Source organism: Desmodus rotundus, chromosome 1 (genome assembly GCF_022682495.2).
Source record: "Desmodus rotundus isolate HL8 chromosome 1, HLdesRot8A.1, whole genome shotgun sequence".
Taxonomy (NCBI): Eukaryota; Metazoa; Chordata; class Mammalia; order Chiroptera; family Phyllostomidae; genus Desmodus; species Desmodus rotundus.
This window is the reverse complement of record NC_071387.1, coordinates 100,260,459-100,373,583: the sequence shown is the minus strand read 5'-3', so window position 1 is coordinate 100,373,583 and position 113,125 is coordinate 100,260,459. Positions and strand designations below refer to the sequence as shown.

Here is a 113,125-nt window from a genome sequence, read left to right as displayed (position 1 = left end):
GTGAGCCATGAGCAGGAATATTAGTCAAATAAGAAGGCCAAAAGTTAGTGTTAGTCTTCTCGCACCCCAGGCCTTTCTGCCTGGCTCATATTTCTGGTAGTTGGGTCAAGCAGTCTCTGCTTTTCCATATGTCCAGGGAAAGTGTGAACCTGAATGGGGGGCCAGGGAAATCCATGTTAACAGCGAACCCCGAATCCTCCCGCTGGGCTCCCAGCCAGCTCCCCAGGCTCTCGCTCCGGACACTGCAGGCCCAACGCCGGGAGACAACCAGGTCGGATCCTTGCTGGGACAGGTTACGTTCCTGCAGTTCTACCGGTCCAGCCGCCCCCACTCCCAGGGGTCAAGTGCATGGCCATGTCCTTGAAGGCCATAGCCATGGGGTCACAGGTAAGTTCTGGGATCAGGGCCGGGGTCGACAGCACTGAGGGCGGGTCTCAGGACCCAGGGCAGGTTCTGAGGGAGGTGCCTCCCTCCCCCGCCCCGCCCCCCTTTCAATCCCGCCGGTGGGTAGGGTTTCCCAGCCCCGCCCAGAGGCGGGCCGCAGCAGCCCGGGACTGTGAACTCAGCAGGAGGAGGTTGCACGGTGGGGAGCCTCAGGTCCGGGTTATGCAGCAAACCCTGGAGTACCTTGGGCTCCGCGGAGCTGCTCCTCAGCCAGTTCGTCCATCCTGATAATGTGCCAGGCGCTAGGCTAGGCGAGGAGGATGTGGAGCAGACAAGGGGAACCCCACTGTCCTCAGGGAGCTTGTGGTCCAGTGAGGTCTACTCTAGACAAATAAAGAAACCAGAGAAGCCCCCGTGCTAAAGACAGTGACCCTGCAGAAGAGCCAGACGGAGCACAGGGTCTGGCCCCTACAGGCTTGGGCCTAGGGGCGGCTAGCCCCCAGTAGCTGACCACTGTGTAGGTGGCCCCAGGTCCCCAGGACAGGAGGTGCCGTGGAGATGCACCCTCCAGGCTGCCACCTAGAGCACAACCCAAAAAGGCCCCTTAGAGCAAAGAGAAAAATTTGACTTTGTAAGTTAGAGTAAAAGGTGAGTCACTTCCCCTCCCCGGAGCCCCTGCTTTGTCATTGGTAAAGCTGGGGTCAAAAGCCACCTGGCAGCATTCTTGGGAGGATTTTAGGCTGCAGTGTTGATGGCTCCCTCCCTTCCCCCATTACACAGTCCTATTTTCTTCTTAGCGCCTACCACTGTTTTCTCTTGCACCCTGGCGTGTAAGCAAGCCCCTGAGGTCAGGGCCTGTTTACTCCTGTGTCCTCAGCACCTACCGCTGTGCCCAGCACAGGGCAGACACTTGGCAAAGATTTGTTGCATGAACGAAATGCCTAGCAAGGAGCTCAGCACACAGCAGGCATTTAAAAATGGTAGCTCTTCTCTGTTCCCCCCACCCCCAACAAAAGTACAGGCTGACAGACCCCCAAGGAGCATAGGACCAGTTTTGATTAGGAGGGGGCAGTTCTTACTTGGAGGGGTAGTTAGATTCATAAGCAGTCTGAGGTTGGAATCTGGGTTCGCCTCTCTGTCTATGTCTCTGGCCCCGCCCTGCCTTCTCCCCCACCCCCGCTCCCAAACTGGGAGTTTAAGGGTTAACTCTAGGATGCCCCCTCATCACCTGGCTGGGACTGGGGCTGGGAACTTCCTGTTCCATTTTCCTGGAGTCCTTTCCCAGGCTGGCTGAACCTGAATCTGGTCCTGTGGCCCTCAGAGAACCCCAGCACCTCTGTCTCTGGAGAGGGGACCCTAAGTGGTGAGTGGCAGGGAGACCTGGGGTGCAGGCTGCCAGGGTAAACAGAGGGGTCATAGCAGCTTGATAGAGAATTGGGGGTGGGGTGGGGGTGAAGGTTCCAGGCCTGGAAGGGGGATTAGGTAGCTGGAGGAAAGTCTTGGGAGGGTGTGGGTGGTCCATGCTGGGGAGAAGCCCAGAGCCAGCCAGATCTGTGGGCCTGTGGCGAAGGGGACATCGGGGAGGTTGCAGGACTTCCTATGACGTGGGCTTGCTGTATCCACTGAAGAGGGAAAGGTAGGCTCCACATGCCCCCCAGGAGGACTGACCAGCCTCATCCACTCAGCTCAGCACGAGCAGTGGAGCCCAGCCAACAAAGACAAGCCACTCCTGCCAACTGTGTCCAGGGAGAAAGGACAAGTCCCCGGCTGAGGAGTCCCCTCTCTGGACTCTCCTGTTGTGTGGGTGGGTTTTGTGGCAGCAACTCTACCATGGGCTCCGAATTATGTTGGTCAAATATTAGAGGGTGACTGTAGAGTTTCCCCAACTTACCCAGCCCAACCCCCACAGATATGCATATTAGCAAAGCTTTTGTGTGCTGGAGAAGTGGGGTGGGGGAGACGCCAAAGGCGACTTCCCTTGAATTTGAATTCCACTTCTTTCCAAAACCTTTTGGTGAGACCTCACCTGGAGGTTCCGGCACCCCTGGGTACCTAGGCCTGATGACTGGAATTTGGAAAACCCTTATATTTCCTGATTCACACTATGATATTCTAGCTAAGACAAGACAAAGCACACGGCGCTGGGGGAAGCTGGGTCCTGTTCTGTGTCTGAGCTCGGCACAGCGACCAGGATCAGCATTCTCACCTTAGAGCAAGTCTCGTCTCCCCCTGGGGCGACCATGAAACAATTACCCCTCCTGTCTGAACATGGTCTTTGCAACTTGTCAAATGGAGAAATAAATTCCCCCCCCCGGGGCTGGAGTGGGATTCAGCAACCCACATAGATCAGAACCTCCCAGCTGCTAATATAGGGTTCCCCTAATTACACGCGATCGTTTCTCTAATTATTTTGCTCTTGCTACCAAAACACAACGAAACAATAACCCATTTTTAATATTTATTAAAGACCTTTTCTGCACAATTTTGTATGCATTCATCAAAAATTACAGCTGCGAGGCAGTCATTATATTCTCATTTTGTTATTTCTACTAATAAACACTGAAGTCACTGCAAGCGCTGGGTGAACAGTTACTGAAAAAGAACCAGTCTCTGCTTGAAGACCAAGGGAAAAAATACACTCAACCAAGATTGTGGCACAGAGTAACACCGGCAGGGGCAGAGACAGGTGGCTGATGGGCTGTGGAGTCCCAGAAGTGAGGGGACAGTGGGTTGAAGAAGCCAGAGATAAAAGGAAAAGCCCCACAGAGGGTCAGATGGCATAGTGCAGGAAAGAGTGAACACTGGAGAGGCAGGGGGGGAGACTGAGATGCTGGTGAGTCTAGAGAAGGGCTGGAGGGAGGAGGGGGAAAGACTGGAGAGAAGCTGGAAAGTGGGGAAAGGGGAGGGAAGCTGGGGAGATGCAGGACTGTTGCGTGTGGGGGTGGGGGTGGCTGGAGAGATGGGGCGGGCCTGGTTAGGTGGTCAGGATACAGGCCTGAGTCTTTGTTTTAGCTTCTCTCCCATGGCCCCGCTCCTCTGAGTCAGAAAGTATAGGACCAATCTTTTAAAAATATACAGGTTTTCTCTGTCCTACTGTTTCACACCCTACTCAGCCTACCTGAAAAGGAGGTTTAGGGAACTCTCAGCCCTTTCTCCTCTGAGTCCCCTTAGAAGAGGGCTCAACAAACTGTTCAAAGCTCTGGATAAACCGCCTTTCCCCTGGCTCCGTTGACAAGGCTGGGTTACCTTTGCGGGCAAATGTTTTACTTCTGAGCATTGGCGTCCTCGGCGATAAAATGGGGACAACTGTTAGCTGTGCTCATTTGTATTATTACCTAGCAGTAATGACAATGACAATAGCTAGCCCTTGTGCACACCCGCCACTTACTCCCTTTAGGGGGTGGAAAGTGAGGCTGAAGGCTTTCTTCTTGTTCCCCTAGCTGGGGTGTCCACGGGGTGGGGTTGGGGAGGCAGGTTCTTGAGAAGCTCATTTGTAGCCCTGAGGCTGGAGAGCAGGGAGGGCAGAGAGCAGTTGGGACTCCGGTTTCCATATCCATAAAATAATTCCTACCTGCATAAAATACGTGTTCCCAAGTTCAAAGTGGCCTGTTCAAAAAAGGGTAATCCATTCGCTGAGGGGCAAAACTGAGTCCCTGTGAGCATGACTGGACTTGGGGCAGCTCCCCCTTTGGTAGCTGGGCTACCCCCAAAAAGAAGGGAGTAGCCCTACAGAACCCTTTGGAACTTGCCAGGAGAGGAGGGGGCAGTTGTCCATCACATGGACCCAGTGCCCCCTGGTGGCCAGTCAGAAACACTTTTTATTGCTGGCCAGGCTCACAGAGATGGATTCCTCCCAGAGGAGCAGACCAAGGAAGACTCTAGAATTAAAAAAATAATAATAATAGAAAAGAAAAGGAAATGACTACCTCTCTTGCCCATAACCCAGATCCCATGGGTACACCCACTAGGGACCTCCAAAATGGGCAAGGCAGCTTTGGCCTGCCTCGGGGACACTGACACATGTACGCAAGCTGTGAGCCTGTCTCATCTGGAGACACATCCCCCAGGCCCAGCTCCTTGGCTTATCTTGACTTCAGTCTCTGGGGATGGATGAGGAGGTGAGTAGACTGGAACATCAGGTAGATCAGCCCTGCATTGGTCAGCTGAGGGGCCTTGGCCTTGACTGCTTGCTGAGAGCCACCTCCAGAGCCATGAAGTGAGGGTCAGGATGTCTAGTCAAAGAGATCATATGAGCAGGGACCCCCAAAAAACTGAGTTTACTTATTAAAATATTGTGTATTTATTCTTACATGTTTAGACTTCAGTCACCTTCAAAGTACTCTCCATTTGATACAATACACCTATCGAGACTTTTTTCCACTGCTCAGAACAGGTTTTGAACTCATTAGTTTTGATGCCTTTTAGCGCTTCTGCCGTTTTTTGTTTCACCTCTTCCACATCGGCAAAATGCTTCCCTTTGAGGACTTTTTTCATCAGGGAAACAAAACAAAGTCACTCAGGTGAACAGGAAGGGCAGGGCATGGGGGTCATGCCATTTTTGGTCAAAAACTGCTGAACACTCAGGGTGATGTAGGCAGGTGCGCTCGTAAATCACCCATCATGAAATGGGCAAACTCATCGAAAGAGTCTTCAAGAAAACTCACTGATGCTGAACACAGCCTCTCCCAACAACACTAGCTGGTCCACTGATACAGATGGGTTCCTAGAACACTCACTTAATGGGGGAAGCCTGTACTACAAGGGGCCCACCCTCCAGAAGATAATGCCAGTTTTGGGGGGTCCCCCCTCATATGCATGAGCTTTCCCCCTAACCGTTTATCCTTAAAATTCTTAAACTTCCAGACAAGTTGAAAGAGCAATTGCTATAATTTTGCATGTTGGTCCATCAATATGGCTCAACCCTCATGCCCCTTCATTTCCAAACCCTTCAACATCCAAGAATAAAGACATTTCCTACATGCCACAAAACTGAAATATCCCATCTCAGAAATTCATTTCCATTGTCATCTAGTGCCCCACGTTCAAATTTTCCCAACTGACCCCCAAATATCTTTGAGAACCTCTTAAAAATCAGGATCCAGTCAAGTTTCTTGCATTTGGTTGTAAGGGGCGTTGGTCCCTAGAACAATGCGCCCCCACAGACACTTGCTTTTTATGACGTAGACCCAAGACCCTGGGCCAGCAGCTCCGGGTCATATCCTGTCTAGGATTTACTTGATTGTTTCCTTGAGGGATCATTTGACTTGTTCTTCTCTACAATGCCCTTTCCACTGGAAGTTGGGCCTGAAGGCAGAATTGGATTGCGATGGAACATTTTGGTAAGGACCCATCTTCGGTCGTGCCATGTACTCCCTCTGGCGTGACATCAAGAGGCAAGGAAAGCCAAACTGTCCTCTTTCGGGGGAATGCCAACTTGGGTTGCTGGGGTAAAGTGAGGCAAAGTTCTAACTGCTGCGGGAGAGAACAGTAATACAGAGCTGTCCATTTTCTCTGCCTTTTGGTGCGTTGGTCTGGCTGAGCCATTACCCATGGCTGGTGTGAGAAACAATTCCTCTGGAGGCCACATCTTTAGGCATCTCTTAACACCACAGGTGTGGGAGCAGAGAAGGAGAGAGAACCAAGAGTGGGAAGAGCTGTGGTGAGGTGTCCCCCAAGGTGAAGGATGCTTGTAGAAACTGTCCCTGCTGAGCGGGAGCCAGAGCAGCTCGGAGGAGTAAAACTGGAGGAGGAGGAGGAGGAGGAGGAGGAGGAGGCTGCCAGCCAGGAGGATCCCAGGCAGCCAGAGATAAGGCTCCGACCAGAAGTGGCTCACCAGCTCTTCAGATGCTTCCAGTATCAGGAGGACATGGGGCCCAGGGCATCGCTGAGCCGGCTCCGGAAGCTCTGCAGCCACTGGCTGCAGCCAGCACTACACAGCAAGAAGCAGATCTTGGAGCTGCTGGTGCTGGAGCAGTTCCTAAGCGTGCTGCCGCCACACCTCCTGGCCCGGCTTCAGGGCCAGCAGCTGAGGGATGGCGAAGAAGTGGTGCTGCTGCTGGAGGGTGTCCAGAGGGAGTCGATTGACGTGGGGCCACTGGTAAGAGGGTGTCAGCCAGGTGGGCTGGACAGCTGGTTGGACAGACAGGGACTTTATGGCCCCATTAAGAATCGCTGAACTTTCTACTTTCCTCCCATTGCCAATTCCTTCTTAAACTCCTAGCTCCTTCTCTGTCTGACTCTCTCCTTTGTCCTGTTTCCCTTGGAAGTCAGCAACACATGGATTACCACCCTGTCTGTTGCCTAACATGGTATGCTTTTAACAGGATTTTAGTTTTAACACTGGCAAGAATTGTCCCCGTGCGGACATCACCTTGGAAGAACAGGGGGACCCTTCCCAGGTCTCAATCCATAGCCCCAAAAAGGAAGTGCCCTCAGAAAAACCTCCAGCCCTGGAGCCAACAAAAGGACTCCTGCCACCCCAGCCAGGGCCCTCCAACTCTGCTGAGCTGGGGGCCTGGAGACGTCCTGCACGTTCAAAGCAGCCACTGAGCCCAGGTCCCAAGAGGACATTTCAGGCCCTGCAAGAGAATGGTGAGGAGCTACTGCCCAAGGGAAGGTGGGAGCTGGGAGGCCAGGAGGGCAGCCAAGTGGGCAGCCTCTGGGGTGGACAGGAATAGATGAGCGCCAAGCTGCTTCTCACAGGTGCTTGGCGAGAAGCACATGTCCTCATAGCCTCCTGGTGGATAAGGCTGGCTTCTCACAGCTCCTTCTCCCCCTCCCAGTGCTGCCAGCCCCCCAGGACCGAGAGTTGTGGCCTGAGGAGAACTCCCACGATCAGGAGCTGGCAGCTGTTCTGGTGAGTTGGGCTTGTCCCCTCACTCCAGGATGCTCTTCTGCCCCAAATGTTCATTGCTTCTGCGGTTTCAGCAAATCCATGTCTTCCTGAATTTTAGCCTAGAAAGCTCTTCATTTCCCTCAGGTCTCAGAGCCTTGTTCCTCACTCATTGTGGGTTTCTGCCCCTCATCCTACAGGAGTCCCTGACCTTTGAAGACGTCCCAGTGAAGAAGGCATGGCCTGTGCACCCTGTGGGTAAGAACCCCTTCCAGATCTTACGACTAGTGAAGCCTCTTTCTTTTTGTTGGGAGGTGATTCCCAAACCTCCAGACCCTCAAGACCCTCCATACATTTGGACCTCTTTGGCTAAAAATGGGCTATTGTAATGAGAATATATAGGTATCTTCTGGAGATGTGTGTGGGTGTGTGTGTGTCTGTCTATCCAGAAAGTATCTAGCCACATAATATGAAAAACTAGAGGCATTTATTGGAGAAGGTACAAGATACAAGAAACATTGTATACAGGAAAATGACGCCTCAGTCCCCTTCAAAGTAGGCACCTTGGGACCTCACCCAGTTCTCCCAGTCACCATCAGCTGCCCCATCGTATTTTCCTGAATCTTATCGATGGTCTGAAATCTCTTCCCTTTCAAAGGTGATTTTAGTTTTGGGAAAAGGCAGAAGTCACAGGGCGCCAAATCTGGGCTGTAGGGGGGCTCAGTCACCTGGGTGATTTGATGTTTCCCCAAAAAGCTCTGCATGAGATGTGATGCATGAGCGGGCACATTGTCGTGATGAAGCTGCCAATCACCAGTTGCCCGTAACTGCAGCCTTCTGAATCATATGAATAGTTTCTGCAGAGGAGTGTTCAAGGTTAATGGGAAATTTGATGCTGATTCACTGCTCTACTTTCTCAGTCATTTTGAATGTAAAAGCCACACAGTACACAGGCTCACTCAACGTCATCTACCGCCCCCACTGACTAGTACGGTGAGGTCGTCATTGCTCACACATGAGCATTCCAGTCCATTCTCCTTGGCTGCCAGGTTACATCAATGTCTTGCAAACCGTTCTTATTAACAACAGTTGGACTTTTTCTGGACAGACCTCATGTATATAGATATAGATATATATACACACACATACAGACATGTGTGGGGGGCAAAATGACTATGTGAAATGGAGTTTATTATTATTATTATTATTATATTATTATTGTATTATTATTTTATTATTTTTCATACAAACAACTAAACCTGTTTTTACCCCACTCTGTATACATTCAAAGACTCCTTGTGTGTGGTGTAATCATCAACCTCTTTAACTCCGAGCTTTTCAAATCCGTGGCTGTGGGAGTGCTTGCTAACGGGTGTGGGGTCTCCACGTGGGGGAATAAGCAGGCTCTGACGCAGGAATGTGTCGCAGGCAGTGAGTGTGTCTCACGGCACAGAACTGCACACTGTGAACAGGTGCAGTGGTGAATTGCATGTCGCTTGCTTTTTACCCCATACCCTCTGCCAACCCCCCAGCTCTGCAGGATCCTAGGTTTCTTTCCACTTCCAGGCAACGGAGGTTCTGGTGAATCCCAGGAGCCATGGGAAAAGACCTGACCAATCCTGTTGTTTGCTTCTTTTACAGGATTTGGAAGCAGAACCCCAGCCGAGGCATTTCAAGAAGAGCCCGAAGGGGTTGCCTGGTCTGCTGCCGTCTCAGCAGAGTCTCAGGAAGGTAGCCCAGGGGCGACAGAAGAGCCCCGTGCACAGTCACTTGGGCAGGGCCCTGAAGTGAGCAGCTCTCAAGGAGGAGAGTCCCCTGATGGTAACAGTGATGTTCTAGAGGCCAAAGCGGCCGGAGGGACCTCCAAGCCACAAGCAGAGACGAAGTTCATCTGCACGGAATGTGGGGTGAGTTTCACGAAGCTGGCCCGCCTGGAAGGGCACCAGCTGCGGTCTCACCCTGGCTCGCGGTCCTTCCCGTGCCCGTGCTGTGGGAAGACCTTCGGCCGCAACTCTATCCTCAAGCTGCACATGCGCACACACACGGACGAGCGGCCACATGCCTGCCACCTCTGCAGCCACCGCTTCCGCCAGAGCTCACACCTAAACAAGCATCTGCAGACACACTCTGAGCCGGCCTTCTTGTGCGCCGAATGCGGCCAGGGCTTCCAGAGTCGGACCAGCCTCCTGCAGCACCTGTTGGCTCACGCCCGGGACCAAAAGGCGTCCTGTACCACGGAGACCAAGACCAAAGCGCCAGAACTGACTGTGGTCCTGTGCTCCCATTGCGGCCAAACCTTCCAGCGCCGCTCCAGCCTCAAGCGCCACCTGCGGATTCACGCCAAAGACAAGGGCCACCAGCGCTCGGAGAACTCGGACAACCTGCACCAGAGCCCCGAAGAGCGCAGGCCTTACGTGTGCAGCGACTGCGGCAAGGCCTTCCGGCGCAGCGAGCACCTGGGGGCCCACCTGCGTGTGCACACGGGCGAGCGGCCCTTCTCCTGCGAGGTCTGCAGCCGCAGGTTCAGCCAGAGCTCCCAGCTGGTCTACCACCAGCGGGTTCACACGGGCGAGAAGCCCTACGGCTGCCAGCAGTGCGGGAAGCGCTTTGTGCGCCGAGCTAGCCTCGCCCGCCACCTCCTGACCCACGGTGGCCCAAGGCCCCACCGTTGCACCCAGTGCGGCAAAACCTTCAGCCAGACTCAGGACCTTGCTCGCCACCGGCGCAGCCACACTGGCGAGAAGCCCTGCCGCTGCAGCCAGTGCGGCGAAGGCTTCAGCCAGAGTGCCCACCTAGCACGCCACCTGCGCATCCACACTGGGGAGAAGCCCCACGCCTGTGACACCTGTGGCCACCGCTTCCGCAACAGCTCCAACCTGGCCCGCCACCGCCGCAGCCACACCGGTGAGCGGCCCTACGGCTGCCAGACGTGCGGCCGGAGTTTCCGACGCAACGCCCACCTGCAGCGGCACCTGGCCACCCATGCAGGCACAGGGGATGCGGCGGCCGGGCAGGCGGAGCCCCCTCAAGAGTGCCTAGAGTGTGGTAAGATCTTCAGTCGTAGCTGCAACCTACTGCGTCACATGCTGGTACACACGGGGGCCAGGCCTTACTCCTGCACACAGTGTGGCCGCAGCTTCAGCCGCAATTCCCACCTGCTGCGCCACCTGAGAACCCACTCCCGGGAGACCCTGTACTAGCTTAGCTCGGGTTCCTCCAGGCCTACCCTGTGGGCCTCTCCCTGGCCTCCTCTGCAGCGGAGGCCTGCAGGAGAGGTCCCTGCACCACCTCCCTTGCCAAGCCTCACCCCCACATCCCTTTGGCTCCTGTTAACCCTGCCTTAGTTCTTCCCTTCCCCAGAAGCATCTCTTCCTGGCCTCAGGAATGTATTTCAAAATGCCCAAGTAAAACAGCCTTAAAATTTTTTTTTGTATTTAAGCACTGATTTTACAAAATGTGGTATGAAGATGAACTAAGTTTACAACTTAAATGGTTCATGTAAGTTGTCTTCAAAATACATTGCACCTAAGATGTTCATAAGATTTTACATGCATTTTGGAAGAAGTCACACAGAAGCAGCTGCTTTTCCAATGAACTCAGCCAGTTTCACGTCTCGTTTGGTCAGTCCACCAGTCACTCGAGGGGTTATGTGGACTTTGTTGTTCATATTAAACCATTCCCGGTGATGATTTATCTTCTCTACTTAGAGGACAACTCGAGTCATGAAGCTAATGCCTGATTAAAAATTTTTAAGGAGAACTCTGTGTCGATGGCATCTCTCCCATTTAATTCCGGCCATCCTGCTGCTTTAAGGTCAAGCGTAACGTAACTTGGTCCCTGTCCTCTGCTGATGTGGCCGTGAGGCTGGGGCTCCAACACCCCAGGGCCGCCAGCAAGCTCTGTGTGGCCCTCAATACCTCCATCGCGGCCACTGCAGAGCCCTAAAACAGCCTTCTGAAAGCAGTTCCTCTTTCCTTCTACATTCACCCTAATGCCATCTGCTGTCTTCCCCACTGTCCCACACTGTAGTAGCTTTCTCCCTCCCCCATCCCAGCACCTTCAAAGGCAGGCTGGATGGGAACAGACCTGGGGAGCATTCCCCCACCCCACAAATGCCCAGAGTGGTGTGTACGTGAGCGGGGGTGGCCAGATGTCACAGCCAGCCATGGATAGGGCCAAGGAACCTCACCTTGGAATTTTTTTCTCTGGAGTCGACCTTAATCTGTGCTGTCCAATACAGTATCCTCTAGCCATATGTTCCTGTTTAAATTGATTAGAATTGAATGAAATTTAAAATCCCAGATTCTGGATGATTATTGGAAACCTGTTTTGGAATGTTGGTACCTAATGCAAATGGAAAATGCTAGCAGTTGAAATAAAACCTGCCTGCTGCGAAGCTGGTTGGCAGTGGGGGACCCACAACTACCCATAATCCTCTAAATGCAAAGCTGCGTTGCCAGGGTGTCCCACCTTCTTCTTCCTGCCCATCAGGCGTTCTTGGCCTGCTTCCCCCTCCCATGGAGAGTTTTGGTTTTGTGTCTGTTTTTGAGCAAAGCTGAAACTTGTACATAACAAGAGTTAAAGTTCAGCATACATTAACCAGCTACTAGAGCTTAATATCTTTACTTTGGTGTTACAATACTGGTAATTCTCTCTCTCTCTCTCTCATTTATATTTTTAAGATTTTTATTTATTTATTTTTTGAGAGAGAAGGTAGGGAAACATTGTAAGAAACATCAATAGGTTGCCTCTCTTACCGGCCCCGGTTGGGGACTGCAACCCAGGCCTGTGCCCCAACCGGAAACCAAACCAGGGGCCTTTCACCTTGTGGAATGACACACAACCAACAGAGTCACACTGGTCAGGGCCTGACAGTCTTCTCTTAATCAGGAATAAAACCAAAAATAGAAGGGAAAATATTTGATCAAAAGAGAGACAATGAGATAAATGTCTACTTGTGACCAAAAGTGGCTGAGGCAGCAGCTTTCAAACAGTGTGTCACAGGAAGCTGGTGCGCCACAAGGATTTTTAAAACATGCACTACCTGGCCGTTTAGTCAGGGGCACTGGCCTCTGTTCCCTTAGACTGTCACATAAGAAAATGACAACAGTCAACACAATAGCCATTCGGTGTGAATGAATCAAAATTATACGTAATTTTTTTTGTCAGATGAGCAAAAAATATAGTATATTTTTTGGTGTGCTGCAGAATTTTAGTAATTAGTTTATGTGTGCCATGAGATGAAAAAGGTTGAAAATCACTGGTCTAAGGGAAAAAAATTAAAGGTGGGATGCAGAGAGAATTGAGGATGAGGAGGAATTCAATCCACTAACTTGATGATGCCAGAGAGAACAAAATGAGGTCAGTTCTGTATTGATAACAGGGATTAAAAGAAGCAAGAAATAATCTAAAAAAAAAAACATCCAAAGTATTGAAATGGCTTCATATTTGCCTTAGATGCTGGCCCGAGACTAATCGCTAACATGGTAGGGAATATGGCTTTTGTGGGCATCACACTCCTTATCGTAAAGTGAAAGCTCTGGACTAGATTAGGGATATCGAATGCAATCCTCTTCTTTGGCCTTCCTTTCTAGCACCCAGGGCAAGCAGCAGATCAAGGGATTTCCTTGCTGAGACCAGGTAGAGTCTGGTGACCCTTCTGGTGGCCACTACCCATCAACGCCTTTGCCGCTCAGACGGCAACCCCTTTGCTTTCAGTGTGGTACTACGTTACATGCCTTCCGGGGACAGAGTGCTGTATTCATGTAACGGTGTACTCAATGTAATTTTTAAATGTTTCATTTGGAAATTTCTTACATTTTTTGAAAAGAAATATAAGTGCTAGTAGGGTCAACAGAAGTCACTTCAATTCACAATACGGTCAAAGATAAATTTTCAGTTAAATCACATGGTTAGCATTATCAATTCAAAGTTAGTACCTACAGAAACCCTACAGGCACACTCTGAGCTGGCCCTCTATCATTTGTAATACACATTACACAATGGTGTATTTCCACACAATTCACTTAGGTTCAGGCAAAACTTTTCAAATAATGGAACTTTATCAACATCTACAATGAATCGGGATACAAATATATGTTGGATAATACATACTTTACAGCCTGATTTATTACTTTTAAAATGTAATCATAAACCAGGACAGACTACAAGCCCCTTGAGTGAACTCAAACATTCACATAACTAAGACCATAAGCACAACATTAGTAACTGGGACAGGCCAGTAAGCCAGGACAAGTGGAACAGGGAGACAGACAGACAGCTGAACAAACTAGCCCAGCAAAAAGCAATTTACAGCCAGATAAAAAATGTCACCTCCCTAGAAGTAATATCCGGGCCTCGGTTGTTTCAGCTCCAGGCCCAGAAAAGCAGCAAAGCCAGGTGGGCGATGCCAGGACCAGCTGCTGTGACTAATGGACCCCCTGCCCTCGCTCTGATGAATCACTGGAGACCACGACCCTGAAAGGGCACACCTGGAAAATTGATGACTATTCTATTGAAATCTCCCCTAAGACTTCCCCTAAACTCCCAGACCAAAAAAACAAACAAATAAAAAACCTTCAAACCGAAGAACCCAGCTCCTCTCCCTCCTAGGAGCATGCCCTCTCCTTTCCCCTCCTCCTCTTCGGCCCCCACAGGCACGCATCTCCTAAACTCTAAAGGACCCCATGAGACATGCGCCAGGGAAGCAATGGGCAGCAGCAGCTCATCCCGGGCTAAGCCCCCGAACCTGTCTCCAAGGCCTCCTTTTCTCTGACTTCTCAGGGAGCTGACAGCAGCCCCACCTAGTCTGTCTCCTGTTGCTTCTTCAGTCCTAGGCCCTTCCTTGTTTCACTGTCCCCAGCTTTAATGAATGTACTCTCAAAGTCACCTGGACTCGTGTTGTAAAATCTACCCCGCTCGAAGTCCCACTCTGGCCTGGTGTCTGTCCAGGGTGGACTTTACAATAGACTCTGTTACGTGGTTCCTGCTGCTGTTCCAGAGGTAAGGAAAGAAATTCCTGTGGGGATGGGGTGTATTCAGGGTCCAGCCAGGTCCTGAGAGAAGCTTACACATGGAACCGCCTACTTTCCTGCCAGCAGCTCCACAGACACAAAGACTTCTTGCAGAGGTTCGGCCCTGCAATTCCTGCCCCCCGCACCCCCCCCCCCCCCCCCGGTGGCTAAACCACAACGGTTGTACCTGCTTGTTGGCTGACTGGACTCTGAGGCCAGCACCAGGCTCAGGTGGTTCCTCATTATGCATGAAATTGAGGCCAGAGCTTTGGCCACTGTGTGCTGGTCTGGGAGGCCAGGAGGCTGGTGCCAGAAAAGCTACCACCTCCTTAACCCTCAGCCATCCCTCCGTGCTCACCCCCCCCCCCCCCCGCCCCGCCAGGGGCTGTGCACACACATGGCAGCACCAAAATCGAGAGAGAACAGAAGTGACAGGGAAGCACAGGGGGGCTGTGACAGGGCTCCCTTCACTTCGTGTAATAGTTTTAAGATTCATCCAGGTTGCAGCGTGTGCCAGAGCTTCATTCCTTCTATGGCTGAGCAATACTTCACGGCGTGGGGAGGCCGTACTTTATCCATTCATCCGCGGTGTCCATCTCTTGGCAAATGTGAAAAAACACTGCTATGAACATTCATGTACAAGTATCCATGTGGACACGCTTTCTCTCTTCAATACATATATCTTCCTTGAAGAAATGTCTATGCTGATCCTTTGCCCTTATTAAAATTGGGTTATTTGTCTTTTTATCATTAAGCTTTAAGAGTAGTTTATATATTCTGGATATAAATTCTTTATCAGGTATATCATTTGCAAATCCTTTATCCCACTCTGTGGGTTGCCTTTTTACTTTGTGGTGTTCTTGGAAGAACAAAAGCTTTTAATTTTGATTATGAGACTGTACCATTTTAAAAATAATAAATTTGTCACGGCATTTTTGCATAATAGACTTAATAAATTCTTAAAGGCAGGAGGAGAAATATCCGTGTAGCGCTGAAAGCAGCCTCAGTTTGTACACGGGCCACTCCTCGTCAGGGCTCCCCTCACCCAGCCAACTTTCGGGTTCCTCTCTCTGCGTCCTCCTCCCACTCATTCTCCTTCCATCCTCCACCTTTTGGCCCCTCAACCCTGGATTCCACATCCAGAACAATTCAGGTCTGTCAAGTTCCGGGCTTTCTCTCCGGACATTTTTATTGTCCTCGTGGGTGGGGCTGATGAGTTTTGCTGATAAGCTTTTATTTTTTTAAAGATTTTATTTATTTTTAGAGATAGGGGAAGGGAAAGAGAAAGAGGAGAGAGAAACATCAGAGAGAGTGGGGAGTGAATGAGATGGCCCAGGTTTCACCCACTCACCACCCAGGAGTGCTGAGGAATTGGTGACCCCGGATTAAGAGTTCTCCTGCAGGCAACTGCAGACGCCCCAGTGTGGAGGCAGAAAGAGGTATTTAAAAATAAGAGGGTGTTCTATTAAATGGGAACAGTGCTGTGTCCGGGGTGGTGACTAGCAATGTGGTCCAGGGACCAAATTGTGGAAGGTCATCCTTGTGGCCACTGGTGTTGTAACAGGGTGCAGCCAAGAGGAGGGCCCCAAATAGGGATTTGTAATGGGGTCCAGAACTCAAGGTGTCCATGAAATATTAGAAAAACATATATAGGATGTCCTCACCCCCACACGCCTGAGCTAGGGGAAGGGACACAAGGAGCAGGGCCATTGAGAGCTGTTTCGTATAGCAACAGCTTTGCAGCTAACCCCTGGCATGGTCATTTAACATATCTATAACCTTTAACTGGTTTCATGGATATGTTAAATAGCTGTGGCCCTGCTTTGAGCCAGGGGGATGGGAGTGACTTCCACCCAAGTTGTAACTGGGAGGCAACACCCCGGGTTACAGCACCTGCATGAGAGCTTAGAGAAGACTGGCTCCGTGCCATGGGGCCACACCTGCCCAGACTTACTACGGCAGCCCAGCAAAGCTGGAAGAATAGGGAATGCTGGCTGGTGTAACTGATTGTAGGAGGAGTTGGAAATGGGGCTGCAGAGGAAGACTGGCGCTGGGATTTAAACCCAGGCACGGCAGCCATAAGGGAGGGTGGACCACGCGGTTTTGGAGGAGAAGGGAGAGGACCACGTTGCTTTGGCAGAGTGGGGACCCCATGGCAGCAACACAGCTGCTGGTGCAGGGAGCGTGAATCACGGACTTCTACTTCTTTCCCTGAGATCCGGTACCCCGGACTGGGCAGAGGGGGAAGGAAGGAAGGACTGTGTGCGTCTGTGGGTATTCTAAAGGACTTAGTATTTTAATGAAGACATTAAGTCATCATTCTAAGTCTGTATAACTTTTAAATAAAGAATTTCTTTCCTTTTCACCAGTCTCTAACATTGAGAGACGTCTTTTCCTCTGGTGACAGGCATTGAGAACCTAGTAGGTGTGTGTGGGGGGGGAACCCCCAGAGAGAGAAAAGGGAGGGTCCTTTCCGTAACAGTATATTGTCCGCCCCCTCCCCAGGTCTGTTCTGTAACAGTGTCACCTAGAACAAGCAGCACTGCTGCCCAGGGGTGGCCTCAGGGCTGGGTCCCAGTTCCTCATCCACGTGGTGTTGACTGGGACCTGGTGGAAGCAGAAGAGGGTGAGAAACCTCTGGAAAAGGAGGGGGGCTGGGTTTCAGTTTCCCAATCAGGCCTGTCCTCTAAAGCTGCGGTCCCCAATCTTTTTGGCACCAGGGACCGGTTTTATGGAAGGGGGTGACAGGAGGCAGGAGCTCAGGTGAGCTTAGCTTCACTCACTCCCCCGCCCAAGGGGGAGGGGGCAGGGGGCAGGGCAACAGGAGGGGGAGATCAGGAGAACACATGCTCCTGGCATCGGACAGGTAGTGGGGGTTGGGGACCGCTGCTCTAAAGACCCAAAAGGTGTGAGCAGCTGTTGCCGGGCAGGGCTAGGGCTACAGGGCGTCCGCCGGCTGCGCTCTAGAGAAAAGGACAGACCTGAGGGGGCAGCGAGCAGCCGGGCCGACCATTTCCTGTGTTGGGTCCCAGGGCCAGACTTTGTGTCCCTGTCACCCATCTATTCCCAGCTGAATCCATGCTGATCCCGCCCCTGGGAACAGAGAATGAGGCTTAGCAGCGATCACAACCCCCCTACAGGCCCGCGGTGGGAAACCCGGCCCCCTCAGTGTAGCGTTGCACGCCCCCACCCTCAGCAGAAGGTGACGCCCCCCACCATCAGGGGCAGAAGGGGCAGCAGGAGGGGCATCGATGGCAGCCCCGAGGCCTGGTTGATCTCGCACTGACAATTGCAGGTTCCTGGGTTGAGAGTCGCTTTGGGTGGCCTGGGGTAGTGAGGGCCAGCGCTGGGGGCCGGGCAGTCCAGCCATTGGGGGCCGATAGGTTGGGGGGAGTCCGGCTCGGCCTTGACGCTGCCTTTGGGAAAGCGCCAGTAGTAGGCTCCCTTGAAGAAGTAGGTGTCACCTGCGGGGCGGGCGGAAATGCTGCAGGGCTGGTCCAAGTTGCTCCGAGCCCCGCCCCCCTCGAGGGTTCCCCGAAATCCCCCAGGATGACCTCAAGCCCCAACCCCAAGGGCCAATAGCTTGCAGTCCTGGGGTCTCAGACCCTCCTCGCGGGCTCTCCTACCTGTGTTGCTGACGGTGACATCGTCAGGAGTGTGAGGTGCCCCCTCCCAGAGACTCAGGTCACGAGGGTAGCCAGGGTCCGGGCGTGCGGCCGCCTCGTCGTACCGCCAATAGCGCTGGCCCCGGACCAGGTAGGTCTTCCCGTTCAGCGGCCACGAGAACACTGCATCAACCTCCTCGCCCGGGGGCAGCCCCAGCTCGGCCAGGGGCCGCGCGGCGCCCTCTAGCTGCCGGTCCTGGAACACCCAGAACTCGGAGCCTGCAGGAAAGTGACTTGTTGAGGGCAACGGCTCCCGAGCCCCGCTTGTACCCGCCTGCGCCCCACTCACCGCTGAAGAGGAGGATTCGGCCATCTCGGTGCCGGGCGTAGGCAGCCTGGATGACCTTCACCTGGGCAGGCAGCCCCTCCCAGAAGCGATGGAGCCGGGCAGGTCGGGGGGACACCAGCTGTCCTGAGGGTTGTAGGCGCCAGAACCAGGGGCCTGTGGGAGAAAAAGGGGTGGGCATGGGGCATGAGATGGCAAAAGGTCTTGTCCCCCTTTATGTGTTGCTGGAACTTGGAGCTGGGTGAGAGGTTCATCTGGAAATCAAGGTCCAGTGGTTCTAGGGTGACCGGCTGGCCCAGCACTTACCTACCACCACCACCCGCCACCCCCCCCCCCCATCCTCATGGGTTTTTTTTCCCCGCTGAATACAAGCAGAAGTTTATTTAGAAAGTCACACAGGTAGAAGAAGTGAGCTCTGGAAGAAGCAAGCCAGCTGGACTGCTTGGGCTCAGGAGGCAAAAAAAAAGGGCCCTTGGAATTTAGGAGAAAGAAAACAAAGATATTGGCCTCCTGGGGAAGGGGGAAGGTTCCCAAGGGGCTTCAGAGGGACAGCAGGCACTGGGGAGAGAAAGGGAGTGAGGAAAGGCAGGTGTGGGGTGCTCAACAGAGAGAGCTGTCCCACCCACCTGATTTGAAAGTCCTTTATCCTGGGAAACCCCACAGGAGCTGTGGGGTTATGCTAAGTGGGTAGGAAGCCAACTCTATGGGGTCAGGGGAGACCTGAAGTGACTCACCTTTAAAAAAGAAGGTTTCTCCACGGATGTTGGCTATGGCATCAAAATTGCCATCACACCGATCAGGGACAGGGAAGGAGGGTCTGAGGAGGAAAGGGACGATCAGGAGAAAGGGGTCAGAGCTCTTCTCTTTACTTCACCTTGTTGACAGTCCTGTGGGGCAGGGACTCTTACCATGCCCATCTCACTGAGGAGGACACCAACCATGGGGAGCTCACACAAGATCACAAAGCTGGAGGGGGACTCACCTGTCGGGGGGCAGGGCAGGGGGCAGGGGAGGAGGACCCAGGGGTTTCCTTGTGGGCTCATCATGTGGGGTTTGGGGTGCTTTCCCTGTAAAGAGAGTTGGAGAGGTGTGGGCTGCCTGACCCTGCCACAGAGGCCGCACAGGGAGAGCCACTGTCTCCCAGCCCCCTGTACCATAGAGCTGCTGCAGGCCTTCGCGGTCGTCCTGGGACAGGCGGTACTCGGTGGGGTGGCCCACAGGGCCCTGGTAAAAGGGCCTCATGATAGAGTCAGGCGCAGAGGAGTGGCCCAGGCCCAGGGCATGGCCAAACTCATGAACAGCCACAGCAAACAGGTCAGTCCCCTCACCATCTGCGGAGGAAGGGAGAGTGGGCTGGATCTGTGGCAACCGGGTAAGGGGCAGCAAGGAAGCCCCTGGGAGTGGGGCCTGCTGGCAGACAGGAACAGCCAGGAGACCCTCCGGAGATGGCCACAGTCTCCTTGAGTCATTCCTTCCTTCCTGTATGAATTCACTTAATCAGCAAATATTTTTATTCGGCAGTGCTGGACACCGGGACACCAGGCTAAAGAGATCCATAGAATAGGTTCGGGAAAGTGCAGGAGGAGACAGTCCGGAGAGAGAAGCTTAGAGTGATGTAGGCGCCCCCACAGGAGCAGAAGCCCGAATACAACAATGCGGGGGGAGGGAAGCAGAAGCCTGACCATGCATACAGCTCTCTAGAGGAAGCCCCAGCCCTTGGAGTTTCCCGCTCCCAGCTCCAGCCTGTGGTCAGAGGGCCCCCCCACCCCCACCACCACTTCTACTCCCACCCATAAGGAATGTTGTTCAGTACCCTTGGCCTCTGTTCCCAGGACCTTCAGAACCCCACTCCCACCCCCATGGTCTTTCCTTCCTCCCCTCCCCTTCCATCTGCACACCCCTGTAGTGCCCACATCTTCTCTATCTCTATTTTCCTCCCCCATCTCTCCCTCCCAAAGCCTCCACCCCTCCCCACCTCCCTGGGGTCCTGGCCTCTCCTCCCCACCACTGCGGCCTTCATCCATCTTCTCAGAACCCAAAGTTTCAGCATGCACTCTCTGACCACAGTCTGCTGGCCTGGGCAGCCAGCCTCACTCTCAGCCTCTCTGAACGCAGAGGCCTCTTCCTTGGGGATCTAGCCCAGGCGCCAGAAGCAAGCATCTTCACGCTCCCCGTTGCTGGCCAAATCCCAGCTTCTCATCCACCCATAAGCTGCCTGCTGGCTCCAGTTTAGCAGATGACAGGGCCAAAGGGGACAGAGACAGCAAGATGGGGGGGGGGGGCGGGCAGCCCCCAGGAGGCATACATTTCCCCAGGCGTTGATCTATTTCATGGAAATCTGTAATTAGGGTCAACACTGTTGAAAGTGGGCTTATTGGAAATGACCTGGTGTACTGAGAAGCAACTTCCTTTCAGCCACCAAAGGCCACTAGATGAGAGTCTAAGAATGCAATGTGTGTGTCTAAGAGGAGTAGCAAACACTCGTCCTCATTAACTTCTCACAAAAACCTCTACTTCCAACCCCATTTTACAGGCCAGGAAACTGAGGTGCAGAGAGGTCAAGTTAAATGATGCAGCTGAAACTGAGGCTGATACTCTGACGGTGCGGTCCTGCTTTCGGCAGTGACTTCAGGTGGTCTTGGTCACACTCAAACGTACTGATGAATTCCCCTGTTGACTGTGGGTTTTCTCATTGTTCTGAGTCCTTTTTCTGAGAAACTGGAGGAAGTTGGGTGTCTTAATCAGGTACATTTCCCATCTCTCACCCTCACCACTTTCCCTGCCTTGCTTCTCCTTTGGCCGCAACACTTCCTTGTACCCTTCTCTGCTATGCAGCTACGGGAAATACGGGGCCTTAGCAGGAAGCTCCTTTGCTCTCTGCACTCCGCCCTTCAAGCTGCTGTCCAGGCCCAACCCCAACTCTTAGATGACAAATGTATTTTCTATTCCATCAAGACAGGTCATCCTGTGTAATCTGTAACTTCCTCTGCACCCAGAACAGACAGCTTCCTCTCTCAGATGCTCACCTCCTGCCTCCTGCCTGGCTCTATTCAAGGACCCTGCCTCACTCACCTTCTCTAGGACAAGAAAAATGCCCCACCCATCAGTCCATTTCTGCATCTGTCCATGTGGCCATCCATCCATTCCCAAACTCTTTCTACTAACTCATCCAGCATCCCTGAATGCCCGATTCCCTCATCCTAAAATACTCCCTGGACCTGTCTGCCCCCCAACCACACCCCTCCCCTTCCACAGCAAATTCTTTGATCAGTGGTCTAAATTCAGTCCACTTCCTCAGCTCCTCTCATGCCCAATCCCACTATGGTCTGGGTCATTCCCCCATCCACTGCGCCTACAGGCACTAAGATCGCTCCATCCCCAGATGACCAAATCCAAGCCCATGTAACTCACTGGCCCGGTTTGCCATGTCACCCACTGCTAACCACTTCTTCTTTTGCTCTTGCTCTTGATCACCTTTCAGCCTGTTCTTTCTGTTTCTTTGATTCCTCTTCCCCTGACACTTTCCCCTTTACTGTGAGGCTCTCCACAGCTCTGTACTTGACTTTCACATTCCACACTCTCCTCCTTACCCCAGTACCTCTTTCTCTTAAACCTGCCACCAGGCCCAGCTCTCACAGCGGCTGGCAATGAATGGAGCTCTGCTCTGTGTCAGGCCCTGTGCTGAGAGCTGGAGGTGAATTACTCATTGAATCTCCAAGTCCACACTACCAGCAGGTGCTATTATTATCCCAGTTTCTCAGATGCCAAAACTGAGCACAGTGAAGTCAAGTAACTTAACTTACACACATAGCCAGCAGAGGATCCCAGCCTTGAGATCCACTGCAAGCTTGTGTGTGTGTTTTAAAGATTTTATTTATTTATCTTTAGAGAGAGGGGAAGGAAGGGAGAAAGAGAGGGAGAGAAACATCAATGTGTGAGAGATACACCAATCTGTTGCCTCTCACACCGCCCCACCCCCCCAACTGGGGACCTGGCCCCTAACCCAGACTTGTGCCCTGACTGAGAATCGAACCTGCGACCTTTTAGTTCACAGGCCAGCGCTCACTCCACTGAGCCACACCAGCCAGGGCTAAGGTCATGTTCTTAAATGCTGTGTCACACAGTCTCACTATCATGGATGCTAGCTGCACCTTGCCCAAATCTCCAAGCCTGTGTGCCCATCCTCTGGCTGTCCCCTTCCCCAGAGGTACAGGCTACCTCTGCCTAGCAGGTGGCAGCTAATGGCCAATTTGGGACTAGGAGAGCTGGGCACCTCCCCTCCGGCCAACCCTGTGGCACCATTTGTGCTCCAGACCTTCCGGTGAGGTCAGGCTCCTCTGGAGCTGAGACGACATCCTTGCTCAGCTTCTTTCCTTAGCCTTTTTATGTTTCCCTTTCCCTTGAGAACATGCCCCTGAGAAACTGCTTGCATAAGAATCTCCATCTTGAGCTTCGCTTCTGGGGAACCTGACCTAAGTCAAAGGAGTTCAAGCTCTAGAACAACATACTGAACCACTGGGGCACCAGCCGTACTGATTGCCCATAAGCACTGTAAACACACCCCCACCTGAACTCACTTCTACCTTCCCCCAGCCTGGTCCTCCTCCTCCCACATTTCCCATCTGCATTAACAGGACTCTGTCCTCCAGGGGCCAGCATCCCACCCTCCTATACCTTCTTCCCCCAGGATCCAATCAGACCCCAATCTTGCCCATCCCCACTAAACTTCCCTCAGAGTTACCCACTGCCCCTGTTCACCACTTCCCATCACCCCCCACCATCTCTCACCTTGACCCTGTAGCAACTCCCTGCCTCCCTGCCCCTATCTTGCCCTGCACTGCAGCCAGTGGTCTTTCTAGAAGGCAAAACCTCCCACACCTATTGCCTTCAGAACCCTACAATCCAGACTCTTCCCCGTGCTCTCCAAGGGCCTTTGTGGTATGATACCTCCAGTCCACCCTCTATGGCTTCCCTCCTGACACTGGATTTTTTGCCTTCCAGCCCAAATATCCCAGACCATTCCTCACCCCAGTGCTCCCATCCCTGATCATTCCTGACTACTCTGGACTCAACTAGCGCACTGGCTGGCCCTTCCATATTGTACCTCAAGAGAGTGTGGTTTTGTGTGTGAGCAAGCATTCAGGTGTGTGTGTAACAAACAAAGCCACTGCTTCCAGGAAGCCTCCTTCAGCCAAAAGCCCGGACCCGCCTTTCCTCTGAGCACCCACGGGCTCGAGGACTTGCCTGTTGTGATTCCCTGCAGTTGTGTCATTGCACGTAGGCGACTGCCGGCTACTCTTGTGACTCAGCTGCTGGACAGCCCTGTTGTGATTTTGCCTCTTTCCTGTCCCCCCACCCCCGCCAAGATTTTGTTTATTTATCTTTAGAGAGAGGGGGAGGGAGGGAGAAAGAGAGCGAGAGAAATATCGATGTGAGAGAGGAACATCGATCAGCTGCCTCCCGTACACATGCCCAGACCAGGGACCAAACCTGAAACCCAGGCATGTGTCCTAACCAGGACTCGAACTGGCAGCCTTTCACTTTGTGAGAGGATTCCCAGCTGAACCACACCGGTCAGGGCTGTTTGTGCCTCTTTAAGTCCTCAGCCCCAGCTCGGGACTGGGTACCTGACATGCCTCTGGGATGGGTAACTTTTTATGTCAACTTAGCCAGACTATGGTGCCCAGTTGCCTGGGCAAACAGCAGCCTAGATGTCGCTTTGGAGGTTATTTTGTAGGTGTGATTAACATCTACAATCAGTTGATTGTAAGTAAAGCAGATTACCCCCCCTTCTGGGGGTGGGTCTCGTCTAATCAGTTGAAAGGCTTAAGAGCAAAAAAGATTTCCCAGAGAAACAATTCTGCTCCAAGACTGCAACACAGAAACCCCCCTGGGTTTCCAGCCAGCTGGCTCGCCCTATACATTTTGGACTCAAGTTTGCAACATCGGTTCTCACCTGAACTTCTAGCCTGTGGGCCTGCCTTACAGACTTTAGACTGGCCAGTCCCACAATTCCGTGAGTCAATTCCTTAAAATAAATTACTTCATACATGCACACACACACACACACACATCCCATTGGTTCTGTTTCTCTGGAGAAACCCAACTGATAAAGCCCCCATTGAGAAATGTAATTTAAACCTAATTCTTAAGGACAGACAGACCTGGGAAGAGGACCTCTCGGAAAAAGGGATATTGTACCTTTTGACCCAAAAGTCCAGATTTCCTCATCGTCAAAGTGAGTGTCCCCAGAGATGGAATGCTCCCCGGGGAAGAAGGCGTGGGCTAGGGTCCCCCCCTGCCCGTCGAAGGGATAGCTGTCCTGGTGGTAGGCCTGGGCAAAGTCGATGAGGATGTCAGGCTCTGCTTGGCTCTGAGAATCCATCTCCTGGAATTTGAGGCCTGACTCAATACCCCAGGCGGTCAAGGCATGGTGCATGAGACTCCGCACAGTCTGCTGGCTCAGTGTAGAGCTCTGGGGGAAGGATTGTATCCTGGGGAAAGAGGAGTGGGGAATAAGGATGGCCAGGGAGACAGACACTAGGGCCCAGCAGGCAGGGCCACCCAGGGTGGGGTGGGCAGCAAGACCTACCTCCATGACAGAGTTCGCTTCTTCCAAACACTGCCACTCAGAGCATAGCGGCGGCGGCGCCTGACCAGCCCCGCCGCTCCCAGCACATCGGGCAGGGAGCAGCGGGGCTTATGCATGGTGGCCATCGTCACTGGGTCTGTAGGAAAGGTTGGGGGTGCAGGATCAGCAGGACAACCTGCCCTGATCATGGTACCAGCTAACGTCCTACGTGGGGAAACTGAGGTTCAGAGAGGTTAAGAAACTTGCCCCTCTTGGATTTGAATCCAGGCATTCTGATTCTGGAAGCCAGTCATGCCAAATTATGACACAGTCTTTCTGGGCAGTGTCACCCCTGCATCTGGCCCTGGAGGGACTGGCTGCCTCTAGGGGGTGCCCAGAGCCTCAGGCAGGGATCTTGGGGTCCTGCCTCCCTGAGCCCTGGCAGTTGGACTCAAGAGAGGAGACCTGGGGTGCAGTGAAAACTCCTTTCTTTGAGGCTGAAGCCCCTGGGAGGTTAGGTTACCCACACCCTGCACCATACTCCCAAGACCCCATCACATCTACGTGAAGTCTGAAGTGCCCACGCCAGCTGGGTCTCGGTTTCCTGTGGCTAGCTACCCCCTCCTGGATTGGAGAAGCCTGGAATCCCCTTTTCCAGCTGGGCTCAATTCACAGAATTCTCTTCATCTTCAAAGGAACATCAAACCTCACCTCGTTGGTTGAGGTCACAAAGCATAATGGAGCACAGGGAGATGCCAAACACTGCTGGGCAGGGGGACAGCACAGAGAAAGACTATGCCTTCCCTCACAGCTAGCCAGGATCCCACCAGCTCTCTCTTCTTCCCCATTCAGCCCAACAGGGGAGCCTCTCATCTCTACCTCCAAACTGCACGCCCCTGGAATCAACCACTTCTCGTCACACCTTCCATCCTAGTCCAGGCCGTCATCATCCCTTGCCTGGACACTGCAATACCTCCTCCCCGGCCTCTGTGTTCCCCACCCTCTACTCTCCATCAGCAAAGAGAGGAACGTAAAATTGCAAAACAGACCAAGTTGCTTCCTTCCTTCAAACCCACCCATGGTTTCTCACTATGCTTTGGAATCAAACCCAAACACCTTTCAAGCCTCCTCCCCGCAATCTGGCACTTGCTTAGCTCCTCAGTCCTCTCTCATCACAGGTGCCCAGCCTGTGCCTGCCACAGGGCCTTTGCACTGGCCTGGTACACTCTTCTTCCACATCTTCCCATGTCTGGCTCCTCCTCTTTGTGTCCTATGAGTTCTTGGTGGTATAGGAGCTCCTCTTGACTCGTACGACAACATTCAGATGACCCTGATCTGACTAGAACAGCCCCTCAATACCATTAACATTTTATCTTCTTCCAAACACCACTATCTGCCCTGGCCGGGTGGCTCAGTTGGTTGGAGCATCCTCTTGTATACCAAAAGGTTGCGGGTTCAATCCCCGATCTGGGCACATACCTAGTTGTGTTTTGATCCCTGGTCAGGGCGTGTACAGCAGGCAACCAATCGATATTTCTCTCATACATCGATGTTTCTCTTTCCCTCTCTCTCTCTCTCCCCCTTCCTCTCTCTTTAAAAATCAATACACATATCCTTGGGGTGGGGATTTTAAAAAAAAATTTTTAATTACTATCTGAAATTATCTTGCATATTTCTGTTCCTGATCTCTAGAACGTATCCGTCTCTCTCTAGAATGCCAGCTCCATGAGAGCAGGGACCGTATCTACTTTGTTCACTGCTGCCCCGGTGGAGGTTGAAATGGCCTCTCATGTAAGAGATTCTCAACAAACACTTATTGAAAGAAGAATGCTTGAGAACCTCTTGGGTTATGAACTGCGATCAGCATTTTCATAGCTCCCATGCATGATTCAGGTGCATGCCAAGGTTTAAGAACAGCTGGATAATGGTCAAGCTGGGTGCAGAGGCAGGATTGGGAAGGGGCTGGGGGCCACCTACCCAGGACGCCAGTCTCAGGCAGCCCTGCAAACCTCTGCATCACCTTGATGGCATCCCGAAGCTTTGCAGGGTTCTGCAGCTGGGCCTGGGCTGGGTGGGGTGGTGGCAGGTAGCCATAGCGTGTCAGCCAGTCCTGGACCATAGAAGTGAAAAGGTGAGTCGGGAAGGGCAGAGAGGGATGGGGTCCTGCCTTCACACGCCATCCTGGAAGCCTTACCTCTCACCAGTTGGGAACTCAGGGCTTCCAGCACCAGGTGCCTGCCTGCTCTCCTCTCAAGGTCCTGGCCCTCCATCCCTGGGTTTGCCAGTCTTCATCTAGTCCTCACGCCCCCACCCTAGTCCCATTCCAGGTCTTTAAATCCAGGCCCCAAACCTGACGAATCCAGGAATCCTGGTCCCCTGACCCCATCCCCAGTCAGTCACTCTGGACATTTGAATCGGCCCTCACCTAGGTGTCCGACATCGGCTTCCCTCTCCGCGCCCCTCTGCAAATCCCAGGAGCCTGGAGACCCAGCACTCACCACGCCCAGACTCACGTCCTGCGCCGAGGGCTGCGGGGCGAGCGCTGCGGGAGGCAACAGCTGGAGCAGCAGCGCCAAGAACCGGAGCATAGCTCGCTCCTGCCTGGGCAGCCGTGGGGCTCGAGGGGGCCTGACTAGAGCCGCCCTGGGGACCCGGGGGAGGAGCCTGGAGAAGCTAGGGTGGGGACACCCGGTGCAGGATAGGCGGGGAGGGCAGGAAGACTGGGATCGAAGGCCCTGGGGAGCACGGAGCAGCGGTACGAGGTACCCAGCGGAGGGTCCGGGGAGGCTGGGGTCTCCGGAGGGTTGAGAGAACGCGGGAGGGGTGGAAGTCCGTATTCCGGGTCCTCTGCGACAGCCTCTCGGGGTCCTGGGCCGGTCCCGTCGCGGAGCACCCCGATGAGCGGTGACTGCACGGCACGGAAATGGCTCAGCCTTCGGATGTCCAGCGAGAAGGTGTGAGCCGGCCAGGTGGCGGCCCCCTGCCCGGTCCGGACTCAGCGACCCTCCTTCGAGCTCGAGGCGGGCCGGGATGGGGGCTGCGGCGAACAGCCCCGGCCACAGACACAAGTTTCTCTTCCCAGATCGCAGCTCCTGTGCAGCTGCCGAGGCGACTGTTCGATTCTGCTTCCTCAGAATGCGCAGCCCTGCGGTGGGGCGGGGGCGGGGGCGGGGTGCGGCTCGGAGCCTTCCCCCTCCCCGGACCGCCGTCCCGGAGACCCTACGCGGGGAGTCTGGCGAAGCGCAGGGCACGTTCCAGGGTGCGGGCAGCAGCGGTCTTCCCATCTCCGCGGGATCCCGGCGTGCCCCACGCGGGTCGCTGCCGGTGCCCCCGGCGTGTCCGGGGCGGTGCCTGTGGTCCCTGTGCAGCCCCCAGCCCCTTGTGCTGCGCGGCTCTTAGCCCCCGGCACCCTGTGGTCCCGGCATCTCGGGATCCCAGATCCAGGAGCGGCCGGGACTGTGTTGCTCCTCCGCAGCTACGAGGCATTTATAATCTAGTAACATCCACGAAAGAACTCGAGCGCCCGCCTCTTGCCCGGAGGCAGAGATTTAGGGACCCTGAGAGCCGCGCCTCGCTTGGACCTGCCGCCCGCTGGGCTAGGAGGCTGGGCAGCTGGAGTAGTAACAGGAGCATCAGAAGCGGGCCTCCTGGCGAGTGACTGCTGGGGGTGGTACAGGGCTGTCTCTGGAGCAGGACAGCCAGGGGACCCCAGGCGTGTTAGACAAAATAAAAAGCAAGCAGGATAATGAGCTAGAGATGCAAACTAGAACACTTGAGATCATGCATTAGTCCTCTGGGCTGCCATAACAAAGTACCACAGACTGGGCGACATAAACGACAAAAATTATTTTCTTACAGTTCGGGAAGCTGGAAAGTCCAAGATCAAGGAGCATGCAAAGTTGGGTTCTCCTGCCATTTCGGGACCTCTCTCTCTCAGCTTGCAGGTGGCTGCCTCCTCCCTGTGTCTTCACATGGTCTTCCCTCTGCGCCCAGGCAGCTCAGGTGCCTCTGTGCGTCCACAAGGTCTCTTCTTTAACAGACACTCGTTAATCCCTGACGGGTGTGGCTCAGCGGGTGGGGCACTAGCCTGAAAACGGAAGGGTGGCCGGTTGGATATGGGTAAAGGCACATGCCTGGGTGTCCAATTGGGGACAGGCGAGAGGTAGCCGATCCTTGTGATGTTTCTCTCCCTCCCTCCCGCTCTAAAAAAAATAAATAAAACCTTAAAAAATAAATAAAATCTTAAAAAATAAATAAAGGACACCAGTCAAGATTTTTTTAAAAAGAAGACACCGGATTTTTTAAAAAAGATCAGGACCCACCTTAATAGCCTCATTTCGCCTAATCGCCTCTGTAAAGGCCCTGTCTTCAGGTGCAGTCATATTCTGAGGTACTGGGGCGGGGGCACAATTCGGCCTGTTACGGATCCCACAGTGCCGCATGTTCCCTTCTCCTTCCTCACTATTGTCACACTTGGGACACTTACGACAGCAGACGTGTGGGGTTTCTTCCCACACCAAGTAATTCTCTGTGATGCCAGCTGGGTGTCCTACAATCCATTTCTGACACTAACCAGAGTTAGCACAGACCTGACAAGGTAAGGGCTCAGTCCCAGAAGACCACCCCGACTTCCGATGCCAATCGCAGATAGTGGGTCCCAGGGTACCCACAACTTCTGCTGATTTGACTACTCGTAGATTCCCATGACACTCGTTATTTGCTAGAACAGCTCATAAAACTCAGGGAAACATAAAAAATGATTCCGGTAAACAGCCATATACATCAGGTGAAGTCCGGAAGGGCCCCAAGCAGGAGCTTCTTCCATGTAGAGTTGGGGCTCGCCGCCCTCCCAACGTGTAAATGTGTTCAGCAACCTGAAGCTCTCTGAACCCCATACTTCTGGGGTTTTTATGGTGGCCCATCACAGAGGCATGACCAATTCATTAGTAACTCAATCGTCAGCCCCTCTCCCATCCCTACAGCATGGGTCGTGGGGCTGAAAGTTCCGGGACGCTAATCATGGTCTTTTGGGTGACCAGCCCCATCCAGGAGATATCAGGAATCTGCTCAGAGTCACCTCATTAGAACAAAAAACTCTCCTCTATCAACCAGAAAATTACAAGGGATTTAGGAGCACTGCATCAGGAACTGGGAGTAGAGACCAAATACTAGAACAAAAGATGCTCTTAGTGTTCTTAGCACTTAGGGAATTATAGGGGTTTTAAGAGCTCTGTGCCAGGAACCAGAGGCAGAGACCAATACATATATTTTCTATTATTTCACAGCCCACCCCCTGGCCTCTGACCACAGAACACTTATAGTAAAATGATGTACGACTCAAAAGATACTGGCACATTACTAGGACCCCCACACACTCGTATTCATTTCAGCCCGCCATCATCTCATGTGAAAATGCGGCCAGAACGAGGGCACTCAGGTTTGGGGACTTCCGTTCAATCTTGTCAGGTTCCAAAAGCAGAAGTGGTCTCCGCAAACACGGGTGCCCCGTTTCAGGTATCTGACATAATCGTACTAAGAGACAATATCATCTTTTGCTCTGAGCCTCTCTCGAGGTGTTAATGTAATATTGGACTTCCCTCGTTACATAAGACATTTATTCACAACTTTTCCCTTAGCTGCTATTCCTCCTCTCCATTTATACCCAAACTCTTACGACATTGGGAGAGATGTTAGGGTTGGCCGTTGCGCTGCGGGTCCAGATTGCAGGCAGCAACAGCAACCTAGCAAGTGCCTCCCCCTCAGTCCTGTCCCGTTCACATAAGTTGACACAGATGCAGACCCTGTGGGCTTTTACCACCAGGCATGCGGCCACACTCACTGTTACCACCAATTTTGGCAGATGTGGTGAAGGCACGTCCTGCTCCATCAGGCCCTCAGGAATTCTGACATGAGGGTTTAAAACACAGGGTCCGCACAAATAACACACCTTTTTATTACAAAATCTTTTTTTTTTTAGATTTTTATGTATTAATTTTTAGAGAGGGGAAGGGAGAAAAGAGAGGGAGAGAAATATCCATGTGTGGTTGCCTCTCGACCACCCCCTGCTGGGGACCTGGCCTGCAACTCAGGCACGTGCCCTACACTGGGAATCCAACTGGTGACCCTTTGGTTCTCAGGCTGGCATTCAATCCACTGAGCCACACCAGCCAGGGCTACAAAACCTTTTATTACAAAATCATAAGCATGTAATTCTGTAACAACGATATCACATTCAAGCACATTATATGACATTTTAGGTGAAAGTTATTACATCCCTATTATTACCCTACCAACCACACTCAAGCAGGCGTTACTTCTGCCGGATGCTGTATGTTGCAACATCTTACTTAGGAGTCATTTCTGTTTCAGGCACTTCCGTTTGCAGCCCTGGTTATATGACCACTGAATCACGTATGAAAAAAATTAAGGCAATGCAGGAAAAAAGGAAGAAAAAATTGAGTCATTATACCAGCATCCTTTCCCTTTTGGAGGAACTGCAGTGTCCAGCCAGCAAAATTCCCCACTGCCCTTGCCCCAGATGCGCCAGGAAAACAGAGAAATCTATCTAGTGGGGAAAATCCTTAAGCCCACTCATGTTTGTGTTGAGTGTGAGCACACACTCATGAAGGTGTGTAAACCAGCTCTTCAAGCCTGCATCTCCTTTCATTTTACACAACCAATGTTTTTCTTGCCCATTCCAATTCTCTATCAAATGAAACTCTGAGAGGGACATCTCTCTGCACATTATTGAACGTAATGGGCTACAAAGTGTGGTCCTTGGCCTGAAGAAATGATTGGCCATAATAATTGGTGCACTATGTTCTGTTCTGTTTTTTTTTTTTTTAATTTTAAATAGCATCTGAACATTTGCATCTAGCCCTGGGTAAGCAAAGCCCAGTCCAGAGTCAGTGTCTGTCCTCATCAAAACCCATTTCTAACCCCCTGAGGAGACCAGGACCGGTCTGACTCGCCGCTGTGATCAAGGCCTTCCCCCCAGGGAATGCCACGCAACGACCTGCAGTCTGCACGTATACTTACGTTACGGGCCCAGGTGGCCACCTCACTTGAGCACACAGAGATGTCTGCCTGCTGATTCTAATCACCTTCTAAATCTGGAAGGGGGTTCTTCAAATGGGCATCAACATGTCCTACTTTATTCACCCCTCAAATTCCCACAGGGATCTCCACAGGGACCAAGTTTCCATTGCCCTCCTGCCTGCTCAGATGGCCAGGCCATTGGCCACTACCATGAGCTGGTAGAAACCAAAACGTAGGGAATTTTACACTGTTCAATTCGTCCATCGCTGCTGAGAAAACAGCAAGCAGTTCAGCCCACAAAGCTGATCTGTTTTTACCTTCTCTGATCAGAGCGGTAGCCTTCCAAACAGGATGTTGTCCATTCACCATGGAACTGCCGTCCACAAACCAGGCAGCTCTTTGTTGGTCAGTCAACAGGTATTTATAGGGCACTGTTCTAAGTGACAATAGAAGCCTGGAGCTTCTCACACTGTTCAGAAGTTAGTCCCAGGTGGTAAAAAAGGCTTCCTGCTTGTGAATATCTCCTTGCTGCCCCCGGCAGCATGATCCTGTATAAATCACTTCCATTTCATTATCAAACTCTTCTGGGCCCCGCAATACCCGTTACAGCATCTCTCTGACATCACCCAAGACACTGCGGGTACTTCAGGTTTCAGGATCCTTTTCTGTCCTTCAGTCGTAGGAGTAGCTTCAATTTATGTCTGATAGCAGGGTAGTAAACGCCCAGAAATGGAAATTCTCTCATCCAACGTCCCAGAAGTCATCAGGAGGAGGTGCTCACGGGGTGTTGCTAGTAGCCCCAGTCCACACTCCACATGGGCTGTCACACAGAGAATCTATTCCAGCTTCTGTTCCACACTGCGTGGGCTCACAATTGCACGGGTTCCCATTTCACATGTCCAATTAATGTGGCTTGAAGGGTGGATGTACATGCCTGTTTTATAAGACTAGGTAGGAAAATGTTCCCCAGTGCGGTACGATGTCCACCCCCCTAACACAATCAGGTAGAAGATTCGCGACCACTTCACATAAAGCCTGCTCAAATGTACTAATTCTACTAACTCTTACCCGAATTCCATCAACCCTCACATGTCTAACTGTAGCCCGTTAGGGCATCATCAATAGGTCCTGGTTTTACAATACTAGGTAGAGGAAGTGTTCCCCAGTAGGACATAATATCCATCCCCATAAAACATTAGGTAAAGGAGACACAACTTCTTTTTTTAAAAGATTTTATTTATTGGCTCCAGCCACGTGAAAAGCGGGCAGTTACCAGGCAGTTATGTGACTTGTCCAAAATCATGAAAACAAACTAACCTTTATTTCCTTGCCTCCGCCCTCTCCTGAGTCAGAGGGATTGATCCCATTTCTCTGGCGCACTTCGGAGCCACTGTCAAGGCAATAAAAAGTTCGTGTTCAGGACAACCAATAAAACACACTTGGCGTCCGCCGACAAGCCCCTTGCGGTGAAAAGGAAATGGCAGCTTTCTTGGGTGTGGTGCCGCCAATAGAGTCAGGTCTAAGGGGAAAGGAAAGATGATACGAAAATAAAGGGGGGTGTGGAATAAAAAAAAGAGAGAGAGGAAAAAACAGATTTTATGTCTTTATTTATTTTTAGAGGGAGGGGAAGGAGGGAGAAAAAGGAGGAGAGAAACATCAATGTGTAGTTGCCTCTCGCGCGCCCTCTACTGGGGACCTGCCCCGAAACTGAGGCATGTGCCCTGACTGGGAACTCAAGCCAGCAAAGCTTTGGTTCACAGGCCAGCATTCAGTCCACTGAGCCACACCAGCCAGGGTGGGGCCTAACTTCTTTACAGAGAGCCTGTTTAAATATTCCAACTTTTATAATCTTATCGACTCATATTTTTATGTTCTCTCAATCTAACTGTAGCTCCAGTCAGGGCTTCATCAATAGGTTTTGGTACCATAGTGCATGGGGCTCCTGAATTAAGGAGCCCTGGGAACTTTTCTTCTTCACTACCTGACCATTTTACCCACTGTTATTCAAAAGGCCTTGGATTGGAGAGGATTCTGGGAAGATGGTGAAGTAGAAAGCACCAGGAATCTGTCTCCCCACATGGACAATAATTACACTGGCAGAATCTATCCAATGGAACTCTGAAGGCATACAGCTGCTGGGGGAAGGCTTGGACAGTAAATTGCGGTAGATCTTAGCACAGTAGCAGCTACTCAACCCACGCCCCCAGCCACACGGCGGGCAGCTGTGCGTGTTCACTGGAGCAGCTGGCACACAGCTTTTGGGAGCTTGTTAAAATGTCAATACTACCCAAAGCAATCTACAGATTCGATGCAATCCCTATTAAAATCGCAATGATGGCCCTGGCCGGTGCAGCTCAGTTGCATGGAGTGTTGTCTGTAGCTGAAGAGTTGCACCTTCAATTCCCAGTCAGGGCACATACCTAGGTTGCTAGTTCAATTCCCAGTCCAGACACATATGGGAGGAGACCAACGGGTGAGGACAATAAATAGATAAAATAAACCCTAATGATTTTTTTTCAGAATAGAAAAAAAACCATGCTAAAATTCATATGGGTCCCGGCTGGTGTGGCTCAGTTAGTTGGGCATCATCCCACAAATCAAAAGGTTGCAGGTTCAATTCCCGGTCAGGACACATGCCTGAGTTTCAGGTTCAGTCCCCAGTTGGGGTGCATATAGAAGACAAACACACAATGTTTCTCTCTAACATCAATGTTTCTCTCCCTCTTTCTCCCTCTCTTCTCCTCTCTCTAAAAAAAAAATAATTAAATAAATTTAAATAAAGTAAAATAAAACTCATATGGAATTCATATGGAAGAAGGCACAGGGACGATTCTAAGGACTTCTTGTCAAGATAGAGGAGGCATAGGTAAACACGCATAGCCTCCTTGCGCAACTGTACAATTACAACCAGATCTCAAAAACATATTAACACCCAGAACCATCAGAAAACCAAGCTGTATGGAGGTCCAACAACCAATGATTTATAGAAGCCACATTTATCCAGATGGGCAGGAGGGGCGGAGAGGCAGCGTGGTACAGAAAGGCAGCTGGGGCTGTGGCAGTGTAACTGTTGGCCCCACATTCACCTGTGATGGATAAAAATAGGAAGGGTACCTTGAGAGCAAGCAATCCCAGCCCCAGGCCAGACCACACAGCCCAGGGTTCCAGCACAGGGAAGATAAACCCCCATTACCTCTGGCTGTAAAAACCAGCGGGTGTTGGGGCAGCAGAAGACACTGCAGGATTTTTGCCACTTAAAGGGCCTGCTGGGCTGAGAACAAAGGCAAACCCCACCACAGCAGCTGGAAGGGCACCAATTACATACAGGAAGTGGGTGAGGTGACTGGAAGCAGGAAGAGGGCAGAGCAAGCCTCCAGAAGCCAGGCAGTGGCACTGTCCCCTCTCCAAGCCCCAACCACACACACACACACACAGAGCCACAAAGGGGTCAAGCAGGTTGCCCTGTCCTGGTCCTGGCAATTACCTAAGGCTCCATCCCACACTATTTACAAGTGCCTTTTCTACATAGGCCATGCTACTAAGACAGGGAGCAAAAGCAACTCTACCTTGTTGGGAACCGCCCTGCCTGGTTTCAGAAGCTGTAACCCCCCATGGCTAAGGCTGAGTGAGAGACCTTGGGACCATAAGCCACTAAGGAGACAAAGCTTATCTCCCTGGCAGGGGCGCTGCCTCTGCCTCCTTTTACTTCAACCTGCTTGGCCCCGAGCGGATGACCGGTTAGCCAATGACGGGTAAGATTCCTCAAGGGAGGGACAATCTAAGACAGGCATGGTCACCAAAGGGCCCTCAGGGAAGGACTTGGGGGGCTATAGAAAAAGAGGGTGATGGACCCTCTTCCGCAGGCTTTGACATAGCCTGAGTCCTCACTCTGTCTATGAGAAGTCTCCTCATCTCTTGGCTGCCTTACTTCCCCTGACTGACTTAATCCTGAAACTATGCCAGAGGGTGGTGCAGCCCTGTGCTGGAAAGGGCGGGTTCCCTGGGGCGATCAGGCCTAAGAAAGAATACATAAAATCCTGTGAAACCTGCTTTGCTAAGAATGCCCTCGATTTTCTGATAAGGGGTCCAAGCATGAAATGAGTTTGTTCCCCAAAGTTTTATAGCCCTTTAGCTAACTGATCCTGACTCAGAATAAGCCCTCAGAGCTCTTCATATGTTATATATTGTTTAATCCTTACTGCCTGACAATGATTGATGAGCTTTACCTGTATTCCTGTGCAAACTGAACCCAATAAAAGCCCATTGAGGAAAGGCTCCTGGTCCTTCTCCTTTGAGAGATCGGCCACCTTTCCTCCCCAAGCAGATCATGTCTTGGTAGACTTATTCTCATCTGCAGCAGACGTGGAGCTCTGCAGGCAAAGCTCTCCCACACTACCTAACACAGAAACAAACATAGGGAGGCCACTACATTGAGAAGGAAAAGAAATATGGCCCAAATGAAAGAACAGAACAAAATCCCAGAAAAAGAACTAAATGAAATGGAGATAGCCAACCTATCAGATGCACAGTTCAAAACACTGGTGATCAGGATGCTCAGAGTACTCATTGAGTACGGCCACAAAATAAAGGAAGAAATGAAGGATACACTAAATGAAATAAAGATAAATGTACAGGAAACCAACAGTGAAGGGAAGGAAGCCAGGATTCATATCAATGATTTGGAACAAAAGGAAGAAATAAACATTCAACCAGAACAGAAAGAAGAAATCAGAATTAAAAAAAAAAAAAAAAAAACAAGGAAAGGCTTAGGAACCTCTGGCACAACATTAAACGTTACAACATCCAGATCATGGGGGTTCCAGAAGGAGAAGAGGAAGAGTAAGAAGTTGAAAACTTATTTGAAAAAATAATGAAGGAAAACTTCCCCAATCTGGCAAAGGAAATAAACGTCCAGGAAGTCCAGTAAGCTCAGAGTCCCAAACAAGTTGGATTCAAGGAGGAACACACCAAGGTACATCATAATTAAATTATGCAAGGTTAAAGATAAGGAGACAATCTTAAAAGCAGCAAGAGAAAAGCAGAGAGTTACCTACAAAGAAGTTTTCATAAGACTATCAGCTGATTTATCTAAAGAAACCTTACCGGCAAGGAGGGGCTGGAAAGAAGTATTCAAAGTCATGAAAGGCAAGGACCTACATCCAAGATTGCTCTATCCTGCAAAGCTATCACTTAGAATGGAAGGGCAGATAAAGTGCTTCCCAGACAAGGTCAAGCTAAAGGAGTTCATCATCACCAAGCCCTTATTATATGAAATGTTAAAGGAACTTACCCAGGAAAAAGAAGATCAAAAATATGAACATTAAAATGACAACAAACTCACAACTATCAACAACTGAAACTTAAAAACAAACAAACAAACAAACTAAGCAAACAACTAGAAGAGGAAGAGAATCCCAGAAACGGAGATCACCTGTAGGGTTATCAGCGGGGAGGGGGAGGGAGGAGAATGAGGGAAAAGGTACAGAGAACAAGTAGCATAAATGGTAGGTACAAAATAGACAGGGGGAGGGTAAGAATAGTATAGGAAATGGAGAAGCCAAAGAACTCGTACGTATGTCCCATGGACATGAAGTGAAGGGTGATTGCTGGAGGAAACGGGGTACCAGGTGGAGAGGGGAAAGGGGAAAAAATTGGGACAACTGTAATAGCATACATAGTCAATAAAATATACTAAGAAAGAAAAGAAAGTACAGGGACTATTTTAGATTAAAAGAAATTAAAGAGAAATACAGCTATCCAACATGTGATTCTTGACGGGATCCTGGATCAAAAAAACATCATTTAAATAGGGCATTACAGTAATAAACAGTAATAAAAGATTATTGTATCTGTCATATTTTATCAATGTTCAATTTATCACATGTGACAATGGTATGTGCTTCTGTAGGAAAACACTTGTGTCCTCAGGAGATGCTGAGTGAGAAGCTGAAGCAGCCTCTGATTAGGAAAACGTGTGCTGGCGGGTACAGCGTAACAGAGAAAGAAAGCAAATGTGCCAAAATATTCACAACTGTGAGCCTACAGGGAGGCTATTCATTTATATTATTCCTGCAATTTTTCTTCTTTTTTAAAAAGATTTTATTTATTTACTTTTAGAGAGGGGAAGGAGAAAGAGAGGGAGAGAAACATTGATGTGTGGTCACCTCTCACACGCCCCCCACAGGGACCAGGCCCACAATCCAGACATGTGCCCTGACTGGGAATCGAACCAACGATCCTTTAGTTCCCAGGCCAGCACTCAATCCACTGAGGCACACCAGCTGGGGATATTCCTGCAACTTTTCTTTACATTTGAAACTTTTCAAACCTATGCATTCCACTGATATATATAACATAGATGTATCTCAGAAGCATTATGCTAAGTTTACCAAAGAAGCCAGGCACAAAAACCACATACTATATATGATTCCACTTAGAGGAAGCATTGTGGTAAAGACAATATGATAGTAACAGAAAGCGGATCAGTGATCACCAGAGGCTGGGGGTGGGGAGAGAGACTGACTGCAGAGACAGAACTTCTATAGTGATGAAAGTGTTCTGCGACTCCTTGAAGAGCTTGCAGCTGCACTGAGTTCCATTCCACCCACTCCTGTTCCTGACTCACCACTGTTCCTCTCACAGCCGCACAAGTGGGTCAGGAAGCCACACGACGGCCATGGCTTTGAAAGACACTAGAAAGACACCCATGGAACCGGAGGCGGCGATTCACTGAATTACTCTCACCAGCTGCAATGTAAAAATCGCTGGAGAAGGTGTGTGCTGATTTGATCAGAGGCCCAAAGGAGAAGAATCTCAAAGTGAAAGGACCAGTCGGGATGCCAGCAAGACTGAGTGAGAAGCACTACAAGGAAAACTCCCTTTGAGGAGGGCTCTAAGACTTGGGGTCACTTTCAGATGAGGAGCCACAAGTGGCCCACTGACGGGCACACCCCTTCTGATGTGGGTAAGCGGCTTATTTCCACCAGCACTGAGCCAGGAGTCAAGGTTAAAGTCACCAATGCAGGTGTTTAAATCAATCTTTTTAATAAATTGGCTATCAATTGCTTTAAATAAAGTGTGTTCTATATCCTGATAGTGGGGGCAGTTAGGCTACTGCACCACTATAATGAAACGCTTACAATTGATGACCTTTGTTATATAAAAAGTATTCCTTGTAGTGGGTTGAACTGTGTCTCCAAAAAAGTTAAGTCCAAGCGCTAACTTCCAGTCCCTGAGAAGTGACATTATTTAAAGGTAGGGTCTTTGCAGATGTAAGTTAAAGGTCTCAAGATGCCATCACCCTGCGTGTAGGATGGGACCTAAATGTGGTCACCGGTCTACTCAGAAGAGAGAGCGGAGAGCAGTATGGAACCAAGGGACATGGAGAAGACCGGGAGGGGAGGCCTTGTGAAAACGGAGGCAGACATGGGAGCGATGTGTCTGCAAAGCAAGGAATGTCAGGGACTGCTAGCAGCACCTGGGGAGACAGGCATGGAACAGACTTCATCCCAGGAGCATCTATAAAGAACCAACCTGCCCACACCTTAATTTTGGACTTCTGGCCTCCAAATTGCGACACAACAAATGTTTTGTTGTTTAGTAATCTGTTATAGCAGCTTGAGAAAACAAGTATCTCAATAAAGCTGATTTTTTTTTAAGTTGGGAAAAAACTTGGAAACATCTGGTTAATGGATAGAACAAGCTGCAGAACAATGCATTCAGTGTGAAATTTTTATTTTATTTTATTTATTTACTTTTTATCCTCACCCAAGGACATTTTCCCATTGCTTTTTAGAGAGAGAGGAAGGGAGAGAGGACTTAGAGAGAAGGGAAGGGAGGGGGAAAGAGAGGGAAAGAAATATGGATGCAAGAGAGAAACATCGATTGGTTAACTTTTTGTACCCTCCAAAACATGCCCCAACCGGGGACCGAACCCCAGTTGTGCTGTGACCGGGAATTGAACCAGAGACCTTTCGGTTTGCGGGACCATGCCCAACCAATTAAGCCACACCAGCCAGGGCTCATTGTGAAATATTTTAAATAAAACTTTTTTTTTAAGATTTCATTTATTTATTTTAGAGAGGGGAAGGGAGGGAGAAAGAGAGGGAGAGGAACATTGATGTGAGAGAGATACATAGATCCCTCATCGATACATTATGCCTCTCGCACACCCCTAGCTGGGAACCTGGGCCACAACCCAGGCATGTGCCCTGACTGGGAATCGAACCGGTGACCCTTTGGTTTGCAGGCCGGAGCTCAATCCACTGAGCCACTCCAGCCAGGGCTATTTTATATAAAACTTTTAAATGCTTCCAACAATACAACGTATGATTCACAGAATTTGTATACATCATAAAAGCTGAAAGCACCTCAGTCTGGAACTGTGCCATTCCCATTGGGTCCCCTTGATAGTGGGGGCAGGGTGGGCAGTGGGGCATTCTGCTGGCCTCTGGATGCCCCACATAGACTGCCCAAGGCATGTGAGGTCTCAGAAAGCTTCCCCATGGAGGAGACCACAAGCTGAGGCTTGGAAGTCTAGAGGCCCAGCAGGGACTGGGAAGGTGGAGCTGGGAAGCATTCCAGGCTCAGTGTGGGCCTGGAGGCTCCAGGAAGCCAGCTTGTCTGAGTGCCAGCTGGAGAGCATGTGACGGCTGGGTTGCCATCACCTCCCTTATCTAGACATAGCCCAGCCTCCCCAGGGCTTCTCTGGGGCCACTCTGTCCCTTCCCATCCATCTTCCTCCTGGGATCAGCAGGGAGGCCGAGGGCCGGATTCAAAGGTCCAAAGTATGACTAGGGCTGGGAGCCTGGCAAGGGTCTGCCGTGTCGGCACAGGCCAATCACTTCACCTCCCTGAGCTGGTTTCCCATTTGAAGGTATGACCTCATCAAATTGCTATGAGGGTGAAACACATAACATGGGTGGTGGTGAGACACCTCTTCAGCCAGGCTGAGGATCGCTAGCATGGCCTAAATGTTTGTCCTTCACCCTCATTTAATCCTCACAATCCTATGAACTCAGAGCTGTTACCCCCAGTTTACAGATGAGGAAACTGAGGGCCACAGAGGTTAATCAGCTGAATGACACAGGCACGCATAGCTGATAAGTGGCCAAACTTGGACCTGGACTGAGGCTGTAAGGTGTAGTGCCCATGAGCCAAGCTCCTTCGCTATTCTACTTTATTGATTCATTCCTGGTTTATGGGTTGACACCCAACCTGGCTCCTGGGTGGACTGTGAACCTCTTGGAAGCCAGGCCTTGACCACTTCATCTCCAGAGGAGCCCAGCCCCCTGCCCGACCAGAAGAGGGCTCAGGGAAGGTGTGGTGAGTGTACGTGAGTGTGGGTGGGACCCACGGTGACCCTGGCATTTGGAGTGGGTCAGGGGGCAGCACCAAGGGGAGGGAGGGGTGACTCTAGCCCTGCAAAGTCCACCAGACTGTCCGCACAGATGCCATGGAAGAAGATGGAGTGCTTGCTAGTCAAGGTAGCCCCCTCAGACCCTTTTGCAAAGGAATTGGCCCCTCTACTCTCTAGGGGCAGGAAATTGGTCTCAGTCCCAGAACTCAGGAGTACCAGCCCCTAACACACCTCTCCAAGGAGTCCTTGCACCCACTTTCCCACAAATCAATAGTCCCAGCTCCTGTCTTCCTCCTATTTTTCTAGGATCCTGCCAAATAGGCCCTTGCTCCCCCTGACTCAGGCATCCTGACCCCCAGCCAGAGGGGTACGGGATGCACCGGTACTGGCTGGAGAAGCTGGTTATGCACATCTCCACCCATCTTCACCTTCAACGATGTCATGTCGGTAGCCTAGCCTGAAATCAGCTGTGGAGGGAATGCTTACACCACAGAAACTGGTAAATGCAACAAACCCAGGTTTTTCCCCCCAACAGCCTGTTGTTAAATAGTTACCAGCACTCCAGTGCTCCCAACTTTCTATTTGTCCCTGCTCACCAGGACCAGGAGCTCTGGAGTCTGAGGAGACTTGTGACAAGCCACCAGGCCTTGGTTGGGGCATAGCCCACATGCCCAGGCTGCATGGGGCTGGACCCTGGAACCAGCCCTGGATCCTCCAGTCTCCATTCCAAGACTTCCGTCCCCAACTGGAGCACAGCACCCAGTTCTGCGCAGCCCAGGAACTGAAACCCCGAGCTGGGAGCCACGTGGGCACGCCGCTTTAGCTGTCCTCTTCTGCAGCGTGGGAATCAGTATAAGAGCACACACCCTAAGGTCACACTTCTGCAGGTCACATTCAAGCTCTGTCCATGTGACCCAAGCAAGTTAGACCCTCCCTGAGCCGCAGCATCCTCCTGCGTAAGATGGAGGCAACAGTTTGTTTCATTAGGAGTAAACAAGTTGCACCTATAGAAGAGCTGGTTTAGCAGAGTGCTTAATGCGTGTTAGATTTGCTGTTACAATCATTGTTAAAATTGTCTATTCCGAACTACAATGAGATATCACCTCACACCTGCCGGACTGGCTGACATCAATAAACCAACAAAGAACAACTGTTGGCGAGGATGTGGAGCAAAGGGAACCCTTGTGCACTGTTGGCGGAATTGCAAATCAGTGCAGCCACCATGGAGAACAGTATGGAGGTTCCTCAACAACTTAAAGATAGAACTACCATATGACCCAGCAACTAACTCTACTCCTGGGTATATATCTAAAGAAATCCAAAACATTAATTTGAAAAAATATATTCCTATATGTTCACTGCAGCGTTATTTACAATAGGCAAGATACGAAAGCAGCCTAAATGTCCATCGACAGCCAAACGGATAAGGAATCGGTGGTATTTGTATACAGTGTGACATTATTCAGCCACTTAAAAAAATGAAATCTTAACCATTTGCAACAACATGGAGGGACCTAGAGGGTATTATGCTAAGTGAAATAAGTCAGTCAGAGGAAGACAAATACCATATGATTTCACTTATATAGAGGATCTAAAAAACAAAATAAATGAACAAACAAAAAAGGAAACGCATTCATAGATACAGAGAACAAACTGATGGTGGCCAGATGGAGAAAAAGGTGAAAGAGATTAAGTACAAATTGCCAGTTATAAAAATAGTTACGGAGCTGCAGAGTACAGCATGGGGAACACAGTCAGTGATTTTATAATTACAGTGAGTGGTGCGTGTGGGTACCGACTTGTGGCGAACACTTCGGAAGGTATATAAATGTCTAATCACTATGTTGCACACCTGATACTACCATGTGAGGAGGGACCAAAAAACCCCAGAATGCATTCATAAAACATTGTGTGTTTATTCTCACATGTTTAAACTTCAGTCATCTTTAAAGTACCCCCCATTTGATGCAATACACCTATCGAGACTTTTCCACTGCTCAGAACAGTTTTTGAACCATCAATTTTGATGCCTTTTAGTACATCTGCTGTTTTTTGTTTCACTCCTTCCACATCGGCAGAATGTTTCCTTTGAGGACTTTTTTCAACCAGGGAAACAACAAAAAGTTGCTCAGGACAATATCGGGTGGCTAGGGAGGGTGGGGCATAAGGGTCATGCCGTTTTTGGTCAAAAACTGCTGAACACTCAGCACAGTGTGGGCAGGTGCGCTTGTGAATCACCCATCATGTAATGGGCCAATGTGTTGTAGGAGTCTTCAAAAAAATTCACTGAAGCCACACACAGCCTCTCACAACACCACCAGCTGGCACACTGATACAGATGGGGTCCTAGAACATTCACCTAGTGAAGGAAGCCTGTACTACAAGGTTCCCACCCTCCAGAAGATAATATCAATTTGGGGGGGGGCAACCTCCTAATATAATAGTGTATGTCAACTGTAATTGAAAAATAAAGAAAAATATATGAACAAATGAAAATAATTTTCTATCCCATAGGGCGGTTGTGAGGGGAAAGGAACTGACATCAATGCTCAGCTCAGAGTCTGCACATAGTAGGTGCTCAGGTAATGCACCCAGTTTCTGATGGCAGCAAAATGGGTCAGCGCCTCTGACCTGGGTTGAGGTGACTGTCCTTGCCATTCCGGTCACCAGGGGGCGCCACAGCCCCGCCCACAGCCCCGCCCCCTCACCTGCCGATGGTGTACCTGGCACCACCTCCGGAAGAAGGGATCGGAGACCGCAGGGATCTCGGCTGGAGCCCGCCGTCCGGGGGTGAGAGCCTAGAGGGCGCTGAGGACCAGGGCCCTACAAACCTCAGGAGGGACAGAGCCGGGGCGAGTTGGTGCGATTGGCTGCGGGGTGGAGGCACCAGGCTGGACTCCTGGGGCCCAAAAGCACAGAACGCCAGCAGGAAGGAAGGTGGTGGCTGGGCTTCAGACGCCTGGGCTGGGGGTTCAAGGGGCTGGGGGCCCTGAAGCCTGGGTTGAGGTACTAAATGGCAACTCGGTGTAGGGAGGGGGAAGGAGGGGACACCCTGGATCCTCCAGAGCGGGGTTGGGCCCCAGGGGCCACGTCAAGGAGTGAGGCAGTCTGAGGGCAGATGGGCTGGGACTGCTGGGGCATCTGCGTCCTACTGGTAGGGCTGGGCTTGGACACCTGGTGAGGGGAGAAAAGGAAAGAACAAGTATATGTGTTGGGAGGTACCCAGAATACCAGGGTGGGGGGGTACCCCAGAGGATCAGGAGAGCAGGAGTGTACCAGGGAAGCCCCAGGTGTCCCCTCTGTCTGGAGTCCCTGAACTGCCAGGCCCTGGGGGAGTGCCACCAGGCTCCTGTCACCAGGGGCGGGACAGGGAGTAAACAGGAACCTGGATTGACAGGGCAGCAGTGGCTGGCACAACCTGTTACCTCGCCCTGCTTGGGCCCTGGGAAACTCCAGAGGCGACAGTTAAGTGTCTGGGCACCTGAGTTGCAACAGTGAGGAACAGAACACCTGGGTCTTGAGAAAATCGGAGAACAGGGCCAGGATACCTGGGAGGGTGGCTGAGTCCTGAGGAGATGGGGACTTGGGCTTCTGGAAGAGAAGGGGACTGGAGGGCTGGGAGCTGAGGGGTCAGGATACCTAAGTTCCCAAGGCCCTGTATTCTTGGAAGGAGAAGGGTCTGGACTTCTCCCAGAGTCCTTAGTGCCTGAGAATCCGGTTCTGGGGAGTTTCACAGCTGGTGAGGGGCTTGGAGCTGGATTCTACAATAGAAAGAGGGAGGCAGGGGCTGTCAACAGAGTGGCCCGTGTCCCAGAGCACTGGGACAAGGTTCTCTGGGGGCAGAGAATGTCTGTCAGAGGCAGAAGGCAGGGCAGCCCATTTCCTGCTTCTCCCTGCCTCAGTTTACCCTGGGGACATTAACGGAGCTAAATGGCCAAGACAGATTATTAACCCTTCATGGCCCAGGGAGGCCTTGGCCGAAAGACTGGGAGGGCCAGTGGGCCGGTGAAGAATTAAAGGATGGACAGGTCAGACCCCAGGCTGCAGAACAGAATATCCTGCAGCTACCCGTCCCACAGACTTACCTGTCCCCACAGACGCTGTAAGAACCATGAGCTCCCCGGAAGGGCCAAGCTTCCAGTCAGGGCTGCTCTCAGGTGGCACCTCCCCAAGCTGTGATGAGGGCTTCTTTCCCTTCATCCTGGAGCGGCGGGATTCATTCCTGGGAGGAGGCCCAGGGCCTCAGGAGCACGAGGACCTGGCCCTGCAGCTGCAGCAGAAGGAGAAAGACTTGCTGTTGGCCGCAGAGCTTGGCAAGATGCTTCTGGAGCGCAATGAGGAGCTGCAACGGCAGCTGGAGATGCTGAGCACCCAGCACGCTGAGCGTGAGGAAGTGAGTTGGCAGCAGGGGCGGAAGGCAGGGTGCACGGGTGGGCAGATGGAGGACAGGAGAGCAGGGGGCAGAGAGCTAAATGGGGATGCGTCTGGAATAATTTAGGCCTGGGCCTAGTTCCCCTGGCAATGTTGTTTGGTGGTTAAGAACATGGGCTCTGAGGATAAGACCTGGATTCAGACCCCTGCCTGGCTGTATGACCTTGGGCAAGCTGCTGGACCTCTCTGAATCTTGGGTCCACCTCCTCAGCAGTACAATGCCACCCCAGCCAACAGTACTGGGCATCCCCTCCCCAACTGGCTCTGGACTAAGCACTTTCCATGCATCATCTTGGTCAATTCTCACCCAACCTTTGAGGGAGAAACAATTCTTCCCTCTCCCCAGGTTCTGTTGTCAACCACACGGGGGTCACACCTGGCCCCTAAACACCCTGGACACTACTGGCTCCTGGATCCATGTCATCAGCCCTAAGCGCTGCCCCGAGTAGCCCAACCTGGGTAGCTGACCGCCCTGTGCCTCTCCAACAGGCCATGGAATGGGCATCTCCACATCGGTGGCACTCTTCATTATGAGCCTGTCACCCACAGTACTCATCTCAGTTTCTCACCTCAGGGCCAGCCCCTGAGCATTGCCATGCCCTCTCCTCCCACGCCTGTGAGCCCTACTGATTCTTCTACACCGGCATCTGAAGCTGCCCACTTACTATTTCTGTAGCCTCCAATCTGGTCGAGGCTCCCTCATCTCTGCCCCAGACACCGCAGTGCCCTCGCTAGTCCTGAGTTTCTACTCCTGCTCCCTGGAGCCCGTTGTCTGTGGGGAAGCCAGAGGGATCTTCAAAAATTGCAAATCAGATTATTTCAGACCTTGCTCAGATTCTCCCAATGGCTCTTCATCACATTTAGAATGAAACTTAAACTTCTAACCAGAGCCTAAAAGTCCCTGACCTCAGCCCAGTTACCACTCTTCCTATAAGGGGAAGGCCCTCTTTTCCCTTCCTTGAGTAACTAACCGTTCCCTCTGGGCCTTGCACTTATGCTTCCTTGCATTTAGCCCTTGTCCTTCTTGCCCTGCAGGAGTCAATTCAGACATCGCTTCCTCCTGAGGGAGCCCCCCCCCCCCTCGCTCTTCATCACTTTCCAGGGGTTTTTTTTACAGCCCTAACTGTCCTCCCCAAACTACCTAGTTCAAGTATGCGTCTGTTTGCCTGAGACCTTTGGACTGTAAGCTGTTTTAGGCAGGGAACTTGGTGGTCTCACTGACTGCTGACATCCAGACCCCAGAAGAGGAGCTCAGGAAATACTGACTGGATGGATGGATGGATGGATGGATGGATGGATGGGTGGGTGGGCCATGGTAATATTAAGTGATTTGCCTGACCACAAAGCAGCAGCAGAGCTGGGCGATAGCCAGGACAATTGCACCCCAATCCTGTGGGCTTAACCCTAAAGATGTGTTGCCCCTACAGTATTTAGTTAAGAGCTTGGCTGCCTGGGCTGGGATCCCTGCTCCATTAATTCACTGTGCGTCCTTGGGCAAGGCATTTCGCTTTCCTGAGCCCATTTCCTCATCTGTCAAGTGAGGACATTCATGACTCTAACTCTAGCGAGTTAAATGAAATGGTACGGGTAAAGCGCTAGCACAGGGCCTGGCAGGAGTACTGCCGATGACTAGCAAGTGTGGTTAGCATCACCTTCCAGCTTTGAGAAACTAAGGAGAGTGAGGGCCAGAGGCTGGCCCCCCAACTTGCCTGCTTCCCCAAGCTGGACATTTGGGTGTGCCAGCCTTGTCCTCATACTAGTTGGACAGGTTTTAGGGAAGGAAGGCAAAGGCATGGGGCCCAGGTGGGGCTGGCCGGGGTTAATTAAAGGGAGCTGGCTGGGAGGAGCTGAGGGAGAGGGACTGAGCAGTGTCTGGCAGAAGCTGAACATCCAGACCCTAGTTGTGTGAGGCCATGGGTCGGGGCTTAAATTCTGCCAGACTAAGGCACCATAAACGGCACCTGCAACCTCGGGTCCAGAAGCCCAGGAAGCAGCAAGAGGTAACTGGGCATCGGGGAGCCCACCCCATGGCCAGCGGGGCTCAGGTGCTCCTGTCAGGCCTGGAAACTTCCCTCTTCCATGCCCCCCCCCCCGCCTCTCTCCTTTTCTCTGAGTCTCTGCATCTTGCTCTTTCTGTCTGCTTCCTCCCTTGTCTCTCACTTTCGTGCCTGTCTCAGACTCCATCAAACTCTCTTTAGCTCTCTGTCTCTCCATCTGGGTCTGTGTCTCTGTTCCAGTCTCATCTCTCCCTCTCTGTCTCTAACCTTCTATCTTGGCCACCATAGCGACTGCAGCAGCAGAACCATGAGCTCCGCCAGAACCTGGCCGCACGGGGAGCTGAGTGGGAGGCCAGGGCTGTGGAGCTGGAGGGGGACGTGGAGGCTCTGCGGGCCCAGCTGGGGGAACAGCGCTCAGAGCAGCAGGACAGCGGGCGAGAGCGTGCACGGGCCCTCGGCGAACTCAGCGAGCAGAACCTACGGCTCAGCCAGCAACTGGCCCAGGTGGGAAAGCCTTAACCCACCCAGAATTCTGGGTCCCAGTTTGGGGGATGCCCTAGGGTTGGTGTTGAGTTTTAGGCCAGCTGAGAGCCCCACTGCCTTCCCCCTCTCCACTCCCCCAACCCCGCCTGCCCCCAGGCCTCTCAGACTGAGCAGGGGCTTCAGAGGGAACTAGATGGTCTTCGCGGGCAGTGCCACACCCAGGCCCTGGCCAAGGCAGAGCTGAGGACACGCCTGGAGAGCCTGCAAGGGGAGGTGAGTGCTGGCTAGGGCTGGGGGCCTGTTGAGCCAGGAAGGCTGGGCTGGGGGCTATCTGGAACTGGTGCAGCACCTCCCCTCCAGCTCTGAGACTTTCCCCAGAACCAGATGCTGCAGAGTCGCCGCCAGGACCTGGAAGCCCAGATCCGAGACCTGCGTGAGGAGGTGGAGAAGGGCCAGGGCAGGCTACAGGCAACCCATGAGGAGCTGTTGCTACTGCGGCGTGAGAGGCGGGAGCACAGCTTGGAGGTGACCAGTGGGGTTGGAGTGCATGGGTACATCCCGCTGGGGCCTTAGCCACTGCCTCAGGTCTTCCTGGGAGATGAAGCCAGAGCTGCGCCACTGGGAGCCCCATCAGCTGGGCCACGAGAGCATAGGCACTAACCCAAACGCAAGTGGGAGCCATGGAAGGGTATTAATCAGGGGTGGTACACTCTCAGAATGCATCAGAACCAGCTGGGTGGTCAGAAATGGGCTTGAGGCTAGAGCTCAGGCCAGAGATGATGGGGACCTGGACCAGGTCTGAGGCAGTAGAGATGGAGAAAAGGGAATGAAAAGAGTCAGCACTTTGGGATCAAATTTTCTGGGTTCTTGTGGCAGCATCCCTTCTTATATTGTGGCATACCCAGCCTCAGTTTCCCCACCAGTGAGTTGGTATGGTAAGGGTATAGAGCTTTGGTGAGGGTGTGAGGCACTATGCACAGCACTGGGTTAGAAGGAAGGCTCAGTAAATGCTGGATGGTAGCAATTAGTGAAAGAGTTAGAAGGTCGACTGGTTGGGTCCCAGCCAGGCTCTCTGAGAAGTTACCTGACGCGGTGCGGCGGGAGGGAGGGTGATGGAAGACTTTAAAGCTGGGACGCCGACTCATGCCCTGCTTTATAGGCAAGGAAACTGGTGTAGGCTAAGGGGAAGTGCCCAGCCCTAGGCCGCCCAGCGATCTGGGAATGGGGGAGCAGGCGCCTGTAGCTGGGGTGCAAAGACTGGCGAGCTGCCTAGCTCTCTGTGGCGCACCAGCGCCCCCTGTGGGCCAACCACAGATGCCAGCAGCGGGCTCCCCTGGCTGACCGCATCCGCTTGTCTGTCTGCCCTTGCCTGTCTATGGGCGCTAGCACAGCTGGAATGTGCACGCTCCGAGGCCAGGGAGGCACTGAGCACGCTGCGGAGGCTGCAGCAGCGAGTCTCGGAGCTGGAGGAGGAGTCACACCTACGGGAAGCTGACACACAAGAGGTCTCGCTGCAGTCAGAGCTTGCCCATAGTCTTGACAGCCACCAGACCCAAAACGCAGATGGCCACAGAGACGCCCCGGTGAGCTCAAGGCCCAACAGCCATCCAGGAGGGCTGCAGACTACAATCCTTTTCCTTTTTCTAAAGTTCAATACTTCACTGACCAATTCCTTTGATAAACAGACCATTCTGTCCCCGGAGGCCCAAGAGGTATCCAGTCACCAGCCTTTGTCCCAGGAGGAGAGCTTGGAGCCTCCCAAGAAGAGAGCATCCATGAGCCCAGGGAAGATACTGGAAAAGGAGTTGGAAGTAGCCCAGCTGCAGGACCAGGTGGGAAGCAGGACCATAGTGCTGGATGCAGAGCCCTTCTCAATGTTTCTCCTTTCCGTCTACAACTCTGAGCCTTTTTCCACTAATCCCCCTCTACCTGGATCATCCTTTATCCCAACAAGAGCCAGCCTATGTGCCATCTCCTCCAGGAAGACTTCGCAGACTGCATTTCCCCCTTAACCCCACCTCCCAATGCTTCTCCATGCACCGTTCCTGCAGGCTTATACCACCCACTAGCCCCACACCAGGCTGGGAGCTCAGAAGATTCAACTCCAGCACAGAGCCACAGCTGCCTGGAGTGCTTGTGGAGCAGTCAAGGAAAGGGTGGTCAGAGAGCTGAAGCCCAAGCTTCCAGGAAGAGCAAGGGCTTAATGACCCAGAAGCCTACTTGCCTCTCTGCCCCCTCTCCTGCCTGCAGGTCAAGCTGCAGCAAGCAGAGATACAGTCCTTGCGGGAGGAGCTACAAAGGCAGAAGGAGCTGCGGGAGCTGGAGGACTCCAAGGAGGCCTTAAGCTGCGCCCTCTCAGACAGGGAGGAGGCTGTGAACAAGTGAGCCTGCCTCTGCCACTATTCACTACCTCCTCAGCAGGGCTAAAGATCCCCGGGGCACTCTGGTCATTCTAAGCCTCACTGTCCTGATATGGGTTATAATTCTGCCAACTCTGACCCAGGGACCCTCTTGACACCTTTGGTTTCAGTGTTATCGGTCTCACCCCTGCCCGAGTCCAGGCGCCCCTGCCCGCCCCCGTCCCCCTGTTCGCTCAGGTCCCATCGCCCTCTAATCAGCACTCTGCCCCTGTCGCTTACAGGGCCATGGAACTGTCCCTGGAGCTCAGCCGCGTCTCTCTGGAGCGGGACTCCCTCTCCCAAGAGCTGCTTCGCACCATCCGCCAGAAGGTGGCGCTGACGCAAGAGCTGGAGGCTTGGCAGGTGAGGGGCAGGCTGGAGGGGGCGGGGCCGGAGGGGGTGGGACCGTTGGGCTTAACCCGCTCCTCCAGACCTGCTGACCTGCACCCTGCTGACCCGCACGCAGGACGACATGCAAGTGGTAATTGGAGAGCAGCTGCGCTCCCAACGCCAGAAAGAGCTGAGTGAAGCTGAATCTGCTCTGCATCGCCCCACTTCCCGCTTCTCGCTGCATAGGAGCCCTGGGCCTGTGGGCGGATTTTTCAGCAACCTCTTCCGAAAGACCTGAGGGCCGGGCAAAGGGCCCACATTTGCCCTCTCTGGCTTACTTTCCTCTTTCAGCCAACGAAGCACAAGACCCTAATTGTCCTCCAAAGGGGGTTGGTACCCTTCCATACCCCAGGAGGCTGAGCAAGGACTTACTAAAAGCCCCAACTTTGGGAGTCAGGAGGCCCCAGGTCGGTGGTGGGAGCAGGTGGGGCAGAGCTATCTATTTTTTGAATCTATATACATCTTTTCTAAGCACTAGAGCACTAGGCCCCCTGGCCCTGGCATGCTCCAGGGGATGGGGTAGGGATGGTTATTTATGTATCGAGATCAGAGTAATATATAAATTATTACACCAACTTAGTCTCCCTTCTTGGGAATAAAGCACATTGAAGAAAAGCCTGAAATTTTATTTGTAAAAAGAAAAACCAGTCCAGACTCCTGGAATGGGGGGAGAGGGAGTTGCCGGAGGTCAGAAAGACAGGGAGAAGGCACGGTAGCCCAAATTGGTGAACACATCCACCCGGCAGCTGCTACCTGCAGCTGTCAGCACCTGGAAGCAAGAGGAGAGTGATGGACCTGCCCATACTCTTGGCTTCCCAGGACCCCCACAGCTCCTTGCAAGACCCACCTTGCACTCCGGTGCTGCTGGCTGTTGGTTGAGGCTGAGGCTGAGCAGTCCTGGGGAGGAGCCAGGCACCTGAGCCTTAAGCTCCCCACTCAGCTGCCACTGATTGACACAGGGTCCCTGGCCAGCTGACAGAATCTGTGGAGGGCAAGGACCGGATTTAGAGGTCACGGCTGGAGACAAGAACCAGGCAGGGGTAGCAAAATGAAGACAGAGAGCCTCACCAGGTCCTGGTAGAAGGTGACGTGCTTTTGTGGTGCCCACATGGGGAAGATGGTGGTGGGCGTGGAGGATCGGAGGTGCCAGAGGGTGAGTGCTGGGCCCCCTCCACAGACCTAGGCAGAAAGGTGGGGGTCCCCAGCCACCATAAGCCACAGGCCCTCAGCCAGTGGGGCCCGGACCTGCCACCCCATCCTGCACTTTGTCTGGCTCACCATCCAGTCTGAGTCAGTTGCCAAACATCCGATCCAACGCCCGTTGTGGGGCCTTGAGCACTCCTGGGAGGGAGGACAGGAGAGAGGAGGGGATGAAGACTCAGGAGATGCTCAGGGAGAGGGGAAGACAGAGTGTGGGGCATGCCCTCACCTCGTGCTTGTAGACCTCGATTGTCTGGACCTCCTTGGCCATGCGGAGGTCTGTGGGGGAAGAACCATGACAGGTACCCTACTCACCCCAGCCTCCTCTACCACCATCTTTCCAACCAGACACTCCCTTACCCCAAAGCCGCACGGCCCCATCTTCACCGCCTGACAGCACCTCAGGGTTCCGCTCCCGCAGTGCCAGGCAGTGGATGTAGTCTGTGTGGCCCCGGAGTGCCTGCTGCAAGGAGAGGGGCGGGATCAGAATGAGATCTTAGAAGAATGCCTTCCCCCACCATCCAGCTCGAGGGCCCTCTCACCGTGAAGGTCCCCGTCTCTAGGTCCATTGTATGCAACTGGCAGTCTCCCCCTGCCAAAATGAGGGAATTCTCCTGCAGAGGAAGGCAGGGTGGGATTAGCAGTCAATGTCAAATCAGGACAGACATAGGGAGAAGGATCAGTTTGGGCCCAAAACAGGCCAGGGTAGAACCCTAATCACAAAGGTCTCAGACCTTGGGGACGAGAAGCAAAGCATTGATCTCAGGCACTTCCAGGCTGGTCCTGGGGGAAGGAAAGCAGGGTCAGCTCTGGTGAGGCAGCACTTGCACCCCCATGTGCCCTCTGCCCATGTGGCCCTGGCTTACCTGTATGGGGGCTGACGACGCCATAGCTCCTTACAGCCCTTCGTGGAGGGGAACACTGGGTGACCTCAAAGGCTCTCTATGGGGCTAAGCACCCCAGTGCCCCCCACCCCAAGCTCCACACTCCTTACCTTCTTGAGGATCTCCACCCAAAGCCAGGCCTTCACCTCCCCATCTCCAGCACTGAACAGATGTCGATCAGTGGAGACCATGCTGTAGACGGGCCCATCATGGGCTAAATGGAAATGCAGAACCTGAGTAACCTGTCCTGCTCCCTCCTCTAGCCTGGAGTCCCCTAAGCCAAACTCAATGGCTGCACCCACCTTGGAAGGTCACTATGGGTTTCTTACTTTCTTCTTTGGCCTCAGAGCTCAAAGCAGCAGACAAGCTGAAGGGGAAAGGGGAGAGGGTGTATGAGTCAGAAGCAGGGACGTGAATCCCGTGCAGGCCAAATGCCCGAGCCAATGGGTGTTGGGGGAGCAGAGACAAGGGTACCTGAAGATGGCTATTTGCCCATAATTGTTGCCAGACGCCAGGAACTTCCCGCAGGGTGAGACACTCTGGGAGAAAATGGTCATGTGCAGCCGCTGCAGCGCCTGAAACACTTCCCTCTGTGGGGAGAGGCTGTATGAAGGCTGTCTGGGAACCCTAATCCACAGACTCCTTCCTGGCTCCCCTGCCGTCAGTTCAGCCACTGCCCATACTTCTCAGACCTCCTTTGAGGCCCACCAAGCGGGCATCTGCCCATACAGTCCCGGGGCGGGGGGGGGGGGGGGGGGGGGGAGGTGTGCTCCAAGAAGAGGTTGAGGACAGGAGTGGGGGTGCTTAATGCGAGGTGCCTAGTAGGACCTTGAGCATGTACCCAGCCTCTCCTCCAAGCTTCCTCAACTGCTGAATGGAGCTCACGGGAGATTCTGTTACCAATGTATGAACTACTGTATATAAAGACCTTCGCACAGGGATGCCTCATTGAAAGCGCATAAAACGTGGCTCTAAGGCCGCAATAAAGAAAAACATACTATCTCCCAATCCCTATCTTCTGACTTTCATGTCAGGTCCATGAGGTAGTTCTGGGTTAGTTTTCCGCTTGGGGTCAGAGTCCGAATCCTACAAACAGCCCACGCAAAACAGGATTCAGGTCACGACTGCTTGCTTGCCCCTTCTGAACCGGACATGGACTACAAACCCCAGAAGACACCGCGCACCACGCCCGCCTCACCTGACCCAAAGGCACCGCGTAGGGCACAGCTCGCTCCATCTCGAGAACTACAAGTCCCAGAGTGCTCCGCGCGCGACGCAGCCTCACGAGTCCGGACGTGCCCCTGAGTGGCTCACCTTCGCGGCGTCCCACCGATCCAATACTGCCAGCTGGTTCGGCCTGAAGGCGGTCGTCGCGTACCACCAGAGCCCGAGGAGCCGAGGTGAACGTCACGAAGACCCCCGGCTCGACACTAAGTAGCGTGCACCGCAGCCCCGCTACGCCGGATCCCTACCCCAAACCCGCCGCGCAGACCAGCTTTCCGGTGACTGCCGTCCTTCTATCACGCCTGCGCGGGATCTCGTCGCTGCGCGCGCCTAAAGACACACCTCTCGCAGTTGGCCACGCCCTCGGAGCTCCGCCCTTGCCTCTGGATCCCACCCCTCTGCCCGCAGGACCCCGAACCCCAAATGATCCTTCAGCAGGCCCTGGAGCGAGACCCACCGAGTCGGGTCCAGGGTGACCCGCGAGCTGCCTTGGGGACGCCTCGAGGCTTGGACGCGAGGTGTGTGTGCGGTGGCGGGAACCTCCTAGAGCCAAAGGTGGTTTGACTGGGGGCTTAGGGCTTGTCTACAGAATAACACGGTACGGCGAATCGGCAGGGTTTGGGCATGAGCTGAGACAGGTTTGGAGACTTCCCAGGCAGGCTGCTGGATGGCCCGGGATAGTGGAGGTGACTTAGGCGTCAGCTGAGATGGACTGGGGGGTTCCTGACTGACCCTCCATGTTCAGGCTGGCAGATCTTGGGGATGGGGCCAAGAGGGTAGGGTGCACCTAGCTCTCTTTTCTTCTCAGCTCCCCTATCCGAGCTGTGCCCATGAGCACCAAGCGGCGCCTGGAGGAGGAGCAGTGAGTTTGGGGGCAGGGAGGGACTCCCAACAAGACCTTTTAGGTCACTTTAGGTCCCCATCACCCTGCCTCCCCTCTGAATATCCCAGCCTGCCTGCCTCCTGGTCTCTCCCCAGGGAGCCCCTTCGAAAGCAGTTCCTGTCTGAGGAGAATATGGCCACCCACTTCTCTCGACTCAGTCTACATAATGACCACCCTTACTGCAGCACCCCGCTGGCTTTCTCCCCAGCTCTGCCCCCACTCAGGTAGGCACCATCCACTATTCACTGACTGGGCCTTGTGGAGGATCACACCCTGTCTGGGAGCCAACCTCCAGGCCCTGCCTCATCCTGCTATTTTTAACTTGCAGCCAACCATGGCTGCTTCGCCTCTTGGCTCCTTAGAAGGTGGAGGCAGCCCAGAAGCCCCTGGGGACCTGAACCTGGTGGGAGGTGGTTCTGCCAGGCCAGCCTTATCCCTGTGTCCTGTCCTTTCCTCTTCTAGGAGCCCTTGCTCTGAGCTGCTTCTCTGGCGCTACCCTGGAAACTTGATCCCTGAGGCCCTCCGGCTGCTTAGGCTGGGGGACACTCCTGCCTCCCACTACCCTGCAAACCCAGCTGGGGAAATAATGGAGCTCTGAGTGCTGGCAGGCAGTGCACCTGCCCACCCTTCTTCTCCTCCACCAGAGAAGACCAACACCGCCATGAAGGGACCAGGTGCCCTGCTTTTCCTCCAGATCAGGCCTTTGGGCACCAAGACCTTCCCCCAACAGAGGACAGTGAGCCTGGGGTAGGAGGGACAGGAGGGACAGCAGCATGGAAAGGGAGGCAACCCCCCCCCCCCCAAGAAGAATTGAATAAAGAATGCTGAACAGATAGACGATGGCTTCAGTCTGGAACCTGGGGCCTCTGGGAAGAGAGGGCAGGCTTGGGGCACCAAATGCTAGGGTTTCTCCTTAAGATCTTCCCTGAAAAAAACGGTCAAGGCCTGCCCAGGTCCTGGCAGGCTGGGCTCAAGCATTGAGAATGTGTGAGTCAGAGCCTCACCCCCGCCCCCGCGGCTGACTCACTCCTCCCTCTAGCTCTGGGAAGTCAGACTGGGGAATCATGCCACTCTCCAATCCATTTAAAGTTAAAGATTCTTTTATTAATAAATTCTCCCATCCCTCCAAACTTTCTCCCCAAAATAAATATCTCCCCCCTCTTTGAGAGTTGGGGGTGCAGTGTCTCAGGGCCAGCCCCCCTAGAGGGCCAGCCCCCTAGTGTTAGGAACAGATCCCTAACCCAGCCCCCCCAGGCTGAGACCCCAGTGCTGAAATTTCAGCACATCTGAGTGGGTGGGGTATGGTGTTCTGTCTGTCCCTCACTTCAGCCTGACCCCCAGACCATGGGGGTAGGGGACCCTTATGCAAATGTTGCACTTCTTAATGTCAGTTATCTGGTGTGAGCCGGCCTGGGTCTCCTTTTCTGTCCCGGAGCCAGAAGTCTGGATCCAGGCCTTAGAGAAGTGATTCACCTGTCCCCCATGCCTGCACACCCCCATGACTGGAGCAGCTTGGCTCTGGCTGTGTCTGGGAGGCAGGGGCTGGCTATGAATGAATGAATGAATGAAGAGTGGGCACCGCCTCCTGCTGACTGGGGACACTCATTGTCACTGGATCAGCGCCACGCCAGGACAGCCCTCCCCGCCGGTCTCCTCAATGGGAGCTGCAAGATAAGAAGAGGGGTCATCAAGAACTGGGGAAATATTGAAGAGTTGTGGGGTGGGGGGCGAGCGGGCCAGGGCATACTTACTGGTAAACTTTTCTCTTCTGCGGCACTGTCTCCAGACCAGGAAGCCGGAAAGTAGCCCCAGCACGACGGCCAGACTCATGGCACCCCCCAAGATGGGCCACAGCAGCCCAAAGGAGGCTGAAGGGGCCCCTGCGCCTGGGGGCGGGACTCGAAGTCAGACGTCAATGCCAGTCCCACCCCGTAGATCTGACCCCGAGTCTTTCCCCTACCATGGCCCCTACCCCAATTGGAGCCCTTGCCCGCTTCTGCTTCCCACTTAATTCCCCAGATCTGAAGCCATCTGCTCCCTCCTCTACCCCAGCAACTCTCCCCCAGTCTGGGGTCCACTCGCCTCTGGCCCCGCCCTCCACTCACAGCCCAGGCAGAAGTCGCTGTGCGGGCGAGCTGGACACGACGCGCAGTCCATGCACTTGTCGAGGTCCGCGCTCCAAGAGCTGCCACGAGAGCACGGAGTGGTGCCTGAGGAAGGGGCCATGGGTCAGAGGCTGGGGTTAGGACGCGGCTATTCTGGGGGCTGAAGTCAGGGTCGGCCGGATCGTATAACGTGAGTCACCGGCGCCCTCCGCATTCCTCACAGGTGACCCGCACGGCCTGAGCGGGACGTGGCAGCACGGGGTGAAGAGGGGCATAGCGCGGGAGGCTGGGGGAGGGGTGAGGTCCCCACAACCCCTCCCCCCCCCGCCGCCGGGTGACTCATTCCTGGGCACTGGGCCCGACCCCGGTCCTCCCCCTTCCCCCCGCATAGCTGGGCACTGAAGTCACCGGATGGAAGGGGGCACCACACATGGTATGGGGCGCAGACCCCTGTGCTTCTCTAGACCCCGGCCCTCGACTTCGGTCACTGGGACTGGGCAGACCCGGTATTGACCAAGCTGGGGGCATTCCCCGTCACCGGACGAGACATCCGGCCTTCAAACTTTCCCCACTTCCGAGTCCGAGTTGGACAGGCGGGAAACTGAGGCAGGGACTGGGGATGAAGCTCGGAGCGAGATGGGACTTCCTCTGGCCAGCGAGCGCGGTGTCTAGAAACTACCTGCCTCCCGATTCCATGCAACCTCAGTTCTGCCCCCTCCTCTAGGTCCCCAAAGCTGGCCCCCGTTCCCCGACCGAGGGTCCCCGGCCCTCCCGCCCTCCCGCCCAGCCCCAGCCTGGCGCCCGGCATACCTGACACCGGCTCCCCAGCCGCGGCGCACAGCAGCGCCAGCCCGAGCCCCAGTGCAAGGAGCCGCAGCAGCGGGCACAGCAGGCTGAGAGCCATGGTGCGCGTCCCGCGGCCGCTGCCATCTGAGACCGCCGCGAGTCGTGGGGACAGACAGCCTCAGCCGGGTCCCCGCCCCCGCCTTCCGGGGCGGGCCGCTGGCCGCGGCCCGCCCACAGACGCCCCGCCCCGCCCGGCCTGGCCCGCTAAATTCAGACAGAGCTCTGCAAACCACGTCCGCGTGCGCGAGCCGTGGGGACTTGGCAGGGACGCAGGCTTAGCTGCCCTCTTGGGGCTCAGGTCCGAGAGGTGTGTGTGGGTGGCCGGAATCAGACAGGAAAACACGGAAGGCAGAGATAACTGCAGCTTTATTAAGGACCCCGGGGGTGTCATATAAAAATAATGCTGTATCCTTTAATTTCTACCTTAGGACATAGTTACCTAGTAAAATGAGTGCTCGTCTCCATTTTAAGAGTATGAAACTGAGGCTCGGGAGAGTGTCGGAGCCGAGACCCAAGTTCCGGCTCCACGCCCTGCGCCCTGACCCACTGCGGCCCCGACGTAAGCCGCTAATGCCCCACAGCCGCACGCAGTCTTGAGAGCTGCGGACGAGGAGGTCGGGATTCGCGCACCCTCAGTGGTCTGGCCTGGGGTCTCTGCCCCTCCCCGGGGCGGTGGTCCAGTGACGTCACTGCCTCTTTAAGTTCCCGCCTCCGCCCCATCCTCACACTCGCGGCTCCTAGGAATCTCCGCGGACTTCTTCCTTCTCAGGTGATCCTGGGGGCAGTGTGCGTATTGGGAAGCAGGAGGTGGATACCTAGAGGAACGGGGTGCAGGGGACGGGCAGCATGGACAACCTGGACTGATCTGGCGGCGGCCACCGGGTCGACGAGTCCCCGGCGAGGGACAGATCGGGTCCTTGGGCTGCTCGAAAAGGGTTAAACTCCCCTCCTCTCCTCCCCTGGGACAAAGGCACCGAAACCCGGGCGCCCCTCCCCCACCTGGCTGCTTCTCGATCGGTCGCCCCTCCCCCTCACCTGCGGGAGCAGACCCTAGGCGGGCGCCGCCATTAAACTTTACCTCGCGAGCGGCTCCCAGGCGGTTGGGGAACTGGGGCCGGACACCCAGGGAAATAGGAGTCGGGAGCGTGAAGGAGCACCCTCGGAACGAGTCGAGCCCATAGTATGTGGAAAGGGAATGATTGGTCGAGGGCAGACGAGGTGCAGGATGCCTAGGCTGGCCGGCCTCGGCCAGACACCTGGAGGTGTAGACAGGGGACTGCGACCAGCAAGCGATGGCCCGCCCCGTCTGATCTCCCCCGAGGTCTTCAACTCGGACCCAGTTGAAAAAGTGAATGGAGAACCTGCCCTCTGGCCGTACTGCTGGGCTGGTGCTAGGTTTAAGTCCGAGCGGTGCGCGGGAACTTTGGGCAATGGAGAGCCACAACAAGAATCCAACAGAACTGGTCTGGGTGGAGACCTCCAACACTAAGTGAGATGTGAGGGGAGACAGGTGAGGGTAGGCTGCTGTAGAGGAGCTGGTTCACTGGATAGACCCCAAGGATTTTAGCTCCTTTTAGGGAAGTTGTGTCCCGAGAGGATGGCATTTGGGGCAAAAATACACAAGAAAAATGTCCCCGACCTTGAGGGTATGTTTTGTGGCCCCAAAGGGAGAGCAGAAGAGTGGGACCCAGAGAGGCAGCCAGTGGCTGTTCAGAAGGAAGTGCTTTTGGGTGGGAGACTTCCCCCCCTCCCCATCTCTCCTGCCTCTTCAGGGATTGGCTCCAGCTGGGGTGGGCTGGGCTAGGCTAGGGCAGGCCAAGAGGGGACTGGTGAGCCACCCAGAACACAAGATCTTTAAGATCAAACTGGAAACCTCCTGCCTGAGGTATGGAGCCATGTTGGGGTGAGGGGTTTGGACACTCCTGTGGGGTGGTAGGAGAAAGCTTGGATCTCTAATCCTGGTAGTTTTGAGACTGAAACTCAATAACTAGAGCTGACCTTCCATCTGTGCACCCTGTGGAAAATACCTAACGATTTCGCTGTCACTTCATCCCCTTTTTGTCACTTTACTGTTTGATAAAATGTACCCATAGTGGCTGAAGCCAGGAACTAACACTTGCTTAAGCTTTATATTATCTTTCATTTGTACCCAAAACAGCCAGGACCAGGTGGCTTATTTATTTACTAGTGTAAGGCAGTGCCTGTCATATAGCTAGGGGAAAAGAAATAAATGGTAAAGCATTAATGCTTATTTTGCCCATGAGAAGAGAGGCGCAGGGACAGGACGTGGCATCCAAACTCCCAGGGTTCATACCCTTGGTGTTCTGTGTGGCCATGGCGCATGGCCTCCGGGTTAGCGGTCAGTGGGAATGAGGGGTCTGGACCAGCAGGTCTTAAACGTTACTCTGTTCTGTCCCTCAGCACAGCTCCTTTCAACCTCAACCTCATTATGGCCTCTGCTGGTCTGCAAATACTGGGGATTGTCCTGGCACTGCTTGGCTGGGTGAACGCTCTGGTGTCCTGCGCCCTGCCCCTGTGGAAGGTGACCGCCTTCATCGGCAACAGCATCGTGGTGGCCCAGGTGGTGTGGGAGGGACTGTGGATGTCCTGCGTGGTGCAGAGCACGGGCCAGATGCAGTGCAAGGTGTACGACTCAATGCTGGCGCTGCCCCAGGACCTGCAGGCTGCCCGAGCCCTCTGTGTCATCACCCTCCTCGTTGCCCTGGTGGGTCTGCTGATCTACCTTGGTGGGGCCAAGTGCACCACCTGTGTGGAGGACAAGGATTCCAAGGCCCGTCTGGTGCTCACCTCTGGGGTCATCTTTGTCATCTCAGGGGTCCTGACCCTCATCCCCATCTGCTGGACGGCCCATGCCATCATTCAGGACTTCTACAACCCCCTGGTGGCAGAGGCCCAAAAGCGGGAACTGGGGGCCTCCCTCTACCTGGGCTGGGCAGCGTCTGGCCTTTTGTTGCTGGGTGGGGGGCTGCTGTGCTACACCTGCCCTTCTGGGGGGTCTCGGGGCTCCAGCCATTACCTGGCCCGATACTCAGCATCCGCCCCACGTGCCAACTCTCAGGGGCCCTCCGAATACCCCACCAAGAATTACGTCTGATGTGGGTAGGAGAACGTGGGCTCCCTTGACAGTGGATCCTACCCCTGAGCTGGAATCATGAAAATGCACAACAGCTTCCCGATTGCTTTCGTTTTTCCTTTTTATTGAGGGAGGGGGGCTTTCCTTTTAATCCATTTGATAAACACTGAACCAAGAAGAAAGACTCCCACCTGGACTCTGCTGCTGGCTTGTCTTTGGATGATGGAACCAAGGAGGCAACACTGAAGAGTTTCTGGATCTTTCTCCACCTTGGACATTCCTATCTGGGAGTCTGGCCTGGCCAGGTGCTTTGTGACAACAAGATGCTTTGATGGGCTGTCTTGGGGCAGGGCCTCCCCCGATTTGCAGGGATGAGCACTGCCTTGCTGACCAGGCCTCTGTAAGCCCAGGGGCTCTTGAGCTAAAATAAAATCTTGAGCTAATTGAGCGTGAAGTAGCCTTGAGAAGAGTAGGTGATAAGTTACCAGAAACCGCCTACCTCCAAAGATTTCCACGTCTGGCTCTTTCGCCCTTGGCCCAGAATTTCTTCTCGGCCGCGCTGTAGGACCCTGGCCCTCTCATCTCTAGACCCTGTACATTTCTGCTATGCCACACCCACACTCAGCAATTTTTACTAAATAAAGTGTGTTTCGTTTTGCTTTGTTACTTGCTGTTGGTGTTGCTGGGAGGCTATTGAGTTCCAGCCTGGTGTGCAGTGAACGTGAGTGACTGGCCTCCTTTGTTGCTCCCTGCCTAGCAGGGCCCGAGTGAGGTTACCCATAGGGCAGGACCTAGATCAGACCTTGGCCTGAAAGCCCTGGGGAGGCCACCTGGGCTTCCCTGCCTAATCACAGATCAAGGCAGCTGGAGGTACAAATAATCTTTATTCTGGAACTCCATTTGGGGCAGGGGAGTGGGGTGGGCCTTCTGGCCTGGAGGAGACTGGCTTCTCCCAGGGGGCCTGGCCTGGGTTTCTGAATGCAGGTAGGTGGTGGCCAGGCTGGAGTGGACCAGCTTCAGGGCAGGCAGAGCATGATCCTCTGCTTGTTTGAGCCAAGGAGCTACTGCCCTTTGGGTGAGGCCCAGGTTCCAGGGGTAGGGGAGGAGGGCCAACCCAGGACCTGGACACCAGAAGAAAGCAACTCGTTTTGTGAGGCAGGCCAGGAGGTAGGGACCCCATTCAGGAGGGTATGGGCTCAGCCAGGCCATCTGAGACTAGCCCAGAAGCCAAGCCTGGCTGGAGCTCCTGGAAAGTGGGTTTCATGTGGGGTAGGGGTTGGTGGGAGAAGGCCTCCAGCACAAAGTCCAGGCTCTGCGCAGCGGGCTTCCGGAGACTTCCTTCACCTCATACGTAGTCCCTCTTGTCCATCCCAGAGGTGCCTGAGCGGGAGGGGATAGAATAGCCCAGCCTGGGTCCTCGGGGCCGGTCAATCTGGGGTGGGGGGCATGTGCAGCAGAGGAGGCCCCCGCCCAGCATGAGCAGGGCAGCTGATGCCCAACCCAGGTAAAGGGAGGCCCCCAGCTCCCGCTTGAGGGCCTCAGCCACCAGGGGGTTGTAGAAGTCCTGGATGATGGCGTGGGCCGTCCAGCAGATGGGGATGAGAACCAGGATGCCCGAGAGGAGAAGGATGACCCCCGCGGTGAGCACGATGCGGGCTTTGGCACCTTCATCCTCCACGCAGGTGGTGCACTGGGCGCCCGTAATGGCCACCAGCAGGCCGAGCAGGGCCAGCAGGAGGGCAACAACACAGAGGGCTCGGGCAGCCTGCAGGTCCTGGGGCAGCGCCAGAATCGAGTCGTACACCTTGCACTGCATCTGGCCCGTGCTCTGCACCACGCAGGACATCCACAGTCCCTCCCACACCACCTGGGCCACCACGATGCTGTTGCCGATGAAGGCGGTCACCTTCCACAGGGGCAGGGTGCAGGACACCAGGGTCCCCAGCCAGCCCAGCACAGCCAGGGTCATGCCCAGGAGTTCTAGGGCAGCTGAAGCCATCTGCTCCTTCGGCTAGGTCTTCTCAACTCTTGGTGGTCCAGTAAACTGAGGAGTGAGTCGTCAGGTGCTGCCAAGTAGGGGTCTTGCTGCCAGCCAGGAATGGACAGTATCCTCAGGCCAGGACAGTTCTCACATCTGTGGACCTTTTGCAAGGCGCCTCCTCGCTCCGCGCCCCTCACAAGTGTGTCTCTGGCTCCCGACAAATACAAAATCTCACAGTCCTGCTCAGCTGAGTGACTGGTATCCCCCCGAGACGCCCGTCGCCCATCAGTTGCCCAGTGGCTGCTTCTCCTGCCACCCAGCAGTCACGCCCCAACCCCTGCCTGTCTGACCAGCTACACAGAACCTACCCTCCAACCCACCTTCAGGCTGGAGAGAGCCTCGTCCCCTCTGGCTGGCGCAGGTTCACGCTGAGCAGTATACCCCTCCCGGAGGCCACCTGGGGACTGCCGGCTCCTGGCAGCAGGCATGGGGCTTTTAAGGCGGAGGCAGGGGAGGAGCAGCCAGGCCGAGACGGGGGAGACCGGTGCTACGGGGAGGAGGCGGGGCTGGGATGGGGGGAACTCAAAGTTGGCGGGGAGGGCATACCGTGACCAGGAAGGAACAGGGAAGGAAAGAAGAACGTCTATGCCTGTGGGAGCCCAGGAGCAAAGGAATGGTGAGACTGAGGATCAGCTTTGGGAGAAGAAATGTAACTGGCTCAGGACAAAGAAGTGGGGGGGGTTGGGGGACTCAGCTCCCCTTCCTGAGACTCCTCCACCCCTGCCCCGCCGTCCTTGCTCCCCCGGGGCCTGGTTCGTTTCTTGATGATGCAAACGTACCCCAGCTTTCCCAGTTCCGCGCATCGCCCCCCCCCCACCCCCGATACCCCGCCGCTAGGACTCTCCGGAATTCGATCTGTCTCCTGTCTCAGCCCAGCGGCCCTAGCGGCTCCCGAGGGAGGGGCCCTGCCCGCACTGTTCCCTAGGCGACAGGTGCCTGGCGCCCGGCTCAGGTGGCATCGTCCAGGCAACGGCCTAGAAAACCACCCCCTCAGTTATACCTCAGCTCAGGTATGCCCTCTCCACCCCCTCCACTGAAACTGGGGGCCAAGCTGAGTTGCTGTTAAGTCTCTGGAGGCCAGAGGATAAAGAGCCTGTTGTGGAAGTGGGGGAGGAGCACTCGGGGCATGGGGTGAAAGGGGAAGAGCGGCAGGGGCAGGAGCTACTCTTGCCCATGGGGAGTGAGTGACCACTCTGGGGGGACACCACAGGGGAAGGCAATGGGAGTTAGGCCCAGGGGCCTCCGATCTCCCCGAGCCCTGCCTCATAGTCCTCAGGAAAGACCCGTCCTCAAAGACGGGGCAGAGCTCCAGGACTCCTGCTGTGGGAGGCAGCCTGGGAGGCACACAGACCATAGCTGAAATCCTGCCCCTCTCACCTGGGATAGATAACAAAAGGTCAAGTTCCTTAACCTCCTTGGGTCAAAGACCTCTTTGAGAAACCTCCTGAGACCCACAAACATGAGCCCCTCATTTTAGGGGATGGGTTATGAACTCCCTCAAGCCCCTCCCTGGGTGCTAAGAACTGAGAATTGTTGTATGAAACAGGGGGGTGCTGATGAAAATTCCACTTTCCGGGGTGGTTGGGAAGACTCTCAAAGGCAGCCCTCACCTGAGAGATCCTCTCACCTCCATCCCTCCTGAGGAAGAACAGAGGCCTGACTGGCCTGCGAGTAAGTGTCCTTCAACACATGTCCTGGAGGGCTGGGAAGACCCCCCACACCCCCCGGTCACTGCACCTCCCTAACACCCTGGGGGAGGGAAGGGGGGTAGGTGTGCCCCACCTACCACAATGGAGCTTTATTCATAAATGATTCTAACTTCAGGTTGGTGCATTGCTCTGGGAATGGGGTTTAGGATATTTTTGTAAGAGAGGTTTATATTTTCCGCAGATTTGCAAAGGGGTGGTTGACCCCAAAAGTTTGAGAACCTGTCCCCCTAAAATGGGGAGACTGAGGCCAGAGCTAATCCATGGGTCTGCAAGTTGGCTCCTGTGATGAGGGCTTCCTCTACCCCTGGTGCCTCCCCACAGGGCCCTGGGGCAGTGCTGTCCAGTGTGAGGGGCTGATCTGGTGGCCCTTGGACACCTGAGGACTGTGAGGGGAGTGCTGAGGACGGCGGGCTGTGATGGGCAGGGAATATCTTGGGCAGGGTTTGCCCAGTTCCTCCAGCCCCGGAGGCCTCAGGTTGAATGGGGAGGGAATGTGGCTGAGCAGAAGGGCAAATAGAAGCAAGCCTTCAGGGGGCTCCCTCTATGGTCTGCAGGGCTGCCAGGAATCCAGCTCCACAGGTTTGGGCAGGTGTCAGGCGCACTCAGCAAGCCCCGGTCTCTGGGAAGGGCCCACTGACCCACCCACCAGGCCTCCCATCCTGGGCAGCCCCAGCACAGGGCCTTTTGTGGCCCCCAGGCTCAGCGCAGTCTGCCTCCTGCCTCCTGCCTTGGCCATAAGGTGACCAACTCGTCCTGATCTGCCTGGGGCATTCTGGTTTGAGGACTGAGTCCTGCACCCTGGGGAATCTAGGACAGTTGGTCAGCCCGCAGTCAGGCCTCGCCTTCAGGGCCCACCAGTTCCATAGGCAGCTCTGTGGCGCTGACCCCCATGTTGTCACGGGGCCTCGTCTGGTGCTGCACACACACCAAGTACTCCTAGCATCCCAAGAAGGCACTAAGAGGACCCCAATTTTTTTTAGATCCCAGTTCTTTGGCTCCAAATATCTACACTCAAGAAGGGGGAGACCCCACACTGCTAGGGGCTGGCCAGCCACATGGGAGGTGGGTGCCCAAAGGATGAAGACACCCTCCCTTTTACCCCCCTCCTCCAGAGACCGGTCCCACCAGAGGTGCCTCCAGGGTGGCCCTGTGGCTTCAGCTTCCTCCTGCCTGTCACCCACTCTTCCCCATCTCTGCTAAGGTGCTACCCAGAGGGAGAGTAAAAGTGGGGCAATTTGTTGGAAAACAGAGAGGCCAGAAGGGGGTGGTGGGAGGAGCTGCCCACTGCAGGTGGGGGACAGGGAGATTCATTGGCAGGGGACGGATGCCCAGGGCACCTAGGCAAGAATGGACTTCCTGCCCTCAGCCCTTCTTGGAAAGAGGTCAGGAGGCCCCAAGCCTTCTCTGAGTTCTCCCAGTATACCTGGATTCAGTTGCATCTGGAAACCAAAGGGTTACAGTTGGAGCCTGAAGCTGAGACTGTGATGGGGCTGGAATGCCATTGATATGGAGGGTCGAGATCCCCACTGAGGTTAGCAACTCAAGGGTACTTTAACACCTCCGCTGGAATCCCTACCCCCATCTGCCTCTGCCCCGGAAAGAGGTGGGACAGGAGAGCATTCCCCACCAACCTACCTAGGGAGGAAACCGGGGCAGGGGTCAGCCTTGCTGTCCACCAGCCCTGTCAAGGAGTGGGCCTGGAAGTGGGTTTGGAGGCTACCCAACCCCAAGGGTATCACCTACTACTGGAGAGGTGCCTGAAGCCCAAGTGTTATGGGTAGAAAAGCCCATCCAGGTTCCTAAACCTAAAGGGGTGAATCAACCTTGAGATCCCATAATAATTCTCATCGGTTTTACAATCCCCACTTTACAGACATGGAAACACGTTAAGGAAATGTGGCCTACATGTACATGCATGAAACAGGACCAACCTGATACCACTCCAGACCCTGACTTCAAAGCCAGCTCCTTGCCCAGCCTATGGGGGAGCTCGGTAAGTTGGGCCTTCCGGTGCCTTTCTCTGAAGGCGGCACAGCAGTGCAGCCCAATGGCTAAGCCTCACACTGCCACCCCACCTGCATCCCGTGCCCCAGAGCCAGCCACCCCCTTCTCCCCCCCACTTCTAGAGGCTCCCTGTGCCAGGAAGTCTTTGTAGAGAGCCACATCTGGAGCTGATTCCACAGGAAACCACTCTCCACCCTGGCTCATTCTCACCACGCCTGCGTCCCCGATGCAGGGAGCACTGGTGTTTGCTCGCCACCTGTGGCAGGCAGCCCACTGGCCCCTGGGTCGGACCTGGTGCCAACCCCACCCCAGGGCCGCACTGGGAGAGTCACAGCTGCCCTAACCTCAGGTGCCTCCCGGCTGTAAAACAAGGGAGAAGCCTGCCCTGCTATCTCCAGTCACCAAAGGCGTTTGCCCAGGCTGCCAGCCCCTCATACACCTTGGGGATCACTATAAGGATTCACAAGCTATTTTGTCAAGAGGGCAATGGCAGCTCCACTTGTAAGTGTGGGCAGAATCCATTGATTGGGTAGCAATGAACTTTATTAACAGTCGTAATTGTCAGCTCTCAACCAGCAGTAGTTATCCAGGTAGAGTTTCTCTCTCAATGCTGTCGTTCATTGTTTAATGTTTAAAAATATGTTTATTGATTTTAGAAAAAGAGAGAGAAACATCAATTGGTTGTCTCCCATACGCACCCCAAGTGGGGATCAAACCCACAACCTAGGCACGTGCCCTGATTGGGAATTGAACCCCCAACCCTTCTGTATACAGGACAGTATACAGGTGTGGCTCCAACCAACTGAGCCACACCGGCCAGGGTTCAACAGTGTCTTCCTGAAAGATACACATTGTTTTGCCCTTCCTGTTTACTGTGTGATCCTTAGCTGGGAAGAGAGGAGGGCTACAGGACCTAAAGAGGATAGAAGAAGCAACAGGCCCCAGGAATGAGAATTTGGCCATAACTCAACAGAGGGAAAGAACATCACTCTCTCTTTTTTTAATTCCTGTACCAGTGAAAGCTTTATCAAGGTACTAGTGCCTTAGGCTTCTGTCTGGGGACTCCAAGCGCACCCAGGGCTCCAGGTCAGCAAGGAACAGAGCCTAAAACATGGTAAGGGAAGCTGGGAAGACAGCTCAGGATGTGGGCCCCACAGGGGAAAGGTACCACCTATATGGATTGGATGGTGGCCCCCGATACCTCAGGCAGCCAATGCCCATCCCCCACCCCAGCCTTAAGCCCTGGAACCTGTGAGTGTGGCCTTATTTGAAAAAAAGATCTTTGCAGGTGTAATTAGGTTAAAAATCTCAAGATCAGATCCTTCTGGATTTACAGTGGGCCCTATATCCCATGACAGGTGAATCAGAAAAAAAAGGGGGGATGGGGAGATTTGAGACACAGACACAGGAGAAAGCCAGTGAAGATGGAGGCAGAGACTGGAATGACTTGGCCACAAGCCAAGGAACATCAGGAGCCACCCGATGCTGGATGAGGCAAGGGAATCCTCCCCTAGAGCCTTGGTAGGGACAGTCCTGCGGTACCTTGATTTTGGACTTCTGGCTTCCAGCGCTAGGAAAGAATAAATTTCTGTTGGTTTAAGCCACCCAGCTGTGGTGATTTGCTACATTAGTCACAGGAAACTCATACACTGCCTTTCTTGCTGATAGGTCCCAGGATCTCAGAGGTCCCCCAAGGTCAAGTTGGCTTCCTGATACTGTTGCTACAGAAGAGCCCATTGAGATAGGGCATCTGCCTGGTTACCTGAGCCCAAGCCACCTGAGTAACAAAGAGGACTTTATTCTGAGTTGTACATGCTGGGGAGGAACTAGGAGAGCAGGTGAAGACGGGGAAGAACAGGGGCTCCCTCTCATGACTCACCGTGGGAGCTTTCCTGTCCCGTGAGGATGACGTCACAGCCCTCACTCCAGGGCCCAGTATCGATTGTTCAACACTACTCCCAGTGCGCCCAGGCCCTCAGGACCCCTGAATCTATTTCAGTTGAAAGTATTGACTTAAGACTTAGAAGGCAGGATCGAGTTTCCAAGAAGCCATACAAACCCAAGTGCAGGAGGGCCTCAGCGATGGCACTCAAACTCTTTATAAGAGAAAATGAGGCAGTGCCCTCGGCAGGTCCCCTGGATCTGTCTCTTGCTTCATAGTGTTTGGTTAAAACAGACCCAGGGACTCCCCTTCTTCCAGCCTCCAGCCACCCTCCAACCTGTTTATTCTTTTTTTCTCCAAGTTTTTAAAAATAGATTTTAGAGAGAGGAAGGAAACATCGATTTGTTGTTCCACTTATTCACCCATTCCCTGACTGATTCTTGTACGTGCTGTGATGAAGGCTCACCCCCACAACCTTGGCCTATCAGGATGATGTTCGAACCAACTGAGCCACCTGGCCACAGCCCCTCCAACCTCTTTTCCAGTTACCACCTTCAGGACCACCTCAGCCATCCTCAGCCTCCTGGAACAGCCAACACAGTTTTGTTTTGTTTTGACCTTAACTCCTTATTGCCAAACAACCATGAGCTCCCAGATTCATCAGAATTATTCCACCCAGATGGAGAATGCCGTGAACCGCTTGGTGAGGTGCATCTGTAGGCTTCCTACAGCTACCTCTCTCTGGGCTTCTATTTGGACCTCGAAGATCTGGCTCTGGAGGGCATGGGCCACTTCTTCCACAAGTTGGCAGAGTAGAAGCTTGAGGGCCCCGAGTTTCTATTAAAGATGCAAAACCAGCGCGGTGGCCGAGTACTCTTCCAGGACATGCTAAAGCCTTCCCAAGGGGAGTGGGGTAAAACTCAAGATGCTATGATCATGGAGGACCTGAACCAGGCACTTTTGCATCTGCATGCCCTCGGTTCTACCGGCACAGACTGGCATCTCTGTCGCTTTCTGGAGAACCACTTCTTGGATGAGAAGGTGAAACCCATCAAGAAGATGGGCGACCACCTGACTAACCTCCATAGGCTGTCCAGCCCCCAAGCTGGGCTGGGCGAGGATCTCCGGCTCACTCTCAATCACCTAGGAGCCTTTGGAGCCCAGAGGTCTTTGAGGCGCCCCTCTGCATTCCCCTGGTGTCTGGCTTTTGCCTGAGCCTCTCCCTGAAACCACTAGGCATCCATCCTTTTAACCACCCTAGAAACCTCTCTCATGAATTGGACCAAATGGAAACAATAGCAGCAAAAAGAAAAAAAAAAAGAGAGAGAGAGTGAAAATGAAATATTTGGGGTAGCTTTAGTTAAAATACTTTAAACTTTCGTTTTCATTTCCTCAAGCCACATGCTGTGCCCTGGAGCCCCACCCGCCCGGATCACCAGACAGCTTATCAGCACAGGGGATGAGTTACATTCTCAAATAACCAGACAAGAGGCTTGCTGTAGGGCAGGAGAAGAAAATGGAATAAATGAGTTTATTTTCAGACTTACTGCTTCCTCCCCCCAAACTGGGCTTCTCCCCTGGCAGACCCCTCTTCCCCAGGCCGGGCTCTGCCCCAAGCCTTCTAGATCTGTCCGTGGGGAAGGCGGCGAGGAGCACAGCCCTGTGTCCAGGGTGGGCTGCCTACCCACTCGTCCGCTGGAGGGCCGGACAGTCAACAGGGCGGCGACAGGAAGAACTGAGGCGGCGGCAGCGCCGGCGGCAGGGGAGGTGAGAAAGCGGGCAGTGGCCAGGGGTCGTAGGGCGCAGGCGGCGCCAGCAGGGTGAAGGATGAGGGCCGTGCGGGCAGCGGCGGCAGCGGTTGCGGGGGCGTCTCGGCTACCAGCGGCGGGCGGCCGCGTGCGCCCACAGGCCCGGGAGTGGCGACGATCGCGGTCTCCGGCAGCGGCGGCAGCGGCAGGTGCGCGGGCGGCGGTGCGGGCGCAGGCAGGCGCGGGAGGTCCTGCAGGGCGAGAGCGGCGGCGGGCGGCGCGGGCGCGCAAGCCTCGGGCGGTAGCTCGGGCAGCGCCAGGTAGGCCCCGGGGCCCCAAGGTGCCAGCGGCTCGGGCCGCAACGGGAGCGCAGGCAGCGGAGGCAGCTCGGCCAGGGCGAGCGCCGAGGACGGCGGGGGCTCGGGTCTCAGACCCGGAGGCAGGCCGGGTAGCGGCGGGTGCGGCAGGGTCGGCGTGGGCGGCCGGGTCAGCGATAGCGACGCACGGGCCCGGCCCAGCCGCGAGTGGGCGCGGGCGCGGCCCAGCCGCGGGTGCGAGCGGGAGCGGGGGAGCCGCGCTGCCAGCTTGGTCGTTGTAGTCGCCGCCGTCACTACACTGGCCGCTGCGCCACAGTTCAGCTCGCGCGGTCCGTGGCGGCCTCATCCCTCCTGCTGGAAGCCGCGAGGCGGGCGGCAGACGGCCCGTCCAATCGGAACCGCGCCCCTCGCGTTACAGCCAATCAAGAGCAAGTGCGCTAACGGTGTACGCGGCTGGCACTAACTCTAACAACCTGAAGCAACAGCGCTTTCTATCTTAGGTCCCAGCCAATCACTGTGTCCCCTGGAGGCCGCAACCTCCACTGCCTACTATCCGTGAGACCAGGCGCTGCATTCGCGCTGTGGGCGCCCCCTCCTGGCATGAGGGTCCACTGAGTCAGGGCTACTCCCGCGGGCACCCTCCCCCTCCTCCCTTGGTGGTCAATAAGGAAACTGTGTGGCTCTCCCCTTTTTGGGTTTGCCCTTAGTGATTCCAGACTGAAATGCCTGCATGTGGGTCAAGATCTACGCAGATTTCCATTCAGTTATTTTATAGAAGAGATAAAACGATATTAATTCAAAAGCAAAACTCTACATGTAGCATATGTTAACCGTGCGAAGATGGGTAAAATCATTTCAAATATGTTCAATCTATTTAATATCGGAATATAGAAACCTTTATTATAGTATTAGAACATTTCTAGGTGTGTTAGGAAGGTGCCATCCACTACCCTCACTGAGACAGTCTGCTCGGTTGCCCCTGTGCCCAGACGTTGGCCCCTAACCCTTTCTAGGTTGTGGGTTTGGTCCCTCGTCTGAGCGCATACATCCCAGGTCTGGGCACCTAAAGGGAAGCAATCAGTAGATGCTTCTGTCTTGACTCCGTGTTTCTCTCCCTTCCTCTCTCTCTCAAAGCAATGAAAAAATGTCTTTGGGTGAGAATTTAAACACAAAACAAAACAACTCACCAGATCATAAGAGGTATGGATTTGGAGAAACTCAGAACACAGAGACTCATAGAGACTGATCCTGGGACTGGCCAGGCTCTGGGTCAAAGTTCAGAATAGCGGATCAATCCCCAATTGTGCAACTTCCATTCCAGGCCCAGCCTAGAGAGTAATTTGCTTCTGCATTTCTGGGTGAGTACATTTTTAATCATGAGATGAGAAAATACAGTGATCCAGTAGCACTGGTACTGATAGTGGATTAGTAACTGGCTTTTTTGTAAACATTCATTAATCTGAGATATCTGATGTCTGGTTTATTCATTTCCAAGAGTGCTTAGGAAGATGTTACTGGTTGAATTCCTCGCAACCTTCCATTAAGAGATCAAGTAGATTATGTGTGTAATTGTTTGAAATGCTAAGGGAAATGAATTACAATCAGACTTGTAAGGAATGTAAAATATTTAGGGGGGGGTGTTGACCTGTCAAATTTATAATCTAATTAAACATTAATCAAAGAATGTGCAAGTGAGTTTTACATCCAAATTACAAGATTAATCAGTACAATAATGTCCAGAAGTAAATGTAAAGGCTTAAGAAAAATGAGATTTTACGCTAGTGACTTTAATAAATTTATTATAAACTAATACACAAATAATGCACAAGTCCCCTAACTTGGATGTATTCCCCCACAAGATTGTTACCAAGTGATGCCCCTCTCCAAGGGCAGGCCGGAATCTGTTCTGTTCTCATGGTCTCTCACATCAGAGCAAAGCCCCTGGCACACAGCCACATTGTTTGTAGAATGAATGAATGAATGAGGTGCAGGATAGAGGCTGTAGGCCCATGTGGCCCTAACCTCAGGCAGCCAATGCCCATCCCCCACCCCAGCTCTAACACAGCACACAGAGGCAAACAGAAGCACATTGCCTTTATTAATACTTTCAGCCCCCAGAAGACCCCAGGCCAGAGACCAAGCCCAAGAGTCTGGCTGTCCTTGCCAAGCAGACGAGGCTCCAGTACAGAGGCGCTCAGGATGGGCAGTGAATCAGCTCAGGTGCTCAGCATTTCCCAAGAGGACAATGGCCTGGGAAGAGGCAGAGCAGGGACCTGTTGAGGTACCCCCTCCTCACCTCCTGGGGGAAACTGAGCCCTCTCCCTCCTCTGGTCTCTGAGGTCAGTCACTCAGCAGAAACCTGCATGTGGTCTGAGAGCCTTCCATTCCTCCCAAGGACTGGGGGCATCCCCAAGTGCAGCCTGAAGGGGTGACAATGGTGGTGGTGGTGGCACTGGCAGAGTAGGGGACAGGCCACTGTGCTCCCTCTCACCTCCATAGCTATTTTCCAGCAAGTCACTGCTGCCTCACTTCACCTCAGGGCCCCCTAAGGTACAGACAGACAGGCCAGGGGACCCAGGTCACAGAACTTCTGAGTGCTCCTGCTACCCCCAGCTTCACCCTAGGCCTTGGGAGACCCCCACTCACCAAAAGGCCTGGGGCCCAGGTCTGGCCTCAGCTGCTCATAGGGCCCTGGGGAAAGGACAGAAGGTGGGTGCACAGAGAGACGGATAGCCCTTGTTCTTATCTGTAGGCTCCCTATCTTAGTCTACGTAGCAGGCTCATGCTTAGGGCCCACTGCTCTACCTGTGCCTCCTCCAATCCCATCCATTCCTGTCCCCGTCACATTCCCTCCAGCATGAATGTTCCTTCCATGTCTGCAGGGCTGTGGGGTGGTCCTGGGCCTAGGACCCAGCTCCTTAAAGCCACCCCTCATCCCTCCCACGTTGTTCTACCACATGCTCCATTAACTGGCTGGCTTGCAACCCCTGTATATGTGCCTCTGGCTCCATATCAGTCTTCAAGATGACCACACCCCCCCAACCCCAGGGCTGGAGGGAGGGCCAAGGAGAGTCCCTCAGAGCCTCAGTCTGATCTGCAGAGGGAGAGCTGGCATGGGAATCCCTGCCCTCAGGACCTAGACATCCAGGATGCCCCCAGTCTTCTCAGGGCCTCAGAGCACACACCCCCCCCATCCACTTGGCCTGGTCCCAACAGCCCTTGCCAGGGTTCACTCTGCTTCCTGTACTCTCATTTCTTACCATTTCCTTCAGAGACTGGAGCTGCGGCTTTGGGGTATACCAGGGCTTCCTCGCCATACCCTGCAAGAGATCCATGTGATTCATTACTGCCCAGCCCCTGGATGTCCCTTCCCCTCACCCCCTGCATTATGTCCCCTGGGTCCAACGCACCGTTCCTAAAACCATTGGCCCCAGGGAACCCTGGAAGAGGAAAGAGATCAGGCCTGAACAGCCTCTGAGCCTCGAGCCCCCCAAGCCTCCCCAACCCCAAGCCCAGGCACCTGGCTGCAGGAGGACCTCAGGGAAAACCCCAGCTCCCAGACCACCATTTCCGTAACTAAAACCTGCAGGAGAGAGATTGGAGAAGGGCTGGGGTAGGGAGGGGTGGACAGCACTGGGGAGGCCAGGGTGACCGGCTAATGGAGAGATAAACAGACTGACTCAGACACCATCTAGAGAGGCCTCTCATATCCCCCCACCCCCAGCAAGCTAAGCCTGCACAACCTTCTGGAAGCCTTCCCTGACTTCTCTCTGGGCAGCTTTCTTTTCCAACTGGCCTCAGTCTGTCAGTCTACCCTCACCTGAGATAGTGGCCACCATCATAGCCCAGTGCATAGTAAATGTGTGCTGGGTGAATAAAGAAAGAGACAGATGGACGTGACAAAGATAGCAACAGGGAGGGCCTGCCATGAGGGAAGTGCAAGCTCATGCTCAAGGTGAGGGCCTGAGGGCTCACCAACTTTCTGAGGTTTGAGGCCATCACCAAAGCCTGTGGTAGAGAAAACAGGGGTCAGAGATTGAGGGGTGGTGGTGGGGATCAGAAATGGTCCCAGTGGGGAATATGGGACGGGAGGAAGAAGAACTCAGACAAAGGGGCTTCTCACCTAGTTCGGCTCCTGGTCCATAGCCATTCAAAGGGTGGTACGCTGTGAGAGAATAGAGATCAGTGGGGAGAACCTAGACTTTCCCAAGAAGGGTCTTAGGACTCTGAGTAGGAAGAAGGGATTCTCCCTACCCATAGGGAAAGGAATCAGAAGAAGTGAGTTTAGAAAGCAGCAAGAGAGAGGGAGGATAGGTTCGGGAGGAACTTTCCAGGCCTGAACAGCCGAAGCAGCCTGGGAATAAGAGTGATGGGGGAGTGACCCTGATCTGGTGGGGGGACAGAGGCAGACTCACACCTGCTTTCTGAGGTTTCAGTCCCCACTGGATGGCTGGAGTTGGTGCTAGGAAGAAAGCCAGGGGACAGGAGTGAACTCAGGGCCAGGCAGGTTGGGACTGCCACAGACTGCCATGGGGGTAGGGGCTTGGGGAACTGCCATATTGGGGGTCACATGGGGTTCAGAGTCAGAGTTCACCTGGCTCACAACAAGCCTCAATTTCAGCTGAAGAATGGGCATGGGAGCTTCGGAGCAACCCAGCCAGGCCCAGCCGCTCCTGGGACCAGGTACATCCCCCCCCCCCCAATTGCCCCACCCTCCACACTGACCTGGGAACTTGCCATTCTGCACTGGAGGAGGGGGCTGGGATTTCAGGCCCCAGCCACCTGCTTTATCAGAAGGGCCTCCTGGAGTGGGAAGTCTGGGGAGAAGCAATGGAGGGACCTTCCCATTGCAGGGACCTAGATTGGAGAAGAAGGGAGAAGGCAGTGAACCCAGACCAGTGCCTACCCCAGCTGCCCTCCTGGCCTTGGCCTGGCCAATTCACCAGCCTGCAGTGGCTTCTAGGGCAGATCTTCCAAGAGGGGACACTGGCCAGGTCAGAAAATGTCCAGTTTTTGTAGGTCACAACCTGCTCTGGGGACCAGATGACCTAACCTCCTGCCATGGTTCCTGCTATTTGCCCACCCAGCCCCACAGCCTTCCAGCAACATCCCTCCCACCTCCCTCCTTCCCACCCTCCAGCCCCTGGGGCCTCACCTGGCTGGGCCCCCAGCCCATTTCCATTGCCGTATCCTAGAGAACAAAAGCAGGGATGTGAGCAGCAGTATTTGGGGGTTGTGGGGGTCCTGGAAGTAGAGGCAGGAGAAGGTACAGAAATAGTAGGTTCCCTCACTTGCCTGGCTTCTGAGGGTTCACATCCCCTCCCAAACCTGTAGGAGAAACAAAGAGAGAGCTTCAGGAGGGACCAGCCCCTCCCTAGGACTGAGCCCTCTCTCCCAGATGCTGACACCCTTATTGTACTCACCTGGTGCAAGCCCGTTCCCTGGCATGTATCCTGGGAGCAAGAGCAGCAATGAGGACTGGGGCTGGGGCTGGGGAGACTTCAGATGGAGGTGGGAGACAGGCAGGGATGGCTCACCTAGCTTTGGAGGGCTCATGCCCCCTCCTAGTCCTGGGGAGAGACAGATGGAGGCTGAGTGACAGGTGGGCTCCACTCTGTCCCTTCTCTTCCTCAGGACCCAACTCTTTGCCCCGGGAGGCCCTGTGCCACCCTTCCCCTCCCCCCACTTCCCAGAACTCCACGCCTGCCCTGCCTCCCTCAACCCGGAGGGCCCTTTCACTGAGGAATGCTCTAGCTCCCAGCCCATTCCTGTAAACTGGGGAGACAGACTGGGGGTTGCGAGGGGGAGAGAGGTAGAGAGAGTAAAAAGTTTCTAGGTGTAGAGAGAGTGGCAATGGGGTCTAATTCTGATACCCACTTCGGTTCTGGGGGCTTTCCAACACCACCAAGCAATGTTCACATACCAGCTGGGTGTCCTACAGTTTAATTCAACTCTGACGCTATCTACCTGGCTACACTATAGCATCAGATTCCACAGGTCCCACAATACTGTGCCCTCCTCCCACTTCAGCTGCCAATTGCCAGCCCAGGTTGTCTCCTGTGCTTCTGAGCAACCATCAGTATAAATCAGAGTTTCCCATGAACCCCTCTTTGGGTTCAATTAATTGTCTAGAGCGGCTCCCAGAATTGAGAACAGCTCACTTATCAGATCACAGGTTTGTCACAAAAGACACAACCCAGTGACAGCCTGATGAACACGTGCATGGGATGAGGGGTGTGGGAAGGCCTGCGGAGCTCCCCTGCTGCCCCCCCAACCCTTCACCGACTTGGGAGGGAGCTCTCCCAGCGCTATCCCTTGGGTGTTTATGGAGGCTTCACTACACAAGCAAGACTGATTTAAGTTATTGGCCGCTGGTGACCGAACTCCTTCTCCAGCATCACCTCCTCCCAGAGGTTGCAACCCTCCAGTCATAACGTGGGTTCCCCTGGCAACCAGCCCCCACCCTTAGGTGACTTAGGGGCTTTCCAAAAGTCACCTCATTAACACAACCAAAGAACCTTTATCTCTCTCGGCATTTAGGAAATTCCAAGGCTTTTAGGAGCCAGCTCTGTACCAGGAATGGGAGGAACACCAAATATATGTTTCTTATTATAAATCACAGTATCACAGTGGAGGTAGAGTGAAAGGGTTTACCTGGCTTCTGAGGTTTCATGCCCTCACCTATGCCTAGAGAAGAGATGGGGGCAGGTAAGGGACCCATTACCCACCCACTGGGCTTTCCTCCAGAACCTGGCATCTTGCCCCCCAGGGCTCACTCCACTACCTGCTCCGTGGCCGATGGGAACTGCAGGGTCTGTGGGGACGGGAGAGGGTAAGGCAGCAGCGGACTGGATGCTGGGCTGCCTTTTCTCCCACTTTAGCAACTAGATGCCCTGGGGCCTCCTCTGCCTTGTGCCAACTCCAAGTTCTCCAAGTGCAGCTCCAAGTGGAGCCCATGAGAGGACCATTAGAACATGGTCTGGGTGAAGACTCCCCCTCCCCAAGGGCCCCCTTATCTCCTCATTTCCAGCTTCTCTCAACCCCTCGGTACCTACCTGCTCTGTAGCCATTCTGAGCTGGCAGCCGGTGGGGGTGGGAAGGAAGAACAGGAGGTTTGGGACCCTAGCCAAGGTGGGGTCCCTTTGAAGGAACACAGCCAGAATGTGTTCCTTCGAAGCTGAGCCAGAACCAGCGATCGTGGAGGCTCTCCCCAGTCTCTTTTAGTCATTCAACAATCCTGCCCCTCAAAAGCCTGGAGGGAAATGGGAAAGGACACCCACATGCAACCCCCCACCCCAGACCCCACCAGTCTCACCTGGCTGGGCTCCCAGCCCATTTCTGGTCCAAAATCCTGCGAGGACATGTGGAAGTAGGGTGTGAGTGGGATGTGGGTAGCTCTGAGTTTTGGACAGGTGGAGAGAGACAGGCAGGGATGAGGCTCACCTGGCTTCTGGGGTTTCACACCTGCTCCAAAACCTGGTGGAGACACAGACAGCAGGTGAGGGATCCTGACCCCATCCCTGCACCTCCCTAGAGCCCTGGCCTACTCCTGTCTGGTCCATAGTCATTTTTAGCTGCAGGGCCTGTGGCGAGAAGGTGGGGGAATGATAAAGCTGGCCGTGGGGCTGAGGGACTGAAGCCAGCACTGGGGGTCCCTTGGTTTTGCCTCCCACTCCTCTCCCCATGGTCCTTGGTACCCCTGACACCCTTCACCCCTGAGGCAGGTAGTGCCCCTCTTCTCAGAGTGGTGCACAGGTCCCCACGCAATGCACTTAGGGGTGAGGGAGGTGGTGAGAGAGAGGCCTGAGAGAAATGAGGAGGGACAGGACGGCTGTCCTGTCACCATGGCCAAGGGGTTTCATACCCCTTTCCAGGCCTGGGAAGGCAGAGAGGCTCACATAGACTCCACCAGGCTTCTCCCCCACCCCCACCTCCATCCCCAGGCAAGGAGCCTCTGTCCGCCCGGGTCCCTGTGCCTCCCTCCCAATTCCTTAGGACCCAGGCCCAGCTGCACTCACCTAGCCGGGTTCCCAGTCCATTTTCATTACCATATCCTGGGGAGGCAAAACAGGGGTGGGCATGAGTGGCAGTGTGTAGAAGGGCAGTACAAAGAGTCAGGAAGCCTCGGAGATGAGGTGGGGTGCAAGGTGGTCTTTCCCCTTAACTGGTTTCTTTTTCTTTTTTAAATTTTTACTTATTGATTTTTTAGAGAGAGGAAGGAAGAGAGAGAGAGAGACATTGATTTGTTCTACTTATTTATGCATTCATGGGTTGCTTCTTCTATGTGCCCTGACCGGGGTTCAAACCTGCAACCTTGGTGTATCAGAACGATGCTTTAACCAACGGAGCTACCTGGCCAGGGCCTACCACAACCTGGTTTCTGAGATTTCTTTTTCTTTTCTTTTTTCCATCATCATTTATCCCCTCTATACTCTTTCACCTCCACCCACCCCCTCCCACCGCTATCACCACACTGAGGTTTCACTCCCCGTCCCAGGGCACAGGCCAACCCTCCAATTCCTCACTACTGGGCACCTGGTTCCCTGGCCCAGGCCAGACCCCTGCCCCATTTCCTAACCCTCCCCTCTCCCTCTGAGAAGTCTGGGCTCCTGCCCCAGGGAAGGCCCAGCTGTCTGCAGATCCTGGAGAGATAGGGAAGTGTGAGTAGGAGGTACTATGGCTTAAGAGGCAAGACTACAAGGACTCACCTGGCTTCTGGGGCTTCATGACCCCCCCAAAGCCTGAAGAAGATTTGGGAGCAGGTGAGGGATTTGGGAGCCCCCTATCAGGGTCTCCCCAGGTTCCTACCCACTCCACTCCTACCCGCTCCATATCCATTCTGGGTTGCTGGGCCTGAGGGGAAAGGAGGATGAGCTGAAGGGACTGGGGTTCTGGCTGGGGTGGAGGTAAAGTTCCCTCCTCTTGGACCAAGCCAGAAAGCTGGTATCCTAGAGGATTCCTCCCAGGACCCCCTCAATTATTTACCAGTCCTGCCCCTCCAAGGCCTGGGAGGGAGGCAGGAGAAGACTCCCAGACACAGACCCCACTGCCTAGCCTCACCTGGCTGGGCTCCAAGCCTGTGCCATTCCCATTCCCGTTCCCCAAACCTGGGGGTACAGATCCAGGTGGGGGTGTGAATAAGGGGAGGGGAGCTCAGGGTTTGGGAGAGGTTGAGAGAAACAGACTGGGGTGAGGCTCACCTTGCTTCTGGGGTTTCACATGCGCTCCAAAGCCTGGTGGAGACACAGGGAGCAGGTGAGGGACTGGTCCCATCCCTGCACCTCCCCAGAACCCCAGGATGCCCCTACCTGGTCCATAGCCATTTTGAGCTGCAGGGCCTGGTGGAAGGAGAGAGGGGGCTCTGGGTGCTGGCCTCTCTCTGAGGCTCCACCCTAGGCTTGTCCCTTTAGCTGACACCCCAGACCTTGACCTACCCAGCTGGGTCCTAGACTTCCCCCTGGTGTCCAGCCTCCCTCCAGAGCCTAAATGTCATACCTCATTGCCTGTGTCCACCTAGTTGAGTGTCACTGTCATCAACCATGTCAACTAGCCAGGAAGGTGAACTCCCTGATGCCTCCTTTCCCTTACCAGCCCCCCTGGCCTCCCAGTCATTTTGTTTCAGGTGGACCACGCCCTCTAGTGGGCAGTCTGGATCCTGGTTGCGTTCGTACTCTTCCTGTCTGCCTCTGCCTGCCCCAGGCTCTGGGAGGGCCTGTCTCCAATACTTGGCTGGCCCCTGGATGCTTGCTGAATGACTGTTTCTTGCGGGGCACCAAGTGGAAGATGGAGAGCGCAGGTCTCACCTGGCTTCTGAGATTTTAGTCCTCCGAGACCTGGAAAAGAGAGGACGCTGCCATGAGTCCGCCTCACTCCTCTTCTTCCTTTAGAACTAGCGTTGGGCACCCATGTCAGCTAACCCCGCAGTGGTACCCATACTCCTGAGTTCCTGGGCCTTGCCTGGCTGGGCTCCTGCTCCCATGAAGGCCCCATTCCCAAATCCTAGGGAGAAAGAGCAGGAGGGAGTAAGGAGCAAGCTGGGACTTGGAGGGGACAGATAAGGAGATATGGGAAAGAGTGGGCTCACCTGGCTTCTGGGGTTTTCCATGCCCACCATAGCCTGGGGAAGAGATGAGCAGGTGAGGTACCCAGAATCCCCATCCTGCCCCAGGAACTTGGCTTCTACCCTCATACACCAGCTGTCCCTTCTTTACCTGGTCCAAAGCCATTCGGTGCTGCGAGACCTGCGGGAAAGCTGGGTGCTGCTGAAGTGGAAATGGCTCCTAGCCTCCCCCAGCTGGCCCCACAGACCTCTGGCCTTCCCTCACACATCCCTCCATTTATCCCGGCTAGATTCACAAAGGGGGACAGGTAACAGGGGACTTGTGGGGACTTGTGACAGGAAAGGGACTGGGGAGACTGAGGCAGTGAGGAACTGGAGTCCTGACCCCACCTCACAGTTGCCCCCTGTTTCTGGCCCCTGAGACCCCCAGGTAGTCTAACTCCCACTGCTTCTTCCTGTGAGTCCAGGAAGTCCAGAAGTCCAGCCCTATAAACATCAGCTTCCAAAAGCCAGGGTTTTCACTCTCTGCTTAAATCCCCAGGCCTCCAGCCCTCTCCCAGCCTCAGGACCTGCCCTCTCACTTTCCATGTCCCATGGGTCCCACCCCCCAACAGTCCTGACCACAGTCCTTGAGATGGCATTGGGCTTGTGTGGTTCTGGGCTTGTGGGCTGAGCCCTGCTCCCTGCCACTTTGCCAATGGGCCCCAGGCCGTTGCCAATGCCAGATACTGGAAGGGAACAGCAGTGTGAGGAATGGGTCTGGGAGGACAAGGATAGGAACGGGTAGGGATAGAGTCAAGAAGGGGGGCGGAAGGGCAGGTTTCTGCTCACCTGGTTTCTGCAGTTTCACGCCCCCTCCCAAGCCTGGGGAAAGACCAAGTGCCACTGAGCCATAAGTGGACCCTGCTCCACAGAAATCCATTTTCTGCCCTCCTGATCACTTAGCTCCTTCCTCTTCCTTCCTTGAACCGCAGTTTGGTCCAGGTGTCCTCACCTGGCTGGGCTTCGACTCCTGGGAAGGCCCTGGCTCCCATCCCATTCCCATTGACAAATCCTGGGGAGACAGGGCAAGGAGGAGTTAAGGGGAGGCCACACAGAACGGGGTGAACAGGGATGGATGGAAAAAGAGGGACAGGGACATAGGGACAGGGTAGAGCTCACCTGGCTTTTGAGGTTTCATACCCACTCCAATTCCTGAGTAAGAGACAGGCACCAGGTAAAGGAACCTGGAGCTCTCTTATACCCCCAAACCCAAGCAGATGCCCCAGTTCTCACCATCCTCCCCTACCTGGTCCCTGGCCACCATTCTGAGCTGCAGGGCCTATGGAGAGAGGGAGGGCAGAGGCTGGAGCTGGGTCAGTGTGGGCTTACACCTCCTGTGCTGTCCTCATCCCAGGACCTCTGCGCCCCACCCTCCCCAACAGCTCTTCTCAGGGAGCAAGTTATGAGAAGGGCCTGGAAGTTTGGAAGACCCTCCCCGAGACCACGGCTGAAGACTAGCAGTGGCCACAGCAGCCCAGCAAAGGGAGCAGTCCCTAAGAGCAATAGTGCCACAGGGTAAGAGGGTGGGTCTCTCCACTTGCCTGGCTTCTGGGGTTTCATTCCTGCTCCCAGGCCTGGGGAGAGATAGAGAAAGAGGTTGGCACTGACTCCCACCAGCTCCCCTCCCCCAGAATGCAGATCATGACCCAGAGACCCCCTCTCCCTTGCCTGTCCTTTCCTGCAGCCACTGCCCTAGTCACCCTCACCTGGCAGGGCTCCTGTCCCCGGAAAAGTGCTGACTCCTAAACCATTTCTGCTCCCAAATCCTGCGGATACAGAGGCGGAGGCTGTAAGCCCAGGTTTTTGGCACACAGAGGCACTGGGATGGAAATATGCAAGGAATGTGCCAGAATTCGGGCACACTCTCTACTTACCTGGCTTTGAAGGTTTCAATTCCCCTCCCAGGCCTGGGGAGGGACAGAGAGGTTGAGCCTCCTGCTCTCCCCCAAGAACCCAACTCTGTCCCCTACTGGTTCCCTGATTCCAGCCCTCAACATTCTCCCTCCCTGAACCCCAGGGTGGCGTCCTCACCTGGCTGGGCTCCCAGCCCTGGGAAGGCACCGGCTCCCAGCCCATTTCCATAACCTGGGCAGACAGAAGCAGAGGGAAGAATAAGGAGGAGGAGGGGTCTGGGCTTCAAAGGGAGGCAGACAGATGTTGAGGTGGACAGAGAAATGGGCATGTAGAGCAGGGTCTTACCTGGCTTCTGGGGTTTCACTCTGCCTCCAAAGCCTGGAGAGAGGGATAAAGTAGATGAGGGGACCCCAGGGACCCAGTTTCTTCCTAGGGCTCCAAAGTCATGCTAAACTGAGGAGTGGGGCAGGGGGCATTTGGAATCCCTGCTGAGATGGGGGTGACGTTCTGAAACCAGATAATAGGAACCCGTATGTGGTCCTTCCCTCTGCTTCCAGTGAGTTACCAGTTCTGCCCTGGGGGAATATGAGAGAAGCTCCTCCTAATGCTGACCCAGCCCTATCCCCGACATGCCCTTCCATCCTTCTTCCCCCACCTCACCTGGCTGGGCTGCGGCCACACCTGGGAAGGCTCCTGCTCCTGGCCCATTCCCATTCCCAAATCCTAGGGAGAGCAGGCAAAAGGGGATCAGGGGGAGTAGAGAGTAATGGGAGGGTCACGGCATGATGGGGGGAGATAGGCAGGGTGGGGCCTCTCCTGGCTTGTGGGGCTTTACACCCCCTCCAATGCCTGAGAAGCAAATGGGTCAAGTGAGGGTCTCAGGAGACCCCATTTCAGGGATGCCCCAAGTATACTGGCCCCAGTCCCACCACCTCTCTACTCTGAGCCCACCTCTATCTGTTCTGTAGCCATTCTGAGCTGGAGGGCCCGTGGTGAGAGGGAGGAATGAACTGGGGAGGTTTGGGGTCCTAGTTGGGGTGGGTGTGCAGGACCCTTGGACCCAGCCAGAAACAGCAAATCTGAAGGCTGCCAATCCACCCCCTCCCCCCAGAGTCATGCACCAACCCTGCCCCTTCCCTCTAAGGCCTAGAGGGGGCAGGGAGAAGATCAACCCCAGACCCCATCATTCTCACCTGGCTGGACTCCCAGGCCATTTCTCTTCCCAAATCCTGGCAGGACAGATAGAGGTGAGGAGTGTGAGAGGATGATGGAGAGAGAGAGAGAGAGAGAGAGAGAGAGAGAGAGAGAGAGAGAGAGAGAGAGAGAGAGCCATTTCTCTTCCCAAATCCTGGCAGGACAGATAGAGGTGAGGAGTGTGAGAGGATGATGGAGAGAGAGAGAGAGAGAGAGAGAGCGCTAGCTGGGGCTGGGCAGGACTCTGGCTTCTGAAGTTTAACACCCTCTTGGAAGCCTGTGGGAGACCCAGGGAGCAGGGGAGGGGCCCAGCTGGCCTAGGGACCATGCAGCGAGGGGCAGGGCGCATGGGTTAGATGATACCGGAACAGTCCTGACGGATTCTTTGGGGGCAGAGGGTGGGGAGAAGTATGTGCAGGAGGGAAAGAGGAGGCCTGTAGGAAGGGGTCTCAGGTGGGCTTCTCTGCCTCAGGGGTGTCAGCGCTGACCCCCGGTATTTCTGAGATGGCTGTTTCCCACCACAAATCCCATTTGCCCACCCCTTACCTGCTCCTAGGCCACTGGGGGGGCCGTAGCTGAGGGGGGAATGATGTTTTGCGCCTAAGGGAGGCAGGAGGGGCCAGGAGCTAGGGTGCTTTGCCCTCATTTAGAGGACACAGAGCTGCCCCCACCCCTCAGCCAACTTTACCTGATCTGTAGCCATTCAGGCTCCCTAAGCCTGCAGGGTCAGCGAGAAGGGGGGTAACTTAGGAAGGGGCAAAGATGGCCGAATCTGGATGCTCTCCCCCCCACTCTCCAGAGCAAGAGTGCCCCCCACTCCACCCCAGGCCTCAGTTTTCTCTCTGTTCACAGGAGGGGCAAGGACAGAATGAGGTGAGCAGGCTGGAGGAAGGGGTACAAGGCGGGGGCTATGTTCCTGGGGGCAGGTCTCCTACTCGCTCTTCCTTGGGGATGTGTGTTCCTTTCCCCTCCATTCCTACCAGAGTGTTTTGGACCCTTCCTTTCCCGAAACTCATCTTCCTCACCCCCACCCCCCAATCTTTCTCTCCAGTAGCTTAGATGCATCAGGTCTCTGGAGAGAGCCCCCTCTCCCACCCTTAGGATGGCGCAGGTCGCTGGTGTGAAGACCCTCCTGTGACACTCAGCTTCTTCCTCCCCTCCCCTTGCTCCAGCTTTCTCCCCTCCCATCCTGTCCCACCGCCAGGCCTCTGATCCTCTTGCTTCTAGGGATGTACTTCCCCTTTCCTGTCACAGCCCCATCCTCCCGCCCCCCAAGACTCAGCTCCAGGCCCCTCCTCTGAGCATGAGAATATCGGGCCGATATTCTCATGCCCAGAGTTGAGACTCTGCCCCATCTCACTCTGTTCCAAGGGTGTGGGTCTGTGCTCCCCACACCTGAGCTGATGTGGACAAGACCGGCTGCTAGGAAGACGGAGGGACTCAGAGCTCTCCTGGGCCGCACATCTGAATCTCGGAGCTGGGGAATATTTGGGGCTGCCCCCCCAGAGAGCTCCCAGGCCCCTAGGAGAAGAGACTAGGTCCTCTTCCTGGATCCCAGTGTCAGAAGGGTCCACTTACCTTTCCCTAGGCCAGGAGACAATGAAGGCAGCCCTGGGGAACAGGGGATACTAACTCAGGGTGGGGCATAGAGACAGAGAGGAGCTGGACAAAGGTATCTATACCCCAGCCCCTCAAAACCCTACCCAGACTAGATTTCAGATACCAAATCATCCCTCTCTCCAGAGCTCCAGCCTCTGACCCAATGCTCTGCCTATACCCCCAGCCGCAACCCCAGCTGCCCAGACCCTGCAGCTGCCTGCTGCCTGCCCTCACCGCCTTGTAGGCTTTCAGAAGTCAGGCAGAATAGGAAGAGGGCTGCAGGGAAGGCCCAGGTGCCCATGATGCCTGGCAGAGTGGGAAGGCACATACACTTTGAGCCTTTAAACACCTCTGCTGGGTGGGGTTCGTTACCCAGGCTCCCCTGCTGTAAGTGACAGAGGCTGTGTTGGCAGGCCCAAGGCACCAGCCCCCACTGCCCTCTGCAGCAGGAGTCCAGCTCCTGGCCTTTTCCCTGCCCCACCCCTCATCCATCATGGGCGCTGACAGCCGGGAAAGGCCCCCACCTGGCCCCCCGAGGCTCCTCCACCCTTGTTAGGAACTGTGGCCCTGGCGCCAGGCCTGACAGCTCAGATGTTACCCCAACGGTTGATGAGGGGCAGGCAAGCACTGGGGGCACCCCAGCCCCAGCCCAAACACAGCTGGGGAGAAGGAGGAGCCAAGTTAAAAAATGTGGGTGTGGCTGACAGGAGAGACTCAGAATGAGTTACTGTGTTACATGGAGAGAGAGAGAGCAGAAGGAGGCAGAGGCCACAGGGTGTTACGAGGCCTGTGGCCAGGTAACAATGTAGCGCACTGTATGTGACAAGTAGACTTGCCCACAAGAAGAGAGGCAGTATTATCCCATCTAACCCTGAAGACCAGAGGTGCAACACTGGCAGATGGCCCTTTCTCCCCAACCGAGGCTGGACTTGCAAGACTGGGCCTGCACCTCCCTTCCATAAGGGACGATGGTCACAGGGATGGGTCACCCCATGCTCATCCTGTCCAAGGGTCCTCACTGTTTCTTGAAGGCTCTGCTAGGGCCCCCCCCTTGCAGGAGGCCCTCCCCACTTCACCTCCATCTGTTGCTGAAATAGCAGCACTGACTCTAGTTTTGGGGGACAGAGCATTGGGGGGGCCACTGCTCAGGCTGTGGGAGGGGCAGGATTGCAGGCTCAGGATTGCAAGAAGGGTACCTGGGGGGCTAGTAACCACTCTCCATTCCTAGGGGGAGGGCAGATGGAGTCGAGTCAGGCAAAGGGGGCTTGGTGGGAGTATGAGAGGACAGGAGAGGCAGGCCTGGGAAATGCCAGGAGTCGAGGGTCTGGACACCAGCCCTCACCTCCTCCAGTGAGTCTGTGGGCCCCACTGGGCTGGCTGGGGAGAGCGGTGACTCAGACCCCCGGACCCTAGTCCACAAGACCCCACACTCTGTCTATCTGCTGGCCTGCTCCCTGCCTGGTCAACCCCTCCTGGCACCTGTGGCCAAGGAGTTCAGCCTGCCAAATGAGGCAGGCTGTCAGGGTGGGGGCCTGGAGAGGGGCCACAATGAGGAGTGGGCAGCAGGTGGTGGGTTTTGCTTCTTACGTGAGGCCTTGGAGCCCACAACAGCTATGGGGACAGCTCCAGCCACCAGTGGAATGCAGGTCTTTCTCCAGGTACCCCCTCACCTATAGTTCCCAGAACTGAGCTGTGCCTACACCTTTCCCCCCACCCACCCTTGGGCTACACCCTTGCTGCTCTCTCCCCACACGAGAGGACCCCCCACTCAGGAATTACACTCATCTGAGCACACGCACGCATGCACACACACACACAAACATGCCTCCCAGCCCCCAGCTCCTCCAACAGACCCATCTTTGCACAAGGCTCCTGCTGGGTCCCCTCAGTCCAACGCCCTGACACAGCACTGCACATGCCACCTCCTGCCCTGCCTGGCAGAGGGTGTAACCTGGAGTCCTGGAGGAGGCTGAACCTTCCACTGGCTGCTGGGAATGGCTCAGGTGTGGCCCCTGGCCCCGACCACCCAAGACAGCCTGGGACAGCTGGGATGGTTCACTCAGGCTCCCCGGGGAGGGATTTCCTGCCTGCCACTTGCTCCTCCCTGTGGTAACCAGTGCTGGCTCTCTGGGCTCCTCATGGAGGGAAGCTCATGCCTCATGGTTACTGGGCTGGGTGCTGGGCTCAGATTCAGATTGGGTTAAGTATCTTCTCTATCTAGCTGGCGAGCTTGAGCAGGCATCTGACCTCCCTGAGTCTGCTCGCTGTCCTCTTAACTGATGACACGAATAGTACCGCGGTGTCGGGGTTAGTGGGGGAGCTACCCGATACTCCATTTTGCAGATGGGGAAACAGAGGCAGAGAGTAGAAGGGACCTGGCTTAGATTGTATGCCTCCCAAGTAGCAGGGCTGAAATTTGAAGCCAGGTAGTCTGCACCCCTAACCCCAGTCCACAGTCCTTCACTCTCTGCTACTCCACACACTTCTGGCAGCAACAGGCCCAGTTACTCCAGACACTGAATTGCTCTTTGCCTGCCCTACACCAGTCTGGGCCCAAGATGTCTGCTTTAGACTTGAGGGCCCCCCACACAGACCCAGACACACAGACACTCGGCTCACCCCACAGGGTGCCAGGGAAGCTTGGCTCAGGAGGAGGCGGGTGGGGAGACCAGGAAGAGCCATGTGGGAGGTAAAGGCTGGGCGCCTGCTTGGCCATTTCCAGAGGGAATGCCTACCACCACTGCCAAGCTGCCTGGGTGCTGGCATGGGCCTGTGGGAAATGTCAGTCATCCAGGGACCTTGGGCCAGCTTAACACTGCTCAGGACCAGGATTAGGCCCAGTTGGGCACCCGCAGCCCCTGCATTGCCACCACCCCTACCTCCAGCACAGTTGGTCCCCTCAGCTCACCCCCAGCCCCAAACAGGCAGGGCAGGCCTGAGAGCACATGGATCACTTCGGGGCTGACAGAGCTCCTGGTGGAGCCCAGGCCTCTGCTACCCTTTGCTCCCAGGCTTGAGGGGACATGGCCCGGCCTCTGAATAGAGGAGCAACTTTGAGGACCAGAGCTAGAAGCCCGGGACAAGGTGACAGCCAGGGTGTTAAAAGTGCAAGACAGCCCTGGCCTGGTAGCTCAGTTAGTTGGTTAGAGCATCTTCCCAATAAGCCAAGGTTGTGGGTTTGATCCCCAGTGAGGGTACACACAAGAGTCAACCAATGAATGCATAAATAAGTAGAACAACAAATCAATGTTTTTCTCTCTCTCTCCTGTCCCCTCTCTAAAATCAATAAATTAAAAAAAAATTTTTTACAAGTGCAAGACGGAGGCCCAATAAGTCGGTCACCTAAAATTGCACAGCTGCCATGGCCAGGTGGCTCAGTTGGTTGGAGCATCATCCTATACACCAAAAGGTTGTGGGTTTGGTTCCTGGTCAGGGCACATACCTAGGTTGTGGGTTCCATCCCCAGTCAAGGTGCATATGGGAGGCAACTGATTGACGTTTCTCTCTCACATAGATGTTTTTTTTTTTTTTCTCTTTCTCTCTCTCAAATCAGTAAACATATCCTTGGGTGAGGATTAAAAATAAAAATAAAATAAAATAAAATGACATAGCCTGTGTCAATAGACTCCCAGCCGTCAGCTCTCAGCAGCACCACCTACCTGCCAGGAGGGGAATTGGGGAGAATAGCTAGAAGCCCGCCAGAAGCCCTTGACACCTCTTGGTGAAGAAGCAGAAGAAGCAGAAGAAGCAGACACCTCTTGAACCTGCAGCTGTGCTACAGGCCCCTCAGGTCACCCTCTTGACCCTCTATGTGGCAGCTCTTCAGCCCCATCCCTGAATCGGAGCCTCTGGGACTCCTTCCCTGGCATCCCCAGGCATTTGCACTGTGTAAAGCTGACCTGTGTTAACTCCCTCTCCTCACACACCAGTTTAATAAACTGCCAGTTTATTAAAACCATGTGAAATATGGCGTATATTCCGGGTTAAGTATGTGCTCTATCTAGCTGGGGAGCTTGAGCAGGTGTCTGACCTCCCTGAGTCTGTTCACTCTCCTCTAAACGGATGACATGAATAGTACCAGTGTCAGGCTATTGGGGGAGCTACTTGATACTCCATTGTACAGATGAGGAAACAGAGGCAGAGAGTAGAAAGGCTTCGGCTTAGATTGTATACCAGTGTGAAATATGGTGTGCATCCGGAAGTGTGCCTAAGATGGAAATGTACAATGTAATAAATATCTGTAAAGCAAACACCTATGCAGCTAGCACAGAGGTCCAGAAATAGAACAGTCAGCTCCTCAAAAGCACCCATCTCAACTTCCTCTTTCCTGCTAGGTAGCCGTCTTTGCATTTGTGGCCTTTTACTTTCCTTTCTTACTCCACCTTATCTTGTTTTGTGGCCACATCAAAGCACTTCCTGGAGATAGTCTGAGAGGGACAGGTGCTGTTGTGGTGGTGGGGACATGTGGGGACACGTGTGGCTCAAGCCGGCTCTCATGTGGATGTGTAGCTAGAAATCACACTCCTGGGCAGAGGTTGGGGGCTTTCTCCCGGACAGAGCCCCAGCCAAGCACGTTGGTTTCAAATGCTGTGGGCCCCCAGGCCCACATCCCTTGTGACCCTTGGGTGGGTGTGGGAGTCCTGACCCCTCTCCTCTGGATTTCTCATTTTGGCCCAGGTGGTTGCTTTGAAAACTACAAAACACTGTGCAAATAAGGAAATGTTACTGCTCTTAAACAATGAGTAAGCTCCTATGGTGTTCTAGCCCCTGTACTAAGCACTTCACATGCATTTTCTCATTTAATGCTCACACTCCCCAAGGAGGTAGGAACTATTATTATCTCCATTTTACAAATGTGGAAACAAGCCCAGAGACATAAAGCAACTTGCCCATGATTGCATAGTTTCTGTGTGGCAGAAAAGGAGCCCCAGTTTCCCTGACTCTGTGGCCCATGCTCTTACCTGCTATCTGTACTTAACTTTACATTATAGCCCTTCTACACAATAAAATGTCCATTGGATGCATATTTTTTAATTCAAAAATATTTTTAAGTCATTGTGAGTTACACTTTCAGGAATGGGCCGTTGGAAAGAGACCTGAGTCCAGGACTCTCGAAGATGGGGTTGGCAGAGGGGATGGCAGCTGGAAAGGGGCATGCCTGCTCCCAAGGCCTCCTGGGGACCAGCCTGAGGTCTTTAACAAGGATCCAGGGTGAGTCACAGGGACTGTGGCTGCCAGACATGCTAATACAAAGGAAGGGTGCAAGGAAAGGGGAGGGGGCTGAGTGCTCCAGAGTTCTGGCCCCAACCTGGGATGCCAGGATCATCTGTGCACTGGAGAATGTTCACTGAAGGGCAGGCACTGTAATGGGTTGGGAGCCCTAGAGTCCATGACCTTTCAGAAACTTGAGGGACGGGCGGTCAACAAGTAAACCAGTAAGGAGAGTTGCAATACAAAGAAAATGAAGCGGGAAAGGGTATATGATGAGATGCAGAGCACTCTGGGGAGGGTGGCCTGGAAGAGTGACTCCCCTCCATTCTGTTGAGTGAATAAACGTTCCGCTCCGTGAAGGAGTGACCTTAGCTGCACTAATGTTAGGAATCAGCACTTGCTCTGCGCCAGCATCCTGCTAAGCACTTTAAGGGGATCATTCCACCTGAACCTCTAGCTCCTTGAGAAAAGCTTCATCAGCTCAATTTTTAGAGAGGAGACTAATCCGAAGCTCAGAAAGGCCCAGGTGCGTTTCCAAGGTCATTCAGCCCAGAAGGAGCTGAGGGAGGTGTGAGCTGAGCCCAAGTCTCAAATCCAATGAATGAGAAGGGCTGCGGCCGAGGTGGCTGAAACCTGGAAGCAGAGAGGCTCCAGCCTAGCTGTCTGGAAGGCTTCCTGGGTTAGCATTTTCTGGTTCCCAAAGCCAAAACCGCTCGTTCCGCCGGTCTAAGGAATGTCTGTCTGGCATCCCCACCGCATCCCGGAGTGGTGCACGACGGGTGGCGGGGGGGGGGGGGGGGGCGGGGGCTGTGGAGCCCGGGGGATGGGGGTAACCAGCGAGCCCAGGGAACTCCACCCCGCCAGGGTCCTAGAGGACGCAGGGACTTCCTGTCCTGCCCTGAGGTGACCGCCTCCTGGGACTACACCGCCAGGGCAAAACGCAGTGACTGCTCCTTTCATAGACAAGAAAACTAAGCCAGACCGAATCACGGTGATGGGACCGGGGTCTGGAGGTCGGTCGGCGTCCCGGGAGCGAGGCGGAAAGGACCTAACGTACCGTTCACACCGTTGCAACGCCTCAGCCACGGCAAGGTGTAGCCACTTCTGCCCCTCCCCCGGCCAGCGCCGCGTAGGCTCTGCGCCTGCGCAATAAGAACTCTCGGCTGCAGGAACCTGAGGGCCGGGGTAGGCGACGAGCACGCAGGGACGTGAGGGGCAGAGCTCCAGAAGACTGGGCTTTTCGATGGGCTGAATCGGGGAGGGGGCGGAGCAAGAGGCGTTCTTGGGCGGAGACTCGAGACCGGTTTGGAATTTTTGGCGCGAGTTGGCTCCGCGCGCGTTCACGGGCCGTTCCCCTTCCAGAGGCTCCTCTCGCCTGGGCGTAGAGAGCTGTCGACGGCAGACCCTGGCCCTCCTGACCCCCCGACAGGTCCCTTGCGGCCTCTGCCGACCCGAAATCTGGGACCTCGCGGAGCTGCGCCCCGCCTACCCGCTCCAGGTGAGTCCAGACCCAGCCCTGAGGGTACTGCGGCCGGACCGCCCTCCCCTCTTCTTTTCTTCTTCCCCTCGCCCCTGGCACCCCTTGCCCTCCGAGAGCTCCTCCCCTGCTTACCCTCAACCCCCTCCCTTACACCCCTCGGACGTCCTCCCTCCCTGTCGGTCTGGGTCCTGTCCTTTCTCTGTTAACCTTTCTTTGGGCTGGTCCTGCCCCGGGCGACCCCGCCCACTTTCCCTCTAGCCGCCGGGGGTGACCGACCCTGCTGCTCACCGGTCTTTCCACAGCCTCCCCCTCCCCTTTCATTTGGGAACCCCAGCGACTGCCCCCGCCCCCGTTACTTGTCCTTCCCCAGGAAGAGCCCCACCCACATTCCATCCACAGCCCCTCCCGCGTGACAGCTGGTCTGCTCAACTCTGCGCCAGGGTCTGTTTCCCTGCCCTCGTGGAGGTGACTCTGCCGTTGCCCTGCCTGGGAGGAACTCACAGTCTGGCGCAGTAGACCGCAGTCAGCAGATGTGTCCTGCCCAAAGAGAGGATGAGGCTCGTAGAAGCTGTAGAGGTCACCCTGGCCCTGTCTCTGCTGAGGGCCACCCTGGATTCACCTTGCTCCTTCTACCTACCCTGCCCCACCCACAAAGCTGTTTGGCCAGGCCAGTGGTACTAGAATGTGACTCTGGGATGGTCTGAGAACTGGGTTAAGGTGGCCAGTGTCTCCAAATGTGACAGGACTGGGTCTGGAGGCTGTACCTCTAACCAGTGCCCTGGGGGATCCTGACATCCCAGCTCTTCACTTTGAGAAACTCTGGAGTGGGATTCCTGATGCAAAAGAGGCAGAGGAAGGGTCAGCACAATAGGCAGGGCGAGTCTTCCAGGCTGGAAGTGAACTGGAGTGGAGTGAACACTTTCGATGACTGCCCGCCTTGTTTCAGTTACTGACTCACCTCTTGTTGGGGGTGGTGTATTTTGATACACTGGCTTCCTCTCGAAATTAAACTCCTCCCCTTTTGTTTTCTTATTTTTGTTTTAATTACAACATTTTAGCAACACAAAAAGCCCTCTGTGCCCCAACACACAAAGCCACTTATACACATGGGGCCTCTAAGTTTGTGTGTCTTTTAACAGCACTTACTGAGGAATCCGCATGCCAGACACTAGGCTGAGCCTTCCCTGAGGTTAATTTACAGGTCCACAAACCCCTTAATCAGCCAGGTGTGTTTCAGAATTCAAAAGGTATCAGATTTTAGAAAGCTAATAGGGTGCATATGGCATTTATATGTAACACCACCCGTGAGTCTGGGACATCATCCAATAATCAAACATATTATTTCTGTCAAGAAATATATGAACATTCATACTTAGAAGGTAAAAAAGGTCAGACCAGATTTTTCTGCCAAATGAGTTTTACATGTAGATATCTAGTTGTCCCATTTGTTGAGAAGACTGTTCTTTCCCGCTGAATTGTTTTGGCACCCTTGTCAAAACCAGTTGACTGTAAATGTGAGGGTTTATTTCGGAATTCTCTATGTGATTGATCTATATGTCTGTCCTTATGTGAATACCACACTGTTTTGATTACTGTTCCTTTGTAGTAAGTTTTGAAACCAGAAAGTATGAGTTCTCCAATTTCATTTTGATTGCTTTTGGCCATTCTGGGTCTGGTGGATTTCTGTATGATTTTTAGGATCAGCTTGTTCATTTCTGAAAAAAAAACCCAGCTGGGATTCTGATAGAGACTGTGCTGAATCTGTAGGTTAATTTGGAGAGTATTGTCATTTTATCCATATTAAATTGTTGGATCTATGAACATGTAATATCTTTCCATTAATGGGGTAGGGCAAAAGCAGGTTTACATTTGTATGGAAAATAATACAGTAATTAGTAGGTAATACAAGAATAAACTCTGTTTCTCATACTCATAACTGTAAACCTACTTTTGCCCCACCACATATTTAGGTTGTCTTTAATTTCCTAAAGAAGCTGAAGGAACCCTGGCCTGTGTGGTTCATTTGGTTGGGTGTTGTCCCACAAAGCAAAAGGTCACCAGTTCGATTCCCAGGTGGAGCACATGCCTGGGTTGTGGGTTTGATCTTGGGTCAGGACACATGCAGAAGGCAAACAATTAATGTTTCTCTCTCACATTGATGTTTCTTTCCCTCTTTTCCTCCCTCCCTTCCTCTCTCTCTAAAAAATAAAAAGATAAAATTAAAAAAAAAAACCATTTAGACTCAAAGGACAGATAAAGAGCTTCCCAGACAAGGAAAAACTAAAGGAGTTCATCATCACCAAACTATTATTATATGAAATGTTAAAGGGACTTGCTTAAGAAAAACAAGATCAAAACTATGAACAGTAAAATGGCGATAAATACATATCTATCAACAATTGAAACTAAAAACACAAACGAAGCAAACAAGAAGAACAGAGGTGGAATCATGGATATGGAGAGCATTTTGATGGTTTCCAGGTGGGAAAGGGTGTAGGGGAATGGGTGAAGAGGTGTGGGGATTAAGAAGTACAAATAGGTAGTTACAGAGCAGCCATGGGGATGTGAAGTACAGTATAGGAAATGGAGTAGCCAAAGAACTTATACGCCTGACACATGGACATGGACAACGGTGTGGGGATGGCCTGAGGGAGTGTGGGATGCTGGGTGGAAGGGGGCAAAGGGGGAAAAATTGGGACAACTCTAATAGCATAATCAATAAAATATAATTTTTAAGAAAGCTGAGGTGCCCTGGCTGGTGTGGTGGATTGAGCACCAGACTGGGAACCAAAGGGTTGTTCCAAGTTCGACTCTCAGTCAGGGCACATGCCTGGGTTGCGGGCCAGCTCCCCAGTAGGGGGTGCATGAGAGGCGACCACACATTGATGTTTTCCCTCTCTCCTTCCCCTCTCTCTAAAAATAAATTAATTAAATCTTTAAAAAAAAAGCTGAGGGAAGAAAGGAAAGAAAGTATATATGTATGATGTTTGTTATCGTGACCTTATTTACCACATTTGGTTCGTCCTGTGGGTTTGAGTTACTATTGGGTGTCATTTTCTAGTCCAATATTATTCTCTCCTACGTCCTTTGTGTGGCTATATGCAAGTATATCACACTTCTTTGTGTTTGTTATAAGCCCAACAATACAATTACATATTGTTTTATACAGTTGCTTTTTAAATTAGTTAAGAGAAGAAAGGAGAAGAAATATGCATTTATACTTCTTTTATATGACATAATTACCTTTACTAGTGTTCTTTGTTTTTTCATATAGGTTAGAATTACTGCTTGGGATCACATGCTTTTAGCCTGAAGAATTTCCTTTAGTTTTTCTTGTAAAGCAGGTCTTTTGGCAATGAATTCTTGAGAGAGGGAAAGAAACATCAATGTGTGGTTGCCTCTTGCACACCCCCCACTGGGGACCTGCTCCACAACCCAGGCATGTGCCCTGACTGGAAATTGAACCAGCAACCCTTTGGTTTGCGGGCCTGGGCCCAATCCACTGAGCTACACCAGCCAGCGCTCTTGTTGGCTTCTGACCTACATTGTTTCTGGTGAGAAGTCAGCAGTTAATCTTATGGGGAGGTTTTTAAGTGATGGGTCGTTTTTCTCTTGCTGCTCTCAAGATTTTCTCCGTGTTTGGCTTTTAGCACTTTTAGTATAATGTGTTTGTGGATCTGTGCTTTTATCCTACTTGAACTTTATTGAGTTTCTTTGCTATGTGTTTTTTTAAATTACATCTGGGAAGTTTTTATCCATTACTTCTGAGCATATTTTTCCTGCTCCTTCTCTTCTCCTGGGGCCCTCATTATGTGTATGTTGGTGCACTTAAGGGTGGGATACATTCTCTCAGGCTCTGTTCCTGTCATTCTTTTTTCACTCTGTTCTTCAGGTGGTATAATTTCTATCACTCTAGCTGCAAGTTTACTAATTATTTGTTCTGCCAGTTCAAATCTAATGTTTAACCCCTCCAGTGAGTTTTCATTTCAGTTATTGCACTTTTCAACTCCACAGTTTCCATTTGATTCTTTTAATAATTTCTTATTATTAATATTCCCTATTTGGTGAGATGTCATCATGCTTCCTTTAAGCGTGGTTTTCTTTTGTTCACTGAACACATTTACAGTGGCTACTTTGAAGTCTTGGTCTGTTACATCTGACATCTGGTCCCTCTTATAGGCAGTTTCTGTTGCGTTCCCCCCCACCCTGTATCTTTGCACAACTTGTAATTTTTTGTTGAAAACTGGACATTTTTTAAAAATTGACTTTAGAGAGAGAGAGGAACAGTGACTTGCTGTCCCACTCATTTATGCGCTCCTTGGTTGCTTCTTGTGTGCGCCCTGACCAGAGATCAATCCAGTCACCTTGGCATATTGGACGACTCTAGCCACCTGAGCTACCGGCCAGGGCCTTCAGGTCATGGGCATTTTGGATAATACATTTTAGCCACTGTGCGTACTGGTTCCTCACCACCCCCTCTGGGGCTTGTGATTTTTTTAAAAAATTTTAAATTGATTTTTAAAGAGAGAGAAAAGAGAGAGAGAGACATATCTATTTACCATTCTACCCATTCATGCATTCATTAGTTGACTTCCACATGTGCCCCGACTGAGGATCAAACCTGCAACAGCAGCACATCTGGACGACACTCCAACCAACGGAACCACCCGGCCAGGGCTCTGTGTGTGTCTGTGTGTGTGTCTGTGTGTGTGTCTGTGTGTGTGTGTGCGCTTATCTATTTGTTTAAGTGACTGGCTGGACCATTGTAGTGACATCTCTTTCTGCAGTATGAAGTCTCTGACATTGCCCCTTAGAGGATCCAGCCTGGGACATGTGCACGGTCAACCTGGGACACTGAGAATTTTGGGGGGCTCTCTTTATGTTTTCCCTGATCATACCCACCTGTTAGGCTACCCCAATTTCTGTCTGTCTTCTCTATTGCTTTTGTCCTGTGCTATCAATTGCTCTATAGACTGATATAATTAAATCTGGGCTTCTTTCACAAGGTAGCTTTTTATTCAGTGTTTGAGCTTTGTCCCGAACCCAGGAAGGCTCTTCCTAGCTATCTCTTTCCCTGATTCTCTGTGGTAAACTAGCTCGCCCACGGTTTAGCTTTTCATGATAATGGAATCACCAGCCACCTTCTACTTGCTTACCACCCAAAACTCAATTGACTTTTTAAAAACATTTTGTATTTATCGATTGATTTTAGGGGGGGGAGAGAAATATCAATTTGTTGTTTCACTTATTTAAGCATTCATTGGTTGATTGTTTAAAAAATATCTTTTAAAATTTTTATTGTTTGTGATATTACAGTTGTTCCAGTTTTTCCCCCTTTGCCTCCATTGGTTGATTCTTGCATGGGCTGTCACTGGGGATCAAACCTGCAGCCTTGGTATATGGGGATGACACTCTTAACTACCTGAGCAACCCCGGGCACAGCCTAAATCCAGATTGATTCTTTTTTTTCTTAAGATTTTATTTACTTACTTTTTAAAGAGAGGGAGAGAAACATCAATGTGTGGCTTCCTTTCACATGCCACCAACCAGGGACCAGGCCCGCAACCCATGCATGTGCCCTGACTGGGGATTGAACCAGCGACTCTTCCATTCACAGGCCAACACTCAATCCACTGATCCGCACCAGCCAGGGCTCAATTGATTTTTGAGAGCACCTTTAAACTTGAACTTCTCATATTCTGTTTCAAATAAAGTCAGATTTTTGGTGCAGGCAGGGGGTGGCAAGGAGAGAGCTTCAGAGCTCTCTGTTTTTGTTTTTGTTTTTTAATTTAAATTTTTTTAAATTGATTGATTTGTTCACTTCTTTTTCAAAAATAATTTTCGAAAGTAAGTCTGTAGATTGTTTTAAATTCTTTTTTTTTTTTAAGATTTTATTTATTTATTTTTAGACAGAGGGGAAGGGTGGGAGGGAGAGAAACATCAATGTGTGGTTGCCTCTCACGTGTCCCCAACTGGGGAGCTGGCCTGCAACCCAGGCATGTGCCCTGCCTGGGACCCTTTGGTTCATAGCCCAGCACTCAGTCCACTGAGCCACACCAGCTGGGGCTAATTTGTTGTTCACTTTTTTATGCATTCATTTGTTGATTCTTGTATGTGTCCTGACCAGGGATCAAACCCACAACCTTGGTGTATAGGAGTGATACACCTATACCAACTAAGCTACCCTGCTAGGGCCAGAGCTCTCAGTTTTATAACCTGAATCTCCCTAGGCAAAATCTCAGCTGCAGCTCTGGTGCTGGGGGCAGGGACAGTTATGCCCATCTCCCCGAGTGACACAGCTGCCTTAGGGTGAAGGCAGCAGCCTCTGGCCTTCTCAGCTTGCCTTTCCCAGCTTGCCTCAGCTTGTAGGAATGAGCTGGGGGTTGAGTGATTGGGCTGCAGTATTCATAGCCTACTAAACCTAAGACAGAGCTTCTGCCTTATCAGCAGGGGCTGGTGGAAGGAGGGAGCCCTCTCTGCTACACTCAGCTGGAATTTAGCCTCTGCAACACAAGAGTTGAAAGTGAAACCCTACTACATGAGTTTAAGCATCACAACTATGAAAAAGAAAGCAAGAAACTTGGAATCATACCTTCTTTTTTTCACTTTGGAATTGGAGATAAGGGAGTGTGAGTCTGTGTGAATATTTCCCCCTTACCGTCTTGGAAGAGATTGCATGTGTTAATGTCAAATAGCAGTTGTGACAAGGCAGGGATTGTAGGCACGTGCTGTGTGGCTCCAAGACCTGCCTTGTTTGACCTCTGCTGGATTGTGGGAGCCTCTGGGCCACTGCCCCATGCATTTCAGTTTGTTTCTGTGACCTCCAGGTACAGACAACTGTAAGCGGGTTTGTATAATTTGTCCTCTGCCTTTTCCTGGCAGGTGCTTGTGTCCCCACGGCCTCCATGTTTAAAGCAGAACATGTGTGCAGAGTAGCCGCGGCTTTCCTCCACAGCATCTCTAGGGCCACAGGACAAGGACCCATTTGAGTGGACACACTGTTCTGTACTCTACCTCTCAGGGCCTCCTGTACTGGCCATGCCTGTGCCCACAGAGGGCACCCCACCGCCGCTGAGTGGCACCCCCATCCCAGTCCCAGCCTACTTTCGCCACGCAGAACCTGGCTTTTCCCTCAAGAGGCCCAGGGGGCTTAGCCGGACCCTTCCGCCCCGGCCCCCTGCCAAGGGCAGCATCCCCATTAGTCGCCTCTTTCCTCCTCGGACCCCTGGCTGGCACCAGCCGCAGCCCCGGAGCGTGTCATTTCAAGGCAAAGCCTCTGAGACCCTGCAGAGCCCCGGTTATGACCCAAGCCGGCCGGAGTCCTTTTTCCAGCAGAGTTTCCAGAGGCTTGGCCGCCTGGGCCATGGCTCTTATGGAGAGGTCTTCAAGGTAAGTGGAGTAACAACTCTATGGGCCTGTCTGGACGTGCCCCCTTGCCTCCCTAACCTGCCTCGATAGGATAGTATTCCGGGCAGCTTTCTCTCCCCTTCACCTCTTCTGGGCTGACAGGTGGCCCTCCTCAGTGTTTGATTGGGCTGCTTTCTTATAACCCCCACACAGGCCCCTTCGACAGCCCCTCAGTGCACACTCCCGCCTTTTCCAGAGCCTGGCATGCCTGGTAGTGGCTCCTGGCTACCATCCCCTCCCACCCTGGAGCCAGCCACTCGGGGGTTCTTGGCGAGTTCTGCCCTACCCACCCCCACCCCCCGACCCCGCCGGGTCGCAGACACATAGGCTATACCCTGTATGCCACCTTTTTTCTGTCTTAAAATATATTTTCCAATAATTTCTGTTTCCTCTCAAATGGTAGTGTTCCTTACATAAGTACTACAAACAACATGGGCCCCTAGATTACTTTTTTTTTTAATTGTCTTTTTTTTCCCATTACCATTTATCCCCCTTATAAACCATCCCTCCTACCCTAGATTAATTCGTCCCAGAGGAAACCACTGAGCTTCTCGGTGGGCATCCTTCCTTCTAGAACTTTCTCTACACCTGTAGAATTGACCGTAATAGAGATAAACCCATTAATATTCTACACAGTGGATCACACTGCCTGTATTGTTCCATAGCCAGCTTTTTTCACTTCACAATAGTCTGAGAGACCCCCTGTGTTAGTACTTAGATGCCTGCCCCGCCTCTTCTTTGTTGGGCCTCCAGGGAACCAGCATCTGGTCTTGCTATTGCATGTGCAGGGGTCTTTCTAAGGTAGATGCCATATTGCACCTTTCGCACATGTGAAATCTTAATAGAATCTGCTGGATTGTGCTGCTAAATGGTCGGGCCACCTCCCACCCCACCTGCGGGCATTATCTTCCTTCCAGGTGCGTTCCAAAGAAGATGGCCGGCTCTATGCAATAAAGCGCTCCATGTCACCATTCCGGGGCCCCAAGGATCGGGCCCGAAAGCTGGCTGAGGTCAGCGGCCATGAGAAGGTGGGGCAGCACCCACGCTGTGTGCGGCTGGAGCGAGCTTGGGAGGAGGGTGGCATCCTGTACCTGCAGACAGAACTGTGTGGTCCCAGCCTACAGCAGCACTGTGAGGCCTGGGGCACTAGCCTGCCTGAGGCTCAGGTCTGGGGCTACTTGCGGGATACCCTCCTTGCTCTGGCTCACCTGCATGGCCAAGGCCTGGTCCACCTTGACATCAAGCCTGCCAACATCTTCCTGGGGCCTCGGGGCCGCTGCAAACTGGGTGACTTTGGGCTGCTGGTGGAGCTAGATGCGTCTGGAGCTGGTGAGGCCCAGGAGGGAGATCCCCGCTACATGGCCCCTGAGCTGCTGCAGGGCTCCTACGGGACAGCAGCCGATGTGTTCAGGTAAAAGCTGGGCCATGGAAGGTCCTTCCTGGCTGGGGTGCAGTAGCAGAGGGAGGGAAATGCCATCCTGGCTGAAAGTCAGGAAGATTTGGCCTCTAACTAGGAGACAGTGCCCTAAGAGGGTGAAGGCCCCACCCTCTAGTTGAGGGGGTTCTACAGAGTCAGGCTAGACAATGAACCATCTGGAGCTGCCCTACTAGATTCACCCATCTATCTCTTTACTACATCTCCATGGAGGGACAATTATTACTCACAGGGGAATGGGTACAGCAGGGTTAAAAAACTTGCTCAAACTCCAGTTAGCAGGTGGTGAAGCTTGGACTGGACCAGGCTCTGGGTTCCATGGTCCATGCCAGTAACCATTGCTCTGCCTCTAACAGTCTATCCAGCCATATCCACAGGACCCTGGTAGTAACACTAATAACCATAGTCCCTGTCAGGTGGGGGTGCCAGGAGGACTCACCACAGTCATGTGTGGGCTGTGCTGGGCACCGGGTCCATGCTTCATGATGTGTTCCCGTCATTGGTACTGCTGAGGCCTTTTCAGAGCCCCCAGCCTCTCCTTCCCCATCTCCTTAGTTCATGGTGGAAGACAGCAGCTGCTCCCCCGCCTCTTCTCAGGGGCATCCTGGGACTCTGGGATCTGTGGCTCAAGGCCAAGGCCAACCTTGCCTATCTTCTGTCCCTGTCTCCATCCCCACCACCTGCCCCCCAGTCTGGGTCTCACCATCCTGGAAGTGGCATGCAACATGGAGCTACCCCATGGTGGAGAGGGCTGGCAACAGCTGCGCCAGGGCTACCTGCCCCCAGAGTTCACTGCCGGTGAGTAGGGGGCAAGGATGGGAGGGGATATTGTGCCACAGGGAGGGCAGACCCAAGTGGAAGAGAATGGCAGGCTGTGGGGGACTGCTGGGTTCAGGGCCCAGTCACCCTTGACGTGGCCCTGCTCCATGGACAGGCCTGTCTTCTGAGCTGCGTTCTGTCCTCAACATGATGCTGGAGCCTGATCCCAAGCTTCGGCCCACAGCCGAGGCCCTGCTGGCCCTGCCTATGCTCAGGCAGCCACGGCCCTGGAGTGTCCTGTGGTACATGGCTGCTGAAGCCCTGAGTCGAGGGTGGGCCCTGTGGCAGGTAAGCCTGGTGAAAGTGACAGGCTGTTCTACCCTGATCCTTGGCCCTGGGGTCTGCCCAGCCTCCCTCGGGTCCCTGTCCCCACAGGCACTGCTTGCCCTGCTGTGCTGGCTCTGGCATGGGCTGGCTCACCCAGCCAGCTGGCTGCAGTCCCCGGGTCCTCCAGCCACCCCACCTGGCTCACCACCCTGCAGCTTCCTCCTGGACAGCAGCCACTCCAGCAACTGGGATGACGACAGCATAGGGTAGGTGAGAGCTCTGGACTCATGGGTAGGGGTGGAGAGATGGGCTGTTACCATGGCCGAACTCCATACACAGGCCAGGCTCCATTGGGATTAGTGGTAAACGGGGATTCCCTCCCACAAACCTGGCCCCATCATACCCTGGCAAGGGCACTGAGGCTGGTGGGAGTGCAGCCGGTCCTGGTTTGAATGCAACTGTTTCTTCTAAGCCTAGTGAGTGGAATGGCCACTGTGCAGAACTGGCAACTTCACACTTAGGGCACTGCCACACTAGGGAGCAGCTGGAGGGCCACAGCCCCCAGTGGGAGAGGTAGGCAGTGCGCCGCCGGGCTCAGTAGAGGCTGCCACTGCCCAAGGACAAGGCATTGTCTTTTTCACAGGACAAAGTTCCTAGAACCTAGAACCTGGTGAGCCCTCGTCCTGGGAGGAATTCCTTAGTCCAGGGTGCCTGGTGGCCAAGCGAGGGGCTATAATTAAGAAACTGTGGCAAAGGAAAACCACATGCTCGAGGCAGACAGTTCTCAGAAGGAATCACACCATTAACCCCTTATGAAAATGCCACTCCATTGTCATAGGGACACTTTATAACTGACACGAAGTACCAGATAAGCTTCATTTGCCACAGGTTCACTTCAAAGCCAGTTCATTCGAAGTCCATGTGTTCTGAAAAGGGACAGAGGTGGTCTTTGAGTGTGATCAGGTAGATTTTAAAAGTTGTGAAAATTATTCTTTGGTAGGGCACTATACTTTCATTGTCCCCGGCTGTGGCCCCTGCCTGTGTTCAGCAGGAGCCCGCACAGGGACAGGGTTAATCTTGGTCTTCCCAGGGCCTCCTCCCCGTGTACTCCCCTCTGCTGACACCCTGCTTGTCTCGCCCACCCCGTGCAGGCCCTCGCTATCTCCAGAGGCCATCCTGGCCAGGGCTGCCAGGAGCACCTCCACCCCCCAGAGCAGGCACACGCTGAGGTGAGCGGGCCCAGGATCAGAGGTAGGGAGGAGGGTCCTTTGAATCTTGAGTGTCATTTCTCTTTCTTCCTTCCCCCCAGGGATGCCCTGGACCTAAGTGACATTGACTCTGAGGCCGCTCAGGGCTCCTTCCCTTCCTTTGAGCCTCGGAACCTCCTCAGCCTGTTTGAGGACTCACTGGGCCCGACCTGAACCCAGACAGCCCTGATGCTTTTAACCTTTTAATTCTTTCCCGCATCCTCCTGGAGGCTGGGGTCCCTCTGAGAACTCCAGTGGTCCCTTCTGCCTGGCCCTGTCTAATAAAACATACCTGAATCTCGGGAGCGCCCAAGCTTGCTTGCATGGCAACACAGGGCTTTCTGCCCAATTTATTGACATCACCCAGGGTCTGAGGGCTCTGGGATGGCCTTGAAGGAGGGCCACAGGCCAGCAGATGGCAGCTGGGAGCCCCATGCTGTGTGGGACAGATTTCCTGAGCAGGTATGTCCCTGATGGGCAGGTCAAGTTATTAGAGCATGGCATTCAGTGTGGAGGGTGGGCCCCCAGCCACGTGGGGCCCAGGTCCAGGGCCACTCAGCTTTTTACATCTGGGCCAGTTTCCTGGAAAAAGCAGCAGCAGTCCTCCTGCCCTTTATTCCTGGGGTAAGGGGATAGTCCTGCTGCCCAAACTCCCCGCTCCACAGTCTGGACAGAAGGGAGAAGGGGTAGGCGAGCCTCAGGTTGCTAGGAGGGCTGGCGTGCAGGGTTGAAGTTAGAGGTCAGGAATCATGGGCTGGTGGCCCGGCCCGCCGCCCAAGTGGTACCTTACGTGAGGGTCTGAGGAGGGGCAAGGTGGGGTTATGGCTCTGGGCTGGCAGGACTCCAGCTGTCAGAGCAAGCAAGACTTGACCCCAGAGGCCCTCTGGCCCAACTCTCATAGGTCACAGAGGGTAAGCTGAGGCCCTCAGATGGACTGGTTTCCTTCCAGTCTGCACAGGAAGACAGTACCCTGGAAGAAGGCAGGAAAGGATGCTGGAGCTTGAAGGTGTGGATAGGAGAAGAGGCTCCACAGGGAAGAATGGGTGAACAGACAAGGGCTGGGAAGCATCCAGGGAGCCAGCCCCTTGCAGACCAGCAGAAGGAAGGTAGCCTGGTGGTGTTAGCCCTAGAAGACTGGGCAGGCTGGCGTGTTGTGTGGGTGGTGGCTCAGTCTGGGGGACAGGCGTGGTGGGCGGCCCAGAGCAGGTCAGGCACGACGCCAGCGTGCAGCTGAAGGATGGAGCCCACACTGAGCAGGTGCATGATCTGGTGTGAGTTGCCCCAGTAGTCGAAGCGACCTGGTCCCCAGCGTTCTGGCAGACGGGCCACGTTCACTAGCCCCCCAAGCAGTGCTAGGGCATCCATGCGCAGGTAGCAGGGCAGGGAGCCTGGAGCTCCGGAGCCCAGCCCCGCTCCTCGAGCCCCAAACACCAGGAGGCGGGCACCAGCCTGCCAACCAAAAGCTCGGAGTCGTGCGCTGGTGGAGGGGGCGGTAAGGGCCCTCCAGCCAGCCACACCTGACAGCATGGTGTAGCCCACCAGGGCAGCTGGGCGAAGCCAGGGCCTGCAGGCCAGGGTGCAGTGGATGATGGGCAGGGCTCCTGCAGAGGAGAGAGCAGGAGAGGGCACATCAGTCTGGGGGTCTGTCTGCTCTTTCTACCCAGGATTCATGTGAGTGTCCCCTGCTGCCCCCTCCCCACTTGCCCCACAGCTTTCATTCTTCTAGCCCCTCCCCCCATCCTTTGGCTCACCGAGGGTGTTGACAAGGCAGACCCCACACATATCCAGGGCAAGGAGCCGAGTGTACACAGGGCTGCCCCCTTGGTGGCACATGAAGAGATGGTAGAGCACAGAGCCTGCGGGTGGTGCCAGGCAGGCCACACAGTGTGTGCCCCCCAGCCAGCTATCCTTGCCCAGCTGACCCCAGGGTATGGTCATTGGCAGCAGCACCAGGAAGCCCAGCAGGGCCAGCCCTGGGGGAGGGAGACAGTTATCCATCACACAACTTCAGCACGGAGGACAGGTCATGTCCTCAGGAGTCCACAGTCTAGAGACAACATGAGAGGAATGAGAGCAAGGCAGGTCTTGACAACAGTGACAGACGACTATCGCCAGGCCCCAGACAGAGGCAGGCCCTGAGCTTTCAGGAACTTTACTTACTCAGCAGAGCTCACAATAGTTCTGGAAGTAGAAGAGATCATTATCCCCACCTCACAGGTGAGGACACTGAGTAACCTGTCCCAGGTGACTCCGGCAAGTAGAAGAGAGCCCAGGCAGTCTTAACTCCCAAGCTGCTCTCACCCCTGCAGCCATATCACCTCCCTGAAAGCAAAAGGACCTCAAACCCCAACCTGGCCTCCGTGTGCCAGCCGAAGCCAGAAGGCAGTGTGACTCAAGCTGAGCTCTGAACGTGGGGCAATGATAACAGATCCCAGGGCCATTTAGTTTGTTCTTCCCAACCCCTTGTGTCTCCTCGCCGTAAGTAACCAGACAAATGAAAGCTTTGGGATCTTCTGTCTTCCAAAAGGGGTTAGGCCAGGCGGGAAAGGGGGCAGAAATGAGCTTGTTCCATCTTCTCCCCAGGCACCACCTCTGGGAGCTCCATTGCCCCCCATCCTGGGCGTTATACCCTCCTTGCTGGCACTCTGCATTGCCCTCACAGGGGTCAAAGGTGGGCACGGCAGACTGGGGCCACTGGCTACCCATTATTGGCATGGTCTGGCCAGGCCACTGTCCCCCAATGGAGGAGGTACCAAGGGTGGGCCCAGCCCGCTCAGGGCTCCCTCTCTTGGTCAGCACCGCCCCACGGGGCCTCACAGGAAGGGCCCCATCCCTGCGGAGGTGTCACCACCAGGCGGAGTCCCAAGACTGGGTTGTTCCGGAAAGGGTTGGCAGGGCGGCTGCGCGGGGAGGGGCCGGTGCCTGACTCTTCCTCCTGGACCCCTCCTGGCCCAAGTCAACACCCAAGTCTGGGATGGGTGCTGGTGGGGAAGGTGCACAGGGGATCGGGATTACGAAGGGGCTGGACATCAGGCTGCTTCTCCCCGGGGCTCAGGAGGATTAAGCAGACTTGGTCCCCACTCTGCTTCCCTCGCCTGCCCTGGGGGCCCTGCAGGGGTAGCGGAAGCAGTCAGTGCCGTCCCGGACAATGGCAGCTTTGTCACCACAGCTCCTGGCTGTGCCAGGACAGGGGCAGCCCAGAATCTGGTCGCTCCTTGGCCTGCTCCTCAGCCTTCGGGACCCTGGCCCGGCGCAGGCAGGGCTGTCGCGGGTATGGGACGCGGGGTGCAGCTCACCGTGTGTGTAGATGTTGCCCAGCTCGTTGTGTAGGTAGAAGAGGCTGCGCAGGCAGCCCGAACCGCTGCTGGCTGGACGGTAGCCGGTCAACACGAACTTGTTGAACTGCAGGTGTGGTGGAGAACTGGCCCAATCCAGCAGGCGCGGTCCGGCCAGGAATGCCATGGCCCGGCCCGGGTGCGGGCGGGCCGCCCTCCTCTTACACCCCACCCAGCCTCCTCAGTGGGGCAGCGGCGGCGGGAGGCTCATCCCAGAGCCTGCCTGCCCACGGGCCAGTGCACAGCTCGCGCACGCGCCGGCCTGGGGGTCCCTGCTCTCGCTCTGCCGCTGCGCAAGCGCGGGTCCAGCGCCCCTGCGTCAGCCCGCCCGGCTGCAGTGCGCCCGTCTCCGCCTGGGCAGGCGCACGGTAGGGACAGTTCAAGGAGGCGGCAGCGGGCCAGTGGTCTCTCTGAGGCCCTGAGGACGGGTGCGGCCGGACGGGGGAGGGGACGGAAGACTCCGCCCCAGCTGGCCAACCCCGCCATCCGACCAGCGTAGACGCTGCGAGGGCCAATAGCTACGGGCTGGCGGAGAGGCCCCGCCCCGAGGCCACCCAGGCCTTCACCCTTTTAGCGTGGTATCTGCGGTGCCAGTCTCATTTGCATGGAGTGGCTGTTCACTTGAGACCCGACATTTTGGGTCCCAGTGGCTTTGCCAGAGTGACCCTGGCACCTCGCGTCCCCCCGCAGTGCATGCCCCGGCGTCATGCACGACCCCCTGGGTCAACACACCCTTGGGCACCCACCCTCCCCTGCACAACCTCACCACCCAGCACCACCCCGCAGCCCGGGCTCTGTCCAAGGTGCTGCCAGCCCGGGACGTCTTCGGACAGGTCAGGTCCAGTGCTGGCGCGCCCCCACTCCAAGGATGATCTCTCCACAGGCCAAACTCTGCCGGAGTGCAGCAAAGCGCTCTGAGATGTCCAGGCTCCTAAGGGTGTGCCTGAACGGCCGGAGCCCTCGGGTCAGGCTTCTTCGAGCTTGAGCTCGACCAAACTCCTTCCCTGTTATCTCCCACAAAGTGCACCTTCAGCTCCGCCCAGGACAGTCAGGAAATGGAGGGGAAGAGAGAGGGCAAATAGCCAAGGGAGAAAGGTCAGTCCCTGCCTAGGTTCATACTAAGGCGGGCCCAGGAAGGCGTCCCTTTTACCGCTTAACCTGGTCTTTTTCTCCCCTTCCCCCAGATCCCGCCCCCCCCCCCCCAATTCTTCCGCCTGGGCGATTCCTCAGTCCTCTGCATTTCAGGCGGCTCCAAAAACTGCATGTAACACCCTTAATGTGCATGGACACAGCCAAACCCTTGGCTCCAATGTTCTCAACATAACTTCCCACCACTTAAGAATTTGAAGAGCCCTATACCAAAATAGGTCCTTTATTTAAAGTCCAACTGGTCTTTTGACCACTTTTCTTGACCTCTCATATTTGACTTAGGGCAGGAGTCCAAGACCACCCAAAGAGGGGCTCAAAGACCCCTGAAATCAGAGGTCTCCATATCGTAATCTATGAGGAGGGGATTTGATTCCTCTTGCCATTTGGCCTCAACCATCTGGGCACCTAAAGTAAGGTCAAGTTCCCAATAATTGTACCAGATGCTTCCTGTTAGGTGTCTGGCCTCTGAGAGATGACCAGAGGCAGAGCCGCCCTTTGAAAAGTGGGAGGCCAAGGCAGAGTGCAGCACAGCGTCTCAGGTGTCCACCCCACTGTTGGAGGATCCAGTGGACCCTGGGGATCTTGAGTCAGAGAGCAGAGATGAGCGAACGCAGGGAACTCTGGCTGGATGTGCTCAGTGGGCGGTAACTCGAGGCTAGACCCTCCGCCTGGGAGTCCCCGGGGGGGCGGGGCAATGCCACCCCTCCAGGACGGTGGTACCACACAGCCCAGCTTCTCCCAGAGCTCTGGGAAAGCCTCAGCGCTGGGGGTCCTTTTCCTGGAGCCAGCAGACAACTCCTGGAGAGGGAGCAGACATCAGCCGAACACCCAACCAGTCTCCCCCCAGCATCCTGCTTCACCTGCTATCCCGGGCATGATTCCCTGTGTGGATCCAAGGCTGTGTCCCTCAAGAACTTAGGAGTTCCAGCTCCATTCCCCTCCTGGGCCCCAGCTTCCCACAATCTCCCCCACCCCACACACACTCCTGGGCACCGAGGCATCAGGCACCCCAGGGCGCGCACCGTTGGCGCAGGAGCGACAGCAGCAGCAACAGCAGCAGCAGCAACACCGAGACGGCCATCACTGTCGAGAAGACTCGGGCTGTGGGCACATGGCTGCGATGAGGACAGGGCTTCAGAGGTCTGCTCCCCAAACTCCCTCCCACCTCAAGCGCCCGCCTCACCCCCCATCGTGGCCTCCGGAACCCCAGGCCGGGGGCTGCAGCTCACATTGGTCCCGTCGGGGAGCGCTGCAAGGGTCTGGGCCGAGCCCTTGGGAAGCAACGGGTTCTCCGCTGGGTCCTGCACACCTGTGGAGAGGCGTGTGAGGCAGAGGGCGGGGAAACGCGCACAGCGGTGATGGGTCGGGGCCTCACCTCGGTAGGTGAGCGCGAAGCCCTGCGCGTGGCCACGCGCGTCACTGCGGAAGGTGAGCAGCAGCGCTGCGGTGCGGAGGCGCAGAGTCCCGGGTGGCGGCGGGCGGGCACCGTGGAAGGTGCGGAGCAGGCTGCCCGAGGCCGCGTCGCGTAGCTCCAGCCGGTCGCGCGGGTCAGCTAACTCGAAGAGGCGGAAAGTGAGCTCCAGCGCGGCGCCCGGCGGACCAAGTGCCCAGCTGCAGTTCTGGTCTGGCCCGTACTCGTCCGGGAAGTCCGGGGAGTAGATGACGCCCTGAGGTGCGGTCCAGTTCCCCTGGCAGGAGCCCACCGACACTGTGGGCGGGGTCGGCCGTCAGAGCCCGGAGACCTGCGGGCTTCACCCAGAAGCCCCTCCCTTTCCAGCTAGGCGGGCACCCAGGCTGACCAACAGCTTCCTCCAGCCCCCTCCTCAAGTCCTGCTCTCCGCGCCAGGCCTCTCCCTTGGCTCCCAGGTTCAGCCTCGTCCCCTCCGCGGACCTGGCCCTCCACTCAGTCCCCTTCGCAGGCCCCTCACCCAGGTCTCTCATTCCCGCCCTCTCCTCACCTTCGTAGACGCCCAGGCGCCCATCGCCGCCGCACAGCTGGCCCGGGTGGCCGAAGCAGATTTGGTCACAGTCGGTGGCCGGGGCCGGGCGTCCCCCGGCCAGGTCGCTCTCAGAGCCGCAGAAGCAGGCGTAGCCAGCTTCCACGCCCGCCAGCTGGGAGCACAGACTGTGTGACGCCAAGGGCAGGGTCTGGGGCAAGGGAGGGGGCGTGGGAGCCAGGGGTAGGGCTCAGAGTGGGAATCGGGCCGGAGGTTCAGAAATCAGTGCCAAAGTTTGGCGTCAGAGTTGGGAGTTGTTTTCGGTCCTGATTTTGGTCAAGGTCAGGGGTCACTGGTCTGGGCCTGTGGGCAGTACCTGGTAGCCCTTCATGCGGCAGAAGCGAAGGCACACCTGGACCGTGAGTTTCGTGGAGGTGCCGCTGGGGCCGCTGAGGGCGGGGGGTGCCCCTGAGTCCACGAAGCAGCCCAGGTACCCGGGCACTGAGGGGGCAGGGGAGTCAGGGTCTGTCCAGTGTCCCCGAAAGTGAACTCCACTCAGGCAGCCCAGCGCTCCCACCCTTGTCCGGCCGGGCCCACTCACTGTGACACGTGGGAATGTCGCAGTAGCGCCAATAGATGCCCTCCTCCGTCTCGGCCACGTAGCACCAGGGCTGCACATCACCGTCCGGGTTCCTGCGGGTGGGGAGAGGTTGTCCAGACGCCGCTACCTGCAAACCCCAGGCACCGCCCCGGGGCCTATCCGCAAAACGGCCACCTTGAGTGGTACAGCAGCTCTCTGTTCTGCGTGTCCACTTCCGAGTGGACAATGGGAAGTCATTAAAGGTCCCCGAGGGCTGATTTTAGGTTTCAGCAGAGGACTTTGAGTATTCTCTGTAGTGTTCCCGCGGAACCCTGCTTTAAAGCAGAGAAGCTCCCTCCCGCTCACTCGGTCCCCGCAGCTCCACACGGCAGTGTGTCTCGAAACTTCCAGCCCCTCTGTCACCGCTAGTGGATGCCCCCCTCAAAGAAGTTGTAGGGCAGGAACCAGGCCCCTCACTCCGGAGATCGCCCTCGGGCCCCGCCCGCAAGGGCACCTTTGAATGGCCGGGTCTGACCTGCGCTGGTGCAGAAGTTGGGCACCTGAGGCTGGGCCGGAGTCGGAAACAGTTCCGCGCGCCCGTGCCCCCCCCCCCCCCCCCCCCCCCCCCCCCCCCCGCGCAGGCTAAGGCCTGCCCCCAGGCCTTCTGCTCCACCAGCCCCTGGACCCCGCCTCCCGCTCGCGCCTGCAGTGGGGCGCCCGGCCCCGCCTCCCGTAAGGCCCCGCCCCAAAGGCCCCGGCCCGGCCCCGCCCCTCACCGGCAGAAGTTGTGTGCTCCCAGCCCCCAGCGACCCTGGGGGTCTCTGGCGCTGCTGTAGCTGTGCTGCTGCGTTTGGTCCCAGAAGAGGCAAGGGCGGCCCGCCCCGCGCGGGCCCGTGCGGTTCTGGTGGCCACGGTAGTCGGCGCCGTTCACCTGGAAGCACTCGGATAGGCCTGCACGGCAGCCGCAGGGCCTTGGGAGGTTCGGAGCCTCCCACTACATCCTCACCCCCCACCTCACCTACTCCTGCCGGCCCCGCAGCTGGCGCCCCTGGTGCCCGCGGGGCCCTGGGGGCCGCTTGGTTGCTCCCACCACCTGCCCTGCCCGGCCCCCAGGCTCGGGACCCGGTTCCTAGGCGCGAAGGCAGAGGAGGGAATAGTGACCAAGGTCCAGTAGCTGAGCCAACACTCACCTGGGCTATGCAGGCTCCCCGCGGAGGCCCCCCGTGGCAGCAGCGTCGGGAGGAAGAGGAGGAGAAGGAGGAGACTCTGAGGGACTCGTGTCCCCATCGCCCCTAAACTAGGAGAGGTTGCCCTGGCCCGCGCACGACTTGTTCCACCCCCGGGGTCTGTCCAGGGTCTTCCAGGAGACCTGGGGGCGGCGGGGGGGGGGGGGTCGTTGTCCTTTGACTGTGAACCCTCGTCCCAATCGGGGCAGCACTCTCTGTCAGGGGCGGGGCAGTATCTCCCGCGGGTATTTGCCTGCCAGGGTTTCTGCCCCTGAAGGCGTCTCTCTGCCCCGTCCTTACTGGGGGTCTCCCCGGGGATCCCTGGCCGGGGGCTTCCCCATCTCTGCTTCTCGGTGCTCGGGGTCTTGCCTCGGCCTCCACACCTGCCCCCTCCCGCTGAGCCTCACTCTAAGAGTTTCCCTACTGCAGGTTTCTAATGAGCTGGCTCCTGCCCCCCTCGCGTCCTTCTGCGTGTCCCTCCCCCTCGAGTCCCTCCCTCTTGAGTCCCTACCTCCCCACCTCCCACCCCTGAGGCCGGGAAGCCCCGCCCGAGACTGGAGCGAAGGCAGCAGGTCCAGACGCTTTTCCTGCTCGCCCCGGGACCCTTGGCGTCCCGGCGCGGGCCTCTCCGCCCCCTCCCCTTCTCAGGGTCGGTGCAGGTTCTCGTAGGATGTGTGGAGGAAGACCAGAATGGGGGAGATACAGAGCCCTCTCCCGAGGCCACACGCCCCCCGGACACTACTCACCAGCACTCCTGAATGAAGTGCACCTGGCACGCACTTCCACTCAGCCGCCCATTCATTGTCAGACGCTCACACGCACACTCTCCCGCGGATCCTCATTCCCCTCGCTCCACAGGTCCGGATGCCTCTGGCCTGACAGAGGAAGTGCCACTCCCTGCCCCCGCACCCTCGAGACAGGCGGGAATGGTGCCCGCTCAGTCCGGGACAGGCAGGGGCAGCTGGTGTCTGGGGATGAAGGCAGCTGCGCCCCTGGTCCCAGCCTGTCCCTCCCTCTCCTCCCCCTTCTCTCCCTAAGACCCCTAGTCCAGGCTCCCCGGAGCCATCGCAGCGCGATGGAATTCCCCCAGCGGTACCCCCCTTTCCCCGGTGTTGAAGGGGGAGGTTAACAGGCCTAGGCAGGCGTGGGGGGAAATTCCCCGCCCCCTCCCCCTGGGCCCGACTCCACTGAGTTCTCTGATCTCCCAGCGCCGCCCGCCGGCTGCCCCCAGGGCTTGGGGGGAGGCCAGCGCAGGTGCGTTGGAGGGTGAGGGAGGGGACCCGGGGAGGAGATGGGTGGTGGCCGGAGGCCCAAATCGGACCAGTTTCGCCCAGATCCCTTGCCCCTCGGTCCAGCCTCACCCCTTACCAGGCCCAAATCAGGCTGTCCAGCCTGGGAAGACCTGTCCCCAACAAGTCAGCACCGAACAGTCACGGCCCCCCGAGCCCCCCCCCGCCCCCCCCCCCCCCGCCTCACCCAAGATGGGGGCGCAGGGAGGA

At 54.6% G+C, this 113,125-nt stretch overlaps 13 protein-coding genes, 1 long non-coding RNA gene and 2 pseudogenes across 33 annotated transcripts; 7 read left to right on the top strand and 9 right to left on the bottom strand.

Moving 5' to 3' along the window:
- The first annotated feature begins 6,067 nt into the window (after positions 1–6,067).
- ZSCAN10 (zinc finger and SCAN domain containing 10) lies at positions 6,068–10,416 on the top strand. Of its 2 annotated transcripts, XM_053928488.2 has the most exons (5): positions 6,068–6,481; positions 6,708–6,975; positions 7,176–7,240; positions 7,417–7,474; positions 8,858–10,416. In XM_053928488.2, the coding sequence occupies exons 1-5, from the start codon at positions 6,068–6,070 to the stop codon at positions 10,414–10,416; spliced, it is 2,364 nt and encodes a 787-aa protein (XP_053784463.2). The 2 variants fall into 2 exon arrangements, with proteins under 2 accessions (XP_053784463.2, XP_071078325.1); XM_071222224.1 differs by lacking the exon at positions 6,708–6,975 and having other exon boundaries at positions 6,229–6,346.
- Positions 10,417–14,986: 4,570 nt separating this feature from the next.
- On the bottom strand, positions 14,987–27,871 carry MMP25 (matrix metallopeptidase 25). 2 transcript variants are annotated; one of them, XM_045189631.2, is made up of 11 exons: positions 27,250–27,871; positions 26,729–26,861; positions 24,773–24,908; positions 24,382–24,674; positions 19,335–19,511; positions 19,163–19,247; positions 18,915–18,997; positions 18,184–18,336; positions 17,856–18,113; positions 17,446–17,693; positions 14,987–17,322 (listed from the first exon to the last, which is right to left on the bottom strand). In XM_045189631.2, the coding sequence occupies exons 1-11, from the start codon at positions 27,337–27,339 to the stop codon at positions 17,290–17,292; spliced, it is 1,689 nt and encodes a 562-aa protein (XP_045045566.2). In that variant the 5' UTR covers positions 27,340–27,871; the 3' UTR covers positions 14,987–17,289. The 2 variants fall into 2 exon arrangements, with proteins under 2 accessions (XP_045045566.2, XP_024409158.2); XM_024553390.3 differs by having other exon boundaries at positions 14,987–17,693.
- A 10,594-nt stretch (positions 27,872–38,465) lies between these two features.
- On the top strand, positions 38,466–38,915 carry LOC128779570 (small ribosomal subunit protein uS10-like; annotated as a pseudogene).
- A 5,168-nt stretch (positions 38,916–44,083) lies between these two features.
- On the bottom strand, positions 44,084–47,093 carry LOC123479022 (uncharacterized). Of its 3 annotated transcripts, none has more exons than XR_006654471.2 (4): positions 46,244–47,093; positions 45,233–45,417; positions 44,696–44,908; positions 44,084–44,321 (listed from the first exon to the last, which is right to left on the bottom strand). It is a non-coding gene; the product is annotated as an uncharacterized lncRNA (long non-coding RNA). The 3 variants fall into 3 exon arrangements; XR_008427365.1 differs by having other exon boundaries at positions 44,787–44,908; XR_006654470.3 differs by lacking the exon at positions 44,084–44,321 and having other exon boundaries at positions 44,355–44,908.
- On the top strand, positions 45,259–51,452 carry BICDL2 (BICD family like cargo adaptor 2). The gene is made up of 9 exons (XM_024553263.3): positions 45,259–45,540; positions 47,864–48,079; positions 48,215–48,331; positions 48,437–48,583; positions 49,450–49,641; positions 49,744–49,890; positions 50,309–50,439; positions 50,700–50,820; positions 50,924–51,452. The coding sequence occupies exons 1-9, from the start codon at positions 45,259–45,261 to the stop codon at positions 51,083–51,085; spliced, it is 1,515 nt and encodes a 504-aa protein (XP_024409031.2). The 3' UTR covers positions 51,086–51,452.
- Positions 51,453–51,457: 5 nt separating this feature from the next.
- Positions 51,458–54,385, bottom strand: THOC6 (THO complex subunit 6). Of its 6 annotated transcripts, none has more exons than XM_024553266.3 (13): positions 54,246–54,385; positions 53,406–53,521; positions 53,234–53,298; positions 53,042–53,145; positions 52,914–52,951; positions 52,782–52,830; positions 52,590–52,661; positions 52,408–52,510; positions 52,277–52,326; positions 52,126–52,188; positions 51,916–52,026; positions 51,695–51,829; positions 51,458–51,616 (listed from the first exon to the last, which is right to left on the bottom strand). In XM_024553266.3, exons 2-13 carry the CDS (start codon positions 53,486–53,488, stop codon positions 51,536–51,538), a joined length of 954 nt encoding a protein of 317 aa, XP_024409034.1. In that variant the 5' UTR covers positions 53,489–53,521; positions 54,246–54,385; the 3' UTR covers positions 51,458–51,535. The 6 variants fall into 6 exon arrangements, with proteins under 6 accessions (XP_024409034.1, XP_024409033.1, XP_045045727.1 ...); XM_024553265.3 differs by having other exon boundaries at positions 54,130–54,261; XM_045189792.2 differs by having other exon boundaries at positions 52,408–52,507; positions 54,130–54,261.
- Positions 54,386–54,539: 154 nt separating this feature from the next.
- On the top strand, positions 54,540–55,888 carry HCFC1R1 (host cell factor C1 regulator 1). 3 transcript variants are annotated; one of them, XM_024553268.3, is made up of 4 exons: positions 54,540–54,673; positions 54,964–55,017; positions 55,134–55,262; positions 55,501–55,888. In XM_024553268.3, exons 1-4 carry the CDS (start codon positions 54,579–54,581, stop codon positions 55,634–55,636), a joined length of 414 nt encoding a protein of 137 aa, XP_024409036.1. In that variant the 5' UTR covers positions 54,540–54,578; the 3' UTR covers positions 55,637–55,888. The 3 variants fall into 3 exon arrangements, with proteins under 3 accessions (XP_024409036.1, XP_053784597.1, XP_024409037.1); XM_053928622.1 differs by having other exon boundaries at positions 54,964–55,019; positions 55,124–55,262; XM_024553269.3 differs by lacking the exon at positions 54,964–55,017 and having other exon boundaries at positions 54,545–54,673; positions 55,501–55,887.
- A 170-nt stretch (positions 55,889–56,058) lies between these two features.
- On the bottom strand, positions 56,059–58,097 carry TNFRSF12A (TNF receptor superfamily member 12A). Its single transcript, XM_053928591.2, has 4 exons — positions 57,954–58,097; positions 57,144–57,248; positions 56,790–56,924; positions 56,059–56,702 (listed from the first exon to the last, which is right to left on the bottom strand). The coding sequence occupies exons 1-4, from the start codon at positions 58,045–58,047 to the stop codon at positions 56,647–56,649; spliced, it is 390 nt and encodes a 129-aa protein (XP_053784566.1). The 5' UTR covers positions 58,048–58,097; the 3' UTR covers positions 56,059–56,646.
- A 627-nt stretch (positions 58,098–58,724) lies between these two features.
- Positions 58,725–61,272, top strand: CLDN6 (claudin 6). 2 transcript variants are annotated; one of them, XM_045189889.2, is made up of 2 exons: positions 58,725–58,758; positions 60,411–61,272. In XM_045189889.2, the coding sequence occupies exon 2, from the start codon at positions 60,439–60,441 to the stop codon at positions 61,102–61,104; it is 666 nt and encodes a 221-aa protein (XP_045045824.1). In that variant the 5' UTR covers positions 58,725–58,758; positions 60,411–60,438; the 3' UTR covers positions 61,105–61,272. The 2 variants fall into 2 exon arrangements, with proteins under 2 accessions (XP_045045824.1, XP_024409198.1); XM_024553430.3 differs by lacking the exon at positions 58,725–58,758 and adding an exon at positions 59,098–59,169.
- A 316-nt stretch (positions 61,273–61,588) lies between these two features.
- CLDN9 (claudin 9) lies at positions 61,589–63,843 on the bottom strand. The gene has a single exon (XM_045189890.2). The coding sequence runs from the start codon at positions 63,080–63,082 to the stop codon at positions 62,429–62,431; it is 654 nt and encodes a 217-aa protein (XP_045045825.1). The 5' UTR covers positions 63,083–63,843; the 3' UTR covers positions 61,589–62,428.
- A 237-nt stretch (positions 63,844–64,080) lies between these two features.
- LOC123479020 (ferritin light chain pseudogene) lies at positions 64,081–70,199 on the top strand (annotated as a pseudogene).
- A 231-nt stretch (positions 70,200–70,430) lies between these two features.
- On the bottom strand, positions 70,431–71,386 carry LOC139440689 (uncharacterized). Its single transcript, XM_071220596.1, has 2 exons — positions 71,335–71,386; positions 70,431–71,089 (listed from the first exon to the last, which is right to left on the bottom strand). The coding sequence occupies exons 1-2, from the start codon at positions 71,384–71,386 to the stop codon at positions 70,431–70,433; spliced, it is 711 nt and encodes a 236-aa protein (XP_071076697.1).
- A 1,488-nt stretch (positions 71,387–72,874) lies between these two features.
- On the bottom strand, positions 72,875–91,861 carry GREP1 (glycine rich extracellular protein 1). The gene is made up of 42 exons (XM_071222102.1): positions 91,802–91,861; positions 85,768–85,839; positions 85,513–85,545; positions 84,481–84,534; positions 83,934–83,969; positions 83,401–83,463; positions 83,086–83,118; positions 82,918–82,971; positions 82,761–82,793; positions 82,593–82,652; positions 82,428–82,460; positions 82,133–82,165; positions 82,006–82,038; positions 81,839–81,898; positions 81,676–81,708; positions 80,996–81,025; positions 80,869–80,901; positions 80,715–80,783; positions 80,588–80,617; positions 80,093–80,122; positions 79,985–80,017; positions 79,608–79,637; positions 79,493–79,525; positions 78,803–78,838; positions 78,228–78,260; positions 78,100–78,135; positions 77,840–77,860; positions 77,569–77,598; positions 77,439–77,471; positions 76,322–76,354; positions 76,208–76,237; positions 76,080–76,112; positions 75,940–75,975; positions 75,510–75,641; positions 75,202–75,246; positions 74,908–74,949; positions 74,760–74,792; positions 74,305–74,367; positions 74,195–74,224; positions 74,045–74,104; positions 73,431–73,475; positions 72,875–73,034 (listed from the first exon to the last, which is right to left on the bottom strand). Exons 2-42 carry the CDS (start codon positions 85,832–85,834, stop codon positions 73,009–73,011), a joined length of 1,710 nt encoding a protein of 569 aa, XP_071078203.1. The 5' UTR covers positions 85,835–85,839; positions 91,802–91,861; the 3' UTR covers positions 72,875–73,008.
- A 7,372-nt stretch (positions 91,862–99,233) lies between these two features.
- Positions 99,234–103,598, top strand: PKMYT1 (protein kinase, membrane associated tyrosine/threonine 1). Of its 4 annotated transcripts, none has more exons than XM_024553261.3 (7): positions 99,234–99,613; positions 100,549–101,042; positions 101,758–101,864; positions 102,001–102,173; positions 102,261–102,418; positions 103,304–103,381; positions 103,462–103,598. In XM_024553261.3, the coding sequence occupies exons 1-7, from the start codon at positions 99,263–99,265 to the stop codon at positions 103,571–103,573; spliced, it is 1,473 nt and encodes a 490-aa protein (XP_024409029.1). In that variant the 5' UTR covers positions 99,234–99,262; the 3' UTR covers positions 103,574–103,598. The 4 variants fall into 4 exon arrangements, with proteins under 4 accessions (XP_024409029.1, XP_024409030.1, XP_045045723.2 ...); XM_024553262.3 differs by lacking the exon at positions 103,462–103,598 and adding an exon at positions 102,854–102,864 and having other exon boundaries at positions 103,274–103,380; XM_045189788.2 differs by lacking the exon at positions 102,001–102,173 and having other exon boundaries at positions 102,235–102,418.
- On the bottom strand, positions 102,701–107,184 carry PAQR4 (progestin and adipoQ receptor family member 4). 3 transcript variants are annotated; one of them, XM_071222103.1, is made up of 4 exons: positions 106,696–107,181; positions 105,151–105,372; positions 103,692–105,000; positions 102,701–103,078 (listed from the first exon to the last, which is right to left on the bottom strand). In XM_071222103.1, the coding sequence occupies exons 1-3, from the start codon at positions 106,859–106,861 to the stop codon at positions 104,567–104,569; spliced, it is 822 nt and encodes a 273-aa protein (XP_071078204.1). In that variant the 5' UTR covers positions 106,862–107,181; the 3' UTR covers positions 102,701–103,078; positions 103,692–104,566. The 3 variants fall into 3 exon arrangements, with proteins under 3 accessions (XP_071078204.1, XP_045045725.1, XP_045045726.1); XM_045189790.3 differs by lacking the exon at positions 102,701–103,078 and having other exon boundaries at positions 103,719–105,000; positions 105,151–105,446; positions 106,696–106,833; XM_045189791.3 differs by lacking the exons at positions 102,701–103,078; positions 105,151–105,372 and having other exon boundaries at positions 103,719–105,000; positions 106,696–107,184.
- Positions 107,185–108,092: 908 nt separating this feature from the next.
- Positions 108,093–112,473, bottom strand: KREMEN2 (kringle containing transmembrane protein 2). 3 transcript variants are annotated; one of them, XM_053921411.2, is made up of 10 exons: positions 112,373–112,473; positions 111,591–111,769; positions 111,177–111,351; positions 110,422–110,513; positions 110,197–110,321; positions 109,842–110,031; positions 109,259–109,591; positions 109,067–109,192; positions 108,906–108,984; positions 108,093–108,681 (listed from the first exon to the last, which is right to left on the bottom strand). In XM_053921411.2, exons 1-10 carry the CDS (start codon positions 112,426–112,428, stop codon positions 108,471–108,473), a joined length of 1,566 nt encoding a protein of 521 aa, XP_053777386.1. In that variant the 5' UTR covers positions 112,429–112,473; the 3' UTR covers positions 108,093–108,470. The 3 variants fall into 3 exon arrangements, with proteins under 3 accessions (XP_053777386.1, XP_053777401.1, XP_045045586.2); XM_053921426.2 differs by having other exon boundaries at positions 109,842–109,995; XM_045189651.3 differs by having other exon boundaries at positions 109,067–109,591.
- Between the last annotated feature and the right edge of the window lie 652 nt (positions 112,474–113,125).

Excerpts from the sequence above, each read along its gene's own strand:
- ZSCAN10 (XM_053928488.2), top strand. The coding sequence starts at position 6,068 with ATGCTTGTAGAAACTGTCCCTGCTGAGCGGGAGCCAGAGCAGCTCGGA. Across the intron at positions 7,241-7,416 it reads AGGAGCTGGCAGCTGTTCTG|GAGTCCCTGACCTTTGAAGA; the intron begins GTGAGTTGGGCT and ends CTCATCCTACAG. Across the intron at positions 7,475-8,857 it reads ATGGCCTGTGCACCCTGTGG|GATTTGGAAGCAGAACCCCA; the intron begins GTAAGAACCCCT and ends CTTCTTTTACAG.
- MMP25 (XM_045189631.2), bottom strand. The coding sequence starts at position 27,339 with ATGCTCCGGTTCTTGGCGCTGCTGCTCCAGCTGTTGCCTCCCGCAGCG. Across the intron at positions 18,337-18,914 it reads AGAAACCTTCTTTTTTAAAG|GCCCCTGGTTCTGGCGCCTA; the intron begins GTGAGTCACTTC and ends TTTCTCCCACAG. Across the intron at positions 17,694-17,855 it reads TGTCACCGTCAGCAACACAG|GTGACACCTACTTCTTCAAG; the intron begins GTAGGAGAGCCC and ends CCCGCCCCGCAG.
- BICDL2 (XM_024553263.3), top strand. The coding sequence starts at position 45,259 with ATGAGCTCCCCGGAAGGGCCAAGCTTCCAGTCAGGGCTGCTCTCAGGT. Across the intron at positions 45,541-47,863 it reads AGCACGCTGAGCGTGAGGAA|CGACTGCAGCAGCAGAACCA; the intron begins GTGAGTTGGCAG and ends TGGCCACCATAG. Across the intron at positions 48,584-49,449 it reads GGCGGGAGCACAGCTTGGAG|CTGGAATGTGCACGCTCCGA; the intron begins GTGACCAGTGGG and ends GCGCTAGCACAG.
- THOC6 (XM_024553264.3), bottom strand. The coding sequence starts at position 54,168 with ATGGAGCGAGCTGTGCCCTACGCGGTGCCTTTGGGTCAG. Across the intron at positions 52,511-52,589 it reads TAGAGACGGGGACCTTCACG|CAGGCACTCCGGGGCCACAC; the intron begins GTGAGAGGGCCC and ends CTCTCCTTGCAG. Across the intron at positions 51,830-51,915 it reads TCACCTTCTACCAGGACCTG|ATTCTGTCAGCTGGCCAGGG; the intron begins GTGAGGCTCTCT and ends TGCCCTCCACAG.
- HCFC1R1 (XM_053928622.1), top strand. The coding sequence starts at position 54,579 with ATGATCCTTCAGCAGGCCCTGGAGCGAGACCCACCGAGTCGGGTCCAG. Across the intron at positions 55,020-55,123 it reads GCGCCTGGAGGAGGAGCAGT|CTCTCCCCAGGGAGCCCCTT; the intron begins GAGTTTGGGGGC and ends CTGCCTCCTGGT. Across the intron at positions 55,263-55,500 it reads CCAGCTCTGCCCCCACTCAG|GAGCCCTTGCTCTGAGCTGC; the intron begins GTAGGCACCATC and ends TTCCTCTTCTAG.
- TNFRSF12A (XM_053928591.2), bottom strand. The coding sequence starts at position 58,047 with ATGGCTCTCAGCCTGCTGTGCCCGCTGCTGCGGCTCCTTGCACTGGGG. Across the intron at positions 57,249-57,953 it reads GGCTGGGGAGCCGGTGTCAG|GCACCACTCCGTGCTCTCGT; the intron begins GTATGCCGGGCG and ends CCCCTTCCTCAG. Across the intron at positions 56,925-57,143 it reads CAGCGACTTCTGCCTGGGCT|GCGCAGGGGCCCCTTCAGCC; the intron begins GTGAGTGGAGGG and ends TCCCGCCCCCAG.
- CLDN6 (XM_045189889.2), top strand. The coding sequence starts at position 60,439 with ATGGCCTCTGCTGGTCTGCAAATACTGGGGATTGTCCTGGCACTGCTT.
- CLDN9 (XM_045189890.2), bottom strand. The coding sequence starts at position 63,082 with ATGGCTTCAGCTGCCCTAGAACTCCTGGGCATGACCCTGGCTGTGCTG.
- LOC139440689 (XM_071220596.1), bottom strand. The coding sequence starts at position 71,386 with ATGCCAGGAGGGGGCGCCCACAGCGCGAATGCAGCGCCTGGTCTCACG. Across the intron at positions 71,090-71,334 it reads AGCGCCTGGTCTCACGGATA|CGGCCAGTGTAGTGACGGCG; the intron begins GTAGGCAGTGGA and ends ACTGTGGCGCAG.
- GREP1 (XM_071222102.1), bottom strand. The coding sequence starts at position 85,834 with ATGGGCACCTGGGCCTTCCCTGCAGCCCTCTTCCTATTCTGCCTGACT. Across the intron at positions 83,464-83,933 it reads TGGCCTGGGAGTCCAGCCAG|GATTTGGGAATGGGAATGGG; the intron begins GTGAGAATGATG and ends TGCTCTCCCTAG. Across the intron at positions 78,136-78,227 it reads TGTGAAACCCCAGAAGCCAG|GATTTTGGACCAGAAATGGG; the intron begins GTGAGCCTCATC and ends ATGTCCTCGCAG.
- PKMYT1 (XM_045189787.2), top strand. The coding sequence starts at position 99,263 with ATGCCTGTGCCCACAGAGGGCACCCCACCGCCGCTGAGTGGCACCCCC. Across the intron at positions 101,865-102,000 it reads GCCCCCAGAGTTCACTGCCG|GCCTGTCTTCTGAGCTGCGT; the intron begins GTGAGTAGGGGG and ends CTCCATGGACAG. Across the intron at positions 103,382-103,461 it reads CAGAGCAGGCACACGCTGAG|GGATGCCCTGGACCTAAGTG; the intron begins GTGAGCGGGCCC and ends CCTTCCCCCCAG.
- PAQR4 (XM_071222103.1), bottom strand. The coding sequence starts at position 106,861 with ATGGCATTCCTGGCCGGACCGCGCCTGCTGGATTGGGCCAGTTCTCCA. Across the intron at positions 105,373-106,695 it reads GGGCAACATCTACACACACG|GGCTGGCCCTGCTGGGCTTC; the intron begins GTGAGCTGCACC and ends TCCCTCCCCCAG. Across the intron at positions 105,001-105,150 it reads CTGCCTTGTCAACACCCTCG|GAGCCCTGCCCATCATCCAC; the intron begins GTGAGCCAAAGG and ends TCTCCTCTGCAG.
- KREMEN2 (XM_045189651.3), bottom strand. The coding sequence starts at position 112,428 with ATGAATGGGCGGCTGAGTGGAAGTGCGTGCCAGGTGCACTTCATTCAG. Across the intron at positions 111,352-111,590 it reads GGGGAGCCTGCATAGCCCAG|GCCTATCCGAGTGCTTCCAG; the intron begins GTGAGTGTTGGC and ends GCTGCCGTGCAG. Across the intron at positions 108,682-108,905 it reads CTGTCGCTCCTGCGCCAACG|GAGTTGTCTGCTGGCTCCAG; the intron begins GTGCGCGCCCTG and ends CTCCCTCTCCAG.